Source organism: Lampris incognitus, chromosome 2, assembly GCF_029633865.1.
Source record: "Lampris incognitus isolate fLamInc1 chromosome 2, fLamInc1.hap2, whole genome shotgun sequence".
Taxonomy (NCBI): Eukaryota; Metazoa; Chordata; class Actinopteri; order Lampriformes; family Lampridae; genus Lampris; species Lampris incognitus.
Genome location: NC_079212.1, coordinates 104,755,269 through 104,899,447, shown reverse-complemented (window position 1 = coordinate 104,899,447; position 144,179 = coordinate 104,755,269). Strand labels below are relative to the sequence as shown.

The 144,179-nt window shown below is 44.6% G+C and overlaps 1 protein-coding gene across 1 annotated transcript; it reads left to right on the top strand.

Moving 5' to 3' along the window:
• The first annotated feature begins 73,671 nt into the window (after positions 1-73,671).
• LOC130107592 (ubiquinol-cytochrome-c reductase complex assembly factor 1) lies at positions 73,672-115,397 on the top strand. Its single transcript, XM_056274265.1, has 9 exons — positions 73,672-73,862; positions 76,768-76,875; positions 77,712-77,819; positions 93,450-93,522; positions 97,574-97,631; positions 97,836-97,944; positions 109,556-109,633; positions 111,114-111,227; positions 113,888-115,397. The coding sequence occupies exons 1-9, from the start codon at positions 73,788-73,790 to the stop codon at positions 114,020-114,022; spliced, it is 858 nt and encodes a 285-aa protein (XP_056130240.1). The 5' UTR covers positions 73,672-73,787; the 3' UTR covers positions 114,023-115,397.
• Positions 115,398-144,179: the final 28,782 nt, after the last annotated feature.

Below are 144,179 nucleotides of genomic sequence, written 5' to 3'. Positions count from 1 at the left end.
TCTATCCTTGAAAGAAGAAATATAATTTTTCACTCTAGTTTGGGTGTAGGGTAAGCCTGTTGGTGTCTCACTGCTAAAGCTGATATGGGTTAGTTAAGTGTGTGGGTAAGTTACAGAAGAGGAAAGAGCAAGAAAATAGTCTAGCCAGTAAACTCTATAATGACTATGCAAGACCCGTTTCTTCTAAAGAGTTGAAAGTACAAGAGGCACTGTACTGAATAGTTCATTTAGGTGGCCGTCTTCAGTGTGTCATCATCGGTGGTCACTCGGGGTCGAGTATGACTGTCCTCCCTCTGGATCTCTCTGGGTCCTCAGGTGGGCATAGAGGCTGATCCTGGAGCTTCATAATGGGAGGATGCCTGCGCATGACAGCTTTTTACATGGAGAGGCTGATGCGCCTGCAGCCACCACACGGTCCTTGGCAGGGGGTGGCCACAGTCCAATGGCATGGAGAACCAGGATGATTGGGGACCACCCTCTGTTGCAGCCTTCATCCACCTCTCACTGCCATTGTGACCTGGAGACATCTTCCACTAGTTCCACCGTTGGGGTCTTTGTTGAATTGTGCTTCATCTGGAGCCTCCCCGCTGACCAATCCGCCTTGGGTGATCCTACCGGGAGCTAAGCTCTGGACGGCATAGCTCTTGGAATCATTGGTACATGCAAGCTTCTCCACCACGGCAAGGTGGTGATCCAGGAGAAGACTTCAGTGTATAATCTCAGTTGAAACATGGATTTCATGACACACCATGCACCGCTTTATCCACAGTATCTAATGAGTGTGTTAAGGGTGGTGTGCTGATGATCTGCATGCTAATCACAGTACATTGCTGCAGAGGTCATGGCTCAGAGGTCAGAAGGTTACAGCCATGATTGGATTTAACCACTGGCATGCCAATCATGTCTTTCTCTCTTCCCTCTATCCCGACTCTCTTTCTCTTTTCTCCATATTACTTTATGTCTTCACCACCTCACTTTCTGTCCTGCTTTTTGCTTGTCACATTTCTCTCCTGCTCTCTCTGTCAGACTCATCCTCCCCTCCCTCCTCCCCTTTTTGCTTTTCTCGGATATTCTCGCTCTTTTTCCCTCAAACAAACACTACGCACTGTGTCTCTCTTTCTCTTTCTTGCTCTCTCTCTCTCACTCCACAGCAACAAACACACACACAAACACACACACGGCTGAAGTCATTATCAGCTCCAATAGGTGACGTTCCAGCTATTTCCACAGCACTGCAGGGAAATAACATGACAGCTAAATAAACGACATCATTACTCATACTTAACACCACCTGTGGTTATGTGTATATGTGTGTCTGCATGTTTTTCTTTCATGAGTGTGTCTGTGTGTGTGTGTGTGTGTATGTGTGTGTGTGTGTGTGTTAGTATGCTATCATGTTGTTTGCCCCACAAAAGAGACCAATGGAAATTAGGAACCCAATAAATGACTGACAGTGTGATAAGTTAATCCACACACACACACACACACACACACACACCACATATGCTTGCACTACATCTATATGAACACAAACATGCAAACTGCACATTCATGTACCTGTGTAAGACCAAAAGCAAACACACAACTCTGCAGTGAGTCCTTTCAAGTGATTCAGTAGGTGGGTGAACCTTCTTATCCACTGCAGAAGGAGGACAGCACTTATACAACCAGTGATAAGATTACACTACAGAATCAAGGAGGGCTAGTCATTAATTATTCATTAACTTCATTGTAACCACAGGGCCAAGCTGGCACTCCTGATGCTGTAGCTCGCTTTCCAAACCTGAAGGTTCTTAAACCTTTCAGTCTAGAAACCAGATCATGGAAATAATTATCTTTACTGGTGTGAAGTGTTTAAAGCCAGTTGCAGGGATGGGAGGAGGGCAGCAACGGAAGAGGCGGCGAAACAGTGGGCAAGACAAAAAAGAGATTAGGAGAATGAAAGTATGAGAGAGGTAGGAAGAAAGAAAGGAGACTGTAATAAGGCGCAAGTGTGTGTGAGGGAGGAATGAAGGGAGAGAGAACAAGAAAGAAGAAACTTACTTCTACACCATCATACTATCTTGTAGTATGGAAGCTTCCTCAATTACTCTCCTCTTCTCTTTCTCTCTTTAAACCTTCCTTCCTATAATTCATCAACCTTTGTGTGCATGCTGATATGAGTCTGTTTCTTTCTTACATGTTTATTGTCATGTTGAATGAGTGTGTGTGTGTGTGTGAGTTCAAGTGGGCACTTCTGAGTTTAACCGCTGACCACCATATATATGTCCACATGTCTGCAGATGTGTGTGTGTGTGTGTGTGATCAGACACAGGATGTACAAATGCTTTTCAAAATGTGTGTATGTGTTTGTGCGTGCATGCATATTTGGTGTGTGTTTGTGCACACATTTGTGTCTGTAAGCAGTGTGTGAGTAGGTCTGACTCTGAGTGTTTGTGTGTCTCCCTGTGTGTAAGTGTCGGCACGCATGCATGTGTACTCTGCCCGTGCTTTCGTGCACTTGTTTAGTATGAATATGAGTAAGTGTGTATGGTTGTGTGTGTGTGCTAATTGTGTGTGTGTTGCAAAAGGCACCCAGGGGTTGGCGTGTTATAAGAATTAATTTACAGTGAGCATGGCCCTCGTATGTCTTTTACTGACATCACTCACCCAGGGACCACATTTACGACACAGCAGTGTTATTTTCATGAGCAAGACCCTTTAACTATGTGTGTGTGTCTACCTGTTTGTGTGTTAGTGTGTGTGTGTGTGTGTGTGTGTACTGTACAAGTGTGAAGCACTGAAACCCTCATTAGAGGGGAACAGAACTGCAGTGGTCCCTCTGGTTTTGCTTAGCCGTCTCTCACACCAGGTCTTGCACCAGGTCGCTCACAGGTGTGTATGACTGTTTCAGAGTGAGTATTACATAGGTATGAATCAAAACAGAGTGTGGTAGAAAGTGAGGGACAGAGAAGGGAGAGAGGGATGGATGGATGGATGGGTAGAAGGAGGAGGAGACTAGGGAGAGAAAAGATGCATAAACAAAACACATCATATCACATTTGAGCACCCCCCCCCCTCTTCAAAAGGTACATGCCTGTGCTAGGAAACAGGAGGTACTGTGCTCTCCATTTGTTGGATGTACAATGTGTTGGGTGTTGGTTCTTAAATCACTATGCATCATTGAGGATGAACAGGTTAAGATTTAAAAGGTAGCTATGAGAAAATCCAGAGGGAATTTGTAAGGGTAATTTGTAGAATAGAACAGAACTTTATTGTCCAACTAAAGTTGGAAAACTGTCTTTAGCGTCACCTCAGGAACAATGAAAACAAAACCAAATAACATTCAGTCACATATATAACAATACATAAATTAAGCACATGTAGACACTTATAGTTCACTCCTGGTTTAGCTGGAGAGCACAAGGACTGCTTACATATATAGATATATGTTTATTTTTTTTAGCCACTGACATTCTTACGTGTCGACTTGAGCAGAACATCGTATGGAAAATCCAGCTGCTTCAGCTTTTGTCCTACAGTGTTAACTTGCCAGCTGTATTGGGGTTCCTGGTCAACTTTATGTCCATGTTTCTATACCAAACTGTTATGCTGAACAGGATTCAGTGATTCTGTCAACAAGGCTGACCCACTGCAAAATGTCAAGGCTCACATCAAAACACTGCAACTTCCTGATTAGAAACAGTCTCTGGCTGGCCTTCTAATGAATACAACCAGTGTTTTCTGCAAAGCTCAACTTGTCATCAATGTGCATCCCTAAATATATAGAAAATTTTACAATTTCAACAGGTTGGTCACAGACAAACAGTGATGGAAAGGGTTCACCACTTTTAAGGATAAGTCCGTTGGTTTTGTCACTATTGATCATTAATAAAGCACTGAAATTGACACTAGAGTATGGGACTTTTACATACAAATGAATGTCCGTGACATTCAAGCCCTTGCCAAATGGGTTCATACAATGATGAATCATCATCGGCGGTACTTGGGGTCTGGTATGACCGTCCTCCTTCTGGGTCCCTCTGGGTCCTCAGGTGGACATAGAAGCTGATGCTGGAGCCGCATAATGGGAGGACGCCTGCACATGACAACTTTTTATGTGGAGTGGCTGATGTGCCTGCAGCCACCACATGGTCCTTGGCAGAGGATGGTCAGAGGCGTGGAGAAACAATATGATTGGGGACCACCCTCTGTTACAGCCTTCATCCGCCTTCACTGCTGTTGTGACCTGAAGACATCTTCCACCAATTCCAACATCGAGGTCTTTGTTGGATCGCGGTTTGTCTGAAACCTCCACCTTGACCAATTCGCCTTGGGTGATCCTACCAGGAGCCAAGCTCCAGACAGCATAGCTCTTGGGATCATTGGCAAACACAAGCTTCTCCACCATGGCAAGTGGTGATCCAGGAGTAGACAATGATGAATAAAGCTATTTCTGCCAGGCGCATCTCTGTATTTTGCAGTATACCAGAGTTTTGAATCTGGTGTCTGGGGCGACATTCCCATGCTGCATTCCCATGCTGGCACACCGGAAGTGATGCATAGTGATGCATTTTATGTCAAACAGCAATGATTGCTTTGCCAGAGCTGAACTTCCTTATGATGAAAGCATTTGCATGCCTCTGATTGGCTTGCCTTCAGGGCGTTCTGCCAGAAAGCTTCCAGGCTTGGAAGCTATAGTGGAAAAACCTAAGAAGCATCAAAGAAAAGTTTCCGATGCTGCAAGGACAAACACGGATAACCATTTGTATAGTTTTTCCTTGTTGGAGAGTGCTGAAAGAAGAAACAAAATTACTCTCATCGCCAGAGGGAGGAGACAAAACTTCTGCACTACAGGTTTGAGGTTAGAGACCTGATCAAAGTAAGAGTGTTTATTCAACTCCGCCTGGTCTTTGTAAAACAAAACCAAGGGCTATGTCATCGGCATAGTTAAATAATTCTACAATATCACACTATAACCCCATTTCACTGGTGAAATTGGGTAAATTGGAACAATAAAAATGAATGAACACAACCGAGATATGCTTCTGTGCCTAAAACAGCCTCATTGGGTAACATCCTTTCACCACAGTTTTTCCTTGATCCACTCCAGTGTACCAGGTCGCCATTCACATTCAAGTCCACCACCACCTTCTGCAGGAGTATGTGTGTTTGCATTGTGTTGGATGTTGACAGGGAGTGTGAATCTTCAAGACTGTTTTGCCTCCAGTGTTGAAGACGATGTTTTGGGGTTTTTGCAAAGATCAGAATGGTCAAACATCGCCAATGGAGCAAACAGATTAACTTTCATTCCTTGGTAAAATCCCCATGGAATGCACATGGCAATAAAAATCAGTCTGATTCTGATTCTCTGCACATGTAAGATAAAACCAAATAAAGATGTTCAAATCAAAGCTCTGGTGATGGTATTAACAAACAAATCAAATATCCAATAAAACATTCACATAAATGCAGGTAAAACACAGGCTTGGTGGCAAACTCCATCCCTGGAAGTACAAGTAAGCTTGCCAGTAGTCTTTAACTGCAAAGTCTTTAACTGAAAAAGGCTGATTGAGGCTTGAATTCTCAAAAAAGTGGAGAAAATGTAACTACACAACAATGATGCTCTATATTTTGGTGACATCACAAATTACAATATGTTCTTTGATTTCAACTTTTGAGAGAGATTTCGTTCATGACAAAGTATTTGTTTAGGATGTAACACTTTTGGCACTGGTGTAACTATCAATTTTTGCCGCCGTCTTCTCAGACGGGAGCGACTGATGCGCCTTTCTATGGGACGCGCAGTGTCACCCCACATAATGGACGAGAGACTGATCCTTGCCGTCTGTGAGTTCCCGAGATGCATAACTGTTCTCGGGAAATATCGGGATGTTTGATGTTTGGAGAACTCAGACTGTGGTGGTTTGAGTCCTGGGCAGGTTGTTAGATTAGCTTTGATAAATCTGTAATTTCGGCTGCTGTGCATGGTGCTGATTAAAGGCTGGTTTGCAAGATGGGAGTTGCATGGTCAGCCTCTCCATAGTGATATACCAATTGTCTGCTTTGCAATTGTCTGGAGGGTTTGTGTGTGTCCGTGTGTGTGTGTGCGCGCATGAGCGTGTGCTTGTGTTTGGGGTAGAGGGGATGGGGGGGTAAAAAAATTTGCACCTAGGCCATTCATTCATTCATTCATTTTCCAAGCCGCTTATCTTAATTAGGGTCATGGGATGCTGGAGCCTATCCCAGCATTCATTGAGCGGAAGGCGGGGAAACACCCTAGACAGGTTGCCAGTCCATTGCAGGGCACCAAGGCCAATCACATTTATATTACATTACAGACTTTGGGTATATAATCGTATTCCTATCGGTATCATTTTGCTAGACAGAAGTGTATTTTTTTCCATATTTACCAAATTAAGAGGTTCTAGAAAATAATGCAACTGGTATCATATTTTGTAGAGAAATTTTGTGAAGGGCACATATCATGATAGGTCATGATATGTACCTTTGTTTGCAGACCATATCATGCTATGGTCTGCAAACAAAGCTGCTGATTAATACATTGTGTTAATGCAATTGATATTATCTCAATGATTATGTAATGATGAGCAAACCTGACAAAGCACAGGTTTGGCAAACATATCGTTTGCTTCAAGATTTGACTTGCCATGTAGTAATAAAAAAAGTAATTTCTGCTAAGCTGATTTATAGTTTTATTGTGCAACAACCATATTTCTTCAAGGAGTTCTTCAAAGTTTCCTTCTTGTGTTTTGCTTGCATCTAAGTAAAGTTGTACTTGTGCACAAAAACTTCTTTCTGAATTAGAAAGTTGCTCAATTTCACTGATATTGATAACACAGTCCATCAGGAGAGGAACCATATATGCAGCCCTGGAGTTTATACCAATTTTCTGTATAGTATTATCAATTTGAAACCTAGAAAGTGAACAGTTAGTGTTTGAAAGCATCAGATATGGTAGCTCATTCTCTCACAGTCCTAGGTTGGCACTTAAGTGGAAACCTAATGTTAATGCTTGGACTGTATTTATTGTTGGTACTGAGTGGGGACCTCAAATTACCAACGTAAAGCTCAATTAGGCCCAGGGCACCTTTAAGAGGCTAAACACTCAGCCCGTATCCACCCATCTCTTTACAAGCTAGCAGGGGTTAGCACATGCTTGGGGGAAACACTAGTTATGACTCCTGCTGCTGAGTGACTACTGAAAACTGAAAACCCTTTTGAAGCAAAAAAAAAGAAGTTAAAGTCCCTTCATCATTGCACATTTCATTAAAACACATATGAAAAAAGAAGCCTGTGCCTTGATCCCAACGTTTCTGGTAGAGTTAATTCCTCTCCAAACTATCATCTGCTGGAGTTGCTTGTTCATGAGCATGACGCTGGCTAATGGCAGAGCTGCTAAATGTAAAGAGTCTGATGGGACTATCAATGAAAACTAGGCTGTAGTCATAAAATGCCAGCTAAACAACTGGCCACTCAGCATAGTAAATGCCTACCTACACATACACCTCTCTCTCCCTCTCCCTCTCTCTCTCTCTCTCTCTCTCTCTCTCTCTCTCTCACACACACACACACACACACACACACAGAGTCTGTAATAACGGCCAATTCTTTCCCTACTGCTCCCAAAGTAGATGTCAGCCAAACAATGAAAACTAAAACACCATTGTGTTAACATAACCTTAGTGCTTGTATGAGTGTGAGTGTGAGTGTGTGTGTGAGTGTGAGTGCGGGCATACTCCATGGCAGTCACTGTTATACCTTACGGTGGCATGGCAACATCAGCAGCAAAACATGTTGTGACAGAGAGACCCTGGTTTGTTACACACAAGCAAAACAGAGATGGAGAAACAAAAGAGATACACGGAGTCTGAGAAAGAAAAAGAAGGAAGAAGTAAACGCTACAGATAAACAGGCTGACTGACTGACTGACAGCAGAATAACAGTAAGGGTGGAATGCGTCTAAGCCGGTCAAGGCAGACGAGGAAGGAAACAAGGAAACAGCTCCCCTTGCTGTTCCTCGCCAACAACAGCAAAACATGACAAGCTCGGGGCAAAACCTCTCTGACTATTGTTTTGCATGCATTTCAGCCACACGGGGCGTGCCACGTTCAAACAGACACTTTCACATGACAAGCAAATAGAAGAATTCAATCATAAATGTTTTTCTGAGCTCTAATCTAGACCCCACGGCTACTGCATCTAAGCAGAATTGCCTCAAAGAAATCTTTAGGATCATTGTAAAAGGTAATAACAACAACCTGCACCCCTCTCACTAATTGGTTGTGTTGTCCCCGAGATTGCGGCTACACGGTTTCAATAATGCTGCTGCAGTAGAAATGAGCATTTTTACATATGGGGTTGTGTTGTGGTTAATGCTGCGGTTTGGTTCGCTGTTTGGGGGTTTTAAGTAGGCAGTTATAGTGAGTTGTTAGTGGTGAGTGAGTGTATGTCCCTTGGGTGTGTGCATGTAGGTATATTTTGCCGAGTGTGTGCTCTTACATGCCTACCAGAGTGCACGTTTTGGGGTGTGTGTATGCATACGCTTGCTACTGTGCTTGTTTGTGTGCACACATGTCGGCAGATTTCAATTCATATATATGTGTGACCATGTGTTCTAATTCGTGTGTGTGTGTGTGTGTGTGTGTGTGTGTGTGTGTGTGTGTGTGTGTGTGTGTGTGTGTGTGTGTGTGTGTGTGTGTGTGTGTGTGTGTGTGTGTGTGTGTGTGTATGTGTTCATATCCAGAGCCTTGAGACTCTATAAAGCAGACCCTGGCCATTCAGGGGGGGTGATTATATGTTAGCACAAACTTTACAGAAGTGAGGTCACCTCTGCTGAGTGTTTGTGTGTGTGAGTGTGAGAGTGTACCCAAACACATTGCCAACAACAACAACACTGGGCTGGACTGGTCAACCCGCTGGCTTGTAATTGCTTTCACTCTCTCCCTCTTCTCCCTCGCATCTCTCCCTCTCCCTCTGGCCCTGCCTTCATCTCTCCCCCTTGTCTTCCCTCAGTCCTTTCCCCTCTCTCTTTATTCCTCCCTGTTTCTCATCCATTGCGCCATGTTGGTCACTGACCAGTTTTCAGAGTGTGTGCCAAACTGGTTCACAGTGACTGCATTGAGGCCCTTGCTTCGATTTGACCTCTCTGAAGCAGTAGATGTGTGTGTGTGTGTGTGTGTGTGTGTGTGCGTGCGTGCGTGCATGCGTGCGTGCGTGCGTGCGTGCGTGCGTGTGTGTATCTACATATACAGAGAGGGTAAATGGGTTCAACAAGAGTAAGTCTGAGGTTTTGGACGGACACTCAGAGAGGAATGTTCTGATGAACTGAGCACATTTAATCTGGCAATAAATAAGTAACAAATTTTGCCCTGTACTCAGTTTGTTATTTCAATGTTCCCCTTTTGGGGTAGGACCACAGCCCATAAATGAAGGCTCCTTTTTTGGAGCAGCAAGCAACACACACAACCTCCAGGCTTCCAGACCAATGTCTCATTCAGCACATCGGCTATTCTCTCGTCACCCACTTGGAAGAGAAATACCTTTCGAGTTAAAACTACGCTATGCAAGTATAATAGTAGCTGTGCTTGTTGGGTGCGAGTGGTACTTCTGCAGCTGCATATGGTAACAAAGGCTTGACACATCGCCATCTATTAATTTGAGTCGATACATGAGTTTATAGAGAACAAATTGCACCTACTGGGGATTCAAAACATCAAGTAGTTTTGCCTCTAGAGCCCCAAGTGGTCTGGTATGATAACCCTTCTCCTACTCACTTATATTTCTGGTCTCGTGACAAATGTCATCAGTAACAAACAATAAGGGACCCTGCACATGGGAGCGTGTTCCCTCAGCCCTATGTCCCCTCAATCATAGAATTTACCTAAACTTAACCTAACCTACCTGCCGTCATTACACATCAGGATGTGATCTCAGAAAGTTGAATCAGTTCATCTGGATACAAAGTTTAGTGAGAGAAACCTTTCATCACTCATCTAAGAGACTTTGTCTGTCTCAGCTGACTACAGGTACCCCCCCCCTTATAATAGCACAGTTGCATAACGACCCTGCGGTCAGTTGAGACCGACGAAGTCGCTTAAATGAGTGATGAAACGTTTTTCCCACTAAAATGTGTGTCCAGATGAACTGAGTCAATGTTCTGGGACCACATCCTGATGGATAATGATGGCGATTGTTTATGAAACCGGCAATCTGGCGAACGCCGATCGTATATGAAACTAGCGACTAATCACCAATTTCAGTCAATGACTAATGCCAGCCAAAGAAGCTGGTTAACCCCCCTCTGCCTCTCTTCTCACCCTCTCTTCAATTTCTAGGAGCTCTCTGGCTCAACTAAATATGGGTGGCTGAAATCAGCTAAATATTCAGCCATGACTTTGGAAATAAATTATAATTTTTTCCCCTTCCCCCCCTCAATTGTATCCGGCCAATTATCCCACTCTTCCGACCCATCCCGGTTGCTGCTCCACCCCCTCTGCTGATCTGGGGAGGGTTCCAGACTACCACATGCCTCGTCCGATACATGTGGAGTCGCCAGCCGTTTTTCACCTGACAGCGAGGAGTTTCATCAGAGGGACGTAGCACGTGGGAAGAGTACACTACCCCCCCCCCCCCAGTTTCCCCTCTCCCCCAAACAGGCGCCCCGGCCAACCAGAGGAGGTGCTAGTGCAGCAACCAGGACACATACCCACATCCGGGTTCCCACCCACAGACACGGCCAGATGTGTCTGTAGGAATGCCTGATCAAGCCGTGGGCAACACAGGGACTCGAACCGAGATCCCCGTGTTGGTAGGCAATGGAATAGGCTGCCATACTACCCGGACGCCCCTGGAAATAAATTATTGATAGCAGTTCCTCTATGTCTTGCGCTATGCTACCTCAAGTGAATGATCAGGGCTGATCAGATTCGGCGTGACTTGTTTTGTAAACAGCCAAAACCACATCCCTGCACACAGATAGTAGCAGCAGTAAAAGGGATGTTAAAACAGAGACCGGAAGAAGCAAAATGTAAAGAAAAGGTCGATCTCTGAAGGGATTCTTTCCATAATGTCATCAGACACTTAATGTTAGGAGCACTTAATAATAAGCTGAGCCTGTCAGTGGCAAAAACAAGCACTTTTAGTGGACATACACTACCGTTCAAAAGTTTGGGATCACCCAAACAATTTCGTGTTTTCCATGAAAAGTCACACTTATTCACCACCATATGTTGTGAAATGAATAGAAAATAGAGTCAAGACATTGACAAGGTTAGAAATAATGATTTGTATTTGAAATAAGATTTTTTTTACATCAAACTTTGCTTTCGTCAAAGAATCCTCCATTTGCAGCAATTACAGCATTGCAGACCTTTGGCATTCTAGCTGTTAATTTGTTGAGGTAATCTGGAGAAATTGCACCCCACGCTTCCAGAAGCAGCTCCCACAAGTTGGATTGGTTGGATGGGCACTTCTTTGAGCAGATTGAGTTTCTGGAGCATCACATTTGTGGGGTCAATTAAACGCTCAAAATGGCCAGAAAAAGAGAACTTTCATCTGAAACTCGACAGTCTATTCTTGTTCTTAGAAATGAAGGCTATTCCATGCGAGAAATTGCTAAGAAATTGAAGATTTCCTACACCGGTGTGTACTACTCCCTTCAGAGGACAGCACAAACAGGCTCTAACAGGTACTATTTAATGAAGATGCCAGTTGGGGACCTGTGAGGCGTCTGTTTCTCAAACTAGAGACTCTAATGTACTTATCTTCTTGCTCAGTTGTGCAACGCGGCCTCCCACTTCTTTTTCTACTCTGGTTAAAATGGGGTTGCAGGCTTGATACTGCCACTCTGAAGTCATGCTTAATGTTGAACTTAGATATGTACTTTGTTTTAAGTGAGGGAACAGCAGAAAAACCCAACTCACAGAGATAAGATGTGGCGAAGGGAAGCAGAATATCTATAGCCCTCTGTCTTATGAGTGGATACTCCCTCTCCACACCAAGCCAGAATTCACTCAGTGTCTGAGCTGTAAAGCTCAGCCTCAGGGTGGAGTCAGATGTCATCTCGATGAACTGGTTCTCTTCAGCAGAGCTAAAATCAGCAGGTGCTGCTGAACTGTATGGCTCTGTCACCCAGTCATACTGAGCACTGTTGTTTGGGAAGTCTTTTTGAAAGAATCCTTTCAGGAAAGACATGTGCTCCTTAAAACATGAAATCACTGTGGTGGCTCCAGAATCACTGGTTTCAATAAATTCACTTAGATTCTCAAAGAAATCAGTATTTCCTTGATCAAGTCGCCTGCCCCACATCTCAAGCTTTTGAGTGAATGCACTGATCTTGTCTGCCAGGTGAGGGAGGTACTTGTCTCTGCCTTGAAGGTGAAGATATTCATTCAGCTTTCCAAATGTATCGCTGAGATAGGCCAGTTTCAACCCGAAATAGTTCATCACTAAACTTGCTTGCAACTTCATGCATACGCTCTTCCTCCAAAAACACCCGAATTTCCTCTCTGAGCTCAAAGACTCACAACAACGCTTTACCTCATGAAAGCCCCCTAGCCTCACCATGAAACAACACAGTTGAACATTCAGCTGCCATCTCCTCACAAAGTGCAGAGAACAGCCGCGCTCTCACTGATCTTATTTTGATGAAATTGACCACGCTAACAACATCGGCCAAAACCTCATTTAGTTCAGGGCTAATGTCTCCATTTAGCATTTGGTGAGACCCTCTTGATTAGTGTCTGCAATCCCTTTGTTTTCCCTGCCATCCATGATCTGTGCACTATCCATGCAAACGCCTGCACAGTTCTCTCACTCTCATTTCAGCCCGTGTTCTCTCAGGTAACAGCCAAGAAGCCTAAAGAGCTCATCAGCTGTCGCTCTACTTGGGACGTACTTGCAAAACAGCAAATCCTCACACATGACAAAGCAAACATAAGCAATAAACAAGCAGTCTTTATTGCTGTCAGTAACCTCATCCGATTGTAAGGCATGAAATGTTTGTCTTTCAGTTTTTCAATGAGTTGTTCTTCAAGGTCATTTGAAATATCGCATATACGTCTTGCAACTGTATCATTAGACAGAGGGACAGCCTTCAATTTTGCGGCGCTTGTCTCATCAAACAGAGTTGACACCACATCTAAAGCTGCGGGAAGTATGAGCTTCTCTGCTATGGTGTGTGGTTTCTTGCACTGGGCAATTCTGTATGTGACTTTGTATGATGCCATTGCTTTGTTGTTCACTGATGCAGCTTTTACAAAGCAATGTTCCTGCTGACGGTATGCACCAAGTTTTCTCTGAAAGAACTCGAGTGCTTACTGGTGTGACTGGGGTGTAATGTCTCTGTGTCTTCTTAATTTGCTTGGTCTCATACTATCACCTTCCAGAGTTTTCAGACATAAAATACACACCGGTCTCTCCTCATCTCCCACCACATTCACTGTGAACCCAAGAGCAAGACAGGCTTCGTCATATTTTCTTAACTTGGGTTTTGGTTGATTACCGTCAGCTAAGCGCTTTGTCTTGTTTGTCTCGGAGCATCACCTGTCTTTCTTTTCGTCCCTGTCAAATATATCTCTCCATTCTGGGAACCCACAGACTCTCTGTCTCATTAAAGCACATTTTGTTGATTTTCTGTTGTGAAAAAGATTCCGACGTCAAAATGGTAGTTCCACACTACATCAACCCCCCCGTCACGTGCCCCTCCTGTCATGCCTCTGTGCACACTGTCCACACACTTTGAGAAATGCTGTCTTAACCTAACCTTAACTGACAGCTAACCTATTTAACAGCTAACCCACAGGGCTGAGGTATCATAGGGTTGAGGGAACATAGGGCTGACCCCTTGCACACTAAAGAAAGACAAGTGCTAATTTTGGATAGTTAGTTTTGAATAGTTTTCTGTAGTGTATGTAGTTGCCAGTGTCCTATTCTTTGCTGTGGTTTGTTGGGGGGGGGGGGGCGCCAACGCGAGAAATACAAGCAAACTGAACAAGCTGGTGAAGAACGCCAGCTCAGTAGTGGGTGTTGACAAGGATGACCTGGAGGCGGTTGCAGAGGGGAGGATGAGGAGGAAGATGGCCGGCATCTTGATGAATTCCTCCCATGCCATCCACAATGACATAGTAGGGAGGAGGAGCACATTCAGCCACATACTTATTGCCCCTCAGCAAACCACGAAACGCCTCAGCCAGTCTTTTGTACCAACAGCCATCAGGCTCCACAACAAGGCCCACCCCCTGCCCCAACCTCGTCCCTCCCACCCCCACCCCCTTCTCCTCCACCTCCCACACAAGGACTGACTAGGACCAACACCTTGATCCCGTCCCCCACACAAGGACTGACTAAGACTGACTCTTTGACCCCCTGACCCCTGCACAAGGATTGACTAGGACTGACTCCTTCACCTCCTTAGACTACCACTAAGCCCTCTGACTTATGACGAGGCTGACTTGACCTAGTTACCCACCTTTACCGTACCTTGCATATTGCACATGGTGTACTGTTTTACAGTGTACAAGTAACTACTCTTCACATATTGCATATTACACATAACATATTGCCTTGCATATTGCACATTGTGTACTATTTAAAAGGTACAAGTTGCTATTTATTTGTGAAACTGATGATAGAGCATACTACTGGTGGAGTGTATATGCTATGCCGTGTGTGTGTGTGTGTGTGTGTGTGTGTGTGTGTGTGTGTGTGTGTGTGTGTGTGTGTGTGTGTGTGTGTGTATATACACACTCACACATATATATACACACATATACAGGCGTGTATATACATAACTTTGTTAAAAGAAACACTCAAAGGTAGTGAAAGTGCTCAATAAATAAGGGCAAAATAATCCAGTGAGTCAAGTAAATTCTTTATGAGACAGTACAAGCCTCTTTCATGCCATAAACAATCATCAGCTGTCAAATTATATTATATGGATTAATTATTATTATGTATTATATAATCATTATTATTATTATATGAATATGAATTAAATTATATGGATTATATATATATATTGTGGCAGACACTAGGGGCTATGCCTCTCACCCAGCAGGACTGTGAGCTGGGGGCGTGGTTTATGTTCCCGGGCTCGCCGGGGCAGGGTTGTTCCTGCTGCAGTTGGTTTATGGAGTTGAGGAATAAACATCAAACTCGCCTTGGTCTCATGTGCTTTTCCTCATTCCTGCCACATTGGTGACCCCGAATTGAACATGTTTGGAGCAGAAGATGTGTGTGAATCCACTTCGGCCACGCCGCCCCAACTCTCTCAGCCGGCCGTTCTCGCCGCGGCTGTGAAGCTCCCAGAGTTCTGGCAGAGCGACCCGGCCTCGTGGTTCCAGCATGTCGAGGCGCTGTTCCACCTGCGTGGAATCTCCGCGGACGACTCCAGATACTATCTGGTCGTCGCTGCGCTGGATCAGCAGTCCACACGCCGGGCCATGCAGCTGTTGCGCGCCCCTCCGCAACATGATAAACACGTCGCCCTCAAACAACTTCTGCTCCGGAGGTACAGCCTATCTGCCGCAGAGAGGGCAGATAGAATCCTTTCCCTATCCGGTTTGGGCGACGGGACGGCTGTGGATCTCATGGACAATATGCTGTCGCTGCTAGGCTCAGACGAAGGTGGGTTCCTTTTCCCGCACGTTTTCTTGCGCCAGCTCCCGTCTCCTGTGCGCGCGGCTTTGGCTAACTCCCCGTGTCTGGCCGCTGGTGACTGCCGAGGTTTGGCTGAGGAGGCCGATCGGGTCCTGCTGGCTACCAGACGGTTCTCTGTGCAGAGTGTGGCATCGGAGCCTCTGCAGCCGACGTCGGAGGACGCGGACCCGGCAGTGGTGGCTGGAGTGACTGCCCGGAGACGGCGCGGGAGAGGCCTCTGTTTCTTCCACCAGCGGTTCGGCGGCAAGGTGAGGCGCTGCGTCCCTCCGTGCACGTTTGAGACGGCGGGAAACTCCAGGGCCAGCGCTCAGTAGCAGCTGTGGGCGCTGGCGGACGTAGTGAGCTGCTCTTCATTAAGGACACGATGTCAGGAAGACGGTTTCTGGTGGACTCAGGCTCGCAAAAGAGCCTACTCCCTCCTGCTAAGACAGACAGGTCGGCCGAAGGCGGCGGCCCACAGTTAAGTGCAGCTAACGGTTCGTCCATTGCGACGTTTGGCACAAGGTTGGTGACTGTTTGCTTCCACGGGCGCCATTTTGAGTGGGACTTTGTAGCGGCCGCCATTACTGTTCCTATTATCGGCGCGGATTTTCTGTGTGCTAATGGTCTGATGGTTGATGTTTTAAACCGCCGTTTAATTGATGCTGTGTCTTTCGCCACTGTTCCGTGCGAGACAAGGGGAGCCGGGCCGTTAACACACGCTAACTTTTTAGCATTAGGGGATGTTTTTCAGCGTTTGCTGGCGGATTTTCCATCGGTGACTACGCCTGCCTTTTCCACCGCGGTTACTAAACACGGGGTAGAACATTTCATTCCAACTCTGGGACCGCCAGTTTTTGCGCGCGCGCGGCGCCTCAACGCGGTAAAATTGGCTACAGCTAAGGAGGAGTTCGCCATCATGGAGCGTCTGGGTATAGTGAGGCGTTCCAACAGCCCGTGGGCCTCGCCGCTTCACATGGTGCCCAAGGCGGATGGGTCGTGGCGGCCTTGCGGCGATTTTCGCCGCCTGAACAACGTCACCGCCAATGACCGCTATCCCTTCCCACACATACAGGACTTTTCCATACGCCTGGCAGGTACCACTATTTTCTCTAAGGTGGACCTGGTGCGCGGCTATCATCAGGTTCCCGTGCGCGCAGAGGACGTGCCCAAGACCGCAGTGATCACCCCGTTTGGGCTTTTCGAATTCATGCGCATGCCTTTTGGCTTGAAGGGGGCAGCGCAAACCTTTCAGAGGCTGATGGACTCGGTGTTGCGTGACCTTGATTTCGTGTTCGTTTATCTCGACGACATATTAGTGGCCAGTCCGTCAGCTGACGAGCACCTGGCGCACCTGAAACAGGTTTTCCGTCGTCTGGACGAACACGGCCTGATAGTCAACCCGGCCAAGTGTCAGTTTGGACTGCCGGTGATTGACTTCTTGGGTCACTGCATTTCGCCGCAAGGCGCGGTCCCGTTGCCTTCTAAGGTACAAGTGGTGGCGGAATTTCCCCGCCCGGTCTCTGTTAAGGCATTGCAGGAATTCTTGGGAATGGTGAATTTCTATAACCGTTTCCTCCCTCGCGCTGCCCACCACCTTCAGCCACTTTACGAAGCCCTGCGGCTTAAGAAGGCTAACGACCCTGTCGACTGGACTCCCGAACAGGTCCAGGCCTTTGACGGAGCTAAGTGCGCCCTGGCTAACGCTGCCCTCCTCGCCCATCCCACACCCACGGCGTCCATAGCTTTAACAACCGATGCGTCTGACATAGCCGTGGGGGCTGTGGTTGAACAGCGTGTGGCGAATGCGCTCGCATTTTTTAGCCACAAACTGCGAGATAGCGAGCGCAAGTACAGCGTTTTTGACCGGGAGTTGCTGGCACTGCACCTTGCAACCCGGCATTTCCGCTTCCTGCTGGAGGGTCGCCCATTCACGGCTTATGTGGATCATAAGCCGCTGACTTTTGCCATGTCCAAGGTGACTGAGCCGTGGTCTGCTCGTCAACAGCGCCACCTAGCGGCGATCTCCGAGTTCACAACGGACATTCAGCATGTGGCCGGGAAGTCCAACCCTGTTGCTGATTGTCTGTCGCGTGTGCTTGTGTGTCCTGTGCACCTCGGTGTGGATTTCTCCGCTATGGCTGCCGACCAGCCCAGTGACCCGGACGTCCTTGCCCTTAGGTCAACGCGTACCGGTCTCAAGCTAGAGGACGCTGTGATGCAGGAAGGCAGTCCTGCCCTCCTCTGCGATGTCTCCACCGGCCGTCCCCGCCCCGTTGTTCCAGTGGCCTGGCGCCGTCGAGTTTTCGATTCGATTCACTCCCTCTCGCACCCTGGAGTTCGGGCATCGGTGAAGTTGGTCGGTTCCAATTTCGTCTGGCCTGGCCTCCGCAAGGACGTCAAGGGGTGGGCAGCTGCATGTGTAGCGTGCCATCGCGCTAAGGTCCACCAGCACACTAAATCGCCCCTCGAGCCGTTTCCGATCCCGGCCAGACGTTTCGACCACGTGCATGTGGACCTGGTGGGCCCTCTACCTTCTTCACAGGGTTTTACGCACCTGCTCACAATGGTAGATCGGACCACCAGGTGGCCAGAGGCTGTCCCTCTATCCTCCACAACATCCTCGGATGTTGCACGTGCTTTTCTTTCCTCCTGGGTCGCCCGTTTCGGCACTCCGTCAGATATCACCTCAGACAGGGGCCCCCAGTTCGTGTCAGAGCTCTGGTCGGCACATGCGCGATCCTTGGGTGTGCAGGTACACCGCACTACCGCGTATCACCCTCAGGCTAACGGGTTGTGTGAACGTTTTCACCGGTCGCTCAAGGCAGCGCTGCGCGCTGCGCTCTCGGATGGTAACTGGGTGGATCGTGTACCTTGGGTTATGCTCGGGTTGCGTTCGGCTCCTAAGGAGGACCTCGACGCGTCACCCGCTGAGCTGGTGCTCGGTCAGCCACTCCGCGACCCTGGGGAATTTTTGCCTGGGAGTTCCGCTCCTCGACCCCGTTCGGCCGTTTATCCTTTTTTGTCCGACAGCACTCGGGTTCCAGGCCCCGTTCACCACTGTTTTCCGCGGTCGTTCGTGCCTGCGGAGCTCATGTCGGCTCGTTTTGTTTTTGTACGGCATGATGCTCACCGCTCACCCCTCCAACCCCCATACGATGGCCCATTTCGGGTTCTTGAGACGGGTCCTAAGGGTTTTGTGCTAGATATGGGTGGGCGTAGGGAGCGTGTCACGCTTGATAGGCTTAAACCGGCGCACAGGGTGGCAGGCGAAGTTGTGTTTCCGGCCCAAGTTCCCCGTCGGGGTCGTCCTCCTTCCAGGACCCCGGCAGTGTCTTCACGGGTTCAGCGTTCTGCTTCTCAGCCGGCTTTGGACTGTGTTTCACCTACTGTTTCGGCTGAGGGACGGCGCAGCCGTTATGGCAGGCTGCTTAAGCCTCCAGTGAGACACTAAGTTTCTTTCCAGGAGTCCCTTCTGGGTGTTCGGGGGTGGGGGGGGCTGTGTGGCGGACACTAGGGGCTATGCCTCTCACCCAGCAGGACTGTGAGCTGGGGGCGTGGTTTACGTTCCCGGGCTCGCCGGGGCAGGGTTGTCCCTGCTGCAGTTGGTTTTTGGAGTTGAGGAATAAACATCAAACTCGCCTTGTTCTCATGTGTTTTTCCTCATTCCTGCCACAATATATATATATAACTTCATTAAATGAAACACTCAATGGTAGGGAAAGTGCTCAACAAACAAGGAGCAAAATAATCCAGTGATTCAAGTAATTATTTAATGGACAGTACAAGCCTGTTTCATGCCATAAGCAATCATCCGCTGATTTTGAAAAAAAGAAAAAGTTGAGGGCCTTTGATCTCCTTCAGAAAAAAGTGGCGGACCTGTAAGTACCTATAAAAATTCTGTCTATTATTGACTTCAAATAATTGGCATAAATTCTCAAAGCTGTAGGGTTTCCCATTTAATATGATTCTACAGAATGCGAGTATGCCATGGTGGGTCCATTGCCTGTATCCGTGGTCATGTACTGCTGGTACAGGCATAATTTATGGGGGGGTCAGGGGGGACATGTCCCCCTCAATATTTAGAAGAGGTGAATTTGTCCCCCCCAAAAAATATATCATGAATGATAATGTTAACTCCCTCGCCAAAAAAGGTAAAATAACAACACAGACAGTCGAACTACTTAAAATGTCATTCATACTTGTTTTCCAACGATGTTATACACCCCTATGCTTGGAACATACCATTTTAACCTTGCCACTGGGATTGCCGACCTCGTTGCTCTCTTGAAGTTGCTCCTGACAACCAGGAGACCGGAGCATGAATGATCGTGTAAGCAAGTGTAAGTAACGTAGCTAGCCAGCTTGCTTGTCTAGCCCAGTACACCACCCTTTCTTAGCTTTGGGGTTTCTGAGTTAGATTTTCTTACGTATTTCCGGATGAATTATAGCCTTATCTAGTTTATAACTTGTGTTTGGGGTTATCAGTTCAGACCCCCTCACGAACTAGCTAGCTAGCTCGCTAGCTAGCGTTTGCTAACAGTAGCCCCTAGACGTTTATGTTAGCTTAAATGAACTTGAACTGATAATTTCGGGCACATGAGATAACATAATAGGTACATCTACAAACCAATTTCTGCCAAGGGTAGTGTATTAGTTCAAATGCATCTACTACTTTCATTCACAGAGTCAACATGAGCAAGAGGAATGTAACAGAAGATATCCGATAGGCTAGCCTATCTGAACGTTGTTTTTCTTTTACATAAATAAGACATTTCCACAATAAATTGATGTAGAAAAAGAGCAAATTGGTGCATACAAATTCACCAGAATGCAGGAAATTAAATATGTGATGCTCAAAATTTCCATGGGGAGGACCCCCTGACCCCCCACTAAATGTGTCCCCCTCCAATGTTCAAGTGAAACTTACTCCATTGACTGCTGGTGTAAAGTTTGGGTTGTAGGCTGACCAACTTAGTATTTTTATTTCTCTATGAAGCTGGAATTGTTTATCACCTATAACCACATCTTAATGGAAAGACCGACACCTTGACTTTTGTAACTGAAATATTTCTTTCACCCTATCAAGACAACCCAGAACTGACTGTATTGGTGTATCCACCAAAGAAAATTCTATGCCTTTCCATTTAGCTTCATATGTTGAATTACACCAAAGCACTAGTGATCTTAACTGAACAGATAAAAAATAATCCCTCAAGTTTGGTAGTGCCATGCCTCCCCTCTCCCTAAGCAGCTGCAGGGTTGACTATTTTATTCGAGGTCTTTCTTTTTTGTTCCATATGAACCTAGAAATGTATTTGTCCCAATCTCTAAACTGTTTAACATGGCTCTCTACTGGCAGAGCTGTGAATAGATAATTTGGGGAGGATATTCATCTTAATTGACCTCATTCTACTGCCTATATCAAGGGGAAGCAGAGCCCACCTATCTATGTCCTTATATATATATCTTCTTACTGATTTGATTATAGTTTATGGCATATAGGGAGGACATGTCTTTTGGTAAATTAACCCCAAGGTACTGAATATGTGGTGAATACCAATTCAAATGATACTTATGTGCCAATTCTTGGGAGGGGGTGAAATTGAACGTCAATGCCTGTGCTTTATGAATATTAAGTGTATATCCAGAATAATCCCCATACATCTTTAGGATATTCATGAGCAAAGAAACCCCTGAAACTGGATTTTGTAAAGTCACCAATCAGCGTAAAGGCAGACTTTGTGCTCTGTTCCCCCTATAGTTATACCCTCCAGACCTCTTTCCTGTCTAATGGTTTGGGCCAGAGGTTCAATGAAAAGATTAAAGAGAATTGGGATTAAAGAGAATTGGGCTCTGCACTCTCAATGTTTGCATCCTACCTGACAAGTCCCTCCTACCAGGTGACACGGAGGGGATCTGTGTCGGAGCCTCGCAGACTGACTACAGGTGTTCCACAAGGTTCGGTTCTGGGTCCTTTCCTTTTCTCCCTTTCCACGACATCCCTGGGTTCTGTTATTTACTCGTATGACTTCTCTTACCATTGTTATGCTGATGACACCCAGCTGATCTTGTCCTTTCCTCCCTCTGACACACAAGTAGAGACTGCATTGCTGCGTGCTTGACTGACATCTCGGAGTGGATGGCGACACACCAAATAAAGCTCAATCTGGACAAGACAGAGCTGATGTTCCTCCCGGGGAAAGGTTGCCCACACCGAGACCTGGCCATCACCATTGACAACACCGTGGTGACGCCAACTCGGTCTGCGAGGAATCTGGGTGTGATCCTGGACAACCAACTCGTTTGCTGCAAACATTGCATCGGTTGCTCCCTCCTGCAGATTTCACCTGTATAACATCAGGAGGATTCGCCCATTCCTCACTAACGAGACACCACAGATGCTCATCCAGGCTCTGGTCATCTCCCAGCTGGACTACAGCAACTCCCTCCTTGCTGGTGCCACAGCGTCGGCCATCAAACCGCTGGAGCTTGTTCAGAAAGCTGCAGCTCGTCTGGTGTTCAACCGCCCTAAGTTCTCCCACACAACTCCCCTTCTCATGTCCCTACACTGGCTCCCAGTGGCTTCTCGCATCCAGTTTAAGACTCTGGTGCTAGCCTACAGGGCAGTGAAAGGAACAGCTCCTTCCTATCTCCAGGCCATGGTCAAGCCCTACACACCCACCCGACCACTTCGCTCTGCCACCTAGGGGCGTCTGGTTGCCCCGTCGCTCAGAGGCCCCTGCTGCCGATCGACCCGGTCACGGCTCTTTTCAGTCCCGGCCCCACAGTGGCGGAATGAACTCCCCACTGATGTCAGGACAGCGGAGTCGCTACCCATCTTTCGGCGCATGTTGAAAACTCACCTCTTCAAGAACTACTACCCTGTTACTTGTTCTTAGTACTTATTGTATTCACTCATTTAAAAAAAAAATCTCTTTCTAGCGCTTTTACTTTAGCACTGGTTTTGCTCTTAGATGCTTGTTTAGATGCCCTTATGACCTCTGATGACGACTAGTAGTTCTCCTGATTTCCTATGTTAAATGCACTTATTGTAAGTCGCTTTGGATAAAAGCGTCGGCTAAATGACTGTAATGTAATGGCTAATGGGGCTACCCTGTCTGCAACCACAATGTAGAACTATAGAATCAGAGAGATTACCATTAATTTTATCCTAGCAATTGGGGATGAATATATTGCCTTAATGCATTGTATAAATCCTTTACTGAAACCAAATCTGTCCATTACTTGGTACAGGAATTCCCAGCTGACAGAGTCAAAAGCCTTCTCAGCATCTGAGCTGAGAAGGCTTGCACTGTTATTTCTTTTATTAATATAATCAATAATATGGAGGGCTCGTCGTACATTATCGTGGGTTTGCCTGTTTCCCATAAACTCAGTTTGATCCTTGTCTATCAAGAGTGGTATCACCTTTTCTAACCTCTTAGTCAGAATTGATGCATGCAATTTATAATCTATATTCAAGACACTTATTGGCCTAAATGGTTTACAGTCCAGCCTATCTTTGCCCTCTTTTGGTATTACAGAAATGAAAGCCTCCCCCCAGGAAGTGGGGAGGGTCCCTCCCATCAATCCCTCCCTCCCATCATGATGTGATTGAAACAGGTTTTAAGTAGTGGGAGCAATGATTCTTTCATCAGCTTGTACCATTCTGGTGGGTATCCATCAGTACCTGGCGATTTACCTGTTTTAAGGGCTGAAATTGCTTTGTCTTAGTTACTCATTAGAGAGTTCAGAGGTAAGTTTGTCATTGTCACTTGTCACATTGTCACTTTCTCAGCTCTTAATTATATTTCTACAATGCTGTTAAGAGTAGTTTTTTTTAGCTATAAATAGTAAATAAATAAATAGAACACTTTAAAATGGAAGATCCCCCATCCCCCCGTCAACCCTGTGATCGGCAGTCGGTGATCGGTATTGGCCGATTCTGATTCTGGTGATCGGCGATCAGTGATAGGCCCCCAAAACCCTGATTGGAGCATCTGTAGTTAATACATGACAGTGGGCAAAAAACGTTGGCATCAAACCTTAATTATTGTATGCCGCTGCTGCCTTGTGATATACATTGAAAACAAAGAGGAAGTACTGCTCACACCAAACAAGTGCCGATACTCTGCCAAACCTGCATATAGTGTAGTTTTATTTGGTCACAGGGGTGTCTCCTTGACCACCATAACCGTTCTTGACTTCTTCCAACTCCCAACCTACCCTCAATTCACACTCCATTTACCACAATGGACCACTAAAATGATCTGAATTTCAAATTCTCATTTACTCGCTGGTTCACAGCTGGTTTGCAGTCTGGTTTAAAATATTGTTTATAGCAGAGGTTCTCAATGAAGCCCTTGGGTTTCTCCAGTACTGAAAGGTACTTAATTATATTTACTTGTTGTTCCAGATCTAAAATCTCCCTGATTGGAGGCTGGAATAACTGGAACAACAAACGAATGTAACGGATGAGCTTGCAAAATTTAAAAATAAAAAAAACAAACAAAAAAAAACAAAAAACAGCAGTACTGGAGGTACCAGAGGATCTGATTGAGAAGCACTGCTTTATAGGATACATTTTTTTATTTTTTTATTTTTGTTTCTCTTTTCCTTTTTGTGTTCTCCAGATGACTATGATTATTTTTTTTTGCGGGGGTATATAATTATGAGTAAAGGAACAATAGGACAATAAAAGGCTGATAACTGAGGCCACCTGGTAAAACAAAAATCAGATAAAGAAGCAAATAGTGGCATCCCCTAAAACTCTGAACCCCAATAAGGGGCCCACAGGCCAGGTCCAGCCCACAAGAGCCAAATATCTGGCCTGCGCCGCCCTGTTGGCGCTAACGCACCTGTCATAACATGTGAAATAAAGTGCACAACATGTGAAACATGTGCTTGCTGTTAAACTTTATTTTGACCTCACCCCACACTGTACACTTGACCTATGCAGTAGGGTGCGTGCAGACATAAGACGTACTCCCCGCTCTCTACGGTCCTTGACTCGACAGAGCCACTCACCAGCTAAGTCACAGATAACTGTCCTAAACCAAGAATATGGCCTGCGTTAAAAAGCAGAAAGTTGACCAGGAAAACTGTCAGTTCAAATCTGACCGGACTGATCAATCAGTTTTGTTTTATGTTACTGGACCAAGCCAATGCCAAACCAACATGCTTTGATATGCATGCAGACAATAGCAGTCTTCAAAGCAGATAATCTTAAGTGGCACTTCAACACTATGCATGCTGCCAGTTTTAATGCCAACTACCCAACAAAATCACATCACCACAAACAAAAAATAGCAAATATGATAACATCATACAAGCACTCAGTTGTAATTATCTGTAAATCAACATTGGCACAAGAGAGTGACACAACTGCTGCATCATTGCATGTTTCATGAAATCTTGTTAAAGCTAAGAAGCCATTTGCTGATGCTGAGTTGATTAAAATGTGTGCAATTGATATGGTTGGCCAAGTTTTAAATCATGAAGAGAAAAACAAGAAAACGGTTGTGGAGCTATTAAAGCAAGTGTCATTGTAAGCTGACATGGCAACAAGAAGAGTAGAACTTTTAGTGGAGGAGTGTTTTTTCAATCTGCTCACCAATTTGAAGAAACCAGATGCCATATCAGTAGCCACTAGCTATATGTGTTCACAAGATTTCTTGATGGGAAAACCTTTCAAGGAGAGCTACTTTGTTTGCTTCCTCTGCCTGGGCGCACAACTGGATAAATCATCTTTAATGAATTAACACAGTTCTTTGAGAAGAATGGCTTGGGTGTGAGTAAAATTGTGTCTGCTGTCACTGATGGGGCTCTGTCAATGGTGGGACAATACAAGGGCTTGGGTAAGCAGGCTTGCCACGCTTAACCCAGTACTCTTCGCATTTCATTGCATTATGCACAAATTAGTGCTGTGCACTAAACTGTGTGGGGAAATTAAGAGGTGATGGATACTGTGACAAGGCTGGTAAATTTAATTCGCGAAGAGTTCTAGTCTGCAACATTGCGTTTTCAGAGCATTGCTGTTGGAAATGTCAGCAGAACACAAGGGTCTTTTCCTGCATAATGATGTTCACTGGCTGAGCAAAGAATGCGAGATGGAGAGGGTGTGTGACCTGCGCGATCAGCTTGTGTAATTTTTATCTGGACTGCGGAGCCAAAACGCCCAAGAATATCAGAGGTTTTTAAGTGACAATAAGGTGATGGCATATGTCATTTTTTTGTGTGACATCATGTCTCATCTAAATCACCTTAATCAGCAATTAAAAGGCAAGAACCACACTGTTGCAGACACATATGAGGTGGTTGAAGCTTTCTGGTCAAAGCTGAACCTTTTGGAGAAAGACGTTCGCATGAGAAGGTTGCAATTTCCATGTTTGTGGGGGCATTGTGAGAAGGATGAATGTAGGAGGATCCAGCGATGAAGGATTTCATGGTAAGCCTGACAGAAAACTTCACAAGGAATGATTTGAAAGCTCCCCTTAACTCTCAGATAACATCCACTTCTTCCTTAGACAGCTGTTCTCCATTTAGGCTGACAGCCAGTGGAAAGGCTGGTACCTTCCATAGATGAGGCAACCCTTCAGATGGAGGTCTTGGAGATGGGAACATCTGATTTGCTCAAAGCACAACACAAGGACGTTGGGGTGACTTTTGGATCAACGTGGTTCCCCAAGCTTGATTCCAAAACATGAGAGCTATTGCAATGCTCCTACTCACAATTTTCCCTCCACATACATATGAGTCATTGTTTTCTTCAATTAATTTGATCAAGAACCAGGAAAGAAACAGAATCACCAATGCACATCTTGGCCAGTGTCTAAGGCTTGCCACAACACAATACAGGCCCGACATCAGAAGGATTGCCTCATCCTGTCACTCTCACTTGTCTCACTGATTGGTGAATGAACATCCATTTATTTTTGTCCATTTGTCCATAGTTAAATGGATGGTTTTGTACTTATTTTGTTTCAAGAGTGCATTTGTTTTCTTGTGAGGCCCTCAACACAAGCTTTAAGAATCCTATGCCTAAATTATCACTACTACCAGCACCACTACTACTACTACTAATAATAATAATAATTGTAATAGCAGCAACAACATCTGCACATACAACTTTTGCTTGCACAATGGAAACAAAAAAATGGATGGTTTGGCCCTTGGCTTGGCATGCATGATATGATTTGGCCCTTGGGGAAAATTAATTGGGGAACCCTGCCCTAAAATGACCTCAAAATATCTTTGAGCATAACACATTTAAATGGACCAAGTGGGCCAACTCTTTGACAAACAGTAAATATGCGAGGATCGAGAGAATCAGACTGTATTTCTATTGTTTGAATAAAGCAACTAATAAAATCAAGGGTAAAAATAAAAGGCCATCTAGTTCTTGAAATATATTTAAAAAGAGAATATTCTTACCATAATAAAAATAAAAAGTGAAAGTGATATGTTTTTAATGGCTCCGACCCTAGTGTACGAGGCCTCAAAGCAAAAAAATAAAATAAAAAAAATACATAAACTAACAAAATTGGTGTGCAGACACCTGATAATGTCCACTGAATGAAGCCGTGGTTTTACCTAGCTCTGAAAAATCCCTTATTCACATCCTTTTTTTACACAGCTCATGTGTAGATAGTCCTGGAGCTTAAGGCCCCCATTTTAAAAGGTGGAATTCAAAGGGAATCCAAGCTTTCTCCTGGACTCAAGCAGTTTCTCTAGTTCACAGTAACAGTGTTAATATTATTTGAGTCAGTTTGCCAGCTAGTTGGCTTTTTGTTGGCGCTTTAGTCTTCTTGTGAGTAACTCAACCGGGAAGAAATTTCTCCAGAGTTGTGTTGACTTCCACATTCTTTTCTTTTATTATTTCCTCTGTTTCTGTAATTAGTTTTCTGTGCCAGTTAAAACCAAAATTAACAGTTCTCCCTCGCATTTGTTCACCAGCAATTGTTTACTGTGATTCAGTGGCCCACAATCCATCCACCAGACATTAGCCACCTGTCAACAGAAAAGCCCCTGTTGCACGTTAAAACCTTTATTCTGACTATAAGGAATATGGCGCATGGATTTCTTTTTGGCCCAAACACAAGCCCAGAACTGTATTCACAATCAACGTGCGCACACGATAGTCCTCACTTTTATACAGATGCATGAAAATCCTGAAGGTAAAAATAAATTCCACTAAAACCTGGGATTAAGTGCGGAAAACCACAGTGGCTTGCCTGGTTACACCCATCTTGGAAGCAACCATTGACAGGTGGCTTATTCAGCACACCAAAAACAACAATTTGTGATTGTTCTCTCATGGCCCAATAACATCATTTTGGCTGCTATCAAATAACAGTGTTTGTTGTGAGTATATTAACAATAAAAATACAAATTTTAAGAAAAATATTTTTTTCATAATTCTATCTAGCCAACAAGGAAAAGGCTTGTTAGGTTGCTGTCACTGTTGGCAGTCTTTCTACTGTCTTTTTGAATCAGACTGAAAACCAGAATATGAGCCTATCTACATCAGCCATCAAAAGCAGCTGATACATGGAATTTTACTTCCTTTTCGGGTTTTTAACAATGTTAACATGCTGTACAGCCAATAAAGCAAAGTACTAGCTGATTCCATGAAAGTAATCAATATGGAAAATATTGCAACATACAGCATTCGTATAAGATGTGGAGACTCACAAGGATTTGCAGAGTGGACCCAAGTGCAGACACAGATTTGGAGGTAAATAAATTAGATGTATTCATTAACAAAAGCAAGCAGGGAATGATGGCAAAATAAGAGGGTAGATGGCTGGTGAAGGTAGGCAGGCAGGCAGACAGATAAGCAGGTGAAATATGATCCCATGACACATATATCCTAGCTGCTCGCAACAGGCTCTCTTGGTGATCATCCACCAAATGTTTTCTGCACCTGGTATTTCATAAACTGTGCTAGGACAAGGCAACACTTTTCAAACTCTCTTCTGGGGACCTGCACATTTCAAAAAATATTCCCCTGGGACTTTTATTTTGTGCATTCCTTTGGTGGATTAATTTTGAAATGTTATCTTTTTTGGATAAAAACATCAATCAGATGACAAATTAAACATTATGGATTCGGATAATAACTCCATGAGTGCTGTCTGTATCAGGATTTTCTTAATGAAACAGCAGATATTTAAGTAACATAATTGTGCAGACTGTAACTTTGTGGACTGTGTGTGGAGAATGACGGTTACGTATTGTAACTCAAGTTCTATGATCATAGGTGAATCCGTCTAGCTTTGCTATATGGGTCCAATCCCAGGTGCAGAGCCCCACACTGATATTTGTATACATGTACCTACTCACTGGATGTCGCCCACCAGTACCACTATATAATGCCAACTTGCTCTTCCAACATTTCTTTTACAAAATGTGAGGATGGTAGGGCACCAATGCTAGAGGACTTCACCTAAGATAGCACTTGAGTTACAATGAGCAACTATCGATCTATTTCACATAGGCTTTGCTTAGGGTGGCATGGTGGCCCAGTGGTTAGCACTGTTGCCTCACAGCAAGAAGGTCCTGGGTTCGAACCCTAGGCTGTCCCAGGTCCTTCCTGTGTGGAGTTTGCATGTTCTCCCTGTGTCTGCATGGGTTTCCTCCCAGTGCTCCAGTTTCCTCCTCCCACCATCAAAAAGACATGCATGTTAGGGTTAATACTCCTGTCTGTGTCCCTGACTAAGGCAATGGAAAGAAGAACTGGAGTTGGTCCCCGGGTGCTGCAGTTGCCCACTGCTCCTATATAATAGGATGGGTTGAATGCAGAAAACAAATTCATTGTAAAAATACTATTCATTGTAAGAATACAATGTTGAATAAAGTGGATTTCATTTCATTAATGGGCTAAGGCAAGGCAATGAGCGGAGCCCAGATTAATACAACCACTGTCAGCCAGAATAAGCAGAGATATTATACAACGTCCAATGAAAGAAATTGAAGGGTGAATGCCAGGCAAGCTGGCATTATTTAATGGTACTAGTGGGTGGGGGAGAGTGAATAGGTACATGTATACAGATCGTCTGGGTGAACATGATGGAAAAGGTTTGTTCATTCATTCATCCATTATCCAAACCGCTTATTTGGTTTGGATAATGGTGGAATGGATAATGGATGACCCAAACTCAGGGTCGTGGGGATGCTGGAGCCTATCCCAGCAGTCACTGGATGGCAGGCGGGGAGACAACCTGGACAAGCCGCCAGTCCATCACAGGGCTGACACACAAACACTCATGCCTAGGGACAATTTAGTAAGATAGTACAACTGATTTACCTGACCTGCATGTCTTTTGACTGTGAGAGGAAACCGGAGCACTTGCAGGAAACCCACGCAGACACAGGGAAAACATGCAAACTCTACACAGAGGATGACCCGGGATGACCCCCAAGGTCGGACAACCCCGGGGCTCAAACCCAGGACCTTCTTGCTGTGAGGCAACCATGCTAACCACTGCGCCACCATGCCATTGTTGTTTTTTGTTTTTTACAGAGTAAATGTTTCCTTATTAAAGGGAAATTTCACTGATGGTTTTGTGCATGAGCAATCAATGCTGATGAGTAATGTCATAGATTGAAGCAATAAAGTCCTCACTGTGTACTATAATGATGGAGAAATCAGTGTTATCTTGCTCACAGTCTTACACACAGCACCTATAGGTACCAGAATGCATTGCGCGCAATCCTCTGTACCATCAACCATAAAATCCTCTGCGCTAGTGTTGTGAGATGTCTTTTCAACTAATGGAAATGTAGCTTAGCCGAGAGAATGAGGATATGTATTTTGAACAGCGTATTTAGAATAGATTAGAGTATTAGAAACCCTGCTAAACTGCAGTTTTTCCAGCCGCCAACTGACATCACGTTACGTCACTTGGAGGCTGCAAAAAAACGCTGTTTCATTGCCGTTCCAGAGATGCAGAAATGTCTCTAGAAAACATATTATTCATGTGCTATCTCTGTTGCAGATTGACAGCGATAAGGTTGAAAATGGGTTCCTTTTAAGTCACAAAGCAAAGTTGTCCATTTGGTCTATTTACTGTCCAATTTGAGCAGCCCAGTTGATTCTGGAGTTGTCACTGATTTAATTCTTTCTCTACATTGGTAGTGTGTTGGCCAGGTCTATCGCACTGGCACTTTTTTTTTTTTTTTGGTGGAACCTCAAACTTAGAGATGTTTTGGTTCCCATGGGTCTTTACTAATGTTATGCACACCAGGGGCCAAGCAGTGTGCAGTATGTGTGTGTGTGTGTGTGTGTGTGTGTGTGTGTGCGTGCGTGCGTGCGTGCGTGCGTGCGTGCGTGCGTGTGTGTGTGTGTGTGTGTTAGTCTTGGCTGTGTTCCCATGGTGGTTATAATCAGGGGCGTCTCTGACATGTCACAGTTTCCCTATATGCATGACCTGCCCTTAGCCAGGAAACACTGAACAAACCAACTGTATGTATGTATACGTGTGTGTGTGTGTGTGGGGGGGGGGTGTTAATCAGAAATGTGTTTCTGTGTGTGCAGTGTGCATGGCTGCGTATTTCTGTGTATGAATAAGAGAAAGATATTGTGCATTTTGCTTGTGCAATGCATGTGTAATATTTTGTGCTGTGGGGATGCATTCATTTATCTTTACTTATGTGTGTCTGCTTTCATATGCTTGTGCCTTTGTATTTCTGCCAGAGGAATAGGGGAGGGGCCCACAAAGCACTGTGGGGGGACCCCATGTCTGGGGGGCATCTGTTGTTAGCAACATGAAGGCTAACACTACTAGCTCTACCCCTCAACAGATAGACATGGAGACTGAGCCTGATGATGGTAATCAAGAGGAGGTAGCAACTTCACATGCAGAAAATTATGAACAATATCCATCTGACAGAACTGATTTCCTGGTGGATTTAACAGATCCCACGCTGAAGAGGACCATACTTGACTTGGGTTCATGCAAACCTGAGGGACCCTTTCCCTGGGATTAAAATGGCAGATGTTTCTCAAACGACTATTATTGCAAACAATCTAAGTCTGGTTGTAAGGTCCCTCATAAATGGCTATGCTATTCTCCAAAAATGGACTGTGAGTATTGTGAGCCGTGTTGGCCTTTTTCTGATAGGAGGTGTCCATCCCACCATCTCTCCTGGACTGTAAGGATGAATGACAGGCAAGGACTATCTGGCAAAATTATCCCATGCCCATCTAGCAGCATGTGTGGTATTTGACACATGGAAAATGACCGTACAGTGGATAGTGTTAGACAGCGAATACAAATGTCAAGTTGGTTTTTGGACCAAAGTGTTAACAAGAATCACAGATGTCACTCTGGTATTAGCTTCATGTAACAGCTTTGAGGGGGCATCGTGAGAAAGCGGATGAGCTCAAAAATGGGAACTTCTTGCCAATAATAGAATTTGCTGGCTCGATATGATCCCATTTTGAGGGAGTTTTGGGGGAGCTCTCTGGTGCACAAATGTAAACATGGCGAAGAGAAAGAGGGATGCTGCTATTGCTGCTGTCAGGTCAAGGAAAGGTTTGTTGAGCATTGGCAACAATACCTCTGCAGGCCTTTTTGATGATTCCTTGAGGGAGGACCATGACAGAGTCAAAAAAGATAGGCTAAATGTTGGCGAGAAATAGCGGAGGCACTTCAGCAACTCGGTGAGTAGCTGTTTAAGCTATGCTAGGTTATCAGTCCCCAGTAGCACTAGCCACAACAGCGTCCACAATCATTTTTCCTTTCTTTTCGGAACAAGAACACCAGCATTACACATAGCGTTTCTGTAGCCGTGATTGACAATTTCTTGACCCTCCTCCCCGACGACCTATGAACTCACGCAAAATCATGAAAAGCAGCATGCGATGATAGGTCGGGGTCATACTTGTAGTGGTGCCAGTCTCCCGGCCAAGAATTTATGGCACAACAATTGCCTAATCTGACATGGTGACCATCGTGAAAGACAACAATATTCTGAGCCCAACTTAAGAGACCATGTCTTATCCAGGAACTTGTAGCGGCCAGTTTTAAAACCCAAACCAAGAAACAAGATTGTATTACTTCCGTTTTAAGTGCTTACTTTTTTCCTGCTTTACCGAAACATCATTTTACTCTTTGTTTTGTTTTGTTTTTTGTCAAAGCACACAAAACATAGTGCAGAGTCACTTAAAACAAGACAGCAAGACTGGGAAATTGACTGAAAATATAATACTTTATAACCCCTGAGCTGAGAATAACCACAAAATGTCAGCAATTTTTTCCCCCAACAGATAAATTGGCATAGGATGCAAAAGGGATATAAACAAGGATAACAAAATCAACCAAAACATAGTTTGTTTGTGTGTGTGTGTGTGGGGGGGGGTTAGTGTCCACAAGTGGAGCAGACTTCAGCAGCATTGCATCAGTGACTGAAACTAAGTGTTTTCTGAATTGACTTAAGAAGGCGGCAGACTGTGCCAAGTAAATGAATCTCAACTTGAGAAGTGAGACTGATTGGAAATGCCCTGGAAATGGCAGGAATCTGTTTCTAGGGGGACAAATTGAGGGGTTTCTCGAGAATAAACTCTCTGTTGCCCTATTCTGTTCTCTTTTCAAATACATGTATTGACTATGAGCCCAAAGAGGCTCCGAGGGAGTCAGCAAATCGGTGATCAAATCAGCAAGTTTCTCATTTTTCCTGAAAAGTTAACCTTTGTCGAGATGCAAGGGTTCTGCAAAGTGTTGGTGTCATGTCGTAATGTGAATATGAAATCAGGGTTGGCTGCCCACATGTCAGCTTAGATAAAAATGAATGTGTACTTTGGCCTAAACCTCTGTATGTCTAAGCCAGAGACGCACATGTGCACATAAACACACACACACACACACACCTATGCATAATAACTTGAATGCACTCATACACAAACGTTTGCAATCGAACAGCTCACAACAGAGTTTTATACACACACACACACGGGATTGCCAGGAAACACTTTAGTGAAACTTAGAACTTGACTTTCTTGTACTTTCACAGCTCTTGGTGAGTCCTTCACCTCTTTCCGAGGCCAAACTCTTTTAGTCTCACTTTCTTTCCCCCTGTGTTTTCCCTCCTCTGGTATGTATCTCATCCTCCCAAATTTTGTTCGTTCTCGTTCGTTCATTCGCTCTCTCTCTCTCTCTCTCTCTCTCTCTCTCTCTCTCTCTCTCTCTCTCTCTCTCTCTCTCTCTCTCTCTCTCTCTCTCTCTCAAAGAGATGGATGGAAATGTATCCAAACCTCAGTGTCAGCACCTTGCTGTCTCTACCTGTCTGTTGGTCCAAGCCTTCTAGTTTTTCCATCTTTTTCCTGAGTCAGTGTTTAGACCATGTGCAGGAGGTACATATCTTGCACTTACACATAAAGAATGTGAACAGGAGGGCAGAAACTGACAAATAAGCTGATCCTATTGAATCTTCAAGGTCACCCTGGTTGTTTGGTGGGTCGGTCTCTGGTCTTTACAAGGCAGTGGTATGCACGTAGACTGGCACAACAGCCTACCTACAAACAAAAATGGTCTACATTGCGAAGGATTAAAGGGGTTCAGGAACCCCTGGTTATCACCAAAGGTCGTTTATAACTAACTTCCTGCTGCCGTCTAACTAAGGTAGGCATCGAACTATTCATTTCACATATTTACGTATTTTATATCAGGATTTCAAAGTCACTGCATCTTTTAACAATTATGCAGTTAACATTTGGGTTACATTTCTGACCGATTCTATAACGTTGTTTATTTACGCTAGGTTTTGTGTGCGTGTGTGTGTGTGTGTGTGAGTGTGAGTGTGTGTGTGTGGGGGGGGGGGCGGCACAATGAGCAGTTTTGCTGCTGTAACGATTAGCTTTCCATTTTTATGTTTTACATACGTTTTTCTTTAAGTTTTGGAGCGGTATGTTTTACCTTTGATAGCTTATGGATACAGACGCGGACATCTCTGGCACACAGTTGGGCAGTTACAAAGCTTGTTCGATGTTGTGATGACCATCATCTCCTTATAAAGACAAAGAAAACAAAAAGAAACTATTTTTAGTGCAAGATCTAGGAAGCTAAGCAGGTACGGGCTTGGCTAGTACTTGGATGGAAGACCTCCCGCTGCGGGGTCATGACCCCCCCAAGTCCATATCCCTGGGATCCTAGGTTGAGCAAATCCCTGGATATCATGCCTTCATATGGGGAATTTGTGCCATCTCCTGGCAGGGAAAAGTATGACAGCTCTAGGCTAGATCAGTGTGCTAGAGTGCTCGCCCTGTAAACGGAAGATTGCTGGTTCAATTCCCCGACCGGGTCATACCAAATACTCTAAAAATGATACCCATTGCCTCCCTGCTTGACACTCGGCATCTAGGTTTCTATTTAATGAAAGTAAATGGGGACTACAGGAGGAAACAATTAATCTTGCTTACTGTGGTGTATTAACAGTTCATCATCTATTCTCTGTTCATTATTACATGCTGCCTCATCATTACACCATTCCAGACTTAGCTTGTGAGACATAGCAACATATTTATTGTTGCTATGTCTCACAAGCTTCGTCTGTATTTTTTGCTTGTGACATGGCAAAAGGGAGACCTCAACATTCCAAATAGAAAATGGCTACATTGCATCATATGATATGCTAAATTATATGCCAAATAAGCACATTTTACTAACAACTTGTTATCTAGAAGACAGTCAATTGGATTGTTCTGAGCGGCAATCTCAGGTTAATCTGATGTTTCCAGATGACCCAGCCTTCCCACACAAGTCTTCATTCCATTCATTTCAGGTCGCATTCAAGTAAGCATGCTCAGATTTCAGATTTTTATTGACTAACTGGACTGATTCCCAGAGGCTTGCTGGATAGTTTTGACAGCATCTCCTAGGATAAGAGGCATGGCACCAAAGCAGAAGACACTTCCTGTCATGGTCACTTCCAGTCATTATGGGGACATCTTATTTCAACAATTCTAAACTTGCATTTAGTACACACACGGACATTGACAAATCTTTTATTGACAAAATTATTATTTTATTATTACTTATCAACTACCAAATTTTAACAGTTTAAACAGCAGAATTAAAATGAAAAAAAAAAACAGACAGTGGGCATTTTTCTTCTCCGTAAATTATTATTTCATTTTAAAAAATCTCCGTTTCACAGAGACCCATAAGAAATCACACATGTTAAAGCAGAATACAATTTTGCAAACAAATTAACAACTTCAAATATTATTAAAATAACATAAAAATATATATTTTAAAATACAAATTTAAATATTTCTTTCTGTGTTACTGTTGGCATGTTGACCTCATCACTACATTGACTCGAGCGCTTTGCCTAATGACAGACAATCCCACACTTCTCAACATTAAAATGTCCCATGTTTGTCCTTTGTTTAAACTACCTATACTATGATTAATATAATTAGCCTTTTCACAACATTATGCACCTCTTTTAAACATTACCTAGGACTTACCTTGCAGTGCAATAACAGAACTTTGCAAAATAAAATGTGAAAGAAAAAACTGAGCCACAAATAAGTTAGAGAGACCCAATATCGAGGTATTAAGGCATAGCATAGGAGTGAAATCCAAAGTGAAAAGATGAAGCTCGCGACACTGCAGACTCTTCAAAATAATTAAAGCATTTATTTCTGATAACGTGACATGTTTCGAGACCAGCTCTTCATTGACAGCTTCATCTTTTCACTTTGGATTTTGCTCTTAGCTCAGCACCTGCCCTGGCCGTGGCCGTTCCTCACCCTCCATAGCAGAAGAGTGAGCCTAATTATTTCCTCTTTTCCAGTTCCTCATCTACAACACTTTTAAAGTGCTCATAGCTCGTGTACACAACACCTTCAAAACCAGTAGTAGTGGATTTCCTACTTACTGGGCAATAGGTGAATATCTTCTGGCTACTCCCAGCCAGCAGCTTTCTCCTTGGAGGGTGTGTACCGCTTCCGCTGCCCACCACACTGAGGTACTTGGCAAGCACTGCATGGCCTCCTCGACTTGTTGGGCATGACTGGTTTGGTTGTTGGTGCGGGGGGCGGTGCTACCACTGTGAAACTCTGACTGCATGATGGCCCATGAAAACTGATGTTTGGAGCCTGAGGCTGTGCAGGAACCACCAGGAGCACAGATGCCCCCGACACTGCAGCTCGAATGAAGGTGGCCATGGCAGGCTTTGGCTGAAGGGGTCGGTGTAGCTCCGCTGGCTGTGGCAGGCTTTGGCTGAATGGGTGGGTTCGCAGGCTCAGCAGTGGCAGACTCTTGATGAATGGGTCGGCTCACAGGCTCCGGCTCTTCAAAATCCAACCTGCAAATATAAAGCATACGATAAGATTAATGTGCATTTACTTTCATTACCACTTAAAAAACTACTCACATCATTTAAAGGTGTACTTGGCTGTTTGGAGCATTAAAAATGAGATATATAGTGATGACATAGAAAATCACACTACATGATCACTCAGACCCCACTAGATATATGGTCTATTCAAAACACAACTTAATTAATTAGATTGTCTGATATTCTGCAGAGGTTCCTTTCTGTTTACGTATCTGTTGTGGTTTGAGTGAAACCATAACAAAAACACAAACAGAATGGTAACTCTGCAGAAAATTGGACAATCTAGCTTTGTTCTTTTCAATAGACCGTTTATCTAATGGGGCCTAAGTGATCTTTAAGTATAATTATCTGTGTAATCGCTTAACATTTGATTTTTAATCGAGCAAACAGCCTACTCACATCATTTAATCGCTGTAAAGATGTAAACATCTTACCTTCTCTTCTCACCACGCCTTTTCCCAACGACGTGACGAGGCTGCTGATACTGCACACTGGTTCTCCTTCGGTGCATGGATTTTCATGTGGCGTGTAAGGTTGGACTTCTCAGTGAAGACCTTGTCACACACGCTGCACTGATTTACTCTGTCCATGTTGTTGTTCACCTGGTGGAGTGAAACATGAAGAAATATAAGTAATTTGTCTAAAAGCCCATTAGTATTCTAATAGCCTATTTTGCTATCCAAAACCATGTGTATCCTAGTCCTATGAGTTAAACTCATCTTATTTTGTAGGCTACTCTCAAATGGCTTACCCTTTAATTGTTAAAACTCAAATAGATTCTATAGATTGCCCGGTATCACACAACACTGTGTTGATACAAAAATATTAGAAAGTGCAATTTAATTTACATGACACTGCACACACACAATATTTCTACAGCAGTTACCGTAAAGAAACCCTTTCTCAAATACAGTTGAAATAAAACTTCAAGAGAATTATTGGGAGACAATATAGAATAGAGGGTAACGTTAGCCTACAATCCACTCGTTCCTCAGAGGCTGTTTTGTACCGGCTGAGGGGCTGAGAAACATAGGCCTACAGCCCAAATTGAGCTGCCGGTAATTTAAGTGGTACACATCAAGTTAGATAAGACAATAATATTGTAAGCTAGACTGTTTTTGGACTGAATAAAGCTAATGAAAGTGTGTGATTTCATGTTTTCTGGCGAGGCTAACAACGGTAGCCTACCGAGACTTAGCCAAGTCGCGCATCTCGAGTAACGTTAGACTGACTGACACTGTGGTCCGATTTCCTAATAATCTCTTAGTAAAACGAAAACAGCTTAATCCATAACAAGAATTTATGTTAAGTATGAAAAAGATTGCTATTAAATTTACCTGGAGTCCCGAAAAATGGCAGGGAGATGGACATCAGTTGAGTTGACACTTGACAGTAGGTTAGCACGCTGTCAGTCGATCGGCCCTTGACAAGGCACGCTGATTGGTCGTTGGGGACGGGTGTGCTGCTTAACTATTGGACGCTGAAAGCTCAACCTCGCTCAACCATTGGTCCAGTTGAGGGAAAACCTCGCTCAACCATTGGTCCAGTTGAGGGAACCTCGCTAGACCATTGGTCCAGTTGAGGGAACCTCGCTCAACCATTGGTCCGGTCGAGGGCCGATAAGGACTTGGAGGAGCTTTCGCTTGCTGCCGGAAGTGGTGTTGGTGGGCCAGTAGGGGGCAGCCTTCCCTCTGGTCCTAAAAAAAAAAAATCAAATATCAAATCCAAGTGCTCCAGTGCAGTGAAATGAGACATTAAACCAAGGTCTTGTCTCACTGTGCTCATTAAAGATCCCATGGCACTTGTCGCAAAGAGTAGGGGGTTCCCGAGTGTCCTGGCAAAATTCCCAGCTTGGCTTTCTCCATCTGGTCACCTAATCATCCCCCCCCATGTAATAGGCTCAATGATTCCTCTCTCTCTACCTCAAGCTGATGTGTGGTGAGCGTTCTGGCGCAAAATGGCTGCCATGCATCACCCAGGTGGGTGCTACACATTGGTGGTGGTTGATCAGTTTCTCCCTTGCTTTGGGTGTCTTGAAAAGTGCTATATATATATATATATATATATATATATATATATATATATATATATATATACAGAGACAGGAAAAAGTTTTAATACATAGCAGTACAAGCCTGTCTCGTGTGTCGTGCACTCATCAGCTGCTAATGTGTGTGTGTGTGTGTGTGTGTGTGTGTACATATATATATATATATATATAATTATTAATATTATTGTTGCTGTGGTTGTTGTTATTATCTGTTTTCCTACAACTGCTCCATAATACCCCGTATTATCCAGATTAATTCTTACAGGTACTTGGGTGTATGTATTGACTTTAACCTTAGAATGTCTACGTCAACTCTGTATGCAGCAGGATCCAACAGCAACTTTATGTTTTACGCAGACTCGGGGTGTTTGGAGTTGGACTGAGGGTGATATTGTTATTTTATCATGCTGTGATAAAGAGTATCTTGTGCTACGGAATCTCAGCTTGGTTTGGCAACTTATCGGTTGAGCAAATATCCCAAATAGTCAGACTGGTGCAGACAGCATTGGAGGTGACTGGGGTGAAGGAAAATCCTGTCTTCCAAATAATCTTTGAGAAAACTGTCATCAAGCAGGCAAGGGAAATTATTACAGACTCCTTCCATGTCCTGCACTCAGGATACGAACTGCTCCCAATAGGTAGACATTACAGAATCCCAACCAAAAACAAGAAAATAGACTAAAACAGATACAAACACTGAAACAGTATCAACAAATCTAAACTTAGGAAAGGGGGAGGGTGTAAAATGAATGAGGGGTATGGGGGGGGTCTGGTGCATTGTTCTTGAACATCTCGTGAATGTGATCGTGCCTAATTCACTATATGCACTTTACTGACACATGCACTTTATACATTAATTGTCTTTGTAATTGTGTCTGCAATGTGGCATTCTCTATTTCCAAGACAAATTTCCCCATGGGACAAATAAAGTTATTTTGAATACTGAAATCACACTGCTTCTCATTTTCTCTTGTCATTTAGATTGCCACATTATGCATCCTTGATGTAGTGGATATAATGTCACACGCAAAAATATGTTGAGCAGTTCACTGGAAGCTTTATATAATCAAATAGAATATAGTGAGTACAATGGGTCTCACCCAAGCATACAGAAAATATGAGATCAGAGACACGCTGCAGAATTGACTGCCTGCTTCTAGTTAAGTTGTCACTTGCTTCGTGCTATTGTACATGCTGTCACTGCCTTACAAAATAGCGGAAGGTATATACTATTTTGTGAACAGACAAACACGCACAGACACGTGTTCACACACACCACACACAGACACATGCAGAAATACACTCATAAGCCACCTCCGCATACGTACACGTAAAAACGCATGCATGGGGTGGCACTTTTGTCCACACACAAACACGATTAAACGCCAAGAAACACCAGGACACACGCACGCACACACACAGCAGCTGTGGTGGTTAGATCATCAGTTTGTACAGCAGGCTGGTACCGTGTCCTGCGTCAGTAGGTGTTAGTTGTAACACTAGCCAGAAAGGGAGGGATGGGGGGGAGAAAGGAGAGCAAGACATGCAGGCTGAAAGAGAGAGAGTGCAAGGGAGAGAATGAGAGAAGAGAAATTAAAAGTGAGGAAGAAGGGTACAGGGAATAAAGAAATATGGATACAAAGAGGCGGGAAGACAGAGAGACAGAGCAAGAGGTAAAGTGTTGGCTTAACCCTAGGCTTAAACTTGTCATTTCTGTTGTTGTTTCAGTCCAACCACAGGCAGGAAATCAGCCTGTCTTAACGTGAGCGCTCCTCTTTCATCACACTCAGCCTAACTTCCAGTCAGCCAATAGGTACATGTTCAGGGCTCTTTCGGCAAAATGAAAAAAAAAACGAAAAACAAAAAAAATGACCATATTCAGAGCATTTCCGATTGGTAGGGATTAAAAAAAAGAACCTGGGTCTTATGTTCGTATTTTGTGTCATCGTGCAAATCAGTAATGATATGATTTTACTCACCATTGTGGAGATGTCGGATGCGGGACCACCGCTGGACACAACTGTAAACTACTAATAAGACACGTTAGTCCCTAGCTAACGGGTCTGACCCTTTAGCCGAGCGGTTAGTGATGTCGCCTTGTGGTGCAGTACACCCCGTATCGAATCCCGCACCGGGCAAAAAAATAACCGGTTACATTGGTGGCAGCGGTGGGATCCGGAAGTGTGCAGATCCTCAGAAGTCTCTTCGGAGCGCGGGAATAACAAAGCGTGACGGCGCGCTTCCGGGGAGGTTGACGACTGTGAACTACTAATAAGACACGTTAGCCCCTAGTTAACGGGCCTGACCCTTTAGCCGAGCGGTTAGTGATGTCGCCTTGTGGTGCAGTACACCCCGTAGCGAATCCCGCACCGGGCAAAAAAATAACTGGTTACACAGCTTTACAGTGGTGTATTGTGGGCCACGGAATAATCCTTTAACCTGTCCTTTCAAAAAAATAAAATAATTAATAATAATAATTACCCTAGTAACCCAGCCACTGAGGATGCACAAGCCAGTGCATCCTTAGTGCCGGTCCCAAGCCCGGACAAATGGGGAGGGTTGCGTCAGGAAGGGCATCCGGCGTAAAATCTTTGCCAAATCAAATATGCGGATCATAAATAAGACTTACATACCGGATCGGTCGAGGCCCGGGTTACCAACGACCGCCACCGGTACTGTTAACCAGCAGCGTGTCGGTGGAAACTATGCTACTGTTGGCAAAGGAGAAGGAGAGGGGGAAAGCATGTCCAGAGGCAGCTAGAGAGGAGGAAGGGTAGGCATGTGGAGGTGAGAGTTGGAACTTTGAATGTTGGCACTATGACTGGTAAAGGGAGAGAGCTGGCTGACATGATGGAAAGAAGAAAGGTAGGCATACTGTGTGTGCAAGAGACCAGGTGGAAGGGGAGTAAGGCCAGGAGTATCGGAGGTGGGTTCAAACTCTTCTACCATGGTGTGAATGGGAGGAGAAATGGGGTAGGGGTAATTCTGAAGGAAGAGTATGTCAAGAGCGTGCTGGAGGTGAAGAGAGTGTCAGACAGAGTGATGAGTATGAAGCTGGAAATTGAAGGTTTATTGCTGAATGTTATCAGCGCATATGCCCCGCAAGTTGGGTGTGAGATGGATGAAAAAGAAGAATTCTGGAATGAGTTGGATGACATGGTGGAGAGGGTACCCAAGGAGGAGAGAGTGGTGATTGGAGCGGACTTCAATGGACATGTTGGTGAAGGGAACAGAGGTGATGAGGAGGTGATGGGAAGGTATGGAGTCAAGAAGAGAAATGTGGAAGGACAGATGGTGGTCGATTTTGCGAAAAGGATGGAAATGGCTGTGGTGAATACATATTTCATGAAGAGGGAGGAACACAGGATGATGTACAAGAGTGGAGGAAAGTGCACACAGGTGGGCTATATCTCGTGTAGAAGGCGCCATCTAAAAGGGATTGGAGACTGCAAGGTGGTGACAGGGGAGAACGTAGCTAGGCAGCATCGGATGGTGGTCTGTAGGATGACTTTGGAGATCAAGAAGAGGAAGCGAGTGAAGACACAGCCGAAGATCAAATGATGGAAGTTGAAGAAGGAAGACTGTTGTGTGCAGTTCAGGCAGGAGTTAAGACAGGCACTGGGTGGTAGTGAAGAGTTGCCAGATGGCTGGACAACCACTGCAGAAATAGTGAGGGAGACAGCTAGGAAGGTACTTGGTGTGTCATCAGGACAGAGGAAGGAAGACAAGGAGACTTGGTGGTGGAATGAGGAAGTACAGCAAATTATACAGAGGAAAAGGTTGGCAAAGAAGAAGTGGGATAGTAAGAGAGATGAAGAAAGTAGACAGGAGTACAAGGAGATGCAGCATAAAGCAAAGAGAGAGGTGGCAAAGGCAAAGGAAAAGGCGTATGGTGAGTTGTATGACAGGTTAGGCACTAAGGAAGGAGAAAAGGACTTGTACCGATTGGCTAGACAGAGGGACCAAGCTGCAAAGGATGTGCAGCAAGTTAGGGCGATCAAGGATAGAGATGGAAATGTGCTGACAAGCGAGGAGAGTGTGCTAAGAAGGTGGAAGGAATACTTTGAGGGGCTGATGAATGAAGAAAATGAGAGAGAGAGAAGGTTGAATGATGTAGGGATAGTGAATCAGGAAGTTCAGTGGATTAACAAGGAGGAAGTGAGGGCAGCTATGAAGAGGATGAAGAGTGGAAAGGCAGTTGGTCCTGATGACATACCTGTGGAGGCATGGAGATGTTTAAGAGAGATGGCAGTGGAGTTTTTAACTAGATTGTTTAACACAATCCTGGAAAGTGAGAGGATGCCTGAGGAGTGGAGAAGAAGCATACTGGTACCGATTTTCTAGAACAAGGGCGATGTGCAGAACTGTAACAACTACAGAGGTAAAAAGTTGATCAGCCACAGCATGAAGATTTGGGAAAGAGTAATAGAAGCTAGGTTAAGAGGAGAGGTGATGATCAGCGAGCAGCAGTATGCTTTCATGCCACGAAAGAGCACCACAGATGCGATGTTTGCTTTGAGAATGTTGATTGAGAAGTATAGAGAAGGCCAGAAAGAGTTGCATTGTGTCTTTGTAGATTTAGAGAAAGCTTATGACAGAGTGCCGAGAGAGGAGGTGTGGTATTGTATGAGGAAGTCAGGAGTTGCAGAGAAGTATGTAGGAGTGGTGCAGGATACGTATGAGGGAAGTGTGACAATGGTGAGGTGTGCGGTTGGAATGACAGATGGGTTCAAGGTGGAGGTCGGATTACATCAAGGATCGGCTCTGGGTCGGATTACATCAAGGATCGGCTCTGAGCCCTTTCTTGTTTGCAATGGTGATGGACAGGTTGACGGACAAGATCAGGCAGGAGTCTCCATGGACGATGATGTTCGCGGATGACATTGTGATCTGTAGCGAGAGTAGGGTGCAGGTTGAGGAGAGCCTGGAGAGGTGGAGGTATGCACTGGAGAGAAGAGGAATGAAAGTCAGTAGGAGCAAGACAGAATACCTATGCGTGAATGAGAGAGAGGACAGTGGAATGGTCAGGATGCAAGGAGTGGAGGTGACAAAGGCATTTGAGTTTAAATACTTGGGGTCAACTGTCCAAAGTAACGGGGAGTGCAGTAGAGAGGTGAAAAAGAGAGTGCAGGCAGGGTGGAGTGGGTGGAGAAGTGTGTCAGGAGTGATTTGTGACAGAAGGGTACCAGCAAGAGTTAAAGGGAAAGTTTACAAGATGGTTGTGAGACCAGCTATGTTATATGGTTTGGAGACAGTGGCACTGACGAAAAGACAGGAGGCGGAGCTGGAGGTGGTAGAGTTGAAGATGCTAAGATTTTCACTGGGAGTAACGAAGAAGGACAGGATTAGGAACAATTATATTAGAGGGACCGCTCAGGTTGGACGGTTTGGAGACAAAGCAAGAGAGGCAAGATTGAGATGGCTTGGACATGTGTGGAGGAGAGATGCTGAGTATATTGGGAGAAGGATGCTGAATATGGAGCTGCCAGGGAAGAGGAGAAGAGGAAGGCCAAAGAGGAGGTTTGTGGATGTGGTGAGGGAAGACATGCAGGTGGCTGGTGTGACAGAGGAAGACGCAGAAGACAGGAAGAAATGGAAACGGATGATCCGCTGTGGCGACCCCTAACGGGAGCAGCCGAAAGTAGTAGTGATAATTACCCTAGTATCTCGGTTAGACTGTGTATTATGACTGTTATCTATGACTTCTCAGTTGCACTGGTTGGGTACTTTATCGATGGTTACTACTACCTTGTACAGCAAGCATGATGGTTGTTCCTGCAGGTTGAACCAGGAAGCAGTTCAGCAGTGTGATCGACCATTGCTGATAATATGGACATTTTAAGTAATAACTTTTAACTTTCGTCTTCGTTTACAATTCCAAATATGTGGTTTAGATAATTGGGTTGAATTTTGCTTGTATAAACATGTATGACGAGCGTCTTCCATGATGTCGGTTTGGTGTGCCTGTGCCCTAAGACTAATGCTGTCTGAGATCTCTACACAATGACACCGGTAAGTAAAATGACACAATAACCTAAAAAAAACAACAAAAAACAGAATTTTGATAACGTGTTTTTTATGAAAAGATGTAGTTTCACCGGCTTCGGGTTTAACTGATTTTATTCAGTCTCACGGACCAGCGTTCTGTACGCTGGTCATTTCAGTTATCTCTACTTACTCTGTGTATGTCTCAACTCATCAACTTCACAACCCTAGGGGTCAACTGTACCTCCTTAGGGTGTGGGGTGGTACTGCAGGTAAGTATAATATGAACAAGTAGTCAGTATACCACAAGAATAATCCTCTAAGAGTGCTAATGTGAAAAAATATGAATGTGGGAAAATAGAGGTACGAACTTAACGTTTGCGGCAGCCTCACCCAGTGCCGTCCATGCAGGGTCTTTGCCGCGTCCTTCGTCTGATGGCTGGGAGAGCTGGCGCTGGATCGGCTGGGGGAGATTGGTCTGTCACGTCCTGTGGGCCGGGTACCGCGGCCCTGCCCGAAGAGGAAACACCGACGGTGGTCTGACAGGATGCGGAAGCGGCGCAGGCTAAGCTAACTGCTAGCCCATGCAGACCGGCAGTTCCAACAACACCGAGGGCGGTCTGGCGGCAGCCTCGCCTGGAGTTGACTGTGTTTTTAGTGTCGTCGTGTGGAGTGCAAGGAGGTGCGTCGAAGGTGTCTGGCTGGGAGAGCTGGCGTTGGATCGGCTGTGGGAGCCTGGTCTGCTGCCTCCGGTGGGCCCAAGGGCCACGGCCCTGCCTGGAGCTGCGCCCGAAGAGGAAACACTGAGGGCGGTCTGACAGGACGCGTAAGCAGGGCAGGCTAAGCTAACTGCTAGCCCATGCAGACGGCAGTTCTGACAGTTATCCTGGCTGACATTCGCTCTCTTGGACACTGACTTTTTTTGTTTTGTTGATATGTTAGATATGTGTTTTTGTCGTGTATTTATTTATTTGTTTATTTATTTGCAGTTTGGATGTATGTGTTCTTATAGGTTTTGTCTTTGTGTTGCACTATGCAACAACAAATGATTCCTGATGTGTATTCGGTACATGTATCAGCTGCAGAGGATGAGGGCAAAACATTTCCAAAAAAATCTTTGTTACCTACCGGATGAAGGCTATAAAACCTTTAATCCCCAGATAATCGTGTCTTCTCTTTTTTGTGCTTCGGAAGATGGTGATCATGTTGCAGAGGATATCCAATTTGACAAATTGGATCTGAGTTCACAGGTAAAGGGCAAGACATTCAAATGTCCCCACCCAACTTCTTGGGCACTGAACTTTCAAACTCCCTTACTTAGAGACAGTCAATGTTGACCATCTAACACCGGGATCAGACTACACGATTTCAGCCCGATTTTGTTGTCGTTGACAAATTTCCAGCATTGGGCCCGATTATGAATGTCGGGAACAACGAATTGGTGTCTTTACCCGGTGTTTTTTTTTTTTGTGACTCCGCAATTACCCCACTTTTTCGAGCCATCCCGGTCGCTGCTCCACCCCTTCTGCTGATTTGGGGAGTGCTGCAGACTACCACGTGCCTCCTCCGATACATATGGAGTCGCCAGCTGCTTCTTTTCACCTGACAATGAGGAGTTTCACCATGGGAGACGTAGCATGTGGGAGGATCACGCTATTCCCCCCAAGTTCCCCCTCCCCCTGAACAGGTGCCCCAACCGACCAGAGGAGGCGCTAGTGCAGCGACCAGGACACATACCCATATTCAGCTTCCCACCCACAGACACGGCGAATTGTGTCTGTAGGGACGACCAACCAAGCTGGAGGGAACACGGTGATCCAACCGGCAATCCCCGTCTTTGACCCGTTTAGTGTAACATAATTTAAGAACAGTGATGTGGCATCTGGGACGCCCCGCGACACCCTGACGAAAAGTCTAGCATGTCAGAATTGTTTGTATGTTCCTGCCTAGTCTGAAATCTCCTATGACGTATTCCTTGACATTGACCAATAGTATGACAGAGTGCTCTCTGGTGCACATATGTAAACATGGCAAAGAGAAAGAGGGATGCTGCTATTGCTGCTGTCAGGTGGAACAACCAAACCGAGAAAAGGTTCATTGAGCAGTGGCAACAATACCCCTGCTGGCCTTTTTGACGTTTCCTCAATGGAGGATGATGACAGAGTCAAAAAAGGATAGGCTAGGGTTGCCCTGGTAGCGTAGCGGTCTATTCCATTGCCTACCAGCACAGGGATCGCTGGTTCGAATCTCCGTGTTACCTCCAGCTTGGTCGGGCATCCCTACAGACACAATTGGCCATGTCTGTGGGTGGGAAGCCAGATGTGGGTATGTGTCCTGGTTGCTGCACTAGCGCCTCCTCTGGTCGGTCGGGGTGCCTGTTCAGGGGGGAGGGGAACTGGGGGAATAGTGTGATCCTTCCATGCGTTATGTCCCCCTGGTGAAATTCCTCGCTGTTAGGTGAAAAGAAGCGGCTGGTGACTCCACATGTATCAAAGGAGGCATGTGGTAGTCTGCAGCCCTCCCTGGATCGGCACAGTGGGTGGAGCAGAGACCGGGACAGCTCGGAAGAGTGGAGTAATTGGCCAAGTACAATTGAGGAGGAAAAGGGAAGAAAAAAAAGATGGGCTAAATGTTGGCATTAAATAGCGGAGGCACTTCAGCAACCCGGTGAGTAGCTGGTTAAGCCATGCTAGGTTATCATTCTCCAGTAGCACTAGCCGCAAGTCTCCACATTTTTTTTTGTGTCTTTAGTTTCGAAACACAAGACCGCCAGCATCACACATAGCATTGATTGACAATATCTTGACCCTCCTCCCTGACGACTTATGAAGAAGAAGAAAGCCACTTTATTTTGTCATTACACCTTACAGTGAATTATATTCTTACAATGAATTGTGTCCTCTGCATCCTGTTGTACAGGAGCAGTAGGCAGCTGCAGCACCTGGGGACCAACTCCAGTTCTTCTTTCCATTGCCTTGGTCAGGGACACAGACAAAAGTATTACCTTAACATGCATGTCTTTTTGATGGTGGGAGGAAATGGGAGCACCCAGAGGAAACCCACACAGACACGGGGAGAACATGGAAACTCCACACAGAAAGGACCTAGGACGGCCTTGGGTTTAAACCCAGGACCTTCTTGCTGTGAGGCAACAGTGCTAACCACTGGGCCACAATGTCGCCCCAAACTCGAGGAAGATCGTGAAAGGCAGCATACGTTGATTGGTCAGGGTCATACTTGTCGTGTTGCCAATCTTCCGGCCAAGACACGGCAAGCATTTATGGCACTATGATTGCCTAATCTAACAGGATGACCATTGTGAAAGACAAAAATATCGTGTAGTCTGATCCCAGCTTAAGAGGGACACCTTAGGTAAATCTATAATGGAGGACAAATAGTGAATTCAAATTTTGACTGCTGGTATTTGGGGTAAATTAGGTACTTATGGCATCAGATGTGTGCATGATGTTGATGCAGAGTGGAGACAGCTCGGTTACCTTTACACCAGCTAAACAAACAGTGTCCCAATAGGGCCAAGGGATAACTCCCTAGAACTGAATTAGCCACATACATCCTCACCTCTCCTCTTTCTTACTTCTTCTCCCTTTTGCACAATCTTTCCACATTATTCAGTCCTTGACAACCATCCCTCTAACATATTTACATCTACCCTTCACCTGCCCGCTCTTCTCATTACCTATCTTTTGCTTTGTTGTCCATATATACTCCTCCGCTGTCTGTAGTCTCTTGTTGAGTGTCTGCCAGCCTAATCTTTGTTTGACTCTTTCTTCTTACTTAATCTTCCTTTTTCTTTCTCATCATAATTCCTCTCTTCTCACTCAACTTTCCTCTGCCATCTATTCCCCCTTTACCTTTCTTTATATATTCTCCTTTATCCACGATAATCATTTCACAGAAACACAGAAACGAAGACCATGGGATGAACAGAAATAGAAATGACCACGAGTTTATACCGGTGAAGACGAGTGAGAAAAAGATGAAGATAAAATGCCAAACAGCAACAGCAAGGGACAGACAGACACACTGAAGGGAGACATGTAAAACGAGGGAGAGACAGAGGGCAGATCTTTTACGAACATGGAGAGAGACAGAGAGAACAAGGGGGAGTGGGGGGGAAGAGGGAGGAAAAAGAGACAAAGGAGGAATGTAATGCTACGAAAAATGCTGGGGTCAGATTCAACCCTTCAACATGCTGGGTGCACTGTCTGTGCCATGGCCCATTTGGCCATCAGGAGGGCCGTATCTGTCTCCATTTTTTCAAAAACGTTAGTTAGAAATCTAATCTAAGTCTCCCTTTATTCCTACTGACGATGCCATTAGCCTGCATGCAGCATGTGTTATTACAGCCTTTTCCATTATGAGGTAGATTACGTCAAAACCTAATCTGAGGCTGCAATTATTCTGTTAAAGGATGTTACTAGACTTTAGTGCTAATAATACTGTTTCCCTTGATGACTGCGGTCTTTAAGGAACAACCCTAAAAACAGGGGCCATGTGGCTATGTAAACTGATGGAAACAAAGTTCTCACTCAATTAAGTGAGACTTGTTGCCCTTTGGCTGGGGCAAATGATGAAACAAGAAGGTCTATGCGCACAGCTATGCACTCACACATAAACTTGAATGGACATAGAATAACATACACACAGCACACACACTTAACCATGTGTCTTTGAGGAGAGGCAGGGCCATTGCCCTCTTTCCTTTCTGTATTGTGTGTGTGTGTGTGTGTGTGTGTGTGTGTGTGTGTGTGTGTGTGTGTGTGTGTGTGTGTGTGTGTGTGTGTGTGTGTGTGTGTGTGTGTGTGTGTGTGAACGCATGACACATATTTTTTTTACTCTCCAACAGCACACCATAAGAGCACCAAGAGGGCAACACAACACAAAACACACACACACACAAACAAAGAAACACACACACATACATGCGAACAGAAGGAAGAACATAACATAATTTACAAGCAAGCATGCATGTACATAAAACAATGAGCACACACACACACACACAAAGTAGAATGCTGGATGGCAGGGTGGCATTGTTTATGTCTGCTTTCTCTAGCAAGCTTTCTCACAGTACCAGGGGCCAAGCAGGAATCCAACGTTTCATCTAAACAGTCCATTAATCACTTTTTCAGTGGCAAACTTAATTCACTCACACACACACACACACACACACACACACACACACACACACACTTGCTTGCTTGCTTTAGGTTGTCCGTCGTGTCCGATGATGACAATCCTGCCTCTGTCACTTGTGAGTCTTCTTATGGCTGTAAAGCCCAATCAGTGATCCACAATGTCTGCCACAGACAGAACAGGTGAAATCACTGACTGGGGGTGTAGGTGTGGTACTGGCTTCATGTCTCTTCAGACGTCTTCTGGTCCGTCGATCACCGCGGTCCTTCTCGAGGTTTTGCACCCCTTGTTGACAGAGCTGCCGCCAGATGGAGCGTTGGGCGGCAGTGTCTTCCAGCTGGCTCGGGTTCAGGCCGCACTTCTTTATGATGGTCTTCAGCTGGTCTTTGTACCGTTTTTTCTGGCCCCCTGCCAAGCGGCGGCCAAGATGTAGCTGGCCATACAGCACTTTACGCGGTAAGCGCTCCTTTGGCATCCTGATGACGTGACCGAGCCATCGAAGTTGGTGCTGGGTGACGGTAGCCTCCATGCTGATGCAGTTGGTCTTGCGGAGTATTTCAGTATGGGGCACTCGGTCACGCCAGGTTATCCTCAGGATGCATTGTAGGCATCTGATGTGGAAGGCCTCAAGCATCCTGAGGTGGTGGCTGTACAGGGTCCACGCCTCACAGCTGTAGAGGAGAGTCGTGATGACAACTGCCAAGTAGACAGATATTTTGGTGTGGAGGTTGAGGTCTTTGTTTTGAAAGACCCTTCTCCTAAGTCTGCCAAAAGAGGATGATGCTTGTTTAATCCGGTTTTGCATCTCCCTGTCGATGCTGCAGTCGTCAGAGAGAAAGCTGCCCAGGTATTTGAAGGATTCCACTGTTGCAATTGGTTTGTCGGAGATGTTGAAGGTTGGTGAATGAGATGGAGGAGTAGATGCCCACTGGCATACTACTTCAGTCTTTGTCACATTTATAGAGAGCCCCAGCCTACCATACGCCCTTGTAGCAGCTGCAAGGGTAGCTTGTAGTGCCTCGGGTGTGTGGGCCACAACTGCACAGTCATCTGTGTACTGTAACTCAATGATGTGCTCCGATGTCATTTTTGTGACCGCTTGGAGCCTACGGATGTTAAATAGGTTTCCATCTAGTCTGAAGTCCACAGTAACCCCACTGTCCTTCCTGATTTCCTTGTGGAGCAGCAATGTCACACACAGGAGGAAGATGTTAAAAAGAACTGGAGCAAGGATGCACCCCTGACGTACCCCGGTGCACACCCTGAAGGGCTCAGATTCTTGGCCTCCAATGGTCACACGTGCCATCATCCCCACGTGAAATCTTTGAAGGATGTTGACAAACTTTCGTGGACAGCCAAACTTCAGGAGGATGTTCCATAGGATGTCCCTGTTGACTGTGTCGAAAGCCTTTGACAGGTCGATGAAGGCTATGAAGAGGTTCTGATGTTGCTCCCTGCACTTCTCTTGGAGTTGCCGTGCTGTGAACACCATGTCCACAGTACTCCTATTCCTCCTAAACCCACACTGTGACTCAGGCAACAGCTCCTCTGAGATGTGTTTTACCAGCCTGTGTAACATGAGTTTGGCCAGGACTTTTCCAGCAACAGCCAGTAGTGAAATGCCACGGCTTTTGCAACAGAGGGACTTGTCTCCTTTGCCTTTATATATGGAGATGATGTTAGCATCCCTCCACTGCTGAGGGACAGTTTCGTTCTTCCATACGTGTGAGATGAACAGGAAAAGTGCACGGGTGCAGAGGTAGCCTCCCTGTTTAAAAATCTCTGCAGGGATACTGTCAGGGCCAGGGGTCTTGTTATTTTTCAGCGACCTAACTGCACAATGAACCTCTTCAAAGGTTGGTGGAAGGTCAAGGTCTTGGATGGTGGGGCGGACAGGTAGTTCATCCAAGATCGAGGGATCGGTTGGGGAGGGCTGGTTCAAAAGAGTCTCAAAATGTTCTGCCCATCTTTTTGTGATGAATTTCTGGTCTTTTATGAGGGTGGTACCATCATCAGACTTCAGGGGGGAGACAGAGCAGTTTCTTGGGCCGTAGATGGTTTTCACTGCATCATAAAAGTTGTGCATATCATTTCTATCGGCATGGGATTGTATTTCATTTGCCTTCGATATCCACCACTCATTCTGCAGGGCACGCAATTTTGACTGCACCTCTCTCCTGGATGCTTGCCATTGTTGCCGGAGTGTAGCTGATGTGGGATTGTTGAGGACAGCACTGTGTGCTTTATGCATGCCTTTGAGTATGGAAGTTATTGTGCCTGTGTTGTCATTGAACCAGTCCTGGTGTTTTCTGCTCTTGTAACCGATGGATTGGGATGCTGCCTTGTAGAGTCTGGAGCTCACGGAAGACCATTTCCTGTCAATGGAATCATCCGTGCTCAAGAGAAGCTCAATGTCTTCCAGGTTTTCAGCCAGAGAGAGGCGGAGATTGTTCTGGACCTCAGCCTTTTCTAGCCGGGTACAGTCAAGCCTCTTCTTTCCTGACCTTTGGAGACGAACAGTAGGGCGTACCTCCACCTGGAGCCTGGTCATGATGAGCCGGTGATCTGTCCAGCACTCAGCACCTCTCATTGCACGAGTGAGTAAGACGTCTTTTGTATCAGCACGTCTCACAATGATGTAGTCCAATAGGTGCCAATGTTTGGAGCGTGGGTGCATCCAGGATGTTTTGTGCTTGTTTTTTAATTGGAAGAGGGTGTTTGTGATGGTCAAGCCATGCTCAGCACAGAGGCTTAGGAGGCGCAGTCCATTTGCATTGACTTTCCCAATGCCATGCCCACCAATGACACCACTCCACACCATGTTGTCTTTCCCCACTCTGGCATTGAAATCGCCCAGCAAAAAGATCTTGTCCTCCTTGGGTATATGACGGAGAGCCTCATCTAGTGACTGATAGAAGCGGTCCTTTACGTCATCCTCTGATGGCAGTGTTGGTGCATAGGCACCTAGGAGGGTGGCATAACGTTTCTTGGCCAGAGGGATCCTGAGCGACATGAGTCTTTCACTTATGCCAATCGGTGTTTCAGTGAGTCTTGGTAGGAGGCTGTTTTTTATTGCAAATCCCACACCATGCTGATGTTGTCCTCCTGCAGGGTATCCCTTCCAGAAGAAGGTGTAGGTGTCCTCCTTCAGGGAGCCTTCATCCAGGAACCTGGTTTCACTGAGTGCAGCAATGTCAATATAGTAGCGATTGAGTTCCGCTGCAATTAGTGCAGTCCTTCGCTGAGGTCTTTCGGCATTAACGTCCAGCAGAGTTCTTATGTTCCATGTTGCCAGTTTAAAGGGAATTATTTTCTTTTTTTTATTTCGACCGCAGAGTGGAATGTCCCGATAGGTGCGGTAGCCTATCCAGGATGTTTTGAGTGGGCAATGTTTAGGCCACCTTTTCTAGGCCCCTCCCCAGTTGGGGTGAGCAGTGTGGCTCCTAAATAGGGCTGCTCAGACACACAGGGGTCTGCCGAGAGCAGCTGCCACTCAAGCCCAGCTGCTGGCGACCATGAATAGCCCTGTGCCGCTGGCGTGCAGGGGTCTGATTAGGAGCTTCCAGTGCATTCATACCTGCTCCCGTCACCAGACACCCCATCGCCGCCAGACTTTGATCCATATTCCGGTTGCTGGTCTCACCGAGGCAGAGGTGGATACCTGCGCAAAGAGATTATTTACAGTGCCGCTGGGGGTGCGCATACACACACACACACACACACACACACACACACACACACACACACACACACACACACAGGTATTTTGGGGCAGAACTATGTACATTATGACTACACACACATGCAAACATACACACACAAACAAAAACTGAGCTTGCACACCAGCTTTTACACACGCACATAAGCACACAGACACACACACTAAGGAGAGAGAGTGTTTAATTGGAAAAAGGAGGGACAGAGGTAGAGAGGGGGGGACTTACATAAGATTAGGCCATCAGGCTAAGATGTATGGCAGGCATACGTTAGTGTCTTAAATTGGGATCAAAGTCTTAAGAGGCACGGAGCAGAAAGCCATTGTTTGTCCTGACCTGCAGCTTATCTCAGCGGGAACATCGGGTGTCTCAGGGACTCATTTCTGTAACGCTTAAATGGTCTAACAGTAAAATCTGTACATACCTGGGCATTTATAAAATCATATCGAAATGGTTATCTGTAAAAATTCATTTGAGGTGGAAGTTCATATGGAGATCCTGTGGCAATCACAGAACGGGATTGCAGAGCCATTACATTTTGAATTCTCATTGGAGTACATAGTATGTGGTTCATACGTAAGTATGTAGATGAAAAGTGTTTTTTTTTTATTTTCCCCGTTTTTTTTCTCCCCAATTGCATTTGGCCAATTACCTCACTCTCCGAGCCATCCCTGTCGCTGCTCCACCCCGTCTGCTGATCTGGAGAGGGCTGCAGACTACCACATCTCCTCCAATACATGTGGAGTCGTCAGCCGCTTCTTTTTACCTGACAGTGAGGAGTTTCATCAGGGGGATGTAGCGTGTGGGAGGATCACCCTATTCCCCTCAGTCCCCCCCAAACTGGCACCTTGACCGACCAGAGGAGGCGCTAGTGCAGTGACCAGGACACATACCCACATCCGGCTTCCCACCCACAGACACCGCCAATGTGTCTGTATGGACGCCCGACCCAGCCGGAGGTAACATGGGGATTAAAACTGGCGATGCCAGTGTTGGTAGGCAACGGGATAGACCACCACGCCACCCGGACGCCCCTAGAACACCTCCTTTTCTTTTTTTCTTTTTTTTTTAAAATTTATTTCTGATTTTTCCCTTTTTTCTCCCAATTTAGTGGCCAATTGATCCCTATTTTAATTCAAACACCCACCCTCATACATGCGTTCGCCAACTGCATCTCTCCGGCCGGCAGTCTCGAAGGAAAGCGCCTCCCCACTTTCGTGACAAGGCGAATCCAAGCCGAACCACTGTTTTTCCGACACACACAGAGACGCATTCACATGACGAACACAAGCCGACTCCGCCCCCCTCCCGAAGACAGCGTTGCCAATGATTGCTGCTTCATCGAGTCCGGCCATAGTCGGATCTGACGAGACCGGGGCGCGAACCCCAGTCCCCAGTGGGCAACTGCATCGACACCAAGCCGATGCTTAGACCGCTATGCCACCGCGGACTTCTCCTTTTCTTTTTATATATATATATATATATATATATGAAGCACCTGATGGGTAGTACTACCCGACAGCGCTGTGCTTGCTATCAGCGTTGCCAGTGCACAAATCACTTCAGTCATGTGAGGGTCAGGATTTCAATGCTGCAGTCAAATCAATGCTATGAATTTACCCTGCACCTTTCCTTTATTAGTGCCTCAAGTAATTCTACCAATATAATATACAGAATAATTCTAATATAGTGACGTTGAAAGGCAAAACCCTTGTTCATTCTCAGCTAACTAGTTCCCAGAAAATTCCTTCTAAATTTCAACGGCTGAAACGACAGCAAAACTGCTATTTTCAAGCAGTTTATTTTAGGGATGAACCACTCTCCCAGCAGTTCAGCAAACACACTGTGAAAATTAAGATTTAACAACAGCTTCATTTTAACAAGAACATTCCAGGTGGCTGCCATCTTTTAATACCTGGACAGGTTAACACTGAGGCAGGATTACAATGGCTTTCCAAAACAAGAACCGGACATATGCCCATCTGAAATGCAAAAGGTGTAATCATTGTGTTGTAATTTGTGGGCTGACGTGTTTTGAGTTCTGTTCAGTTGGCACGTTTTCAGTCTGGGACAGAGGTAGACTGCTGTGGCGTTTGGTAGCTTCTTGGGAAAGAATTTCAATGTTGGACGGCGGTCACAGAAGGGAGCTGGTGTCTGTTTGTGTGTATGCATTTTCTATGGGCTCATATATGTAAATATTTTGGCTTGTATGTATATGCATATGTATGAGTAGAGGTTGGGGGGGTGAGTTTGTGCGTGTGTGTGTGTACGTATATGTTGAGGTCACTGTAGGGAGTACATGATCAACATCTGACTGCCGAGGAAATAGCTGTGACTAGACCTGACGTTACCCCATTCAGCCAAATCCAATAATTCACCACTTCATTAGTGGAAATGTTTACTTTTGGCATCAATCTCAAACTCTCATTGGCTCTCATTTCCTCACATTGGCGTCTGGGTCATGACCACACTACTGTTACAGAAAACTCCCTTTGACCTCAGTTTTTGCCTTTCCCCTGAATTCTGTCTCTCTCGGTCTCGCTCTGTTTTTCTTTCTCCCAGCCTTTCTGTTGTTTTCTCTGTGTATGTCCTTGAGCCCTACTATCACTCTTCTCTCTCTCTTCTCTTTCGCTCTCTCTTTGCTTCTGTCATCTCAAAAATTCTCTCACTCTGTGTCTCTATGAATCTAATCACTCTCATTGAGCTCATAGTTTTTCATAGAACCATCTCTCATTCTTCTTCACTCTTAGCTCTTCCTCTATGATCTCTATCCACCTCTCTCTGTCACTACCTGCTGCAGACTTTTGGGGATAGAGCCTTTGGTGTGGCAGCCTCCACCCTTTGGAGCTCTATTCCAGCAGAGATCTGCAACGCTGCTGCTTTGGACAATCTTAAGACTACTGAAAACCTACCTTTTACCTAAGGCCTGTGGTCTGTAGTCTTTTGATTTTTGTTTTAATCTTTTTTCTTTCTTTCTAGTGTAAAGCGTCCTTGGGTTCCTTGAACGGCGCTACACAAAACTAAGTTGTTGTTATTGTTGGTTCAGTGATTACTGATTAACGCAGGTCTTCTGTGTCAAGGTAGTATATTCTTGTGTGTTACATGTGTATCATTCAGGTTTATGTTTTGTACATTGCATGTGTGTATTGTCTTGTGTACGGAAGTTAGCATAAAAGTAAGGGAGAACTCCCGATTGCCTATGAACAATATTTCGACAGTGTGCTGTAAGGGCCCAAGCATGGCATAATACTAGCTTGTTTTCCTATAGTGACAAAACATTTTGTGTGTGTGTGTGTCTATGTGTGTGTCTATGTGTGTGTGTGTGTGTGTGTGTGTGAAGGTGAGAATTTTCTCCAATTTCAGGGCGGAATTTTTCTCATGTTACAGTCAGGAAGATCACAGTCATTAACAGTAAAATATTGGTGTCACTTTAAATATGCCCCTTCACCACACACGCAGGGACACAGATGCCATACACACATATCCCAGATGAATATAAACCAGAAACACAGAAACATGGCAACATACTAATAAACACACACGCGCACACACACACACACACACACACACACACAGACACAGTGTACACTACAGCCATACTCACACCAAACACATACACTGTCATAGCAAGTTCTATCAAGTTAAGCTAGGAAAGACAGGTGAATGCAATTGTATTTCTTCCTCAGTGTGAGCATATTTTAGTATAGTTTATTTTTTTCTGTGTGAACATTTGTGCTTTTCATTACACTTTTTTTTTGTAAGGTTAGGAGGTGCATTATTTTCTCAAATGCCCAATGCTGCAATGTAAAAAATGTTTAATTATTGTTGGCCTTAGCGCTTAAGCCAGTAAATAGGTGGGTGCATGGATGCCTTTGAACAATCTGCAGCACCAGCCATGCATAGCCAAGCTTACTCTGCGTGACACTGGCAAAGTATTATTTGCCCTGGGAATATGGTGGCTATTCTAGTATTTGACACCATCTGTTGTCTGTTCCAATGAAAACCTTATGCTGGGCATGTATTTGTCCTGCAATCTGTCAATGGAAAAATGAATAAATGAAATAGAAGTAAATGGAAAATAATGCATTAAAATATTAAAATTAAAATATCAATAATCATGGCGACAGGCCTGGATGCAAGTCCATGAATAATGGGATGGCATCCAGCGCTTTACCTGTGCCCCGTCCATAGGGTTAGTGGTTGTGTCAGGAAGGGCATCCGACATAACATTTTGCCAAATCATCATGTGGATTGACAAGACAATACCGGCTTGGTCAAGGCACAGGTTAAAAATGACCGCCATTGGTGCTGTACCCTCACAGGGTACCGATGGAAACTATAAAATCCACTGTGGCGACCCCTGAGAAACAGTGAACAATCCGAAAGAAGAAGAAGATCACCCAGAACATATATCGGGCATTTGTAATTAGCCTAGTATAACTACTTACATTACTTGGCTGTGATGTTATTCCTGCCAGGTGATATCCTAGAGGGGAATGTGCATTTGGTCACGCACGCACATGTGTGTGTGTGTGTGTGTGTGTGTGTGTGTGTGTGTGTGTGTGTGTGTGTGTGTGTGTGTGTGTGTGTGTGTGTGTGTGTGTGTGTGTATGTGTCTGGGGCTAATCGTGCAAACTGCTGGATCTAACATTCTAAAATTTTTATGTGCACAGCAGTTATGACTGTATGATGAAGAAACGCTCATGGTTGCGGGGATTAAAATCCTTTGAAAAACTGCTGATCTCAGCACAGCAGAAGTGGCATAACACTGGATGAACCAAAAATAATTCACCTTATTCACTTCGCCAGCTACACGGAAGAGCCACAGTCTCCAATATTAAAACTCTGTGATAAAAACACAATTTCAAGAGTAGGATTAATTGCAGTCACATGTGGAAATCATCTCAGTAGCTATAAGAAAACGTTTCTCATGGCTGAGTTATGTTTTCTTGCCATTGTTTTATTGCTTTAGAATGAATGAAAGTCATTCAGCAGAGCAGCCTTTTGCCTTCATTCCTTTTGAATCATGAAAACCACGACAGTTAAAGACATTTGAAGCATTTTAATAAGGGTATTGAAATTATGATAGCTTGATCACCGTCCTTAGGGGCCCAAGCGGCAACACTGCTGGAGACCTATTTTTATCGTTTGAATTCTTTCTTTCATCTTTCTTCTTACGATTTTACTACGCTAAAATTGTTTGGGCAGCAAAACCAATAAGACGTGAAAAATACAAAGTGCTTCTCACAAAGCTAAGACAGAGCATAGGCAGACAGACATACATGCACTTTACTGAATCCACACATGTAAATCAAAACCATTCTCCCACTCTCTCAGACTGTACCATTACTCTGTGACAGCACAGAGGAGTTTCAAATGAAATAAAGAAATGCAAATAAACAGACATGGGCTATAACCGGCCAAAACAATATAGAAAATATCCATTCGCCACTGGTATGATTATACATATGAATTTACACGAGCTCTGAATTGGATCTAGTTGACTTTACTGCACCTCCCGTATCACAAACATGCATGAAATTGGTTTATTTATTGGAGACCATCACACAAATTGTAATTAAATAATAATAATTAAAAAAAAACAGCTCATGGCATAGTTTGCCAAGTTAACTAGCTACCTAGATAGCAAGCTTATGCCCATATAGACATGCCCATAGCTTACTCTGGATGAGAATCAGCTTAGCATTAACTTTATTGCATTTTCAGTCAAAGTAGCCTCGTTAAAAAGATGGCGTGTGTTGACTGTTATGCAGTTACAGATAGGTTGTCACTACTAGAAAGACATGTCCTACTATACTAGAGAGACGTGTCCATGAGTTAGAGCAGCCACTTTCGGCTAGGATTATGTTAGATGTGAAGGCACTCCATGAAGGCACTCCATATAGCCTTAGCCTCGAGCCTAACAGCAGACCTGCTAAAGATAGCACTAGCTCAGCCTTGGTGGCAGATGCGGCAGAGTTTTTCTCTGTTTACTGGCGTGGGAAGGCTCACCAGAGCAAGCCACCGGTCGTGTGGCCTGGTCTGCAGTCATCTCTCCTGACTGCAAACCAGTTTTTGCCCCTCACCAGCCCTGTTGGTAGTCCTACTGGTCAGCATGCCTCTCCCCACCCCTGTCAACAGAGTAAAACAATGCACGCTAGTGATAAGAGACTCCATTACCCACAATATTGCATTAGCTTTGCCAGCCTTGGTTCACTGTTTACCCGGGGCCAGAGTTTCCGACATAGGGGATAATCTTAGAGTGCTAACATCACGGAGAAAGAAATAGGGAACCCAGGCACACAGCACTACTTCTTTCAGCAACATTGTTATTCATGTTGGCATCTATAATGCCAGGATAAAGCAATCAGAGATCACAAAAGCCAGCCCAGCCAGGACACCTGAGTTTGCCAGAAAGATGTGTCGGCATTGATTATTTGTCTCTGGTTCCTTACCTGTGAGGGGAAATGATGAGATGCACAGTAAGCTCACCTCAATGAACTGCTGGCTTGCTCATTACTGTAATAAGCAGGGATTCGGCTTTGTTGATAACTGGCCTTCTTTCAGGGGCCACCCTTACCTGCTGAAAGTGGACGGTGTTCACTCTAATGGGGACGGCACCACTCGTTTGTCTAACAATATATAGATAACTGTCTACGTTTAGTTTGACACTAGGAACTTATCATTCAGCAGATTGCAGGTGATTAGAGAGCCTGCTAGGTTTAAACCTAGTGCAGATGTGGAGTCAACTAGTTTAGTTAGTTTAGTTATATGTTTAGTCAGGGAATTTCTCATAGTGTAGATTATCAGATTGACAGCTTGGTCTATAACATTGAGACCGACTCCCTACCCTGCTGTATTGCACCCAAGCTCTTCTCTCCTAAATGTGTGAATCACAATAATCTAATAATCATTCTTACCACTGGCGGTGGTGAAATGTGTGACAAAGTATCTGATAAACTACATAATCAACTATCTAATATTATCAAAAGTGTGACCACATATCGTCCAAAGCATAGGTCGTCAAAATTTTCAACTAATAATACAATTTCGGGTAGCGTAGCGGTCTAGTCCATTGCCTGTCAAAATGGGGATCACCAGTTCGAATCCCCGTGTCACCTCCAACTTGGTCGGTTGTCCCTACAGACACAACTGACCTATCGCTAAGCCCTGCCCCCCTTAGTAACTGTTGCTAACTCGGACAAGCTACCCGGTCTGACTAGAGAGTTACAATGGCAGCTATCGGTGTCAAAACTATATCCCAAGAGGCGATACATAACTTTTGGAGACAGAAGGACCTGAATTCATCTAGAAGCCATCAAAAAGGACTTCACTATGCCATGGAGGGATATGTACAAAATTTAAAACTAGATATGGTGGGTGACAAGCTTAAATTGGAGGCGAGAGTTTACAGATCACAATGCAAGAGGGAAAAGCTTCATCTCACTCACGGTCATCACAATTGCAGATAACATCATCCAGGACCAGCACTGTTCGTGCACCACAGGGTAAGATAAATTAATTTACCTTCAATTAACTAACATTAATCCTGGAGAGGCACTGAGATGTAAGTGTATTAGTTTATTTTATTAACTAGCTTTTTTAATTAGTAATTTAGTAGTAATTTAGTAGTAGTAATTAGTCATTTAATTTAGTGCATTTGGCACTACACTGCCTTTGGCTCTTCTGCGTTCGAGGGGCGGGACTAAGCGATAGGTCTATTGGCCATGTCTGCAGGTGGGAAGCTGGGTGTGTGGGTATGTGTCCTGGTCACTGCACTCGTGCCTCCACCTCCTCTGGTCGGTCGGGGCGCCTGTTGAGGGGGGAGGGGGAACTGGGGGGAATAGCATGATCTTCCCACATGCTACGTCCCCCTGGTGAAACTCCTCACTGTCAGGTGAAAAGAAGTGGCTGGCGACTCCACATGTATTGGAGGAGGCACGGGGTAGTCTGCAGCCCTCCCTGGATCAGCAGAGTGGGTGGAGTAGCGACCAGGATGGCTCGGAAGAGTGGGGTAATTGAAGAGGTACAATTGGGGAGAAAAAAAGGGGGGAGGACTAATAATACAAGGTGGGTATTTCCAATTAATATTTCAACTATTGGTAGCTCTAAAGTTCTGTATACTACTCATCACTTAAAAAAGATGCTTAAATTTGGCTTCATAAATATCAGATCACTGTCTACCAAAGTCTTACTAATAAATGATCTGATTGTTGAACGTAGTTTTGATGTGACTGGGTTATGTGAAACATGGCTGAAACCAAATGTTTTCCTTCCCTTAAATGAAGCTTCCCCACGTGACTATTTTATGCCCATGTAGCTCAGGTAAATAAACAAGGTGGGGGTGTTGCCTTAATATATGTCTATTTTAAACTTAGCTTCTAAACTTGAATCTAAATTCCACTCTTTTGAGGCTCTTATGCTATTCTATGTCATCTTCCTCAGCTATGAATAGACTCAGCTCAGTCCAAATTGTGATACTCTTATCAACCGTCTGGCCTTACCCACTATTTCTTGAAGAATTTGGAGAATTTGTCTCAGGTCTTGTTACTTATTCTGATGAGATTCTAATTGTTGGTTATTTCAATATTCATCTGAATAAGACTGCCAATCCTCTGCATAAAGCCTTTCTGGCGCTTGTTGATACTTTTGGGTTCGCTCAGTTTGTTTAAGAGTTGGCTCATTGCAATGGTAACACCCATGATTTTTTTTTCTAAAGAGATAGCTGTTTCTGATCTGAATGTCTTACCAACCACATCTGCTGTGTCAGATCATTTTCTCATTAAATTTGAAGCATTATTGGCCTGTCAATGTCAGTACTGATGTAATTGCCACTCGCCACATTGGTCCATACACTGTAGCTGCATTTGGCCAGCAGCTGCATTTGGCCAGCAGTCTTGGCTACTTTCACTGTAGACTGAATCCGTTGAAAATTTCACTAGTGATTTAAATGTGGCCCTTTCTAGTCTCATCGATTCAGTTGCACCTCTCACTGCCACAACTAGACAAATAATGAGGCCTACACCCTGGTTTAATGACGAGACACAGGCTCTTAAGCAGGCCTACAGGCGAGTGGAACATAAATGGCGAAAATCAAAATTGGAAGTTTTTTACCTGTATTGGCATGAGTGTTTATTGAAATGCAAGCATGTTTTATCTGCTGTGAAAGCAGCATATCCCTCACTTAATTAATATTAATTAACATAACCCTATATTTCTCTTTTACACTGTATCTAAATTAACTAAAAAGCAGCCGTCTATTAGCTCTTCGCCATTCACGGCCCATGAATTTCTAGTCTTTTTCAACAATATGGTTGATGAGATCATAAACAAAATTAGTTTTTCAACTCCAGATACTCCTGCAAATCCTGTCTTACCAAATTCATATCTATACAATGAGTCACTGAGTGCCCCTGTTATTACAACTTTTGAGACTATCTCTCTTGATACTTTGACTAAGCTCAAGTCAGCTTCTAAATCAACTACTTGCCTACTTGAGACTTCACCAGCAAAACTTTTTAAAGACCTCTGGCCTTTTCTGGGACCTACAGTGCTAGACACTGTTAATTTATCGCTTCCTACTGGCACTGTTCCCAGCAGTTTTAAGACAGCCATTGTAAAACCTCTACTTAAAAAAAAACACGCCTCGAGCCAGGGTCTCTTAATAACTATTGATCAGTCTCTAATCTTCCATTCTTTTCTAAAGTAATAGAGAGAGTTGTGCATCAACAACTTTAGACCCATATCAAAGAAAGTATGAAAGGGACCTATTTAAATATATGAACCTTTTCAAGCGGCTTTCAGGGCCTGTCACTCCACTGAAACGGCTCTGACCAGAGTGGCAAACAATCTTCTACAAGCTACAGACTCTGATTCAACTTCTGTGCTTCTACGACTGGACCTCAGTGTAGCCTTTGACACCATTAATCACTGTACACTGTTAGACAGAATAAATTGTAATTTTGGTGTCTCTGGTTTAGCTCTCTCTTGGCTTAAGTCCTACTTATCTGGAAGAACACATTGTGTCTACTGTGGCAGGAATGAGGAAAAACACAGGAGACCAAGGTGAGTTTGATGTTTATTCCTCAACTCCAAAAACCAACTGCAGCAGGAACAACCCTGCACCGGCGAGCACGGGAACGTAAACCATGCCCCCAGCTCACAGTCCTGCTGGGTGAGAGGCATAGCCCCTAGTGTCCGCCACACAGCCCCCCCCCCCCGAACACCCAGAAGGGACTCCTGGAAAGAAAATTAGTGTCTCACTGGAGGCTTAAGCAGCCTGCCGCCGTCCCTCAGCCGAAACAGTAGGTGAAACACAGTCCAAAGCCGGCTGAGAAGCAGAACGCTGAACCCGTGAAGACACTGCCGGGGTCCTGGAAGGAGGACGACCCCGACGGGGAACCTGGGCCGGAAACACAACTTCGCCTGCCACCCTGTGCGCCGGTTTAAGCTTATCAAGCGTGACACACTCCCTACGCCCACCCATATCTAGCACAAAACCTTTAGGACCCATCTCAAGAACCCGAAATGGGCCATCGTATGGGGGTTAGAGGGGCGAGCGGTGAGCATCATGCCGTACAAAAACAAAACGAGCCGACATGAGCTCTGCAGGCACGAACGACCGCGGAAAACAGTGGTGAACGGGGCCTTGAACCCGAGTGCTGTCGGACAAAAAAGGATAAACGGCCGGATGGGGTCAAGGAGGGGAACTCCCAGGCAAAAATTCCCCAGGGACGCGGAGCGGCTGACCGAGCACCAGCTCAGCGGGTGACGCGTCGAGGTCCTCCTTAGGAGCCGAACGCAACCCGAGCATAACCCAAGGTAAACGATCCACCCAGTTACCATCCGAGAGCGCAGCGCGCAGCGCTGCCTTGAGCAACCGGTGAAAACGTTCACACAACCCGTTAGCCTGAGGGTGATACGCGGTAGTGCGGTGTACCTGCACACCCAAGGATCGCACAAGTGCTGACCAGAGCTCTGACACGAACTGGGGGCCCCTGTCTGAGGTGATATCTGACGGAGTGCCGAAACGGGCGACCCAGGAGGAAAGAAAAGCGCGTGCAACATCCGAGGATGTTGTGGAGGATAGAGGGACAGCCTCTGGCCACCTGTCGGTCCGATCTACCATTGTGAGCAGGTGCGTAAAACCCTTGACGTCCTTGCGGAGGCCAGGCCAGACGAACTTGGAACCGACCAACTTCACCGACGCCCGAACTCCAGGGTGCGAGAGGGAGTGAATCGAATCGAAAACTCGACGGCGCCAGGCCACTGGAACAACGGGGCGGGGACGGCCGGTGGAGACATCGCAGAGGAGGGCAGGACTGCCTTCCTGCATCACAGCGTCCTCTAGCTTGAGACCGGTATGCGTTGACCTAAGGGCAAGGACATCCGGGTCGCTGGGCTGGTCGGCAGCCATAGCGGAGAAATCCACACCGAGGTGCACAGGACACACAAGCACACGCGACAGACAATCAGCAACAGGGTTGGACTTCCCGGCCACATGCTGAATGTCCGTTGTGAACTCGGAGATCGCCGCTAGGTGGCGCTGTTGACGAGCAGACCACGGCTCAGTCACCTTGGACATGGCAAAAGTCAGCTGCTTATGATCCACATGAGCCGTGAATGGGCGACCCTCCAGCAAGAAGCGGAAATGCCGGGTTGCAAGGTGCAGTGCCAGCACCTCCCGGTCAAAACGCTGTACTTGCGCTCGCTATCCCGCAGTTTGCGGCTAAAAAATGCGAGTGGCTGCCACGCATTCGCCACACGCTGTTCAACCACAGCCCCCACGGCTATGTCAGACGCATCGGTTGTTAAAGCTATGGACGCCGTGGGTGTGGGATGGGCGAGGAGGGCAGCGTCAGCCAGGGCGCACTTAGCTCCGTCAAAGGCCTGGACCTGTTCGGGAGTCCAGACGATAGGGTCGTTAGCCTTCTTAAGCCGCAGGGCTTGGTAAAGTGGCTGAAGGAGGTGGGCAGCGCGAGGGAGGAAACGGTTATAGAAATTCACCATGCCCAAGAATTCCTGCAATGCCTTAACAGAGACTGGGTGGGGAAATTCCGCCACCGCTTGCACCTTAGAAGGCAACGGGACCGCGCCTTGCGGCGAAATGCGGTGACCCAAGAAGTCAATCACCGACAGTCCAAACTGACACTTGACCGGGTTGACTATCAGGCCGTGTTCGTCCAGACGACGGAAAACCAGTTTCAGGTGCGCCAGGTGCTCTTCAGCTGACGGACTGGCCACTAATATGTCGTCGAGATAAACAAACACGAAAGCAAGGTCACGCAACACCTTCGTCTGAGCCTAGCAGCGACAGCATATTGTCCATGAGATCCACAGCCGTCCCGTCGCCCAAACCGGATAGGGAAAGGATTCTATCTGCCCTCTCTGCGGCAGATAGGCTGTACCTCCGGAGCAGAAGATGTTTGAGGGCGACGTATTTATCGTGTTGCGGAGGGGCGCGCAACAGCTGCATGGCCCGGCGTGTGGACTGCTGGTCCAGCGCAGCGACGACCAAATAGTATCTGGAGTCGTCCGCGGAGATTCCACGCAGGTGGAACAGCGCCTCGACATGCTGGAACCACGAGGCCGGGTCGCTCTGCCAGAACTCTGGGAGCTTCACAGCCGTGGCGAGAACGGCCGGCTGTGAGAGTTGGGGCGGCGTGGCCGAAGTGGATTCACACTCCTCTTCTGCGCCAAACATGTTCAATACGGGGTCACCAATGTGGCAGGAATGAGGAAAAACACAGGAGACCAAGGCGAGTTTGATATTTATTCCTCAACTCCACTTGACCGGGTTGACTATCAGGCCGTGTTCGTCCAGACGACGGAAAACCAGTTTCAGGTGCGCCAGGTGCTCTTCAGCTGACGGACTGGCCACTAATATGTCGTCGAGATAAACAAACACGAAAGCAAGGTCACGCAACACCTTCGTCTGAGCCTAGCAGCGACAGCATATTGTCCATGAGATCCACAGCCGTCCCGTCGCCCAAACCGGATAGGGAAAGGATTCTATCTGCCCTCTCTGCGGCAGATAGGCTGTACCTCCGGAGCAGAAGATGTTTGAGGGCGACGTATTTATCGTGTTGCGGAGGGGCGCGCAACAGCTGCATGGCCCGGCGTGTGGACTGCTGGTCCAGCGCAGCGACGACCAAATAGTATCTGGAGTCGTCCGCGGAGATTCCACGCAGGTGGAACAGCGCCTCGACATGCTGGAACCACGAGGCCGGGTCGCTCTGCCAGAACTCTGGGAGCTTCACAGCCGCGGCGAGAACGGCCGGCTGTGAGAGTTGGGGCGGCGTGGCCGAAGTGGATTCACACTCCTCTTCTGCGCCAAACATGTTCAATACGGGGTCACCAATGTGGCAGGAATGAGGAAAAACACAGGAGACCAAGGCGAGTTTGATATTTATTCCTCAACTCCAAAAACCAACTGCAGCAGGAACAACCCTGCATCGGCGAGCCCGGGAACGTAAACCACGCCCCCAGCTCACAGTCCTGCTGGGTGAGAGGCATAGCTGTTATGTATGCACACATCGACAGTGCTGCATTTGATTTGGTGCTGCTCTATTGTGCTGGGATCGATTGGTGATGCCTGCGGGCTCTGGGTTGTTTGATCGGGTCTGCCTTTGATGCTGTGTCAGTCTAAATAAAGAATGCCACGGAGAGGTTGTGTCGAGCGACAGCGCTGTGTCCTGACGTGATTTCTAAATACAATAATAGCCCCTAGTGTCCGCCACACTACTATAATATTACATCAAAATTCTCTGAGGTTAAATATAGCATACCTCAAGGCTGTTCTTGGCCCTCTACTTTTCTCTCTTTTTATTTCACCTCTTGGCCAAATTATATGCAGTCATGGAATATTTTTCCATTGCTATGCCGATGATACCCAGCTGTATGCAGTAGCAGACCATGCATTTCAGACCTAGGCCTTCGGTGAGACGTCACCTCCTCATAATTACCCAAAGACAAGCCGTCATATCGCCATGCTACAATGTTTTAGTAGCAAAAGTGGCTATCATCACAATCATCAAGTTATTTGACACTTTTCACTTTCACAACATCGACATCGTGTGGCGACACGGTGTAACGTACAGCCTTACTGGAAGTAATCCCGCTGGGCATATAAATATGCTATTGTAGAGCCGAAGGAACGGAGAAGACCGTAGGTTCACACTTGAGCCGTGTAGGCAACTTTCTTTAATCCACGGTAAATCAGAGAGACAACAAAACCACAGCTCGACTGAGCGGAGGCGGCAAGAATACCCAGAAAACTGGCTGAACAACCATAACTTAACCCTGCGTTAACCTGCCAGGGCATCCATGACTTAACCCTTAGTTCCTGGGTTGAATTCTGTCCCCAATACGTGTCCACCACACTATCAAGAAACTCAACAAAAACGTTCCAGCCGGGCTGCTGGGCATAAAAACAATCAAACATTGAGTAAATCAACTAACTGTACAAAAAATACATTTGACTCACCAGTGTTGTCTATCTGAAGACAAAATCCACTCTCCTTTCTTTCTGGATGAAACGGTCGATCACACGGTCATAGAGCACTCCTTTGGCTTTTAAATCCATCAGAATGTCCTTTTCAATGGCAATGGAGGCCAATGCTATGAGTCGTGTCTATCCCGTTGTATTCCTGGAATACGTTTTTATTCTTTTAAGTCCTGAAAATGTCCTTTCAACAGATGCCGTGGAAACCGGGACTGTCACAGCTAAACAAGTGAAATGCCGCACATACGTCTTCCCCGGCTGGGTCAGAGCTGCTAACTGTGGGGATGGTCTGCCCATCTCCACAATCCTATGCTTTTCCCCAAACTAGCAAGCTCACCAAACTCCTCATATAGTCATCACCGCCAGAGACAGGTGCGGGAGACGGTGTAGGAGACCTTGCAAAAAATGGTATAGGAGATGACGCATGAGCCGGGACGGGAGATGGCACCACCGACACGGTCGTGTTCAAGTCGGGAGCCATGTCGACTACAGGGACATGAACCTGTGAATGGAACCTACGCTCTACCGCGCCTGCTTCACGTTGTCCACCTGCAGCAACACGGGACTTCCTCTCCAGCATGTGCTCATCAAGCCTCTCCTGGATCTCGCTAGCAGACCATTTCCCTGCGGACTTGAACTTAAAAACATTGGCAAGAGACTGATCTGGACAGTGTTTGATAAACATCATGCTTACCTCGTGGCTTGGCTCTTCAATACCACGGCCCTGCCACTTCAAGCATTCGTCAGCCACCTCCACTGTCTTATTAAGCCTAATCCAATACTCCATAGCGTCCTCACCTGGCTTGGGCAGCGTACTGTAAAAGTCCGCCAGGGGCATGCTCGAGTATGTGAAGTCACTAAAGTGTTGCTTCAGTACATCAAAAATAATGTGGGGGTTCGTTATGTGGTCGACAGATGTGTTGCGCAGCTTTATCCTCACCACGTCCCCTGCTTTCCCCATAAGCTTAGCTAGAATCTCATGTGACTGCTCACTAACTGGAACGGCTCGCTTCCTCAAATACAAAGTCATAAGGCTCTCCCACTCATGAACTGTAAACTTATCAGAGCTATCGCCCCTGAAAATAGGAGGCTCCCTAGCATCTGTCTGCATTACTACTCTAACACTAGGAGCTGTCTCCAAACGCTGTTCAGCAGACCTAGCACTGTCTGTGTGTGTGTTTCTAAGCATTTGTGTTTCCTGCAGCTTAGCAGTGATTGACTCTCCTATCTTCTCTGCTAACTGAGTAATGAGCATTGCTAACTCACCCACTGGCTGCTCGCTGTTACCTAGCACAGCCCCTTCGCTGATACCTGGCCTGGCCCGTTCTACGTAGCGTGTGGAGGTGAACTGAGGAGTGCCAAATGTGGTCAGGTCTCTAGGTCCTGGTGCTCTGGTGTCTGGTTCCCCGCCCTCTAAGAGCTGCCCGAAACTCCTACCTACACCTAGCCGTAAACCCCCACCCACATCTAACTGGTAACCCCTCTCCATAGCACACTGGTGATCCAAAAGATCCTGATCAGCAATGTTACCCCCACCTACGTACGAACAACCCTCTGCCATGTTCCTACCTCTGACACTCAGATAAAATAAAAAATAAAATAAAAAAGTGAAAAGCTCAATTCATTTAAATAACTGAATCTAGAAATCACTAAGAGATTGAAACAATCACACACAATCAACAAATTCACCAATAGATTAATCACATATGCACATATCCAGTAGTTTACATCAATAGATTATTCACACGAGTCCTTCAATCACATCAACATTAACCTTTTTTCCTTTTTTTTCCGTGTGTTTTTCTTCCTTCAGTATATACAAATGTCCTGTTCACAAGCCCAGTCCATGGTAACCACAGCTATGACTGTCCAATGTCCACACAGCTCAACTCCAGTCCACTGTAACATGAGCGTACAGTCTATAGAAATACCTGAGGACGTCTGGGGCTTGATGACGACAGCAGCCTCCCGCGGCGAGCAACTGATGTCACTCTCAGGATCCAGGAGGGTCACGGCACCAATGTAACGGGGGCAGTCCTATGCTGTTCTCTGCTGGTCAGCCTGCAGCATGCCCGTCACTCTCATCATTAGCTCTGCGTTGTGTTCTAGTTGGGTGGGGCCCCAGGTGTTGTGGGGGGCCCTCAGTCTCTCATCATCATCATCATCATCATGATCAAGGAAGGAGGGGGGACACACAGGACTCTATTTGGCTCACCTTGCCATTTATTTTGGTTTCAAACCCTTAGACTAACGTCCAGTCCTCCAGCGGGAGCGGTGTTTCTTACGGACGTGGGGGTCGAAGTTCAACCACTGCCCGGACTTCACTCGTGTGCGTTAGAAGGAGAAACCGTCCTCCGATGTAAGAAAGGATAAACAAGTATTTTATCCCACAGCTTGCAGTATCTTCTTACAGGGATACTCAAGGTTACGTTCTCTTCAACCAGCAAAACTGTCCTACGGTAAGAAACACGCGTGGCTCGGCTCGATCGCTGCTTGAGACTCCTCCCACAAAACAAAAATGGCCTCTCCCGCGTTCCCTCTTCCGTGTACCCACAAGACCTCTCTCTTAAAGCGACAGTACACGTATATGACGGTCGTTGTAAAACATACATAAAAGTAAATAATGACATAAAATAAAATGTAGTAAACACAAATAACAACACACAGACAGGATTTGGTGATATTTCATACTCAAACAAAATAAAATAAAAACATTAATTTTAAACTGGTTATAAGCGCATACATTAACCATTGTAAAATATCGAACAACGATAGCTATTCCGTATGAATCAAACCTTGAAACAAATTCTGTCCACTCTGACTGTGTAGAAAACGTTTAGTATCACGCAGTTGGAGCAACACATTATCCCATGGTTTGCAGCCGTTGTCCTCCAACATAGCGGATGTGTTGCTGACATGTGATATGTGACGTAATATGAGAATGACCATAGCTGACTCATTATGTGGTGTTGAGGGATTCTGTGCATAACTGTAGTTCGCGGCAGTCATACCAGTTTCCGGTTTATTGCCGAACGTTACCGTCAATGGCATTTTGTCGCGATGCCTACAAGATTGACCTGCCCTTGTCAACGCCGAGTACATAATTACAAGGGTGAGTAATTAAGCATTCTAGCCTGGTTGATAACCTAGCTTGATGTCTGTAAACTTATTGTTTTTCTTCGTAGAGTTTGTAATTACTCACCCTTGTAATTGTGGATGTTACTTGACATACTTGAAACCTTTCACCCGTTTGCTGGTGGGAGCAGGTGAAAGTGCGTCGAAAATTATTTACACGACGTTGACATTTATCCGTGGTAAATCTTGTACGCATCGAGAACGGCAATATATCGGAAACTGGTATGAATGCCGCGGTCGAAACCGGAAGTCAGCGGACTACGGTGAATCGCAGAGTGTGATGGGCAAGACCCACTTCGGGAACGCCTGCCTCTGATTGGTTAAGGTTAGGCTAGGGTTAGGCTTAGGGTTAGCCAATCAGAGCTTTCGTCACACGGACGTTTGCTCTAAGTAGGTTGAAAAATCCTGTCTGGCTGACTATGAAGCGCGCGACAGCGCTCAATGGAATGAATCAAAACATTGTCTCCATTATAGTCACGATTAGATTCGTTTAGTTTATTGTTTATTTGACAGGGACAACGCACAATTTTACAGTTGCACCATAGTTAGCCGGCAGCTAATTTGCATCTGCAGTCCCTGGGCAGGCAAACAACAACAATAATACAGAAGTAAAAACACAACAATACATAAGAAAACTATTGAACAGGCAGACAAAGAACAATCAAGACAAAATAAAAACATGACAATACATCAGAAAACCAGTCTCAAAAGTTATAAGTACAATCTGATCTATTAAAAACAGTAGATGTTGTAGCGAATTCGGGGGGCAACCACAGGAACTGCTGCGGCGCGAACCCGTATCGCCCGCACCGCGGGAGACATCGCTAACCGCTCGACTAAAGGATCAGACCCGCCAGCCAGCGGCCAGCGTGTCTACTTATCCATGCACGTTACACTACCCCCCTCCTTCGGGAAGCGCGCACCGCGCTTAAGCATATCAGCTCCTTTACGCCTCAGGGCGCATACGCTTCCGATGGCCTTACGGTCGCTCCATCCCACTTCTGACACCAATGTAGCGAATTCGGGGGACAGCGCAACCGCAGGAACTGCCGCGGCCGGGAAGCGAACCCATATCGCTCGCACCGCAGGAGGCATCGCTAACCGCTCGACTAAAGGGTCAGACACGCCAACCAGCGGCCAGCGTGTCTACTTATCCATGCACGTTACAATATAAATAGCAATCTGGCCTATATGATAACAACATAATGAATATGGATTTCATCTATTCAGCAGCAATAAATATAATTAGTAAACTGACCTGAAACATCAATAAATAACAATCTGACCTAAACTATGACAACAGCTATAAAAATCAATCTGGCCTATTCAATGGCAATAATTACAGGTCTAAATATTGGTAGGGGTTATTTCAGCTTTCCTGAAAATTGGTAGGGATACGTCCCTACCATCCCTACCATCTCTACCTAAATCTACGCCTATGACTAGTGGTTGCTAGAGTGCTGCTATGTGATTGGTGTAAAGTGAGAACAATAAAAAAGACTGCAAAGTCGGCAATCAAAATACTTTGTAGGTGAACGCCACTCCCACTCATTTGAACCGTTATCTGTGAATCTGTTTAACACATATGATCCAATGATTGTGTAGCCAGACGTGGGTTTCATCCTTGTTGGGACGTGATAACGGCGACCACAGCTCTGGTACTGGTATTTTAAAAAAATCCAGAACTTTGCAGTGCTCGGAGATTGTAATTTTTAGACTACTCCAACATGAAAATCCGTTCATTTTACTTTTTCATGTCTTGTGGTTTGCCACTGTTTCAAACTTTAAATAAATTGCCTGTAAAACTAACTCTAAGCTGGAAGGTAAGATGGATCTCTAGTTTATTTCTAGCGCATCCCCTTATTTCTAGTTTGCAATACATTTATATAGATCTGGGTAACAAATAAAGAGATTACATTTCTCAGTGTCCCTGAGTCCTGAGTGAAAATATTTGAAATAAGCCTGGCAATAGAGAATACAAAACAATCACAACAATAACAACAACAAAATGGATTTCTTGTAATCAATTTGCGTGACATAACTGTATTACAATAAAGCGGACCCTGCGTATGTGGAGCCGTTTTCTGAACGGACAGCATTTGCTGCGGGACGGACTCTTTTGACATTGGCAGGGAGGCGGTGGGGACAATATTTCACGTTACAAAACGTGGGAATTCAATTGGGGAAAACAATTAAGCTAAACCCTGCTCCGTAGTTGCAATATTACGATATTGTGACTTATAGCGGAGTCATGTATCGGCGACCACTGCAGTCTGCCGTCAGAAACATTATCGGTGTGACAGCGTCAGGAGCCACCTTTGGAAAGGTAAGAGAACAATCTCATCTCCAAGCCGTGTTAGCTGACGTTAGCTTAGCAGGCTAATAATAACCTTACCAGCCAGCACGACTCGGTATTTGTGGAAAAAAAGAAAAAAAGATTAACCGGACGAGACATGCGTTGGCCAGTGAACATCGAAGGTATCAGCGGTAAAAGTTGCTGAGTCGGATGGTTACTTACAAACTTAGTCGGACTTGGGACCGGCATGAAAGAAACATACCACCGCTTTTTAACTAGCTTGTTAATAAGATTAACAATAGGTCAGTAGCATACTCCTTGTGGGTTTCACAAGGTAAGCTTGATATTACTGGCTAAGTAAGTGACTGCCACCTCGTCGATGTTCAGACACATACGATTCACATGTTTTTTTTAATGGTGGAAAAAAGGATAATATATACATAATTTACGATTATTTCAGCACTTAAAAATGTGAGGGGAATTCAGATCATCAAATCCAGTGGGCACATTGATTTAAACTTGCTTTTGTTCATTTCAAACCCTTAAGAAAAATGATACAAGTGACTGGATATTATAGCTGATGTCTTTATGCATGCTCAATAATACAGGTAAGAAAGTCAAAGAAAGTTGAATTAGTTTGTTCAGTGAATCAGTATTGTTTATAAGGGTGGGAATAGTTGAAGCTAACGTGTCTTTTTGCATTCATTTTGCCTAAATTTCACAAGAGATAACTTTTGATGATTTCTGTAACTTGAATCATGAATCTTGTCGTCTGATTCTTTGAGTCTACCTTTTATTACAAGGCTGACCGATTTTGGTAATAAAATACTATATCGCATATTTCTTCATTATTTAGTTTGCACAATGGTACTTACCTGTATTATTTCCCCTAAAGTTAAAAAAATAATAATAATGTCATTTTGATGTGTTTGTCTGCGCTGGCATGTCAGCTAAGTGACCTGTCATGATACACTGATCAGCCAAAACATTTAAACCGCTGACAGGTAAGTGAATAACACTGATTATCTCATTACAGTGGTACCTGTCAAGGGGTGGGATATATTAGGCAGCAAGTGAACAGTCAGTTCTTGAAGTTGATGTGTTGGAAGCAGGAAAAATGGGCAAGCCTACACATGTGAGTGACTTTGACAAGGGCCAAATTGTGATCACTAGACGACTTGGTCAGAGCATCTTCAAAACAGTAGGACTTTTGTGGGGTGTTTCCAGTATGCAGTGGTCAGTACCTACCAAAAGTGGTCCAAGGAAGGACAGCTGGTGAACCAGCAACAGGGTTATTGGGTGACCAAGGCTCATTGATGCGCGTGGGGAGTGAAGGCTAGCCCATCCAGTCTGATCATCCCACAGAAGAGCTAATGTAGCTCAAATTGCTGAAAAAGTTAATTCTGGCTATGATAGACAGGTGTCACAAAACAGTGCATTGCAGCTTGCTGTGTATGGGACTGCTTAGCTGCAGACCAGTGAGAGTGCCCATGATGACCCCTGTCCACTGCCAAAAGTATCTACAATGTGCATGTGAGTGTCAGAACTGGACCATGGAGCAATGGAAGAACGTGGCCTGGTGTGATGAATCAAGTCTTTGTTTTTTTACATCATGTGGATGGCCGGGTGCACCTGCGTCATTTATTTGGGGAAGAGATGGGACCAGGATGTATTATGGGCAGAAGACAAGCTGGTGGAGGCAGTGTGATGTTCTGGGCAATTTTCTGCTGGGAAACCTTGGGTCCTGGCATTCATGTGGATGTTACTTTGACAAGTGCCACCTACCTAAACATTGTTGCAGACCAGGTACACCCCTTCATGGCAATGGTATTCCCTGATGGCAGTGGCCTCTTTCAGTAGGATAATGCACCCAGCTGCACTGCAAAAATTGTTCAGGAATGGTTTGAGGAACATGACAAAGGGTTCAAGGTGTTGCCTTGGCCTTCAAATTCCCCAGATCTCAATCGGATCGAGCATCTTTGGGATGTTCTGGAAAATCAAGTCCGATCCATGGAGGCCCCACCTCGCAACTTACAGGACTTAATGGATCTGCTGCTAAGGTTTTGGTGCTAGATACCAGAGAACACCTTCAGAGGTATTGTGGAGATCATGCCTCGATGAGTCAGAGCCGTTTTGGCAGCACGAGGGTGACCTACACAATATTAGGCAGGTGGTTTTAATGTTTTGAATGATCAGTGTATGCCAGGTATGTATATTTGTACATGTATTTACTGTATGCGAGGCTCTGTACAACGGCTGAAAACAAATCCTCTTGTAGGACAATAAAGTGTATCTATCTATCAATCTGTCTGTCGTACCAGATCAGAATTTCCATTGTCACTAATCCCCACTTACACACCATACCACAGCCAGCTGGGTTATTCAGATACTGCATGTTATGGAGACAAGATCACAGTGTTGCATACTTCTGTGATTGACATGTTTGTGTGTCCATTCAGCAGCCTTGTCAAGAGCGTTTTAATGTCCTCCAAAAATAATAGGGATGCACCATTATTCCTTTTTCACCACTTAAACTAATTCCGAGTACAAATCTTTTAAGTATTAGTTTGGGGTCAGTGAGCAAAATAATTGAGTTATTCAGCTTTTTTTCCCCCACTATTAAAACAATACAGGCTACTCTGTTTCAAAAATTAGGTAGATCAAGCTGTTTTGCTTTTTGTATAATATGTTACTGATGACTTATGGAATTGGATTTTAGTCTTGGGTAAAATCTCTAATACCAATACTCGATTTTAGCCTTGCTATGGCTAGATATCTGCCACCAGTATTGGTGCATCCCTAAAAAAACTGTTGTTCATAACTCCTCCATTTTTCTCTTCTCTATTTTTCCTCTCTTCTCTTTTTATTTTCCTTACTCATTCTCTCACTTTCTTTCACTCTTTGATGTTCCAAATTTTTTTGTCGATCTGCCCAGGTGTTGGATCATGAAGTGTGTTTTGCCAGAGCTTTAGTTGCCTGTCAGATGGCCAGAGCCTCCTCTCCCTACCTGACCCCATGTCGGACTTTGCACGTCACCACACAGGTACAGGTGAACACACAAAGAGATATAAAAATCCTCCTCTTGACATGAAACAAAACAAAATTGTTACAAAAATAACTTGTCTCTAAATGAGCTGATTACTGCTTTTGAAGCGTGATAAGTGAGACTGAAAAGAACATTTTACACCTCAGTCATGTACATTTACACATCCATAAATTCACACTGGAGACAGTAAAATCTTGCAAACAAACAATGATTATTAAAATAATAAGTATTGGAGAGGCAACTGGTTTTGTTAATGCCTGTTTTAATTGTTGCACTAAATCACACCTGTTCTAAACACACACACACACCAACATAAACATACTGTAAGGAAGATGCGAATCAAATGGTCAAAATGTTGAACATGTTAATGTGTTTCAGAATGGTTGAGTCAGCCTATGTTCAAGTGATATTGTTACCTTTAAGTTTGTTGACTAGTTAGTTTATTAAGCTGACCAAGCCCCAAATAAGAGGAAATGGACCAAGTGAAGACATGACCGCTGGGATAGGCTCCAGCACCCTAACCCCAATTGGGATAAGTGACTTGGATAATGGATGGATGGATGGAACAAGTAAAGGAAATAAGTGGGGCTATTGTCAGCAACAGCTGTTTGTTTGTTTTTCAAAACTAAACATTCACTACAAAATTAGCAACAATAGGATAACTTCAACGGAAATATGTTGTACATATGGCTTCCACATTAATTTCACCACACAACATTCATGTAACAAGATATTCATAGAAATGTAACTGCTTCAGAATTTACTTTTGTGTGTGCGGGTGAGGGTTTGCAGGAATTATAGTCCGCCCATTTGTTTTCTGTTTCTCTTTCCAGCTCCGTCATGTGAAGGAGACACCCCAGCACTCGGAGGAAGAGGTTGGGGCCTTTACCAAGCTAATAGAGGCCATAGGTTTCACCGGACCTCTCAAATACAACAAATGGGTAAGAGGAAAAAGAGTGGAAGAAAGAAAGAAATAGAAGTAGCAGTTGAGTTAAGATGTGGCTGAGGTTTTACCCAACCTCGTTGAGTCATTCATCAGCTCTCTCAATATGACAACTGGATTTGTGGGAAACTGGCAGTAGATAAAAGGAGATATGTTGACTGCACTTTTGTTTTAACTATTTTGCTGTTGCAATATGAATGATCGTCTGAGCCTCTTCACTTAAAATTCCCCTCCAGACATTTTAAAGTTTAAAAATACTCTGAGATGATAAATATATGGGTTGTGGATTGGTATGGTATATGATATAGTGTATGGGCAATATTGTATAATATATAGACTTAGGTTGTTGATTACTCAACCATAACAAAACTCTGTATAGTAGTGACATGCATGTTGTGCATGCTTGCCTCTCCAATGTCCTGTTATTGTTCCATTTATTTCTTATGCTTTTTTTTTTTTGTGGGTGATGTCTGCAAGTGCTAGAAGCCGCTGTGTACCAGAGTCAAATTCCTCATGTGCATAGGCCTGGCCAATAAAGTTGATTCTGATTCTGATATATTGTTTACAATGGTTTTCCGACATAAAAGAAAAAAAAGTCTGAAAAGGGGTTAGAAGCCCATCTACTCTTTCTCCCTCTTTGAGAAATTTTGGAGCAATATCACAAAGACAATGTGCAAATATCACAGGCCTCGTGCCCTGCCCACCACCGCTGCTTGGTGTGACCCATGAAAGAGTGGTGCGCATCAGGATAGCTAGCATTAGAATAAACATTGGAGAGATTCAGCCATACATGTTTGAGCCTCAGTCAGACCCAGACCCAGGCTCTGTTGTGTGCCAAAATCGTCGACTAGTAGACGTGTCAGAATGGTAAGTGTAGTTAGCATCTTTATCTGTTTATGTTGTTTGTTAGCTTGTAGCTGGCAGTGGCTGACACAGCAGTGGTTGTGAAACATACAATAATATCTGCTACGATGTTACAGTGTGTTCACATTGTCACATTGGTATTATGTAATTATATACCAGAGGTCTAATCAAAGTATGCAGAAAGATATATTCCATCTGGCTGAGATTTTTATATTATGTGTAGTATCTGTTTATTTTGATAGCCAACCAAGTTTGCCTGGGAACTGGCTCATTGGCAGTAGTCTAAAATTCAAAACCGCAAGGACGTCAGGGTGTGGCGACCCGTACTGCACTTAAGTTTACGCTTCCAATAGTTTTTTTGGGACCAAGCCTGGAAAGCACCGGAGGGGGAAATCCCCCGCCGCCGACGGTCCCAGACGCTGCTCCGTCAACTCTCGGAGGGCATGACAACGACACCTTTAGTGGTGCTGCTGGAGCAGAGGGGACCCACGCTAGCCCCGTCGGGATCGAAGGCCATACTAGAATAGAGGTTTACATTGCACATCGTGCTGTTTCTTGGGTGAAAAACGATGCACCTCGGGCTGCCGGTGTCATTTCATATGGCTGAACTTTGAAATCTTCACTAAATACATAGATTAAAGTTTTACCAAACCACTAGCAGCAACTAGCAAAAAGCTAATGTAATTAGTGGTATTTATAAGCCACAAAGGAAATATGTTACATGCAGAAAGCTTTCATTTGACTGTTGGTTGAGTTTGCCTGGCAACTGGCTCATTTGCAGTAGTCTAAAATTCAAAACCGCCGGGACATCAGGGCAAGGTGACCCACACTGCACTTAAGTTTATGGTTGTGAGAGTTTTGTTTGGGACCAAGTGCGGAAAGCACCGGAGGGAGGAACCCCCCACCGCCGCCAATGGCTCCCGGCGCCGCTGCTGTGACTCTGTCAGCCCTCGGAGCGCATGCCGATGGACACCTTTAGTGGGGCCACTGGAGCAGGGGAGACCTGCATGAGCCTGGTCAGGATCGAAGTCCATACTAGAAAAGAGGTTTTCATTGCATGCCAAGCCGTTTTTCAGGTGAAAAATTATGCACCTCAGGCCGCTGTCATCGTTTCATATGGCTGAACTTTGATACATTAGCTAAATACATAGTTTACAGTTTTACTTGGGGTGACCAGATGAGGCCGGGTAAAATTTGGGATGGGGGTGTTGGAAGTGGGCGTGGTCTTCGTGGGCGTGGCCTTCAGTACATTGCATTCAATGTCAACGAACAGTAAGAGTAAAACATGTGAAAGTCAAAACTCAACACTAACATTTATTTTTGTTCATGAAGATGAAGTCAACTGTCTGTCATTAGGAAAAAGGCACATAATAACTGCATTGTATGTAACAGTGTGTAAATCATCGTCTGTTACATAAAATTCATTTTATTTTATTAATTTTTATCAGTGCAGTATCTATCACATCTGTCTGTGTAATGCTGCCTGCAGCTACACTTTCCCTGTGCTTGTGACTGCAGCTTGCTATGCGTCGCCACTATGTGTAGTTATTTATCAATTTGTGGTGCTACTGTACATGACAAAAAAACAAAAACGAAACAAAAACACAGCAGGCTTAATTCATGCAGACTACAACCATACCAGTGTCTGTCTGTGGGCATCACCAAAATAATGTTTCACAACGGTCACTATTTTATATTTTACTAGGCTGCAACTAATCAAAACTTGGGTTTAGTCTAATTTTGGAGACAGACAGGACAGGATTTGGGACAACTGCTCATAATTTGGGACTGTCCCAAATTTTTCAAGATGTCTGGTCACCTTAGTTTTACTATTACCAAACAACTTGCAGAAGCTAGCAAAAAGCTAACGTAGTTAATGCTAATTATAACTCACAAAGGAAATATGTTACATGCAGAAAGCTTTCATTTGACTGTTGGTTGAGTAAAAGAAGTGCATAATTTACACACTGACTCCCGCTCGCTGTTGCAGTCCCAGCATAAATAGTCAGCACAGCATCAGAACTATTTTCTTGTGAAAATCCAGTGACTTTTGCATTAGGTTTTGTAAACATTCCTCACTGAAATAAGCATTGTGCACAGTCCCACCAGGTTTGTAGGCATGTGAGCCTGATGTCTAAATAATTTCCAACCATTTCAGCAGTATAGTGGGATTTTTGGTAGATGGTGGGAGGAAGCTCCACTGTCCAGTTTATTTCCAAAAACTGCACACCGTTAGCATTTTTGCTGTCAAAACTTTCTCTATGCTAATGCAAACTCGCTCTCTGTACTTACAAGTCTGCTCTGCACAGGAGGTTTCAGGTTTCTTTGCCCGCCCTGCATTTGCATCTTAGACAGCGATTGGCTTTCAGATTTGTAATGTACCAAATCTAGCTTGCCCGGGGTACGTTTGAATCTCAGATGTTAGGGATGTGCAAAGACAGCTCCTCTTCCAATGAGAAAACACTGCTCTAGTGACAAAATTGCACAGATTCAAGTCAAGTATAGTTAAGGCCAGGCATTTTAGGGGAAACAAACCTAAGAAAAAAAAATTTTTTTTGACTGGTACTTTAAAAATTCAGAATATCCCAAATTGCTTGATCAAATGATCAAATTAGTGAGTTTCATTATTTATAATTAAACAGCTAAAAAGCTACTAAAAACTTTATGTGCCTTATTTATCTAAACTCAAGTCCCTACACCCATTAGCTGTGTTCCTTTGCCAAAGTGAATTGAAGTTAAAACTTTTTTTTTTACCATCTACATAGGACAAAAGGATTCCCTTGCAAAAAAGAAGTCAACTTATTTAAACTTTTAAACAAATCTGTAAAAGCTGCCTGAGTAGTGCTACAGACAGCTAAGAACCATTTGTTGTGTCAGAACTCAAGGATCTTGCACCCTTCACATTTGCTTTTAGGTTATTGTAAACAGGTTTGAGAAGGGACGTTATCGCACCTAAATGAATCAACTCAGTTTTAACTTATTTTTATTGCTCCTAACTTGGTAAGCTCTTGAGTTTGACTCTATTAAAGGAAATATTCAATGGTAACTGAAGCGTAAATCCTGATGCTTGAACTGTAGGCGGCTTCTCCTCCTCCTGCTTTATGAAACCTATCAACACTGGGCATATTTCAACAATGGCCAAGATAATTTTACCAAACCATTTTCAATGAAAAATATTGTAGTCGTACCACCCTCTTTCGGTTTAAATTTCCATCCTGGCTACACTGACAACCCCACCCCAAATGGTGATTAATTGAAGATTATGTTTATAATTTTTTTCCCCACCTTTATAACAACCAATCCTGCCCTTGATGCCTCTACTTGTCTTCTCCTTCCCTTAGGGACATACCTAAACTTAACCTCTCTTGGGGAGATACCTAAGCAGAACTTCCTTTCAACTGTCCAATAACCAGACTGTATCATAGTGTAGGAGGTAGGATTGTATCATAGTGTAGGAGGCAGGATTTCTATTTTCAGCTCCTCACTCACAAATGGGAGGAACCCCACCCTGTCTCTGATCCAGGCTTGAAACCACTATAATGAAAATGTTTTTATATATCAGTGTTTTTAATAAACAATGCTTATTATTTTACCTCTTACCGCTTTTGTTTTACCTCGGTTTCTATCACTCACGACATCGGTACTTATTGTAGATCGGTGCTTAAACACAGCCAGGTAAATTCTTTGTGTCACTCGGGTGGGCTGGGTAGGGTGGTTATAACTCTTTTTGGGCTTTTTAGTTGGAGGTGACTACTCAGTTTCACTGGTTCCTGTGATGATTATATCTTTTCCTCTGTGTTGGAGTCAGTTTCTTCAGCTGGGTCTGCTGAAATGGTGCCTCGAGAGATGAAGGTGGCACAGGCATTGTAGGTGTACAAGGTGGGACATTTGTCCAGTGTAGGCAGATGCTTCATTGTGAGCAGACACATTTCAAAATAAACATTGTTTAGTTTGCTTCCTGCTAGTTTGTGTATGGAGAATGTTGTCATAGTTAGGCGCTCAGAGGGACCACGAGACGGAGAGACAAATGCTGCTCTTTGGTATTCCCAAGCAGTATGAGAAAGTAATGCACACAAATTCAACCTGTGACTGCTAAAAATCATGGTTTTACACATGAAAAAAAAAATCATACCAACAAGAGCTAAATCATGTGGATGTGACTAGATAATCTTTTCATTGGCAGTGGACAGGTTTATGGTCATATTCTGGAGCCCTACTCTTTACCTTCTACTGATGTAGTTGGCCTGGATGTTTGGTCATTCATGTGCATTGTTATGAAAAAGGAGGAAATTGAACTAAAAGGAGGAAATTAAAGTTAACTGTATAACAATGTCCTATTCAAACGAATGATTTTTTTTATTGCCTTTGAAACAAAGATGTTTTCATGCTAATGAGTTGGCAGGTCCATTTGGCAGGGGTAGGGATCTATGTGCCATGGATAGCCATGTGTATGCAGGTTTTGATTCCAGCCGGACTCAACACCAGGTGATTTCACTGATTAGTTCCTCCTCTTTGGTTGAATATGTGCTAATCAATAAAATCCCTCAGTATGGAGTTTGTTTGGAAAGAAAACCTGGATACGCATGGCTCTCCATTCCACATGGTTTCCAACTCCTGCACTATTGAGTCACTTCACAGGAACAAACTGTGCTCTCTCTCTGACCAGAACAAGGTAGGAACTGCAATGTTAAGAGCAAAGGAATGTAGTTGCAATATTTGGATAATTTAATATGTAATTGAGATATACACTCACTGGCCACTTTATTAGGTACACCTTGCTAGTACCGGGTTGGACCCCCTTTTGCCTTCAGAACTGCCTTAATCCTTCGTGGCATAGATTCAACAAGGTACTGGAAACATTCCTCAGAGAGTTTGGTCCATATTGACATGATAGCATCACGCAGTTGCTGCAGATTTGTCGGCTGCACATCCATGATGCGAATCTCCCGGTCCACCACATCCCAAAGGTGCTCCATTGGATTGAGATCTGGTGACTGTGGAGGCCATTTGAGTACAGTGAACTCATTGTCATGTTCAAGAAACCAGTCTGAGATGATTTGAGCTTTATGACATAGCGCGTTATCCTGCTGGAAGTAGCCATCAGAAGATGGGAACACTGTGGTCATAAAGGGATGGACATGGTCAGCAACAATACTCAGGTAGGCTGTGGCGTTGACATGATGCTCAATTGGTGCTAAGGGGCCCAAAGTGTGCCAAGAAAATATCCCCCACACCATTACACCACCACCACCAGCCTGAACCGTTGATACAAGGCAGGATGGATCCATGCTTTCATGTTGTTGACGCCAAATTCTGACCCTACCATCCGAATGTTGCAGCAGAAATCGAGACTCATCAGACCAGGCAACGTTTTTCCAATCTTCTATTGTCCAATTTTGGTGAGCCTGTGCAAATTGTAGCCTCAGTTTCCTGTTCTTAGCTGACAGGAGTGGCACCCGGTGTGGTCTTCTGCTGCTGTAGCCCATCTGCCTCAAGGTTCGACGTGTTGTGCGTTCAGAGATGCTCTTCTGCATACCTCGGTTGTAATGAGTGGTTATTTGAGTTACTGTTGCCTTTCTATCAGCTCGAACCAGTCTGGCCATTCTCCTCTGACCTCTGGCATCAGCAAGGCATTTTCGTCCACAGAACTGCTGCTCACTGGATATTTTCTCTTTTTCGGACCATTCTCTGTAAATCCTAGAGATGGTTGTGCGTGAAAATTCCAGTAGATCAGCAGTTTCTGAAATACTCAGACCAGCCCGTCTGGCACCAACAACCATGCCACGTTCAAAGTCACTTAAATCACCTTTCTTCCCCATTCTGATGCTCGGTTTGAACTGCAGCAGATCGTCTTGACCATGTCTACATGCCTAAATGTATTGAGTTGCTGCCATGTGATTGGCTGATTAGAAATTTGCGTTAACAAGCAGTTGGACAGGTATGCCTAATAAAGTGGCCGGTGAGTGTAGATTGCAGTTCACATTACGATCAATGTTCTGCGAAAATAATTGCAGCACCTATTTGGTGTCTGTTTTTGCCATCCCATAGATTTGGACAAGTAAAACCAACAAACCTCTAGTAATAGCACCACATATAAAATTCTATATTTTACATTTACTCATTGAGCAGATGCTTTACAAAAAGGAAACTTGCATGAGAAGTGGCAGCTAAATTTGAGTGTTACCAACAGGCATCATAGAGCACTAAATAACAATCATACATAGCCAAGATGCATTTTATATCAAATGCATTTAGTTTAAGTGCGCTTTAGACCATTAAAAGAGTGATGGGAGAATCCAGTTACAAAGTAGTTGAACAATCCCACATCAGTATAACAGACATATCACCAAAAGTGTCAAAAACATGATGTAAATTGCAGGTAATATAATGATACAATACTATACACTGATGATACTGGTATCTAATTAAGTAAGGGCGCAGTAGTAGTGGCATACGCCATTAATAGTATTAAGGGGCAGTGGCCCAGTGGTTAGCACTGTTGCCTCACAGCAAGAAGGTCCTGGATTTGAACCCCAGGCCGTCCCAGGTCCTTTCTGTGTGTAATGGGCATGTTCCTTCCGTGTCTATGTGGGTTTCCTCCGGGCACTACGGTTTCCTCCCAGTATCAAAAAAGACATGCATGTTATTGTTAATACGCCTTTCTGTGCCCCTGACCAAGGCAATAGGAAGAAATAACTGGAGTTGGTCCCTGGGTGCTGCATGGCGGCTGCCCACTGCTCCTAGCTACACAGCTAGGATGGGTTAAATGCAGAGAATAAATGTCCTTTGTATGTATGTACAAAATGACTAATAAAGAGAAGTCTATTCTATTCTAAGTGATGCATACACACTAGTAGTGCCAACAATCCCTAGGCCTGACAATTCCAACAGTAGAATCTGGTGGATGACTGTGTGAAATGCAGCTGATAGGTCAAGGAGGATGACTATTTATGACTTGATAGCATCGTTGGCTATGAGAAATGCCTCAGTAACTCCAAGAACAGGAGTTTCAATGCCGTGAACTCTATTAAACTCAGACTGATTTGGATCAAATAGGTTGTTCTGAGACAAAAAAAAGGAGAGCTGATGGCTTTCTGCTCACAGGAGCATTTTGGCTAGGAAAAGGAGCAACGAGACTGGCTGATACTTATGAGCCAATGTAAGATCAAGTCATGTTTTTTTTTTTAGCAACAGGGTGACCTGAGCAATCTTTGGTCAGAAGGAAAAACCCAGATAGAAGTGAAGAAAAAGAACTCAAAAGAAATGTCACTGGATGCAAATGTATGTAGCGTACACTCACAAAATTAGCTTTAACAGCTGTGTTGGTATTAATAGAGAAAATACTTTTGTGTATGGTATGTGAAGAGCATGTGTCTTAATGTTACTGTTAAGAATGAGGCAGATGTGTGCACTGTTTTGTATCTAGTGTCTAGAAACATTTATGAGAACAGACAAACAGCATGTTTATGCTGCGTGAGTGTATGTGTGTGTGAGACATGAAAGGATGTGGGGATTTCAGGAAACAAGCAATTTTTGCCCAGTAGTGGGCTGGAACTTGCCTGATATCAGACAGACTTGTCAACTCGTTACATTCCATTTCGATCTTCAGTCTGACATTGACTCCACTCTTGCTGATTTCCATGGGGGAGGGGGATTCTATTTTCCCTAACCTATCACTAGAGACCAACATATCTGGCTGAATCTAGTGTCTTTTTAAGTCAACACTGATGCGTAGCCATGGCAACATACTGGTTTTGCTGGGGTTTTAAGAGTGGTGCAGAGTGAAGTAAAAATAGACTATGACGTCGGGCAATAACACATGACAACAGCTTGACAACGACATTAGTACCAACCATGGCACTAATTGGCTAATCATTAGTCCCCCACGGTGCTCAATGGATAATCCCTTTTTCAACTGAGAAACCGCTGTTTCATGTCATGATGCCAGACCAGAAGAAGTCAACTCGGTGGATTGGGCGTATTCAAAGGTCTGGACCCAGGTGAGGGCTGGAACATCAACTGGGCAGATATTTAGAAGATAACTTTGAAATAGTGGTGTTCTATCTATCAAAGTGGATGGTAGAATAGTGACACTGGGTAAACGCAACAAAACCAGCATTGGACCAGGAGCTGGCTTGAATCCCACTGGTTGAGCATATATTCCAGATATGTAATTTAAAGCGGCTATAGACAACTTTTCAACCCCCCGTTTCCAAATGGTATTATTGTTTGCACCACTGTCGCAAAGACCACTGGATCACTTTCCATTTATTAGCAGCCTGGCGACTGTCCAAAGCAAGATAAGAATCTCAATTTGAAATAGAAACCCTGATCTCAGTGCTATGATAAAGGCAGAGTAAAACATCTGGTAGTATAATAAATAGGCAGTCTGTGTTAGTTACTGATCCAGTAGAAAGAATGCCAACTGAATGTTGGTTTGGAACCCACTCAAGTCCTGCGTGTTGTATCAAACTCTGTTTACCCATCAAGATCTGTTTCCCCCTAGCCAGAGTTCGATAACCTTAATCTAACGTCAACCTACCCCTAATCTTAACTTAACGTTTACCTTAACCTAATCGTTAGCAATAGCTACCCTGTTTCCATGCGAGCGCTTTTGTCTGGCTAGGGTGAAACAGATCTCGACGGGGAAACAGAGTTAAATACTACACCGGCGATCTCTCCACCAAGTAAATGCCTGTCCAAGGTTCACTTTTGTTTTACCTCGGTTTCTATCACTCCCCCTCTTCGCCTTCTTTACGTCCTCCGTCAACATGGTTCTTTTTTGCTTGCCGGGTAGAGTTTCCACTATCACTTCAGTTGTTCCACCGTCTGCCATTTACTAGGGGTAGCTACCGATAGCTACTAGGGAAAACGAAAGCACTATCCTCTTCCTATTTTGGTTGTGCAGTGGTTGACGCACTTCATTTGTGCCATAAATTGAGCCTTCATTTTCCAGTAAATCAAGCCTTCATTTTCCTGTGAGAGCATAATCAGTGGTAGCGAAAGAGGGGCTTATAGGGGACCAATTTAAATGCCAATTGTGTGGTTATTCTATAGCCATTGTAGTGTACAATCAACATTTACTTCATAATGATAAGTTAAAGCAAAAAAGATGTCTACTGCCACTTTAAGTGTGTGTGCAAATACTGAGCCAGCATTTCAACTTCTCTTTGAGCATGTATGTGTACTTCATGTTGTATGTTAGGGTGAAGGTGTGTGTGTGTGTGTAAGAGAGAGGAAGACGGACAGAGAAACAGTTGTTACTGTGGTTTGTGTGGTGAAGGTTGCAGAAGGACTCCAGTCCTCCCAGCAGGGGAGCTTTTTTATGAGCTGTCAGCCAGGAATGTACCTCTGATTCACACACACACACACACACACACACACACACACACACACACACACACACACACACACACACACACGATTCAAGCACATCCTGACCAATCTTCTGTGTTGTACTACATCTATTTATAAGTGAGGTTGACTGATATACCTGTCTTTTCTCTGTCTCCATAGCTATACACAGCCAGGAGCCCTTCAGGATTGTTTTAACTGTACATACTAGTCAAGTGGCCTGTACACAAATTGGTTCCAGACCTGTGCTCAGTCTCTCTATCTCTCTGTTTTTCTCCTACCCGTTTTAATCAGTGGGTTGGTTTTATGCTGGTTGCCACTACTGTTCTCTTAGTCCTAATGAGAAGACGTAACAGATGAACAAGAAGCTATTTTTTTTCTATTCCTCAGCCAGCTGATGGATTCCAAAGTTCACCTGCCACTCTTTTACTGCCAGCTAGGATTTGTAAAGTAGAAAATAACCCCTTAACAATGGTTGTCATCTGCCAAAGTAGCTGTTATACCAGGCAAACCCAACCGTCGCAGATGGAGATACATTAGGAATTATGGGAGGACTGGAGGCCCTGTGCAACCCTCAGCATACAAACCAGTTACAGATGAAGGGGCTTGACTTTTTGGACATCATGCCAAACTAGTTGTAAGTCACTTCCTATGATATTGCATTGGGCATAGAAGAGACGAGCGCTACCATGCTGCGTTCATGTGGACACTGGATGTCATTAATGTGAATGAGAACAGGACGGTACGATCAGAATGATACCTGCAAATTATACTGACAATGGCAGACTGCTCTGCTGCCAAAGTTAATATAGTTAGGTAGCTGTTTTTTTTTTCTACACAAAGTAAAACATAATGTTAATTATGTAGTGTAGTAGAGAGAGAGAGAGAGAGAGAGTATTGTTTAATATAATTGTATAAAACAAACACAACAATTTTTACGATATAATTTTTTTTTCTGCTAACAATACATCACAATAGCAACCCATCATCCTGTACTTTTTTGCCGTCCTGCTGGCTCCATCGCACAGTTTGTTCTTTTTCCTATGCCATGTTGCCAACTGTCATGTACCATCTCCCGGGAAGAAAAAAAATACTAATTTTTGCCATCGATTATCATGGAAACAATCAAAGACTTCAACACTTCGAAGCACATGATACATGATAATGCGATAGATGATAACACAACAGTGTAAAGTGCATGCGTGTGTCAGCTGTTCAGCAACCTGACTGCCTGTGGAAAGAAACTATTACTGAGATAAGTGGTGTGTGATTTGATGCTCCGGTAGCATTTTTTAGATGGAAGGAGCGAGAACAGAACATGAACAGGGTGGCTGGTGTCCTTAATGATGTTTTGGGCTTTCCTTTTGCAGCGAGTGGTGTAAATATTATGAAGTGGTGGTAGTTCTATGCCAATGATTTTTGCTGTTTTCTTTACAGTCCTTTGAAGCAGTCTGCAGTCCTGAGCAGTCAGGTTGTAAAACCACACTGTGATACAGCCTGTCAAGACACTCTCCATGGTACTGCCATAAAAGTTCATAAGAGTTTTGGTGCTCATACCAAACCTCTTGAGATGCCTCAGAAAATACAGTCTCTGCTGTGCTTTCTTCAGGATGCAGTTGGTGTTGAGAGACCATGTGAGGGTGTCTGTGATGTGTAAACCAAGAAATCGAAACCTGTCCACAATTTCAACAGATGACCCATTGATGGAAATAGGAATGTGATTTTCTCTGATCTTTCTAAAGTCAACAATGATTTATTTTGTCTTACTGACATTTAAAGAGAGGTTGTTATCGTGGCACCATATGGTTGAATCTTCCACCCCCCTCCTATAGTCCCTCTCATCACTGTCTCTTATTAAATCCAATCCCTGTGGTGTCATCTGTGAATTTAATGATGCTGTTGTTGTCATATTTGGCAGCACAGTCGTGTGTAAACAGACTGTACAATAGCGAACTGAGACAGCAGCCCTGTGGTACACCGGTCCTATGAACTAATGTGGATGAGTATGTTTTACCTATTCTGACAGTCTGGGGTCTGCCTGTCAGGAAATCAAATAGCCAATTACAAATAGAGTTGCCCAGACCAAGACTTCTGAGTTTCAACACCAGTTTGGATGGTACAGTTGTATTAAAAGTAGAGCTATAATCAATAAACAACATTCTGACATAGATATTTTTCTTTTCAATGTGTACTAAAGCAGTATGCAGAGCAAGTGAGGTAGCATAATCTACTCATCTGTTGGAAGAGTAGGCAAACTGTAATGGGTCAAGGGTAATAGGAATGTTACATTTTATATATTATATAAACAATCTTTCAAGGCACTTCATAATAACAGCGGTTAAAGCAACAGATTGGTAATTAAGGCAAGAGACAGGTGTTAGGTATGGGCACAATGGTGGTTTTCTTAAAACACAGTGGAACCACATAAAATGACAGGGACAGGTTAAAAATGTCAGTAAAAACCCGAGAAAGCTGAATGGAACATGCCTTGAGGACACGGGAAGAGATGCCATTTGGCAGCTTTACGAGACTTAAACTTTTTAAAAAATGTTTTACTCACATCAGCCTCTGTCACCTGTAGAACCATTGCGCCAAAATTGGAAATGATTAAATAGTATAACTATAACTAACTGCAAGTAAGAGATGTTTAAAAAGTTGGTAGAAAATTTAATAAAGGCTGAAGATTAGTGAGTAAACTCCTGTGAATGATGAGTCTCGGATCAGCATATATTTCAAAATGAGTGCAGTTTCACAGACTCATACTCAAGGGTGGGGGCTGGGGGAGGTGGGTCACCCGTCTCTGATTAGAGGTCCTTAACCTTTTTTATTTTATTTTAAAAAAAATAAATTTCATGATGTAGATAAGTCCCAACCGGTCTACTCTACATCAACACTGGCATTGCAAGGTTCAGGGCTGATTTAAAACAGTAGATATTAACACCACCATTTTTTTTGGGGGGGGGGGCCCTTTTCTCCTCAATTGTACTTGGCCCCACAATTATCCCCACTCTTCCAAGCCGTCCCAATCGCTGCTCCACCCCCTCTGCCGGTCCGGGGAGGGAATCAAACTACCACATGCCTCTTCCGATACATGCGGAGTCACCAGCTGCTTCTTTTTGCCTGACAGTGAGGCATTTCACCAGCATGACGGAGTGCATGTGGGAGGATCACGCTATTCCCCCCAGTCCCCCCTCCCCCCTGAACAGGCGCCCCGACCGACCAGAGGAGGCACTATTGCAGTGACCAGGACACACCCACATCCAGCTTCCCACCTGCAGACACGGCCAGTTGTGTCTGTAGGGATGCCCGACCAAGCTGGAGGCAACACGGGGATTAAAACCGGCGATCCTCGTGTTGGTAGGCAATGGAATAGACCGCCATGCCACCCGGACACCCCATATTAACACCAGCATTGATGTGTTTCATCACCATACAGTCTTATTATTAAGCTTACAGCTCAAAAAGCACGTTTGGTTCATAAACAGTGGGCTGAGCAGCTAATGGTAATGTAAAGAGTTAGGGCGAAAGAGAGGAGTGGCCTTCGGATTTCCAGGTTGGAAGATGCATAGTGAACAGTGAAAATTATGTACAGGAGCCCTGTTAACATATTCTATGAGATTTCAGGGTTTTTTGCATTCATTTCATCATGTTCTTATAGTAAGTACCTTTCCCAAGAACTCATACGTCATAAAAACCAACAGATTTTTACAATCATAGCTAAGGTTTGGTTGTGTGGGAGTTTCTGGCGATGGTGTAAAGCATGGTGTAAGAAAAGAAGAATGTGGGTTCCGGCGCGTCATCTGGCAAAGAGTGGGCCATGGCCTGGGGCACAGCGTGTCTCTGTGACCTCATATCCTGTTTGTACTCAGAGGTTTGTGTTGACCTCGCTGTTTCTGCTCCCTTCCTGTGGACATTGCAGTTGCATTGATTTATTTCTCCTCAACACAATATATCAGACAGGTCAGTTACAAATGGCCTGATGCGAGGGAGGTGGTGAGGAATAAACAAAGCTGGAATGATCGTATTGGTGAGCTTTCAAAGGAAATGGTTGTGTGCCCAAAATGCTGAAATCTTTGCAGTAAAGAAAAAATGTGAAAAATGAAATTGCATCTCTGACACAAGCTAGAAGTTATTAAAAAACATTTTAAGTGTCACAGTATCCATACACCCCTTGGTGCCATGTTTATACATGTTTATTTTTTAAGTTGACAAACATTGCCAAGTTTGTCAAGACACCAACAGTGACTCTTAAAGGGTTTTTGGAGACCAGACAAGTAATCTGATCGACAGCATTTAAATCTTTTCGTTGTGCTCAAAAGATTTGGTTTTAGGACTGGGTTGTCTGTGCTTTCATTTTTTAATGTACTCTTAACTAAAAGATTTGCTTCATTGTTGATATATACATTTCTTTAGATTTTTTTTTACATTCACAACTTGTTTTACAGTTTGACATTCATATTTTTTCAACGTACCTTTTAAATTTGTTGGATATCTGCAGAGGAAAAATAATTCCATTTTGCCATTGGTTGGTTCAAAGAAAGTGTTCATTTATAATTTTTCGTTTTCAGAAGGGCTATTTATGCTAACTGCAAATCCTCTTTAAACACATCCTCAGGATTCAATTGTTCACCAAGTACTAATTTTGTATATAACATTGTTATTAAACTGTTGATTTTTTTTAATGCTTTTCTGAAATTCCATGTTTGAGGTTGGGTTATTTTTTAGACTCTTCAATTCCCTCTGGGCACCACTTGGTGGCGTGTAGGTCGTTGTTGTAAATTCCCCTTTCGTTTGGAATATTGGGCTATATATGTCGTATATATGTCATATTGACCTGCAGATCAGGTGAGTCAGCCATACTAAATTGTCCCTAGGTGTGATTGTGTGTGTCGGCCCTGTGATGGCCTGGCAGCCTGTCCACGGTGTCTCCTGCCTGCTGCCCAGTGACTACTAGGATAGGTTCCAGCATCCCCACAACCCTGGGTAAAGATAAGCAGTTTGTATAATGGATGGATGGACGGATTTGTTAAGTTGATTTAACAAGAATAGACAGAACTAAAAGGATATGTTGCAAGTGATTGCCCATTCTGTTGTGTGGTAGAATTTTAATTAATGCCACCAATTTCAAGTGAGATTATTGGTGAACATGGTGCCACTTGTTTTACCATGAGTAGTCATCTGAGCTATCCTACATCTGTATCCTACATCTGTATCCAACTTAATAGGACTTGAAATGGTGTGAATGTAAGTATGATCACTGTAATTGTCAGTGATGCTCAACTCCTGTTATGGTGTGGTTTATTAATTTTGGGTGCTAAAATGTCTAAGTTTATGCACAATAAATATACAAGTCTGGATGTTTATGAGCGACTGATTTGCTAATTTGTTTTCTCCCTCCTTGTCTTCACAGAAAATCAAGATCGCTGCCTTGCGCATGTACACATGCTGTGTAGAAAGAATCAATTATGATGAGTTTTTCCAAAGTAAGTCTACAGGAACAAACATGCTTGGTAGATTTCCACTATGTTGACACGTCAACTATGTAGCATGTAAGACTGTTTAGTGTGGCAGTTGCAGAACAGCTCGGTGCTGCACTGGAGACGCAAAGAAAATGTGACAGTATGACAAATGAAAAACAAGTAATGTTGATATAAAAAAAATGTATACACTATGTGATTATATGTGATGTAATTGGTAGAGTATTACACCAACATTCAGAGGTTTTTAGGAATTCTCTTCTCTGTATGGTAGAAGATGGCACTAATGATAGTCATGTTTCCACCACCATCCATGGTGTTGTGCAAATTAAAAAAAAAAATTTGGAAAGCTGACAAATCAGTGTGTGTTTCCATCAAATGGTGATAAGTAATATAATAAATGGCCTCCCTGTGCGCTGGGCATTAACAACATTAAAAAGATGCCAATAACTTGCTTTGCAACAACACCTCGTACAAAAGCTAACAATTGCCTACTCCCAGAGGAGAGGAGTTTTATTCTTGGGAGTTTTCAAGACTGATATGTCATTGCCAGGGGCAGAGCTAGGCTCTCAGCATGGAGGGGGGCGAATCATTCTCAGGGGGGGCCTTCTGATAAAGGCATTTTAAAATTCTCAACTATAAAGTAACTGATATATCCTATCCTATCCTATCCATAAACACTTGTTATTTATAGAGCCAAGCAAGCCTATGTCTAAGAAAACATACAGTGAAACCACTTTGTCAGACATGCCTGTTCTGAAGAACAACAACTACAAAGAACACGTTGCCAGTCAGGGTTGCCCAACATGCACTCACCATTGAATGAACGCTTGAGTCCCAAGTGGTACACAAACTACACACACACATCCACACAATAGAAACATCCACACTCTTCGTAGGTGAAGTTTGGGGGAAATACATTGTAACCTCTCCTACCAGCTACTTTACACAACCTCTCCCACCACTCTGTCTCACTTGGTCGGTCTATCGCTCTCTCCCCTTCGTCACATATCCCCTTTCTTTACGCAACATTTAATTAGAAAGGACATCTCTCTCACTGGCCCTGTGATGGCCTGGCGGCCTGTCCAGGGTGTCTCCCCACCTGCCGCCCAATGACTCCTGGGATAGGCTGCAGCATCCCCACGACCCTGAGAGCAGGATAAGCGGTTTGGATAATGGATGGTTGGTGTTGCCAGTCACATTAAAATGTTTCAGCACTGAGGATAGCACATGGCAATGCATCGATTGACGGATGGTTCAGCACTACCGCTGATAGACAGCTAGGCCAGGTGCACTGTCTTCAGTACCACGTTTTTTCTTATACGGGAATAACAAACATGAAATAGACACTGCAGTCTATATAACACTACAAGACCTATTCAACATAAAATAGAAAGCGGTTTCAATACTACAAGGCCTTTTCAAACATAAAATAGACACCCCGGTCTACAGCACTATACAAGGCCCAAAGTAGACTGTCTACAACATCACAGACAAGTGCCGAAACGCAGTAAGCATGGAGTTAAACAACAGATTAATCTAACATTGTGACTGATTTCATCATAACAAAAATATAAGTTAATAACAAATAAATATGAATGTTTCACTCTCAAATTGTTGTCCCTGCTCAGCCTGCTGTAGTTTATTGTAGTCCATTTGTGTATTCCACAATCCTCTGTGGAACAAATTAATCTGAACAGGTTAACAAACTTTTTACATATCATGGTTCCTTTTTAAAATTTCATCCTCCTTGCCTTCATAGTGGCAAACCTGCCAACCACTTTGTCTTTTTCAGTGTTTGTGACCTGCTCAACATACAGCAAAGTGAGACTGAATAGTCTGGCCTCATCCATGCACGAACGCAAACCTAACTAAAATGGAAGGAGTTTGTGTGTAGGTCTGCATGTGTCTCTATGTATGACTGTCCTTCGATTTTCTCAACTGTTCATCCGATCGACTTCACACTTGGCGAGTGTATTGTGTTTTTTTCCCCTCAATTGTATCCAGCCAATTACTCCACTCTTTCGAGCCGTCCCAGTCGCTGCTCCACCCCCTCTGCCGATCCGGGGAGGGCTGCAGACTACCACATCTCCGATACATGTGGCATCGCCAGCCACTTCTTTTCACCTGACAGTGAGGAGTTTCATCAGGGGGGCGTAGCCCATGGGAGAATCACGCTATTACCCCCAGCCCCCCCCCCCCGAGCAGGTGCCCCAACCAACCAGAGGAGGCGCTAGTGCGGCAACCAGGACGCATACCCACATCCAGCTTACCACCGGCAGACATGGCCAATTGTGTCTGTAGGGACGCCCGAGCAAGCCGGCGGTAACACAGGGATTTAAACCGGCAATCCCCATCTTGGTAGACCGCTATGCTACCCAGACACCCCTGGTGGGTGTATTGTTTAGGACCCAAAGAAGTGCAGTGTTTAGTGTGACGTTGTTGGGATGAGTTGTCGAAGGACAGACAGACAGACAGACGGACATTCTCCCCCTGGCGACTGGGTGAACAGTGCCACTCTGAAATTGCAAACCACGTCTTGGTCGGAGGGGATTACACCAGAACAGCCACTGCACTAGTAGCTCTTAATGGCTGAAACTTTGTTCAGCACTAGTGTTACTGATGGGAATGGCTTTGTAAAAACGAGCGGGGCCCCTACTGAGTGTGGGCCCTGGGGCGGTCGCCTCCTCTGCCCCCACAGTCACTCCACTTGTGGTCATTGCAAGAGTTGTCAGTGGGAGTTTCTCTCGACTCTAACTTGTATTGTTCTGTGCAGTCCAAAGACAAAGATGAGGAAATGCAATGGACGATATTAGAATGGTTAAAGCAATAGTTACTATACAAACACAACCGCTGTGCACATGGGAAGAGCGGCACACTACACACTTATTTTACCCCCATGTCATCTTTTATTAAAAAAAATTCCTTATCCGTCATCGCATCTACTCTTTAATGCCAAAAGCACAATTCTTGCTTTCGGCTGGAACACACAGAGATGACGAGAAGAAATATGCCAAATAAATAGAGGTTGAGTGGTCTGAATCCATTTCTTGACTTTGTAAAGCCTTCATTCCTTTTCCAGTTCGTGAAAGCTAAAAATTAGACTAATTTAAATTTCTCTTTACAAAACTGATGCAGAACCCAAACACATACATTTTTGAGAGTGGTGTCTGTTGTCAGCCTCAGATGTAATGTTCGGAACCTGACCAAAACACTCCCTTGTGCCCCGTGGCATGTTTCTCTCCAGCGTCCTGTGACACACGCACAGTGAATTCATGTGTTGGCAATGGTATTCTTTTAGACCAAAGCAAACACGCTCATAAACAAGTGTGCTCACACACAATCAGAGCTCAATGTTGGTGATACACACACACACACACACAAACACACACACACATTAAGGCGTTGGTCCTCGGACCAGTCCAAATAGACATGATTGGCGCCCAGGGACTCTGTCACCACCTGCCAGACACATTTACATGGCACTTTACGACCTGGCACACCTACACATATACAAACACACACTTGGACGGACATGCTTTCTCTCTTTCACTCATTCACCTCCTACGCATGCTCAAATGCCACTGCTTGCACTATAGTGCATTTCAAACCTGTTGTTTTGAGTGAATTTTAGCTCGTGTATGTTCAGTGTGCAGTGTCTCTAAGTGCACATAGGATACGTTGATGAAGGATTGGTTTCTCAGAAATGTTAAAAAGTAAAACTGCTTCTTTTTACACCACTACTTTTCAACCCAAATCACACATTTGCTTCATGGCGTCTCATCTTGGGACACAAGCTCGCTAAAATTCACTGTTTCTCAAGGAGTAGGACATATAGCCAGGTCTGCAGAAATGTCACTATTGCATTAAGTTAACAACTAGTCAGTGGTCATGTTCAAAATAAGAGGTTTGTGTTTTACACGTAAGGTTTTGGGTAACTGGTTTGTTGAGGCGAAGCTTGTCTAGCACTACCTTACTGTAATATTACACGTGTGTGTGTGTGTGTGTGTGTGTGTGTGTGTGTGTGTGTGTGTGTGTGTGTGTGTTTCTGTTGTAGAATGCTCACTCCCTGACACGCTCAACTCTTGGTTCCTGGTAGCACAACTTCATGTATGGTGAGTAACACACAGGCAGTGGCCTTTTCGGAATTATTCTACACACGTTGATGTAGGATTGGTTTTAGAATTTATTTCTTATCCAATCAATTCTCTACATCTTTCATTTCCTTTATTTTATATTCTTTCTCCTCTTCTCTGTCCATTTCACCCACCACCACCCGTTTTTCCCCTTCTCTCTTTCTCACTCCCTCCAACCAACAGGATGTGTTTGGTGCGGATGCGTCAGGAAGGCAGAGCAGGGAAGTACATGTGCCGTTACATTGTCCACTCCATGTGGGAGGATGTGGAGCAGAGGAGCAAGATCATGGGGGTGAGTTTGTGTGTGCATGCATGGTAGGGCATTCAAGACTGCTTCATTTTAGTAGTCATCAACTACCCCCCAAAAAGTAAGTGATTAATCACGGGAAATATATTTTTTTCACCCAATAACAACAATCAATTCTCATCAAAAGGGTCTCAAATACAACCAATAAAGAGTTAACTAATGTAGGGGGGTCCAACCTAGAGGTAGAGGAAATAGCAAAGTCATCGATTGGCTCTGAGAGGCTGTTTACAAATGAGCTGCAACCTGATTGGACTAAACCCCCAGCACACCTGTCTGAGCTGGAAGTACTATGACTGCGATAACAATGCGACTGCTTTCTTGCGGGTGTTCAAATTTAGCTAGTGACCATGTTCTGGTGACTTTCAGCCAAGTGCGTCCCTGGTTGTTGTGGTGATGGCAGCTGTTGAAAAGCTAAAAGCCTTAAATTATCTTAAATTGAATGTTCAATACAGTATATATTCATCTGGTCCTTTTTGTCCTACAAAAAAAAGACTTGAAATTAGGACCTACATGTCGCCAACAAAAAGGATTCACATGTCTTGGAAGTTACTTTTAATGTGGAGAAAACATGGATTAGCAGAGCAGCTAGCATCTAATGAGGAATTTGACATAAAGTTACAGATTAAATGATTGCATTGGGGTCACTTTCAGATTGAGGATAATGGTATAAAATACAGCTGCACTGCCAGCTGCTATGTTTTCCACATTATAAGAAACGTTACAAGAGGTGAATGAGTCTTGCTGAGCACAATTTAACTTGCATAAATGATTAGCATAGATGTTGAACACAGAGGAGTGTGTATTTAAAATTGATTAAAGTGAAGTTAAAGGCGTTTAGGAGGACACTACAAGTCTGTTTGTGTTTTCAGCAGCTGCCTTCACTGAAGTCACCAGTTAACATGATCATTCATTAAACTGGAACATGGGGAAAGTAGGAGTCTTTCCTTCTCTAAATACCTTAAATTCTGTTTATTTAACATGGCATGACGTAGAAAATGATTGTTCCAACAAATCTATATTGGAACCACAGCACTGCCAGGGATTTAAGTTCTCCATTATTACGACGGATTTCCATCAGTTGGATTCCAGAGAGGCCATGTATGAGATCAGTGCAGGGTTTTCCTTACAAGACTTGGGCCTAAGCATTTTTGCACAGTGCCTAGTGGTCCTTTCAGATGATAAGCGACACTCCACCTGCGTACCTGCTTGGATCCCCGAGGTTGCAATGCGCTCCTCACAACTTCTCTGCAAGTAAATGCCAGGCGCTCTACGCATGGCAGCTATGGAAATTGCTTCTGTGCACTACTGTATCCCTGCCGGTACAACATTATTTTCTTTATAGGCGATAGCACCATATTAAAAGAAATCTTCTAGAAATTTTGAAAGTGTCTATAGCGAAATAACATAACTAATCTCACACACGGCAAGGATCAGTCAATTGTCCATTTTGTGGGGTGACACTGCGCCCCGCATCATGGCAATTCAGTTCTGGTGGTGGGCGTGTGTGTGAGACAAGCACAACCATGACAGTTTCATGGGATTGTGCCCACTTGTCACGCCGCCTGACAGATTGCCCTTGCCTCCCTACCTGCCGGCTCGCTTCTCATTGAAAATGGCGCATCAGTTGCTCCCCATCTGAAAATACCATAACTCAAATGATAGGGGAAAAAACTATGCGTGAGATTTCTCTACCACTCTGGAGAGAAAGGAAAGTTCTTAATTTGAGCATTTTCTTGCACAAGTTGCAGCGGGCTTCAAATTTGTAATTTTCAACAGGCTTCAACCAAGCACTAAATGCACTGTTCTCGAGCCAGATCTCGTTGAACTTGCACTTGCCCATATTAGGTGAAAGTAACGTTAACAGAAAAAAATTTAACTTATGACTTGTAGAAGTAGCTATTTTCTTGATGAGCAGAGACGCCACATTAGCCTAAACACCACATCGCGACACACTAGCTGGGTGTGCTCCAATAAATTCTGACCAAGCTGCACATTTTGCATTAGTGGTTATTGGTTCCATGTCGGTTTCGATTTGTAGTTTTGTTTTAGTGTGATCAATACAGTTTTCTGCCAAAACACATTTAAAAGCAGGACTGAAATTAATACGACTTTATTATAAAGTAACATTAAATTCCTAATCCAATCAATTTTTAAGACCTGTCCAAATCATCTATAAGACATTTTAAGGCCAAAAATTCAGATTATTGGATTTTAGACTTTTTAACGACTCATGGAAATCCTGTATGTGTGCGTAGGAAATTGGGCCCACAAAGGTTTTGTCAAATGCAACATTAATACATGAGGCCACCTGGTCACTCAACAAGACTAAGGCCATTCATATCACAGCCTTTTCCCCTTTCATGCATGCATTATGTTACATGCACAGCATGCCTGTCATGATACACAGGGTGAGCTCAGCCTATTCGTAGCACCAAAACCAGTTTCATGAAGGCTTGATTCCATAATGAGATCATGTCACAGCAATTTCTCCACATAAAGGTTACGGTCTTTCAAGTTTCTCTTCATGCAGTTGTCCAGTAACACCTAATCTTAATGCTGATGCTGGCCCTGACCTTAATCTTGTTAATCTTGTTGCAGTTTTTTTCTTCCACTTTACAAGTTAGACAGTGTAAAATTAGCCCATTACAATGCTCGCGTAATGTCTGTAAAACAACCGATTGTGATGCTATTACTTGTGCTTTCTGGCAGCTCAAAAGAAAACACCTTTTAAACAAAACCTTCTTGCGGGTTAAGTAACAGTGCAGTAGCAATTTGGATAGCGTGGCTTTATTTGAATATGTAGTCAGGGAAGTAACCTGCGTACCTCATTTGGACACAGAACCTGGTGTATACCAAACATTACCAGTCAGATTTTTAGATGAGATCCTCAGAGTGACAGTTATCTTCTACACAGTCTGACTAGTGGAGCAGATAACCCTACCCTTCACAGCCGAAATATGCTAGCGTTTGGCTGGTGGCCGGTGTTACAGTAATTGCCCAGCTTCCATGCTAGACACAGTTTTATTGGTCAGGTAATTTACACTACAAGGAATTTGACTTTATTGAAGGGTTGGTTAAACTGATTGCCATAAATGTAACAGCACTGATGTAAAAGTAATATCTATTAAAAAAAGCGCAAGTAAGCAGTGAAAATACCACACATTTAAAGCTACAATCATAAAGACAGTCATCTTTGTTTAACTCACTATGGTTACGCTGCTAATTTTATTGGTGTCTGAACACGTTAAACTCTCAGGATTCATGAGAAATGAAACGCTACTGCTTTTGTGTTAGCACCTCGTGCACTGCTAAAAAAAAAACATGACTGAGCCTTAGCTGCTGATGTTGTTGTATCTGTTGATCAAATGCCTGTTGGCCACCACAACTTGGCTTGTTCTTCAGACTAAATGCTACTCATCTTATTCTTCCATATTTGGCTGCTATGGTAGAGGCCATAAAACGAGATACGCTGTATCATTTTCTCATAAAGACCTATCAGACAGTAATTATTAAAATGATCAACTACAAAAGCATGCATGGCTAGTCTATTTATAGATTAGTTATCGACTTAAAGAGGCCAGGAATAGAAAGTATCAAAAAGGACATTTGTGTTGTTTTAAAGCAGGGGTGCCCACAATTTTTTGATTCGTGAGCTACTTTTAAAATGACCAGGTCAAAATGATCTACTCATATTAAAAATAATAATAAAAATACTCAATACATGTTTTACATATATATGAACATTTATATGCAGTGTGTGTATTTATATACATGTTGTGTTACATATACAGTATTGCAATGGATTTGCATTTATATTGAACCTTACACAGGCAATAATCATACCAAGCATTTGCTACTACACTATGTTGAAATTGCATCACTGCGTGAACCTTTACAGCTGTGGTAAATAGATTTGTGATCTCTACCTCTCTACTCTGAGGATGACCTGCACTGGAGGGAGTCAGACAGGGTTGCATAGTTCGGACAGTAGCTGCTGGTAGCCAGCCTCAAGCAGGCCTCCAAATGATCATCTGTCATGGTGGAATGGTATTTGGACTTGATAATCTTCATGTGAGAAAAGGCTGACTCACACACATAAGTAGAGCCGAATAATGCTGTCAAGGAGGTTGCGCATTTCCTCATGTTTGGGTACTTGTCCTCTGTAAGTAAGTTCCAAAACTCTCCATGTGCCCTGGACTTAAGCTGAATGTCAGCCTGTACTGTCAGCATCTCATCCTCCACTGCAGACGAGTTCAGGTGAAACAGTGTTGCCATTTTTTAGGCGAGGGAATCCACCTCTGTATCTTCCCCAAATGGGTAGCACATAAATGTAGCGATTGGCTCGAGCAAAGCAAAGTCTTGAAACCGTTTGTCAAAGTCTGACCGGACATTTTCAATCTGCTCTGTGTAGCGTGCACTGTCAAGTTGCGCACACGCCCTCCCTTGCTTCTCCAGCTCTGCTGCGAGGTTTCGGAAGTTTCCCAAATCACGGCACTGCAACTTTGAGGACAGAAGTTGCATTTTCCGTTTGAAAGCATTAACTGAGCTGATCATGTTTACCACGCTTTTGTCTTTTCCTTGCAGCTCTAAATTAAGCTCGTTCAACATGTTGGTTAAATCAGTGAAAAACGCCAAGTCTAGCAGCCACTGACTGTCATTAAGTTGCTTGTGTTCCGCATGTTTAGTGATAAGGAGAAACTCCTTAATCTCCGGACAGAGCTCTCGAAATCTCTGCAAGAATCTCCCTCTACTAAGCCTTCTCACGTCAGTGTGTAGCAAGAGGTCAGAGTAGTTACAGTCGGCCTCTTCCAAATGTGTACCAAACAACCGTCTTTGAAGAGACCTCGCTCGAATAGAACAGGCGATTTTGGTTGCCACATCCATGATCTCTTTCATGTTTAGCATTTTTGCGCATAATGCTTGTTGGTGTATTATGCAATGGTAATTAAGGAAGTCAGGGAAAGCATCGTCCTCCCTGCACTTGGCAATAAATCCATTGGAGCGGCCCACCATAACAGGCGCACCATCCGTGGTGATTGACACCAGTTTACACACTGGGAGCTGGGTTTTATCCACAAAGTTTTTGAAGATCTGAAAAATGTCCTCTCCCCGCGTGTGTTCCTTCATGGGTAGTATTGTTAACAGCTCCTCTTTTGCGGTCATATCTTGAAACACCATGCGAATGAAAATGCACAATTGGGCCGTATCACTTATGTCTGTAGACTCGTCCAATTGTAGTGAGAAACACTCGCAGTCCACGATGTCCCTCCAAAGCTGCTGTGTCAAATCATCGCCCATCACTTCACAGCGCCTTGTGACAGAATCTCTTGATAACTGGAGAGCTTTGATTGAAGATAGTGTAACGTGCATGGATAAGAAGACACGCTGGCCACTGGCTGGCGGGTCTGACTCTTTAGTCTAGCGGTTAGCGATGTCTCCTGCGGTGCGGGCGATACGGGTTCGCTTCCCGGCCGCGGCAGTTCCTGTGGTTGCGTTGTCCCCCAAATTCGCTACAATATTATTTCTGATTTGTTTTTAAAGTCCCGAAACAACGAATCTACTGCCTCAAGGAAGGCCTCTTTCATCATCTCTCCATCTTGGAAGGCTTTCTTATGCTTAATGATGGAGTGACTCACCCGTAAAGATGCTTCGGTGGCTGCCTTTGCCTTTGAATGCGGCTGCGTGAAAAGTGACTGCTGGGCGAGTAACTGCGATTTTAGTTCCCTCACCTTTCTCTTTCTCAGCTCGCTTTTCGGAGGGAAGTCATTGTCATAGTTTTTATGAACAGTTCGAAAGTGCCTCTCCACGTTTCCTTTCTTTGGGATAGCAATGCTAGACTGACAGATGAGACAAACGCATTTGGAATAAGACATGGTGAAAAAAAAGTCCTCCTCCCATTCCACATGGAAATGGTAGGTTTTTTGTTTCTTGCTAGGTCCGGCTCCCCCACTCATTTTTGTTTTGTTTCACTTTTTAGTAGAATCTTTTTTTAGAGAGTTGAACTAGCTAGCTCGATGCAGCTCTGCGTTAGCTCACGTTGTGGGCATGTGAACTGCAAGGCACGTTCGAGAAGGGCTCTGGTTGTTATGGTAACCTAATGTAACAAAGTTTTAGGTTCCGCTCTAGAATCTTTGGTTTTAGGCAACAGCAGACTGGCCGTCCTTTACATCAGTCAAAAGGCAAATCAAATGGAGGACAGATGATAGGCTAATGTCTTGGAAAAAAAAAAGGGTTTTTGGAATGTCATGGAGATCTACCAGCACTGCCTTCGCGATCTACTGGTCGATCGCGATTGACGTAGTGGGCATCCCTGTTTTAAAGAATATCTATGAAGTCTATGAAAGATGGGGTCATTTCTATAGAGTATACACATGGTCACCTTTAGCTTTATTGCAGTGATAAGCAATTATGGATGCCCTAAAGAAATAAACTGAATGCGAGCAAATCGAAAGAACACTGTCTCCAAACTTGTGGGCCAAGGAAAGGTTTTGTGGTCCAAAGGGAGCTCAGGTGTGCAGATGAATGTTGGCGGCACGGTGACTCAGTGGTTAATGCTCACAGCAAAAAAGTCCTCCATTCGAACCTCAGGGTTGTCCAACCTTGGGGGTCATCCCAGGTCGTCCTCTGTGTGGAGTTTGCATGTTCTCCCTGTGTCTGTGGTGGGTTTTCTTCAGGTGCTCCGGTTTCCCCCACCATCAAAAAAGACATACATGTTAGGGTTAGTACTCCTGTCTGTGTCCCTGACCGAGGCATGGCAAGACGAACTGGAGTTGGTCCCCGGGTGCTGCACAGCGGCTGCCCACTGCTCCAGGCTACACAGCTAAGATGGGTTAAATGCAGAGTGTAATGTCCCTACGGGGATCAATAAAGTATCTCAAAATCGGGGGTGTCCGGGTAGTGTGTTCTCTTCCATTGCCTCTGGGGATCGCCGGTATGAATCCCTGTATTACCTCCGGCTTGGTTGGGCGTCCCTACAGACACATTCACCATGTCTTCGGGTGGGAAGTAGGATGTGGGTATGTGTCCTGGTCGCTGAACAAGCACCTCCTCTGGTCAGTCGGGGAGCCTGTTCGGGGGGGGGGGACTGGGGGAGTAGCGTGATCCTCCCACATGGTACGTCCCCCCCTGGCGAAACGCCTTACTGTCAGGTGAAAAGAAGTGGCTACCGACTCCACATGTATCGGAGGAGGCATGTGGTAGTCTGCAGCGCTCCCCAGATTGGCAGAGGGATGGCTTGGAAGAGCAGGGTAATTGGCCAAGCATTTGGGAGGGGAAAAAAAGGGGGGGGGACAAGTATCTCACAAAAAACAAACTCAAACATGAAGAAATAGCTATTACAAACTCAATTAAGCAATAACATGAACATTACTGAAACCCAATTCTGATCAGTGAAAGGCCCACATGAAGGACTATAGCGGGCTCTTACACTTTTCAAATGGAAACCTCCACCCTATAACCGAGTTTCAGTGTTAATCCCACAGACCGTTCTGTCAATATTTGTGTACAATAAAGCCAGAGGTCAGAGAAACACGAGTCCTCATGTTGATGTCATCAGAAGACACAACCTGAAGCTGTTCCACTTGAAGCTGAATAGGAGGTGGTGTAAAGACAACTCAGTATTTGTTTTTTCACCCAAACGGCCTTCATTTCATAATTGTTCTTGCGGTTCTTAACAGAAGACCGCAACCAAATTGCCAGCAAGTCCTCCAGCTGCAGGGTCAGCGTCCACAAAGTTGGGCCTCTTCTTTTTCATTGGAGCAGCACCAGGAAGTTTCATGTGTTGACATCGCAAATTATAATCTTGGCTACTCTTGCATCTGGCTTTTAAGGATGACCTGCTAATGTACACAAATTTAAACTATTCAAGATCATTAAAATTTGGCCTTTAACATGCCTTAATTATGTATAAAGGGGGATTTTGATCACACTGCAAGTGATGTATGTTATTCTTGTTTATTGCTAAGTATATTTTATGTGACTTTTTTTAGGGTCACCAGGAATACTTATGTTACATCTGTCTGGTTATGTGACATTTTGCAGTTCTTACTTTAGCTGGAGATTTTTGGCAATTGATGCTTATGTTAACGCACCACCTGATGTTTGGCCACTTTTGAGAAGAGTTAGCTAATTTCCATGGGAACTGTAGATTTTAAGCAAATGTGATTTTTGACCTAAGCTGGCAACAAATGAAATTTACATGTGATTCTGTATCATAACACTTTATGACCTTTTATCCAATACAGCTAACACATAGATCTCATGTTGAGGTTCTCCAAAGTAACATACTGAGAAGGTTTAGTATGCCCAAATACAAGTATTTTACCTTGAAAGACTGCATTGTGTGAAACCATCATCATTTTCAACAGAAGCACACTAAAATCTGTGCAATATTGCAAATTGGGAACCCACTAGAAACTTACCCACAACCCATTTTTGCGGCAAGGACCATTAATTAAGACATGTTGGCCATACACATTTTATTGTAAAGCCAAGCAAATTCTGTTTTTAACTTCATCAGAGTTTTTCAGCCCTACAGACAAACCAGAATACACTGGCCATGGCTTCTTGGCTTGATTACTGTAGCAACAACTTCAGCAGGTAACAAAACAATTGTACTGTATGAAGGTACTGCTCAGTTGAGAGGAAAAAATGGCTGTTAAAGCAGTGACTGTACTTGGTGAATTTTATGGTACTCCAACAACAGTGGCGGGTGAATTAAGATATTAAGTTTGCGTCTCTGTCTGTATGTGAAAATACGTTCACGCCAGCAGTAGCCTTGCATGTAATCCAAGTCACTCAGAACTGTTGATTTAACTAGCCTCAGTATAGCTTATAGTCTGACAACTAAACACTGGAAAATCACATCCCAGTATATTCTTCATGATGTTAACCAATTAGGATGGTTGAATGGGAGCCAAGGTTAAGTTCAGTACATACTATGAGGTCTTTAGTTTTGCTCTTCGAGTCCTATGTGACAGAAAGGGGTCAGACTTGAGAAATGACTGGAGTTCGTGGGGCTACTCTAGGTGTGTGTGTGTGTATGTGTGTGTGTGTGTGTGTTTTTGTGTGTATGTATGTGTGCGCGCATGCGTGCGCGCGCGTGCAAGAAGTGGAGCTTGAGGGAAGGGGAGTTGAGATTGGGGGTGGTGGTTCTGCAGGTGTTTTCACAGCTGTGTGTGTGTGTGTGTGTGTGTGTGTGTGCTGATAATAAGCAGTCCACACACACACAGACCAAAGCTGCTAGAGTTCAAACTCTCCTCTTCATCAACTCAACCTGACACCTAAACTTGACCCAAGCTTTAACCATACCCCATCCAAAACCTACTAGATCCTGAAATTAACCTCTAAAAGCCAAGCCCTGAACTTATCACGAACCTCACTCTGAGAAGGGCTCAACCCCAAGCTCAGACCCGCTGGGAAAAGTATTTATATGATGGTTAAGCTTTTTTGAAATGCAGGTACACACAAGGGTACTTAGACATGCTTGCATAGGTGTCATTTTCATTTCAAACTGAGGGTGGCGCTATAAACTTTTTAAAAGATCTGTGAGAAGGGCCAAGCGCAAGTCGGTGTCTCGCCGCCGCACACCGCCATACCCAGTCCCCTCCGTCGGCCCGCCTTCCACCACGGTGTCGGGCACAGCAAGCCATATGCACCATAGTTGGGAGGGGGCACCACAAGATGGGCCACGGCTTTCTGTCAGTGGAGAGAGGCGGGTGATGGGGAAACTGCTCCCCCAGCAGTTTCTGTGATTGCCTGTCCAGGGTGTCTCCCCGCCTGCCACCCAATGACTGCTGGGGCAGGCTCCAGCATCCCCGTGACCCTGAGAGCAGGATAAGTGGTTTGGATAATGGATGGATGGATGGATGGATGAATATATATATAAATCCTGCATCTAACCCTGAACATGGTTCAGATGAGCTAGCTTTAGCTGTGTTGAAGTGGTATAAAAGCATCTTGTTTTACAATTAAATGGTAGTGTTTAATATGAAGTGTGAAGTTTAAGGATATGATGTATATAATATGTGACAGTAGCTACTCAATTGAAAATGTGCAGTCAATACTAGACCTTCTAATTGCAAACATAAGACAGTGATCCTGTATTGCTCTGTTCACAACAGTCACAACAGTTGTGCTTTACATGTATGACACCGTATGTCCTTGTTTTTCCCCTAAGTCTTCCATATTTACCCGGTCCAAGAGTCCAGACAAGTGACCAGCTGGTCTCAGGCCCGTTTCTTTCAATTCTAGCCTATCTCTGTCTCCTTATTCATAAAAAAATATTTATTAAATACAGGGAGGTGTCTTAAATAGGTAGACTGTCAGCTGCAGAAACCTTTGGTTATGCCCCTGTGTTGGCAAGTGTCAACCTTCTCTAGCAAGGCACTGAGTCGCCATCATTTCTAGGGGTGTTATGCAGCTGATCTGCACCCTGACCTCTGTGGTTAAGGCAAACAAATAATAGTGCATTGATCATTTAAGTGTGACATTATATGCAAGTGATGGAAGGCCATTTTGTGTGTGTGTGTGTGTGCGTGTGCGTGCGTGCGTGCGCGCGCGCATGTGTTGGTCTTTTGGTACTTAAAAGCACACATCTGTGTTTTTAGTGCTCAGTCCCCTCTTGCCCTCCTGTGTTGTCCACCCTGTAAAGTGTACAGACTGTGTAATGTATCTTGGCATAGTTTTTTTTTTTTTTGTGTGTGTGTTTATGTGCAGGTGTTTCTTTCTGAAACAATCAGCTATAAAGATTGTGGAGGAATTATTAAAAAAAAAAGAAAACATTAGACACAACCTTTTTTTCTGTATGTGTGCCCCAAATGAGAAAACCTGGCCTACAGGTTCTTCATAATGTTTGTAATTAACTCAAACTCTAGTCGCGCTCATATTTTAAACATACACACAGACCAGACCAATACCTGCAGAGCCGGTGATTGGAGTAGTATCAGGTTTCATGTTAATTGTAGTTAGGGGCAGTAAAAACATTGGTCATTCTCTCCATGCTCGCACACTGCCATTTGAAACCAACCGAACGCTGTATAAATGTGGTCAGTGTTAAAGGCCCACTTGTCTGGATGCACTCTTACTGCCACTGCTTCACCTGGGCTACACAGTTGAAATAAGTCAATTGTTTAAAGTTTACAGTAATGCCCTGGTATGTCATTAATAAGGACCATTTTTGTTTTGTTTTTTCCATCACAATGCAGTGACTTGATTTTACTGTGTAATATTTTCTAAACAGTTTTCTGGACCATTAATGTGGGATAGTCACAAGGAAAAAGTCATGTAAAAGGGTACTTGCACAGTGTGTAGCACTGTAAGTTAACGCTAGAACAACCAAGGCCGTCATTTTGATGGTTTTGGACTTTCAAAGTGTAATAACTTTGTGGGGAAAAAAAGATACAGACCTGCCACTCCCTAAGTGCTCCTAAACTTCCATGTGTTTGCATTAAAATGGGTTTTAGATCAATTGCTCAAAAAAAGATATAAGATCTACAAGATTTATGAATGTTGTGTGCCTCATTTCTCTTTGCTATTCTTTTTACTCTTTGGTTTTTTTAAAAAAAATGTTTTACTCTTGCCCATCTCTCTCTTGTAGATTGATGCCAGCCATCGAAAGGAGAGCATGAAGGCAATGACAGAGATCTTTTATGCAGCTATATTTGGATATGACGAGGTAAAGGCAAATTCTCAAATGTGTTTGTGATGGGTTGAATATTAATATCAATTAATTAATAATTAATTGAATATTAATGTCATATTATTATCAAACCACAATGTTTTATTAACACTTGCTGACAGATCTCATCATGCGTGCTTTTGTGGCATTGGTAGGTAAATGTTTTAACACCTTGAAGGATGCTTGTTAGTCTGACAATGGACATCTCATTGCAGCTGACAGTACTGCACATTTACCCATCACACCATCATAAATAACCATGGTCACTGTGAAGAACACCCTGTCTGCTATAATTCCATGTTGATGTTAATGCCAATTATTGAATACCGTTCTGTTATCTGTATATTTTGATTTTGTGCTTTTCCCTAGATATTAATTGTCTTAGGATGTCTTTTTAAAGCAAGGCAATTTCATATATAATTGTCATGTGATTTGCATTTATTGAATAGTAAAATTGCCATGCATGTCAAGTGATTGAGGAAAAGTGTAAATTGTGATTGAACTTGATTTTCTAGTTTTTTTTTTTTGTTTTTTTTGTTTTTTTAACTGTGCTCACTTTTGGTTTAAGGCTGTGTGCACTTTTTTTGAACGTGCCAGAGGCTTTTTTTTTATATTGATTTGTCAGTGAAAGTGGCAGCGAGGCAGACAAAGTGTAAGCGCTGTGCCCCAGGTATCATTTGACAGAGATAGATGTTTTCTCTTACTTTGGAGCAAAGCTTGAGTTTTTATAGAAGCCCACAGGAAATTATTAATAATGACAAAGAAAAAGTAGGTTTTATTAGTATCGTGGCAGCTGTCTCTTGTGTTTTTGTCCATTGACCGATTCAAGCTGACTGATGATGAAATGTCGTGCCAGACGTGTCGCATTGGGAGGCAGGCTGTAAATCTGTGCAGGAACATTTAGAAAACAAATGGCCGAGGGGCGTCCAGGTAGCGTAGCGATCTATTTCGTTGCCTATCACCACGGCTCTCGCTGGTTCGAATCCCTGTGTTACCTCCAGCTTAGTCCGGTGTTCCTACAGACACAATTGGCCATGTCTGCAGGTGGGAAGCCGGATGTGGATATGTGTCCTGGTCGTTGCACTAGCACCTCCTCTGGTCAGTCAGGGTGCCTTTTCGGGGGGAAAGGGGGAACTGGGGGGAATAGTGTGATCCTCCCACATGCTACGTCCCCCTGGCAAAACTCCTCATCGCCAGGTGAAAAGAAGCGGCTGGTGACTCCACATGTATCGGAGGAGGCATGTGGTAGTCTGCAGCCCTCCCCGGATTGGCAGAGGGGGTGGAGCAGTGACCGGGATGGCTCGGAAGAGTGGGGTAATTGGCCGGGTACAATTGGGAGGAAATCCAAAAAAGAAAACAAATGGCCTTCTGGTGGCTGGTTTCTTACATTGGTAGCAGTATGTAGACAGTAATAATACAGGAAAATGCTTTTTCAACTCTGCAGTGTTGATTGTTCCTCATGTGTATGTGACCAAAGGGAATCCTGTCTGATGACTGCGTGTTAGCAGCAGCACTATGGAGAAACTTGTTCAACCGCCAGTGTGAAGACCCCCAGCAGCTAGAACTCATGGTCGAATATGTACGCAAACAGGTACGTAAGTGTGTACAAGTTTGAGGTGTGTGTACGAGCACACATGTGCTTGGGAAAAAAATTCAACTGAAGATATTTTCAGGTGATTTTTTTTTTCGGAGCATCTGGGTGGTGTAGCAGTCTATTCTGTTGCCTACCAACACAGGGAACGACGGTTCAAAGCCCCGTGTTAACCCTGGCTTGGTCGGACATCCCTACAGACACAATTGGCCCTGTCTACAGGTGGGAAGTCGGATGTGGGTATGTGTCCTGGTCGCTACACTAGCACCTCCTGTGGTTGGTCAGGGCGCCTGTTCAGGGGGGAGGGGGAACTGAGGGGAATAGCGTGACCCTCCCACGCACTACGTCCCCCTGGTGAAACTCCTCACTGTCAGGTGAAAAGAAGTGGCTGGCGACTCCACATGTATCGGAGGAGGCAATGTGGTAGTCGGCAGCCTTCCCCGGATCAGCAGAGGGGGTGGAGCAGCGACCGGGACAGCTCAGAGAGCGGGGTGATTGTCCAGGTACAATTGGGGAGAAAAAATGGGGGGGGGGGCACACCTGAAAGTATTTCCAAACCCAGCTTGGATTTGTTGTTTAGGTGACATCTTTCATCTCCTGTGACAACTGTGATTTTTTTTTTTGTGTGTGTCTTTAGAAGGAAATGTTATGGAAAAATATTCAGTGTATGAAGATTATTTTTTTTCCACATCACATCAGTGGCTGAAGAAATTCAGTGGTTTTTCACACAGATGTGAAACTGAAAAAAAACAACAACAGAACACCAGAAAGAAATACGTAGTACCAAGCAGGTATTACCAGAGAGGGACATTTCAGCTGACCTGCTGGGCCATGATGGATGGATATTGGGTTAACGCTTGGATAAAATACTGGCTATTAAGCAAAATTTCTGCTTGTACGAAAAACTGATATTCTCCTTTACCCATTTCAGTTTCCCTCACCAGCACTGAGCACTTTTCCTTTACCTCGAACTTGCTCCGTTTCCCACCCCCTCCCTTCCTCCTCTCCTCTCTGTATATTTTCTTTCCCTCCATGAGATTGAAAACACTCCTGGTTTTAGAAACACCTGCAGGCCTCCATCTGCAGCCAGGGCCATGTGTTCCTGCCTAGGCGCTGCACCTCTCTCTCTCTCTCTCTCTCTCTCTCTCTCTCTCTCTCACACACACAGACATGCTCACTGTTTATCTATTTGTTTCTCCATGTGTGTTCATCTGAGACTTATTTTCATCTGTGCACCTCTTTTTTTCATTTTACTTTACTCTCTCTGCTTCAGTACTGCTCCTTCTCTCTGTCCCTCTCCATCTGAACATTTCTACACCATATCCTGTCTCTTTGGCCTTCTTTCCCCTGTGTGCTGAAATGTAGTCAAAAAAAAGGACTTGATCAGCTACTCTCTCTCTTTCTCAACATATGCACACATGCATGCATGAATTCAGAGCAGCAGGTGTGTCGAAGGTCATGGAAGAACTGTCCAACTTAGTTACGCTGTGTTTTTGCCTGTGTGTGTGTGTGTGGGGGGGGGGGCTGTGGGTGTGTGTGTTTCTGGGTTAGTGTGTGTGTCTGCAGGAATGCTATGACAGTTGCACTCTTACGTCAGAAAACAAACATATTACATGGTTGCCGCACTCCACTTGATATGTGTGTGTAGTATATATAGTATTTCACCAGTATTTCTCCTTGACGATTTCTTAATCTCACTTTCTCACACAGACACACACCAACTCACATATACATAAACACACACAAAAACACACACACACATACCAAACCCCAGATAAAGGACTCAATCAGGAATGCATCGCCATGCCATCACAAGTGTAGCATATTAAACTGCCTTCAGATGACAGACAGCATAACTCACTGGATAGGAATACAAACACACACACACGCACACACACACCAGCCTAAATCCCCTCCCTCCTCCTCTTACTTTTGTGTAACAAACATTCACCAAAGGAAGTTCTGGTGCGGGGACTGAAGTACACCAACTTCATAGCAGACTGACCCTGAGAGGCATAGATGTGAAAGGACAAGAAGTGCAGCATTTTGACATTTCACTCACAAAACGTCTCCCTCGGGCGGTAGATGTGTAGAAATAAAGAAATGTTACTTTTAATTTTAACATCTTAGTTTTGTAATCCTGTTTGTTGCCGGAACATATTCTGAACATGTGTAGCACTCTGGTTACAGAGGGGTTTGATGTTCTTTCAACATTTATTGATTAAAGCATACATTATAACCCCCCCCCATGGTTTTGCATAGGTTGAAAAGTCATCTCAAAAAAGAAAAACATCTGACGTCACCCTTTCTCCACATTGGCTTACAACCCCTCTGTGAAATTCTCCTCGTCTACTTACTTCAAAAGTTGGTCATCCTTAAGTAAACACTACATAAATACCTCAATCTCCCTGCTCTTAACTCTTATTTTTCCAAGCGGCTCTCATCAATAGTCCTGTAAACATGAAAAGAGTCCCTCTGAGAGACCAGGGCTCGCTCCGTCACAGCGGTGTTGTCAGGGAGCTGTGACTGCAACCTCGCATCCCCGTATTTATTTATTTTTTTATACAGGTATTGATTTGAATTCTGCCTTTGCACTGTAAGTTGCTCTGGGTAAGAGAATAAAATGTGAAAGTGAAAATTCTCCATCTCGTTCACTCCAGATGCAGTTCATTGATGCCCTGGATGGGGAAGATCTGCTGCTGACAGGAGAGGTGAAGTGGCGCCCTCTACTGGAGGAGAATGCACAGAGCATCCTGAAGGTGGCCACGCCCACCTACAACGACGCCGGACTCTGAAGGAGGAGGGACAACTCCTTTATCTCACCCTCCCAAAGTTTTCTCTCCTCTCTCTCTCTCTCTCTCTCTCTCTCTCTCTCTCTCTCTCTCTCTCTCTCTCTCTCTCTCTCTCTCTCTCTCTCTCTCTCCCTCTCTCTCTCTCTCTCTCGCTTTCCTGTTTATATTGTCTCCTCTAGTTCTTCCATTGCACCCCACCACCTACTAATATGAGATTCTTCAATGGAGAATCCCACTTCTGTCCCCCCTCTCTCCAGTCTCTTCCTTTCCCTTCATCCTTCTTGATCAAGGGATTTTAAGGAAAACTAGAATCTTCCTTTACTTTTTTCTTCTTTTTCCATTTCCTGTCTTTTGTTTTTCTTCCTTCACTCCATTAGTTTCTTGCACCCTCTCCACCCATGTCAGCTACTCATTTATTCCTTCCCCCCCTAACCTTCCCTTACACATTAAACTTGCGGTTATGAAAAGTTTTTTTTTCTTTTTCTTTTTCTTTTCTTTTTTTTTTTTGCTTCTCGACTTTTCTCATTCATTCATCCTCTCCCCTTTTTTTCATTTCTGTTTTCTCATTCCCAACCACACACAATATGGCAGGACTTTGAGAGGATGCTCTCACACATATACACCTTCCTCCTCTTCTTGCTCCTCTCTTCTTTATTTTACCTCATTACATTATGTTCTCCTCTCTTCCTAATGTATGAATAGTTTTTCAGAAGGTGCAGGATAGGCAGTCAGGGAATTCTGGACCTGATATTTACAATCTCTCTCTTTCTCTCACATACATGCACACACACACACACGAACCAACCAATCTGAAAGCAGGGAATGCCATACATCATTGTCATCACCAACATTGTTGACTTGTGAGTTCTGAGAGCCCCTTTCACTTCCTCTCCATAGACTGTTGCACTTCCTGTTTAGGGGAATATATCATGCAAACACATGCACAAGCAAAGAAGAGGCCAACAAACTAATTCTTTGTATTTATATGTCTCTTTTTCTTGAATGCTGTATGCAGGAAAAAGTATTGTTTATATGTACATACAACTTTACACACAGCGTTGTGTGAAACATCTGACTTTATTAACCACTGGAGATAAAGAGGGGCAAAAACAGATAATGCAAGGACGTTCTAAGAGTTACCAGGTGACAAGAAACACATAGGAAGAAATAAAAGGTTCACAGCTCAAACAGACCTTTACTTTGTCAGATGTCTTGCACAACTGCTCGTCTCCATTGACAGTCATTCTGTATTCATGTCAGTTGTCCAATGATGCTCTCAGAACAGCACATGGGGTGGTAACTGTCCAAGCCCGAGACACCATAGCATTGTCAAAAGCAACTTAGCATTCTGTGTGACAAAGCAATTAAATGTTCTATGCGTGTGTAACACTCTTGAGTCTCGTTTTGTTTCTCTTTTACCTCTGCACAACTTGGACCTTGGGCAAACTATTGTTTGTTCCAGATGGAACAGAAACTAACCAAACTGACTTTTCAACAGGGTAAAGGTATGTACTTCAAGGTTGACTGCCCTGCAGGCTTAGTGACTCAGTTCAACATTCCCTGAAATATTGCTCTTCTGGTCTTGTATTTCTGATGGTTTTAATTTTGTGCTGTGTTTCAGTCACGTGTACAGATGACATAGTACATAATTACTGTGTCAGGAGAAGGACAACTCTGAACCGGGTGACATGATGAGCAAATAAGTGCTTTGAACTCCTTTTCGTCCCCCAGTTTAAATCCTGGTTAAATTTGATCTCTGTACATCCAGCATTTATTTGATTTTGCAGGTTGCACAGCAAAACATGGTGTGGCGTAACATGGCAAACAGGTAAATGAGGTTTGCACCGCATCTCAGCAGCATGAGAGCATGTTCGGTCGTCAACACAAATTGAGTCAGAGTTTCATTTGACCAGGAAGGAGTATATCGCAACATCGAAATGTAACAGGCATGTGTGTACATGTGAAGATGTAAAGACTGCCCAGTAGATGCAGAATCGTCTGGACATCCGGATGGGGCTATAGAAACAAAGGTGTTGGATTTCCCAGTCCTTCACAGACCTACAATACTCATCGATCTTTACAGCACCAATAAGGCTGATGGGGTCTTGTGTGGGTGTGTTTCCAGGTGCTTATGTGTATGAGTGCAGTGCGTTGAAAGCAAATCGTGCTGAATGCCAGAACGAGAGCAACAATATTTGAGAGAGAGCAGGGCAGATTTGTGTTAGCAAGGCCAAAATACTGTGAGGGATTTAAAGAGCAATTATGAATCGCACGCATGTGTTTTTTTTGTTTTTTTTTCACTCTCTGCTCGTTGCTTCGAGTTACGTGAATTATTCTTCATGTTTTGTCTATGGGAGAGAAACTTTACATTTTTATTTCTTTAAAGTGTTTACTTCTGAGACAGTTAAATGCTGATTCGTAATAGGGAGAGAAAAAAACAAAGCTTAATCAAACATCATTGGGTTGACGTTGATGCTTATAGCTGGTCCAAGTGGTATTTGCTCCTACCCATTCTTACTCCGAATGGAGAATAAATTGGTTATGCTTTAGACCAGCAGGGAGCACTATGCTTCACTTTGAAAATCAGGGTCAGTAAACCCTCAGTTGGACACCAAGGTAATGCAATCACTCTGGGATTCAAGCTTATGGGGGTGTGAGAGCTTCACAATATTTTAAACTTGCTATTTCCAACCCACAGACACAAATTACAGCTTGTTGTGCAATATTGTGTTTGTGTGTTACCAGCAACGGACTTGTCAGTAGAAACCTACTGAAATATCCTGAGGAAAGTGTGTGTGTGTGTGTGTGTGTGTGTGTGTGTGTGTGCGTGCGTGCGTGCACGTGTGTGCATCTTCAGCTATTTTGAGAACTCATTGAGTTTTTTAAAAGAGTGAGGATATGTTGGCCTGTCATCATTTCTTCAAGGGTTTCTTCTTGGATTAAGACTCGGGTTCAGAGTTCAGGTTAGGATTAAAGTTAATGTTAGGGTAAGGATTAGGGTTAGAAATTTAGTCCTGATAGTTAGGTTTAGGGGCTTGGGAATGAATGTAGTCAACGAGAGCCCTCTGGAGTACTGATGCTTGTGTGGTTGGAGAAGCAATAAAACGGTGTTTGTGTCCCTCTTGTTTGACTTGTTTGTCCTTCGAAGCGAAATGATCACGCAATATAATGATTCAGGCTTGCCAGGTGATACCTGCTTACTTTGCCAAGAACTTAACCGAGCATACAATACACATACAATCAGTGCTAATGTCACACACGCACACAATTTGTGGAATTTTTTTCCCCTCCATGTTACAGGTTAAGAAATGATTCAGAAATGACAAGGTTGCTTTACACAATATATGCCTGACCCTAGTTCTCAATCATATCCTGACAAAATAATCCCAACCCGGAATCCAGCCTCCAATAACGTTTTATCTATATGAGGGTGCATGATAATGTCACGAGCAAACTGTTTTCAGGAAGTGGTGGTCATGTGCTTTCTGAGGACCTGGACACACAAGCACACGCAGAAACGCACACAGCGGTGCTTGTCAGTCCGGGCTACTGATCTCATGACTGTAATAATCGTTTACAACCTGTTGCTTATTTAACCTGACAAGACCTGAATTTCACACATGCAGTAGCAGAAGTCACATGATCAAGCAGATATCATCAGACTGGCCTGTTTTTCTTCTGTAGCTGCTACATGTCAGGGGTGTTTGCTACTGCCATTCCTTTTTTGACAGCTGGATGGCTTCAAATATATATATATATATATATATTTTTTTTTTTTGTGTAATCGTTGCAAGTCGAGGTTTTTGTCAGCAGGTCCTTGCTTTACACTCAGATTAATCCATATTCACACCCGGGAGCTGCCCACCACAGCAGCTTACTGCTGGCAACTTAGCAGCACCATGGAGGGTTTTTGGGGTTCAATGACCTGCTCAGAGGAACTAAAGCATTGGTTAGTGATGGAAGCAAGGACATTAACTTGATTGTTCTTTGTTTCCCCCAACAAAATTAGCCTCAAGTTATTCTGTGGACTGAAACTGGCAACTACTCAATTACAAATCTGCGTCTTTTACCATTAGGTTTCTGATGACTGAACTTGATGGTTGGCACCCTGTGACCTTGTTGCACAAGCCCTTGTTGTCTTCCTATTTCTCTCTCTGTCACTCTCTGTCTGTCTCTCTCTCTTGCGCTCTCTCTCTGTCTGTCTCTGTCTCTGTGGTTTTTACCATTTCCCAGACAGTGGAAAAATCCACTGACCTTTATGAAACACCACTATGTCAACTACCTAGAAAGACAAAGTAAAACCAGCTAGGGAGCTGAAAGGAGTAATGGTCAGAATTAGTCATCTGTTCACAAGACCAGACATCTAAGTCAAACTTCTGCAAATTGATGTTAACTAGAGTATAAAGTTTCTCCCCTTCTGCCCCTTTTTTTTCCCCATTAGCCAGTGCCTCTCCATTACAACGGTCTTCTCTGCTGTACTGCAGCCTGCACTTTACTCTTTCTCTGCTTCATGTTTCCATCTTCTCTTGTCATTTTGACAACTTTCCCTTCACCTCCTTTCCCCTTACCTGCCCTATCATTTTAAATTTTCAACATTATCGCTATATAGGTAGTGCATGGATAACTCTCCGTTAGCAGCCATAATCCTGAGCAGTCTACTGTGTGTCTCTGAAAAGCTGCCGAAGTGGCTGCCAGCGACACGGAGAACCCATGAATCGGCGTCTTTATACGGCGTTCGGATACGCAGCTTCTGAGAGACACATGATTGCTCAGTATTATGCAGCTGATGGCGTGTCATCCCAACAATGGTGTTAATGCTGAAAACCGTGACTGCTTCCCTTTATTTGATTCTGCTCAGTACTGCACTCCTTCACTGTCATCTACTCTGCTATATTCTTCCTTTGTCAACCCATCTCTGCACTGAACTGCTCATTTCTACACTTGTCAAGGCCATTCTCCTCTCGTCTCCTCTCCTCTCCTTCTCTCCATCCCTGGTGATAAAGTCCTGAGGCAGTGAAAAGCATCATAGCAGACGCTGTCAAACAAAAGGTCAAACTACTGTAAGAGTGGACATGCTACTCCTCCACAGAGCACAATGTTAATAAAACAATGAGCCGGAGGGAAGATAGGAGCAGAGATACATAAAAAAAAAATCAATTCTGTATACAGTATATGGATGTGTGCAGATGATGAATAGCATAAGATGACCCATCCACGATGTAGTATCCGAACGTGTCGCTATGTTGCTTGACTGCTCACGGCTGTGGATCAAATCGAAATACAACGCCTGACCCCATTAGACTTTAACAGGCTACCCCCATCTGTCAATACGAGTTATATTGCATTACTTTCTATGGGATGCTTGACATTTTATACTTTGGCAGGTTTTTTTTTTTTTTTTTTGCTCATTGGGCACTTGTCACATGAGAGACAAAAAAAGGTTTTTATATTTTCTATTCACTTCCCACGTGATGTGTTAACCTTAGTCACCAAGTCCAAGAACTGCGGCTAACCACAAGCTTGTTTGACTAACAGATTTGAAATGACACGTCACCCTTAATGATCCCAAGCAGGCTGCAGGTTTGCCTTGTGTTTAAGCTCTCCTGGACCGACAGTCGTTTTGCTTCATTTTAAATCAGAAAAGACAAATCCAATCACAGCGGCTTGTACAGTACATGTCTATGCCCATGGAGTTTGGGGCACCCTAAAAAAGCGTGACGTTGGACTTCTTCCCCGGTGCATTACATTTCAGTGCAATATCAAAATACCGGTTTAAAGGACCTCTTGTTTCCTGGAGTCATATGAAAGCATCCTTTGGGCTCCAAATGAGTTTGCTTTTAAATTTCCACTGCTCAGTCAGTCATAGAGCCATTTGTTTCAGCTCTTCACCTGTTCCAGTGGTTAATGAAATATGTTTGTAGCCCTTCTGTTTGTGTCTTTTTTAAAGTTGCTGTGTTTGTAGGTCAAAAGTGTGAGGTTTTTGCTGTAAGCAAAAGCACACTTCAAGTTAAGACAATTCCACCCAACTCATCTCTCCCAGTGGATGTGTGCTGGTCCCCCAAACACCAGGCCCAGCAGAGGATGTTCTTTCTGCAGCAATTGGGGAATTTTGGTGTGCCACAGGAGCTGTTAAGCCCGTTCTACACCGCAGTCATTGAACCTGTCCTGTGCACATCCATCACCGTCTGGTTCGGTGCGGCAACAAAACAGGAGAGAAACTGACTTCAGTGAACAGTAAGGACAGCAGAAAACATCACTGATGCTCCCCTGCCCACCCTGTAGGACTTGTACACCTCTAGAGCCCAGAAACGGGTTGGCAGAATCAGCACAGACCCCCCACACCCAGGACACACACACCCACCCAGGACACATAGTATGTAAGCAATAATATATGGGGATAAGTTGTTGATTACTCAACAATAACACATCTCTGTATAGTAGCAACATACCTATTGTGCATACATGCTTGCCTCCAATGTCCTGTTGTTGTTCCATTTATTTCCATCCATCCATTATCTGAACCGCTTGTCCTGCTCTCAGGGTCACAGGGATGCTGGAGCCTATTCCAGCAGTCACTGGACAGCAGGCGGGGAAACACAGCAGAATAAAGATCTCTATTCTGTGAGGAGACACCCCGGACAGGCCACAAGGCCATCACCGGGCCGACACACACACACATTCACACCTAGAGACGATGTAGTATGGCCGATGCACCTGACCTACATGTATTTGGATTGTGGGAGGAAACCGGAGCACCCGGAGGAAACTCACACTGACGCGGGAGAACATGCAAACTCCACACAGAGGACGACCCGCCAAAGTTGGACTACCCCGGGGCTCGAACCCAGGACCTTCTTGCTGTGAGGCGACCGCGCTAACCACAACGCAACCGTGCCGCCTCCATTTATTTCTTCTTTTTTTTGTTTTTGTTTTTTTTCTCTCCCTTTTTCTGTGTGAGTGATGTCTGCAAGTGCCAGAAGCTGCTGTGAACCGAAGTCAGTTTCCTCGTGTGCATAGGCACACTTGGCAAATAAAGCTGGTTCTGATCAGTGTATACTAAGGGTGTAGTCAGGGGAAATATTATTGAGACTGCCAAGCCAAAACAAGACACAATTTTAAGGACCTATGTTGCACTCTCGTCCCCGTCGCTGCTCCACCCCCTCTGCCGATCCGGGGAGTGCTGCAGACTACCACATGCCTCCTCCGATACATGTGGAGTCGCCAGCCACTTTTCACCTGACAGTGAGGAGTTTCGCCAGGGAGATGTAGCGCTTGGGAGGATCACGCTATTCCCTTCAGTTCCCCCTCCCCCCCGAACAGATGCCCCGACCGACCAGAGGAGGCGCTAGGGCGGCGACCAGGACACATACCCACATCCGGCTTCCCACCCGCAGACACGGCCAATTGTGTCTGTAGGGACGCCTGACCAAGCCGGAAGTAACACGGGGATGAAGAGTCGCCCTAAAATAACTTTTATTGAATTTAATGTTTACTGGCATGATGATACTGACTGACACGTTGTGTGAGTTCAACTGAGCTTAAAATATTTTGCAGCTGATTTTCGTTTGTACTCGTGTCAGTGTCCAGCAATAGTCGTCCTGCATTGATGTATTACAGGTGGCCTGATACCTCTCTTCCATTTGTCGCAATGTCCTGATGAAACCTTTCACCATGTTCGTCACTGACTGCACCAAGATCAGCAGAGAACAGGTCCAAGTGTGAATGCAGAAAATTAATTTTCAATGACAATGTTGCTTTTTTTTTTTTGCACTGTGCCAAAATAAAATAGCATCCACTGTGCCAGGATTCGGGCATTTTCTTCTTGCCTCTAATGCGCCCTGCTTCGCTGGATGAGCATTCACTCGCAGCGCTTGTTGCAGAAATGCACAAGATTCTCCTTGCAAGGTCCTTGGGTTCCTTGAAAGCCGCCAGGGGCGGATCTACAGGGGTGGCATGGGGTGGCAGCCACCCCTAGAAAACGCCTTGCCACCCCAGCTTCCACACCAGTTCTAATAATAATAATAATACTAAATTAAACTTATATAGCACTTTTCTAATACTCAAGTCGCTTTACAATGAACAGGATGAAACAAGACAACAGATAAACAACGCAGACATACAGGGGTGGATGGGAAGGGGGGATGGCTATGAGAGGGAGAGGCGGCAGCCACACACGACGCCAGCAGTACTCTCCGACTTGGACAGATACAAAAGGGAAAGAAAAACAAACATCATAAACCACATAAATCACAGATGAAGTCTGAAGAGGTGAGTCCTGATTAATGACTTGAACGTGGGCAGCCCACAGCAGTGGCTGATGTGCCTGGAGAGGGAGTTGGGGAGGGAGTTGAGGGAGGGAGCAGGTCGAGTGCTCGGTCCTTAGTCTGCCTCAGTTTAGGGGTGGAAGAGAGAACGGGGGGGGGGGGCACGAGAAGGCAATGGAGAAGAGGTGTGTCTTGAGACGGGATTGGAAGAATGGGAGGGATTCTGAGTCTCTAATGATTTGGGGGAGTGAGTTCCAGAGCCCTGGAGAAGGCTCGGTCACCAAAGCCGCTTTAGCATTATAGCTTGGTCTCGGAGGCCATTAGTGGGGCCACCAAGGTCAAAAACAGTGCAAAAAACTCACATTGAACTCACTCAAGTAGCTGACCCACTGGAATTAGTCAGTAAGGCATTGTATTACCAGCAGCTCTGTGGCCAGCGAACGGAGGAATAGCGCATGTTTTCTACAATAATTTCAATACCCACTGAACAACAGTTCTGAACAATCTAATTTAAAAAAAACATATATGAAAAGTTGTGGCTGGCTGGAAAGAGCGAAAGTCACCCAAAAAAGAGGAAGAAAGCGCGAAACTCCGATGTCCGAGTATAAGTGAATGCACAAAGACATTACGCTACTCCTCGATTCTACTATGGGGCAACACGACCCTCCTTTGGGGGGCGTCCGGGTAGCATAGCGGTCTATTCCATCTCATACCAACGCGGGGATCGCTGGTTCGAATCCCCGTGTTACCTCCGGCTTGGTCGGGCGTCCCTACAGATACAATTGTCCGTGTCTGCGGGTGGGAAGCCGAATATGGGTATGTGTCCTGGTCGCTGCACTAGCGCCTCCTCTGGTCGGTCGAGGCGCCTGTTCAAGGGGGAGGGGGAATAGCGTGATCCTCCCACGCGCTACGTACCCCTGGTGAAACTCCTCCCACGCGCTACGTACCCCTGGTGAAACTCCTCAGAGGAGGCATGTGGTAGTCTGCAGCCCTCCACGGTTTGGCAGAGAGGGTGGAGAAACAACCGGGACGGCTCCGAAGAGTGGGGTAATTGGCCTAGTAGTGCAATTGGGGAGAAAAAAAAACCCAACCAAACAAACAAACAAACCAAAAAAACACGACCTTCCCTCAACGGGGGCTGCTCGACTTGGCTTGCACACCACGATGCGGGGGCAGGAGGGCGGCAGTCGGACTCGGCAGACCATACGGTAATACTACTGTACATGATCTATTAAGAAATTAGAGAAATCATAAAAGTGCAACGCTAGTGGTGTCTGTAATATTCTCTAGAACAGTGTTTCTCAACCCAGTCCTCAAGGAACCCCTACCCTGCAGATTTTCATCGTCACCCCGCATAGGTAGCCCCGCTTGTACTTACTCGACCAATCATCTCGCAGCACTTAATTATGCAAGGTGTGCAACATCTGACAAAATTCATTGCTGATTGGTTGAATAACTACAAACAGGTACACCTATTCAGGGTTGCAAAGAAAATATGCAGGATAGGGGGTCCTTGAGGACTGGGTTGAGAAACACTGCTCTAGAATATAATAGCCCGTTTGGCTATAAGGATGTGATACAAGCACTCCTATTGGCTGTTAAGTTAGCTGCAAGCTGATTGGTCCGTCTGACGCATGAGGACGCAGGGGAACCACATAATCGTCGGTCTATTTTTAGCGCTCAGACGAGTCACTACTGTGGAGCTAGCTACTGTATGATTGTAACCGTCACCGTTGAAATAAAGACACTGAACTATAAAGTCGTCGTCGGATTCCTCCATATAGACAGAAAAGTCAGACAGTGTCGAAGTCCACATAAAGTGTTTGTTTGCGAGACGAGCCACGGTTTCCTTTAGCCACGTTTGCTAGCTAACTGTTAGCCATTAGCCACGTTTGCAACCAAGCTAACTGTGCCAACTTAGCTGTGTGTGTGTGTGTGTGTGTGTGTGTGTACACGGTAACAGCGTTACGTTACAGAACAGCCGCAGAAGGATGGTGGTGGGGTCGTTTTGTTTGGTAATAATAACTCGTGTTTCTGGGACGGATTAAACCTGACTAAAACTGACGCGAATATTCACCGGTGCGTCTGAGTCTCTCTGGATTTGGGCAGGCAGCTAACGTTACCAACAATTGTTTTTTTTGTCAGAAATGCTCCAGTCTAGTGGACCATGCTAAGGCTGTTGAGCTAATTGAAGCACTCAAAGAGACGTTGCTACGTTATCGTAGTGAGGCCTTTTGAGATGAACTGTGGACTGAAACACTTGACACGTGTAAAATAAGTGACATTTCTACAACCCAGCACAACCAAAACGGACAACAAGAACACTTCAGGATTGTGTCATTGCTTCATCGCTTGGACAGCATGTAGTACCTGATAACAAAGACCGTTTTCGTGTCAAAGTGTACTACCCAGTCATTGATAACATGGTTGGAGAAATAGAAAGACGATTTTCAAATACAAACTGCCAACATCATGAAAGGTGTCCTGGCACTAAATCCTTCAAGCAGTAGTTTTTTTGAGCGCGGAAGCTCTTCTCCTATTGGCCAATGCTTATGAGTCAAATACTGAAGATCTAAAACATTAACTTCATCAGACAAGGAGAGTGTTAGATAAACTACAGAAAATAAAAAACGAAACAAAAAAAGAGTCCAGCATTCTGATGGAATTTGCACAATTTTTGGAGCCATACCAGGAGCTGTTCAGGTTGTGCAAAATAGCTGCAGTGTTACCAGTGAGCAGTACAGCGTGTGAATGGAGTTTTTCAACTCTCAGGACTATAAAGAATTATTTGCGGTCTGCTATGACGGGGAATAGATTGTCAAGTTTGGCTATACTCAGCATTGGATCAAAACGCAGCAAAGCTTTCTAAATAAGTTTATTAAGCATTTTGCAGAACAACATGGTAATTGCCGTATTCAGCTCATGTAGATTCATGTCAACTTTATGCTGCACTGGCACTGCTAATGTAAGGCTTTTTCTGGAAAGTCATGAATATGTGTAATTTACATTCTTGTTTCATGTCTTTTTGCCAGAATGATATGGTCCAAAGAATGTTACTGCATTGTTGATGAAATTAGGATGTTAAAAGCAGGCCTGTTATTTCCATCCACTTCATTTCAGTTGAAATTTCTGTTTACAAAAAACTTAAATGATGAAATCAGTTTTTGATTTATTTCTGCAATAGAAGGTTTGGAAACTGAATGTAAGCAAAATGGAGTGGCTTAATCCTGTAACTAAATTTGACTGTTGCACTAAAGTTGGAGTTATGATTGACAGCTGATAGGAATAACTCATATCTACAATTGCCTGACAAATACAAATGAGATTTATTAATTTAACAGACCTATTGCTGCAGTATTTGCATAAATTTGATGACCCCTGCTGGTCTAGTAGTGCAAAAGAATTCTGGGGATAGGCAAGTCAGCTTTTTTATATAGTGCAATAATTTAATGGGTTTTTGCAGCTTTGCCTAGTTTTTAGGCTACAGAGAGATTAAAGGTGGCTTTAACTTTTAGTTTCTCAATTTTGTTGGTTTTGCCCTCATCCTTTCATCGGTTTTAGTTTGGGAACATCCAAAAATGCGTAAAGATTTGGTTAAAGAAAAAAAAAGATTTCTAATGCTAGCTTCAGATATTTCTATTCAGTGTTTTAATTGTGCCACAATAATGTTTTTGAGTTCAAATATCTAAATTTGGGGGCCTTTCTGAGCAAATATTGATATATGTGATTGTTTGTGATTAAATCAACAGATATATATTTCTGCCACCCCTCAAAGTCTCCATGCCACCCGCTTGCCACCCCATGAATATTTCTCTAGATCCGCCCCTGAAAGGCGCTATACAAAACAAAGTTGTTGTTGTTGTTGTTGTTGCTGCTGTAGCCGTGGGAATGAGGATTCCCGTTTCTCACAGAAAGAAAGAAAATTTTCCTCTGACTCCTCAAATTGAATGTTTGTGCTAAAAAAATGCAACCTGATTGATTGATTGATTGATTGATTGATTGATTGATTGATTGATTGATTGGAGCAGTACTCCTCCACTTCATCCATCAATTTGGGTATCTCATCTTCTCATTGTCGGACAAACTTTGTTAGACATCTTACATTGACAATGCAAAGTGTAATTGCTAAGTTTATTACTGTATATGTATCTGTGCCGTGTGTATTAAACAAGACCCTTAACTTAAAATGTATTCGCTGTACTTGGTCATTGAAATGACTGTACATTTTATTTATTGACATATATATGTCTATATGCCCGTGATGGCCTGGTGGCCAGTCCAGGGTGTCTCCCCGCCTGCCGTCCAGTGACTGCTGGGATAGGCGCCAGCATCCCGCGACCCTGAGAGCAGGATAAGCAGTTTGGATAATGGATGGATGGATGTTGCACTTTATGGTTTTGTATGCTTTAAGCATGTTGTCGAGAAGCTCAATGTAGTTTGGTGCTCTGTAGTTGCCAAGAAATTTCTCCATATCCTTAAATGCCTTCCATGCTATTTTCTCTGGCCCCACTAGCAGATCATTTAAGTCCCTGTCATTGATGACCTGTCTGATTTGTGGACCAACAAAAATGCCTTCCTTAATCTTGGCATCAGTTAGTCTTGGAAACATCTGCCTCAAATAGCAAAATACATCACCTTCTTTGTTCATTGTTTTCACAAAATGTTTCATCAATCCGAGTTTTATATGAAGAGGAGGCAGAAATATCTTTGTTGGGTCGACAAGTGGTTTATGCGCCACACTTTTCTGCCCTGGAATGAAATGCTTATGGAGCAGCCAGTTCTTTTTAATGTAATGTGACTCTTTAGCACAGCTATCCCATTCACAAAGGAAACAACGGTACTTTGTATATCTGAGCTGCATTCCTAGTAGCAGTGCCAATACTTTTAGATCACCACAGATGTTCAGTCGTCATTGTTGTACTTATGTGTTTCAACAACAGTTCCGTGTTATTGTACGTTTATTTCATGTGTAGCCAATGGGTACTGAAGGGTGGACATTGCCATTGTGTAACAGGACAGCTGTCAGGCTTAGCTTTAAAAAAGACGCCATTGCTTTCCTTGACATAATTACTGATCACTTTGGAACGCATTTCAAAATACTGTTACTATAATGTTCTGATTGCATAGGAAAATGCATTGTTAACCTTGGTGACACCTCTTACCAAATGTATTGCACAGTGTTTGAGGTAGGATGACTTGGGAGGGGGGTCATATTGACCCCATCTCATTTTTTTTTTTTAGTGGGCCAATCATCTCTTTCAGGGGATCAACATAAGAAAATGTAAACTCTGAACAATATCAGAGGCGTAGGTGTAAATTATGCTGTCAATCTGATGTTATTCTTAAAACTGACTTGTCACCTAACACTGGCATAACTGGCCAAAACCAAAATTAAAGAGGTAGGGTAGCGGACCTTTGAAAACGACAAAAAAACAACTACAAGTATCATTGTTTTTGTTTACATTTTTGTTGTTTTTTTTTTTAATTGTTTGGTTGTTTTTTTGGCCAATCATAGCATGTGATCACAACCAAACACAAAAAGTGCCCTTTTAGCTCAACAACACGGTAGTGGCCAAACCTCCGTTAACCTACCTTTTAAGGAAACACTTTGCCAAATACTGAGTGCTTACCAGTATTTTAAAATGTATTTTGCCAGGAAAGTGGCAGGTTCTTCTTTAGAAGCAGTAGCTTCTCTGCTTTGTCACATGAAATTCACATGAAACCTTGAAATAGTTCCAAACTGCTGACATCTTTGCTGCTATTATATGGGTAGGCAGTCATTCACTCAAGCCTCATCGCATTCACAGAACAGCATGGGTTGTTTAAACAAAACCATAATTTGAATACTCAAATTCAGTGCTATTGCCCTTAAGTACCAAGACTGACACACATTACAGAGGGGTTGCAGTCTAATTTGACCTAGTTTTTGTGAATTTAATTTGATTTCTTTAATGTAATACACATGAATATAAAGAACACCCGCAGGAGTAAAGACTAGACGTGAAGATAAGTGCTGCCAAATAAGCCATGGTTTCCTTAAAAACCTTGTTTTTGCCCATTAAGCTGTGACTCAGGACCTGAAATGCAGACAAAGGGGCCTCACGTGAAGTGTGCTAATATGAGCCAGTTAATCTGGAGTCACAAATGAAAATAAAATGAAATGAGTAAAATCCAAGCAAAGTGTAAAAAAAAAAAAAAAAAAGAAGAAAAGAAAAAAAAACATCTTTTTGGGTGGAAATGTTATTTGACCTCTTTTGTTTTGATGAGCCAGGCTCCAGTGGCATGAGTGAAATTTAAGAGACACTACATCAGCAGTTCACATGAACTAAATGTGAGATATAACTGTATGGCTGTGTTGGATTTTTGTCCTTTTCAAAATAGAGGCATTTGTCCCAGATGAAATGGTTTTTGCCTCCCTTTACATCTTGGCTTAAAATATTCAATGTGTCACAAATCCCGGTGGGTCACCAGAAGGGCTCTGATGAGTCTTCCGCATTTCAGGAGCAGAAAATATGATTTCATTAGAGCGATCCCAGGATAACAGTCAATTCCTGACATCTAGGTCACTGACGAAGTTTAACAAGGTCCTAGGTCAAAAAGCAGCAATGTGAAAGTTGGAGCTCAGAATATCAAAATATATATATATATTTAACAACTAATTTTTGCACTGTGTAAATGCATTCCTGGTCCTCCATTCATGAACGGCAATGATACACCAGGGTGGCTCTATGTATTATATTGTATAAATTAGTATGTACAGTCATTTAACCCAGCCACTGAGGATGCACAAGCCAGTGCATCCTTAGTGCCGGTCCCAAGCCCGGACAAATGGGGAGGGTTGCGTCAGGAAGGGCATCCGGCATAAAATCTTTGCCAAATCAAATATGCGGATCATAAATTACGGATGATCCGCTGTGGCGACCCCTAACGGGAGCAGCCGAAAGTAGTAGTAGTAGTATGTACAGTCATTTATCATTAGACACTAAAAAGGACCTTAACCTGATTAAGGCAATATGACGACTGCAACAGTTGCCATGTAAAAACTATTTTGCTTTATTTTTTTCAGTCAGAAAATGGTCATAGTCGATCTAAGAATTGATTTCTCGCCATTTAATTTATTGATTAGGCCATATAAACACCTGTGCCCCCATTTCTTTCAGAATGTTAAGTGTGCATGTATGTATTTTTTTTCAATTACCCCACTCTTCTGAACCATCCCGGTTGCTGCTCCACCCCCTCTGCCGATCCGAGAAAGGCTGCAGACATGCGTCCTCCGATACATATGGAGTCGTCAGCCGCTTCTTTTCACCTGACAGTGAGGAGTTTTTCCAGGGGGACGTAGCACGTGGGAGGATCACGCTATTCCCTCAGTTCCCCCTCCCTCTCGAACAGGCGCCCCAACCGACCAGAGGAGGAGCTAGTACAGTGACCAGGACACATACCCACATTTGGCTTCCCACCTGCAGACACTGCCAATTGTGTCCGTAGGGATGACTGACCAAGCCGGAGGTAACACGGGGATTCGAACTGATGATCCCCATTGTGCATGTATGCATGCTTGATGGGTACAGAGGTTTTTTTTTTTCTTCAGTTTTTTCTCATCCCAATCGGGGTTCTAAGGATAGGAGATGTTATACATTGCATGTAATTGTACAGTCCTGTGGGACTTAACTGTGATTTAGGGCTATGCAGTTCAAATAAATTTGACTAGACTACACTTGACAAGGGTGATAAGATGGTGCTATGTGATAATTGACATTGATAAGATGGCGACCAGCCCAGCCACTGAGGATGCACAAGCCAGTGCATTCTTAGTCCCAAACCCGGATGAATATGGAGGGTTGCGTCAGGAAGGGCATCCGGTGTAAAATCTTTGCCAAATCAAATATGCGGATCATAAAACTGATTTCCATACCGGATCAGTCAAGGCCAACGACCGCCACCAGTACTGTTGACCAGCAGGGTGCCGGTGGAAACTATGCAACTGTTGGGCGAAGGAGAGGGGGAAGGCATTTCCAGAGAGCAGGAGGGGAGGAAGGGTAGGAGTGTGGAGGTGAGAGTCGGAACTTTGAATGTTGGCACTATGACCGGTAAAGGGAGAGAGCTGACTGATATGATGGAACGAAGAAAGGTAGGTATACTGTGTGTGCAAAAGACCAGGTGGAAAGGGAGTAATGCCAGGAGCATCGGAGGTAGGTTCAAACTTTTCTATCATGGTGGAAATGGGAGGAAAAATGGGGTAGGGGTAATTCTGATTGAAGAGTATGTCAAGAGTGTGTTGGAGGTGAAGAGAGAGTCGGACAGAGTGATGAGTATGAAGCTGGAAATCGAGGGTGTATTGATGAATGTTATCAGCGCATATGCCCCACAAGTTGGGTGTGAGATGGAATAGAAAGAAGAATTCTGGAGTGAGTTTGATGAAGTGGTGGAGAGGGTACCCAAGGAGGAGAGAGTGGTGATTGGAGCAGACTTAAATGGGCATGTTGGTGAAGGGAACAGAGGTGATGGGTAGGTATGGTGTCAAGGAGAGAAATGTGGAAAGACAGATGGTGGATTTTGCGAAAAGGATGGAAATTGTTGTGGTGAATACATATTTCAAGATGAGGGAGGAACACAGGGTGACTTATAAGAGTGGAGGAAAGTGCACACAGGTGGGCTATATCTCGTGTAGAAGGCGCAATCTGAAAGGGATTGGAGATTGCAAGATGGTGACGGGAGAACGTAGCTAGGCAACATCGGATGGTGGTCTATATGATGACTTTGGAAACCAAGAAGAGGAAGAGAGTGAAGGCAGAGCCAAGGATCAAATGGTGGAAATTGAAGAAGGAAGACGGCTGTGTGGAGTTCGGGGAAGAGTTAAAACAGGCACTGGGTGGTAGTGAAGAGTTGCCGGGTGGCTGGGCAACCACTGCAGAAATAGTGAGGGAGACAGCTAGGAAGGTACTTGGTGTGTCATCAGGACAGACGAAGAGACTTAGTGTGGAATGAGGAAGTACAGCAAAGAATACAGAGGAAGAAGTCGGCAAAGAACAAGTGGGATAGTCAGAGATGAAAAAAATAGACAGGAGTACAAGGAGATGAGCCGTAAAGCGAAGAGAGACGTGGAAAAGGCGAAGGAACAGATGTATGGTGAGTTTTATGAGAGGTTAGACACTAAGGAAGGCAGAAAATGACTTGTACCGATTGGCTAGACAGAGGGGCCAAGCTGGGAAGGATGTGCAGCAGGTAAGGGCGATCAAGGATAGAGATAGAAATGTGCTGACAAGTGAGGAGAGTGTGTTGAGAAGGTGGAAGGAGTACTTTGAGGAGATGATGAATGAAGAAAATGAGAGAGAGAAGGTTGGATGATGTGGGGATAGTGAATCAGGAAGTGTGGTGGATTAGCAAGGAGGAAGTGAGGGCAGCTATGAAGAGGATGAAGAGTGGAAAGGCAGTTGGTCCTGATGACATACCTGTGGAGGCATGAAGATGTTTAAGAGAGATGGCAGTGGAGTTTTTAACTAGATTTTTTAACACAACCTTGGAAAGGGAGAGGATGCCTGAGGAGTGGAGAAGAAGGACACTGGTACCAATTTTCAAGAATAAGAGCGATGTGCAGAACTACATAGGTATAAAGTTGATCAGCCACAGCATGACGATATGGGAAAGAGTAATAGAAGCTATATTAAGAAGAGAGGTGACGATTAGCGAGCAGCAGTATGGTTTCATGCCATGAAAGAGCACTACAGATGGGATGTTTGCTTTGAGAATGTTGATTGAGAGGTATAGAGAAGGCCAGGCGGAGTTACATTGTGTCTTTGTGGATTTAGAAAAAGCATATGACAGGGTGCTGAGAGAGGAGGTGCGGTATTGTATGAGGAAGTCGGGAGTTGCAGAGAGTGGTGCAGAACATGTATGAGGGAAGTGTGACAGTGGTGAGGTGTGCGGTTGGAATGACAGATGGGTTCAAGGTGGAGGTGGGATTACATCAAGGATCAGTTCTGAGCCCTTTCTTGTTTGTAGTGGTGATGGACAGGTTGACAGACAAGATCAGGCAGGAGTCTCCGTGGACGATGATGTTCGCGGATGACATTGTGATCTGTAGCAAGAGAGTAGGGTGCAGGTTGAGGAGAGCCTGGAGAGGTGGAGGTATGCACTGTAGAGAAGAGGAATGAAAGTCAGTAGGAGCAAGACAGAATACATAGACGTGAATGAGAGGGAAGACACTGGGATGGTGAGAATGCAAGGAGTAGAGGTGACGAAGGCATATGAGTTTAAATACTTGGGGTCAGCTGTCCAAAGTAATGGGGGGTGAAGAAGAGAGTGCAGGCAGGGTGGAGTGGGTGGAGAAGAGGGTCAGGAGTGATTTGCGACAGAAGGGGTAACAGCAAGAGTTAAAGGGAAGGTTTACAAGATGTTTCTGAGACCACTTATTTTATTTTTTATTTTTTTAGTTTATTTCTGATTTTTCCCTTTTTCTCGCAATTTAGTGGCCAATCGATCCCTATTCTTGTTCAAACACCCATCCTTGTACTGTACGCGTTCGCCAACTGCATCTCCCCGGCCGGCAGTCTCGAAGGATACGCCTCGACACTTCCGCGACAAGGTGAATCCAGGCCGAACCACTGCTATTTCCGACACACACAGACGCAATCATGTGACAAACACAAGCCGACTCCGCCCCCTCCTGAAGATGGCATTGCCAATTATTGCTGCTTCATCGAATTCAGCCATAGTTGGCGAGACCAAGTATTTTATATGGTTTGGAGACCGTGGCACTGATGAAAAGACAGGAGGCGGAACTGGAGGTGGCAGAGGAGTTGAAGATTTTCATTGGGAGTGACAAAGACGGACAGGATTAGGAACGAGTATATTAGAGGGACAGCTAAAGTTGGACGGTTTGGAGACAAAGCAAGAGAGGCAAGATTGAGATGGTTTGGACATGTGTGGAGGAGAGATGCTGGGTATATTGGGAGAAGGCTGCTGAATATGGAGCTGCCAGGGAAGAGGAGAAGAGGAAGGCCAAAGAGGAGTTTTATGGATGTGGTGAGGGAAGACATGCAGGTGACTGGTGTGACAGAGGAGGACGCAGAGGGCAGGAAGAAACGGAAATGGATGATCCGCTGTGGCGACCCCTAACGGGAGCAGCCAAAAGTAGTAGTAGTAGTAAGAAGATGGCAACATTTGTGTGTCACGTGTTTGAATTCTTATCTCTCTGCTGTGTGAAAAGGACTGCTTGAATCATGGTTTGTTCTCTGCGCATCATTCATCTCATCTCATCATTAGCGGCTTCTCCGGTGTCCGGTCGCAGTGGCAACAAGTGAAGTAGGGCACTCCAGACGTCCCTCTTCCTCTACCCCGCCCCCAGGATCTCCTCCCAGTTGGACGTGCCCAGAAAACCTCAGAAGGAAGTCACCCAGGGGGCATCCTAATCTATTGCCCGAACCACCTCAACTAGTTCCTTTTGACACCAAGGAGCAGCGGCTCTACTCCGAGCTCACTCCGGATGTCTGAGCTCCTCACCCTATATCTAAGGCTGAGCCCAGACACCCCACAAAGGAAACTAATTTTAGCCACATGTATCCATGATCTCACCCTTTCGGTCACTACCCAAAGCTCATGACCATTGGTGAGGGTTGGAACGAAGATTGACTGGTAAATTGAGAGCTTTCCTTCCAGCTCAGCTCCCTCTTCAACACAATGGTCCGGTACAGCGTCCGCATTACTGATGTAACCCTAGTTACTTTTATTTATACATTTTTATGTGTAATATTTAATAATAATAATAATAATAATAATAATAATTTTATATATAGATCGCTTTTCATGGTACTCAAAGAGGCTTAATATTTAAGTTGTTATTTCATGTTCCCATGCCTACGAGTAACTATTAGTTCCTACCTGCCATTTTTTAGGAGGGACAGTGATGAGTGTCACAGAGAGGGGAAGTAACATGTGCGGTGAGGGTGGTGAACTCTGGGAGAGTGAAGGAATACTCTGCACTGTCTTGCTGTGCTGGTGTAAGTTGAAGTTATTGAAATAAATACACAAAGAGAAATTGTAGCCCACTTATTAACCACACACCAGAAGAACTGGGGAACGCTACCTACTACTACTACTACTTTCGGCTGCTTCCGTTAGGGGTCGCCACAGCAGATCATCTGTCGGAACCGGGGAACGCTACCAATGCAGAAAATAAGGGTTACAGACTTGTGGCAGCGGTGGGATTTCTGTGTGAAGGTAGCAGCACCTGTTGTGTGGCCTCATCACCAGTAGCAGCAGACACTGGGCCCTCAGCATCTGCTACCATATGTTTGCTTGCTCCAAGGGGTCTTCTTTAAAGCTCACATGATGGCTCCTCTCCCTGTGTGGTGGGTGTCTTTCCCTAGCAGAGTGAGCTTGGTGCAAGTCATACCTGGGTCTAGCTGAATCATATGGGGAAGTAACCTTAGTTACTGTACACATTTTAGCTGTTATTTGTACATTTATATGTGTAATATTTAAGTTGTTATTTCATGTCCCCTTGCCTACAAGTGAATATTAGTTCCTACCTGCCAATGTTTAGGAGGGACAGTGATGAGTGAAACAAAGAGGCATGTGCGGTGAGGGTGGTGAACTCCGGGAGAATGAAGGGATACTCTGTACTGTCTTGCTGTGTTGGTGTAAATAGAAGATATTGAATATTGAAATAAATACACAAAGAAATTGTAGCCTGCTTATTAACCACACACGCCAGAAGAACTGGGGAATGCTACCGATGCAAAAAAGAAGGGTTGAACTGCTGATGCTGCACCAATCTACCTGTCAATCTCCCGCTCCATCCTACCCTCACTCTTGACCAAGACCCAGAGATACTTAAACTCCTTCACTTGAGGCAACAACTCATCCCCATCCCGGAGGGAGCAATCCACCATTTTCTGATAGACAACCATGGCCTCAGACTTGGAGGTGCTGACTCTCATCCCAGCCATTTCACACTCAGCTGCAAACCATCCCAGTGTGCACTGGAGGTCGCGTTCTGAGGAAGCCAACAAAACCACATCATCTCATCTGCAAAGAGCAGAGATGCAATTCTGAGGTTCCCAAAACGGACACACTCCTCACCTTGGCTGCAGCTTGAGATCCTGTCCTCCATGAATATCACAAACAGAATCGGAGACAAGGGACAACTTTGGCGGAGTCCGACACCCACCAAAAATGTGTTTGACTTTGTGCTGAGAATACGGACACAGCTCTCACTTTGGTTATACAAGGACTGGATCGCTTGTAGCAACTGCCCTGGTACCCCATACTCCCGCAGTACCCCCCAGAGTGCCCCGGGGTACACAGTCATAATCCTTCTTCAAGTCCACAAAGCACATGTAGACTGGTTGGTCAAACTCCCATGACTCCCTCAGCACTTCCGCAAGGATAAAGAGTTGGCCGTTGTTCCATGGCCAGGACGGACTCCGCATTTTTCCTCCTGATCCGAGGTTCCACAATCTGTCGGAGCCTACTTTCCATCACCCTAGAGTAGACTTTTCCAGGGAGGCTGAGCAGTGTGAAGCTCTGGTAATTTGCGCACACCCTCCGGTCCCCTCACAATGTCTCTCATTGTGTCAGATCTATCTCTGTGTTCTGTTGACCCTTTTTTGTGTACTTTCACCTGCTCTCATATCAACCACATTGTATTACATTTTAGTGTGCAAAATGTGCTTTATAAAGAACTTTTTTTATTATTGATTGATTGATTGATTACTTAATTGATTGATCAACTCGATATTAAATCAACCAGGTTGCTGTTACTTGGGCCAGTGCAAATATTTCAACATCCTCTTATTTTGACTCTTAATTTGACGCACATTTTGAATAGCGTTAGAACATTTTGGGACACTGAATGAAGATGGGCTGTAGTCATTAACTGGCAATTTGTTTTGGCAGCGTTTAACAAAGCGGTTGGTGCTCAGGGCAAAGAATTCGTGAAAACAAAAGCTTTTCACACCCGCTGACATAAGCCGCATGCAAAAAGGATGCCATTTGTGGGAAAGTGGAAAACCGTTGGTGCTGTTTACTAGGTGAAGTAGGACAGCCTTGACTCACAGCTGTGTGCGCTGAGCCTGCTGAGACTAGCATGTCATACCTGACATAACATTTTCCTCTCTCTCCTTTTCCTTCTCTTTCTTTCTCTGCTTCTATCAAACACATACAGTTCTGTTTCTCACACTGCAAAATTTCCCTTTCGATGCCACTTTCTTTTTCTCGCTCTCACTCTCTATACATGCTTTTGCTCTTTATGTACCCCCCCCCGTCTCCCTCTTAAAACACACTACACTCTTTCCATATCTTGCCCTTGTCTCTCTTCAGTCTCATCTGTCATTCTCTTCTTTTTATCTGTGTCCTTTATTTGCCATTGTTACTTTTTCTCACTCCTTTTTCTATCAGGCTCCCCTCCCACTGTCTGTTTTCTCTTTCTTTCTCGCTTTCTTCCCATAAATACTCTCCATACTCTTATTCTTCTGGGATCCTTCCAGCCTATGTATATCTTTATATTTATACATTGTTCTTTCTTTCTTACAAACGAATGAATGAATGAATTAATTAATATTTTATTTGATTGTGATACACCCAGCATGGGATTATACGGCACATTTAAATTACAAAGTAAATATCATCATTCTTGTACAGTAAAAAATAGCTTTCAGCTTTCCTTGTTTCTCTCTTTCTTTCTGTTGCCTAGTAGCTTCTGAGGTATCCATCTGTAAATCTTTACACCAAATATCTCTTTCTTCATGGATTACTAGAATATATTTAATGTCTCTGTGGAAACAGCACAAAATCCAACAAGGAAGTGATTGAAGGTTGCTCCACCATGCTAGCTAGTATTAGCACGATGGCCAGAAGGTCACCGATGTGAATCTTTGGACCAGCTGAGAAAAATGTTGGCAAGGAAAGTAAATGAATACGATTATAGTGATGATACTAAATTTATTTATACAATCCTTCCTGTTCCCTCATAACGTGTGTCTCTCTTCCTGCGTATTTGTTTATTTATCAGCCCCCCCTCCTCTCCTCTCTCTCTCTCTCTCTCTCTCTCTCTCTCTCTCTCTCTCTCTCTCTCTCTCTCTCTCTCTCTCTCTCTCTCTCTCTCTCTCTCTCTCTCTCTCTCTCTCTCTCTCTCTCCCTTTCCTTCCGTCTCCCATTGTGCAGCAGGTATTTATGGGCCCATGCCCATTCGCTGCAGGGCTGTGCCTAGGTGCCTTTTATGTGCTAGGTCATTTACACCTGTCTGACTTGATATACATGTAAAATACCACCTGTCATGAATCAACCCCTCTTATGCACAATGCCTCTGCTCTGAAAACACATATGATTTTCAAATTATTTCTTTTTTTTCCTTACTATTTTCATCTCATCTTTGATTGACTTAATTTCTTGTAGCCTCTGAAACGGGTTACGAAGCCAATTATTTGATTCCCAAAGGGAATAATTAATCTTTTTCTCATTACTGACAAGAAAAAAAGAAGATGCTTAATATGGTTTCATTCTGATGATTTATTAGTAATTTATTTTCAGGCTTGACCCTTCACAGCAGTAAAGCTCCCAAACACCCTGTCACAATATTTCAAAGAAACTGAAAACTTTCCTATGACTTTCTGAGAACACTGCAAATCTTAAAACAGCAAAACATTTGTTGGAATTGAAAAAAACATACTTGATTTTCCTTTTTTTCCAGTTTAATATAATACAGTATATCTGCTTCACATGACGGTAGCTGTTAAACAAAGAAAAATCTTTCTCGGGAAGTCTATTAGTCCATTTCATTTCCAAAGAGTCCTTGGCTTTCCGTAATTTATTTTTCCAACAGTTCCAATTTTTCACCACACTTTTCTTTTTCTTTTTTTGTGGATCTACTCTTATTAGCGAGACGGGGTTATTTTAGGCTGCTCTACTGTTACTGTAGGGCAGCAAGGTGACCAGGCTCATACTTACTGAGACCACTTGTAAGATAGTTTCAGTTTTAGGGATCATTTACCGATAGCACGTCCCACCCAGTCAAAAGTTCCCTGAAAAAAACAAACAAACACTGAATTCCCACCTGTTGTGACCACTATGTAGAAAAGTGTCTGAAATCCTTGTGAAGAAATGAAATCATACTGAAAATAAAGTAACTCTTGTAGACTGTAGAGACAGCACAGTGGTGCAGTGGTTAGTGCAGTTGCCTCACAGCAAGAAGGTCCTGGGTTTGAGCCCCGGGGTAGTCCAACCTTGGGGGTCATCCCAGGTCGTCCTGTGTGTGGAGTTTGCATGTTCTCCCCATGTCTGCGTGGGTTTCCTCCCACAGTCCAAAGATATGTAGGTCAGGTGAATCGGCCGTACTAAATTGTGTGTGTGTGTGTGTGTGTGTGTGTGTGTGTGTGTGTGTGTGTGTGTGTGTGTGTGTGTGTGTGTGTGTGTGTGTGTGTGTGTGTGTGTGGTGGGGGTGGCCGTACTAAATTGTGTGTGTGTGTGTGTGTGTGTGTGTGTGTGTGTGTGTGTGTGTGTGTGTGTGTGTGTGTGTGTGTGTGTGTGTGTGTGTGTGTGTGTGTGTGTGTGGTGGGGGTGGGGGCTGTGATGGCCTGTCCAGGGTGTCTCCCCGGCTGCCGCCCAGTGACTGCTGAGAATGGATGGACTTTGTAGATACGACACTATTGCCTGTAACGTCTCATAAATTCTCCTCTAAAAGGCATTAGTTGTTTCTGGTGAGTAATTTGGGGTCAACTGTTGATCTTGTATTTAAACTTTTTTCCACATCTGCGGAACAATAGCTGTAAGGCTGTATGGTTACTTTTGGTTAGTCGGTTCCCAGATGGTATCATAAAATACCGTATGATTGTGGCCCTGATGCAGGCTGCAATTAAAATAACAGCTGCCTGGCCTGCAGTGCTTTTTTTCTTTTCTTTTTTTTTTTTACAGTGAAACATTTGGGTTATTTGGTCATATTTACACTGCAGGGACATTTCATATGCATGTATTCATAACACAAGCAACATATACACGGAGCCTAACATTCTGACTATAATCGGTTTAAAATCCTAAACAGAATAAAAAATGCTACATATAAACACCTCAGTCAGGATAAACAGGCCGAAACCAATTGAAATTTGCAGACGGTTAGTTTAAAGTTTTTAATAAACCGATCAAATGAAAAATTGTCCTATGTAAACGATTTAACCTGATTACTTTCTGGCTGTGTTCTTTCTGCGTGTACGTATGTGCTGCTGAGTCATTTCCGGGTGTCAGCTGACTGTTGCTCTGCTTCTTTGCTTTTTAACTTTTAATGACTTTTAATTGATTTTATGGTTTGCCTGTGCTATTTTATGGATTTTATCCAATCACCGATTGTTGCAGTAATGGCGCTGTATGTGTGTATGAATCATGTGGGCTCAACCCTCAACAGTGGCCGTGATCGAAGGTTTTGTTTAAACTTCCTCGCTGAGCTTTTTGTCTGATTTCTGGAAATACGGCCTATTATTGTTTAATTCATGAACGAATCCTATGTTGCTCGACTTTGGCAACTTAACGCTCAGATTGAGCTTTTCTTGGCTTTGCTCACGATCGCTGATGCCTGCATTTGTACCGCTAGCGTATTCCGCTGCTAGTTAGCACCGGCTTATTTTTTAGCCAAAGTAGCTAGCTAGTGCTCCAAGACAGAGACTTTCGCCGGGTCGTATCTCTCCTAAGACTCCGGAATTGTCTTGCCTGTGTCAGTCATGGTCTGCCACTTGAGAGACTGACATCCTTCTCCCTCACAAAACTCGGATTGTATCTGGATCAGGGTACAATGCCCCATGAAGACTGCCAGCTCCAAAAGGCGAACAGAGCCCAATAAAGAACGTGTTCCCTTGTTTACATGCGCCAAATGTGCGTGCGCAGATTGTGAGGCAAAAAGGGGCCACGAGTCTTATGTTTGTACACGTTACTATGTTCATTTCGAAGAGGTCACCACGGAGAAATTGATTTAAAATAAAACGAAATACCTTGCGCTGTCAGTTGTACAAGTCGTAAAGATGGTAAAAACAAGCATCTGCATTTTTTCGCATGCCAGAAGGGAAAACTCCAATCGAAAAAATGAAGAAGACAGACGTGGATTCATGTGATCCATCGGGAAGACTGGAAGACATGGTCAGAAGAGCAAATATCAAATGCGAAGATTTGCGGTGAATATTTAATATCTGGTATGTATCCATTTCTCACACAAATAAGTATTGTGATTGAACATACGTAAGTAACAGCTCTAAATGTGATACTGTGGTGGACACGTATTGGGGACAGAATTCAACCCAGGAACTAAGGGTTAAGTCATGGTTGCCCTGGCAGGTTAACGCAGGGTTAAGTTATGGTTGTCCAGCCAGTTTTCTGGTTATTCTTGCCACCTCCGCTCAGTCGAGCTGGGGTTTTGTTTGTCTCGCTGATTTACCGTGGATTAAAGAAAGTTGCCTACACGGCTAAAGTGTGAACCTACGGTCTTCTCCGTTACTTCGGCTCTACACTGGTGACCCCGACGTCGGTTTTCGGATAAGTTTTCTGAAACCACACACATTATGGCTACGAACGCCGTTGCAATTAAACTGCCGGAGTTTTGGGAGTCTTCCGCGGCTACATGGTTCGCGCAGGCTGAGGCACAGTTCGCGCTCAGAGACATAACAGCAGACGAGACCAGGTACTACTACGTATTGGCAGCGCTGGGGTGCGCTACGGCTTCCAGGATTAGCGGTTTCATAACCAACCCACCGGCCGATGGTAAATACGCCGCACTTAAACATCTCCTCCTTGAAACTTTTAAACTGTCAACAACGGAGAGAGCACGTCGCCTCTTCGCAATTCAGGGCTTGGGAGATGGCAAACCATCGGAGCTAATGAGCAGGATGTTAAACCTACTGGGTCAAGAAAAGCCATGTTTCCTGTTTATGGAGCTGTTTCTGCGCAACATGCCGCCCCACGTCCAGACTGCGCTCGCTAACTCCACCATCACTGATCCCCGTGAGCTGGCAAAGGAGGCTGACCGATTCTTCGTCGCTACACAACGTTCCTCCCATGCCGGGGTGCTGGCTCCTACCTTCACTGGCCCCCCGCCGACATCGCGGGCGTGGCCCGACGGTGGCGCCACAGCATCAGACCGCTACAAGCCCTCTGGACTCTGTATGTACCACGCTCGATTTGGTGCGAAAGCTAAACGGTGCCGTTCCCCCTGCAACTACAGGCCGACGGGAAACGAGAGGGCCAACACTCAGTAGTGGCCATGAGTGTTGGCGATACGAGCAGGCTACTCTTCATCCTCGACACCATCTCCGGTCGGCGATTTCTTTGTGACACGGGCGCACAGAGAAGCGTGCTCCCTGCTACTGACGTCGACATCATGGGCGGGGAGCGGGGCCCCCAGTTGGCGACGGCTGACGGCAGCCCTATCCACACCTACGGCGTGCGGTCTGTAGAACTGTGTTTTGGTGGACAACGTTTCACGTGGGAGTTCGTCATGGCCAATGTAACGCTTCCCCTCCTCGGAGCTGATTTTTTGTGCGCTTACGGTTTACTAGTGGACATTCAGAACAGCCGTCTGGTCGATGCCTTAACCTTCTCCTCCTTCGCATGTACGCGGAGGGAAGCGGCCTATGCAGGTCTAGCCAACTCTCTCTCAGAGGCAGACAAGTTCACCCGCCTCCTCGCTGAGTTCCCTGACCTCACCCAGCCTACCTTCTCTGCACCCACCGCTAAGCATGGGGTGGAGCATCACATTGCTACGAAGGGGCCCCCGGTCTACGCCAGAGCCAGGCGTCTCGACCCCGCCAAACTCGCCATTGCCAAGTCTGAGTTCGAGCACCTGGAACGCATGGGGATCATCCGCCGCTCTGACAGCCCGTGGGCGTCCCCACTCCACATCGTCGCTAAGCCTGATCGAGGTTGGCGCCCATGCGGGGACTACCGCCGACTAAATGATGCCACCACGCCTGACCGCTATCCTGTCCCGCATATCCAGGACTTTTCTGCAAACCTGTCTGGCAAATGCGTCTTCTCAAAAGTCGACCTGGTCCGTGGTTATCATCAAGTTCCCGTGCACCCCTCAGACATCCCCAAGACAGCGGTGACAACCCCATTCGGCCTATTTGAATTCCTACGAATGCCATTTGGACTCAAAAACGCGGCCCAGTCCTTTCAGCGGCTGATGGATTCAGTGCTCCGTGGCCTTCCTTTCATCTTCGTCTATTTGGACGACATACTCATCGCCAGCGCCTCCGAGGAAGAACACCTGTCCCATCTTCATGCCCTCTTCACACGCCTCAGCCAGCATGGGCTGATTGTCAACCCGGCGAAGTGCCGGTTCGGGCTGACAGCCATGGATTTCCTCGGGCACCGCATCACTGGGGACGGGGCAGTCCCCCTGCCCTCAAAGGTGGAAGCAGTGGCGGCCTTTCCGCGCCCCCAAACAGCTCGTGCGCTCAGGGAGTTCATCGGGATGGTGACATTCTACCACCGCTTCATTCCTCGAGCCGCCTTTATCATCCGGCCACTGTACGAGGCGCTGAAAGGCATGTCCCCCAACCAGGCGGTCGACTGGACAGCAGAGCGGGACCGTGCGTTCACCGAGACTAAAGCTGCGCTCTCCCAGGCTACCCTGCTAGCGCATCCTTCACCTACAGCGCCTATTTCCATAACCACGGATGCATCGGACTATGCTGTTGGTGCGGTTCACGAACAGTGGGTGGGGGGGGCTTGGCAGCCTTTGGCCTTTTTCAGTCGCCAGCTTACACCCCGAGAGCGCAAGTATAGTACTTTTGACAGGGAACTCCTCGGTCTCTGGCTCGCCGTCCGGCATTTCCGTTTCCTGCTAGAGGGCCGCGAGTTTACTGCGTACGTGGACCACAAGCCCCTCACGTTTGCCATGTCCAAGACGGCCGAGCCATGGTCCGCTCGCCAGCAGCGACAACTCTCCTACATTTCGGAATTCACTACCGACATCCAGCACGTCGCTGGTAAGTCTAACCAGGTAGCTGACTGCCTGTCTAGGGCAGTGATTGGAGCGGTCCACCTAGGCCTTGACTATGCACAGATGGCTGCTGACCAGGCCACGGACCCGAGCATCCTCCGTCTCCGGGCCTCCGACACGGGGCTCCGCCTGCAGGACGTTCCTTTCAGCGACACAGGTGTCACCCTCCTGTGTGACGTCTCCACAGGACAGCCCAGGCCCATCGTCCCGCACAGCTGGAGACGCCCCGTATTTGAAGCTGTGCACGGCCTCTCTCATCCAGGCGGTAAGCCATCCGTGCGCCTGACCTCTGCTAAGTTTGTGTGGGAGGGACTTAAGAGAGACGTGAAAGCGTGGGCCGACTCGTGTGTTGCCTGTCAGCGGGCTAAGATACACCGCCACATTAAGGCGCCCCTGGAACGCTTCGCAGTGCCGGAGAGACGATTTGACCATGTCCACGTCGACCTGGTTGGTCCCCTACCCCCCTCCCATGGGTTCACCTACCTCTTCACTGTGGTGGACAGGACTACGCGCTGGCCTGAAGCTGTTCCCCTGGCATCCACGACGTCTGCTGATGTGGCCCGGGCTTTTATTGGGTCGTGGGTCTCACGTTTCGGTACGCCTTCCGACCTTTCATCTGACCGTGGGCCACAGTTTACCTCAGAGCTATGGAATGCTGTGGGTGAGGCTCTGGGCGTCAAGCTTCATCGCACTACCGCCTACCACCCTCAGGCGAACGGCCTATGTGAGCGCTTCCACCGGTCCATGAAGGCTGCGCTTCGGGCTACTCTCAAGGACTGCAACTGGGTTGACAAGCTCCCATGGGTCATGCTGGGCCTGCGGACCGCCCCGAAGGAAGACCTACAAGCCTCCTCTGCGGAGCTGGTGTACGGCACGCCGCTGCGAGTCCCAGGCGATTTCATGCCCAATGCAACGC

Coding starts and splice junctions, on each gene's coding strand:
- LOC130107592 (XM_056274265.1), top strand. CDS start 73,788: ATGTATCGGCGACCACTGCAGTCTGCCGTCAGAAACATTATCGGTGTG. Junction 97,632..97,835: donor GTAGCACAACTTCATGTATG/GTGAGTAACACA, acceptor TCCAACCAACAG/GATGTGTTTGGTGCGGATGC. Junction 109,634..111,113: donor CTATATTTGGATATGACGAG/GTAAAGGCAAAT, acceptor ATGTGACCAAAG/GGAATCCTGTCTGATGACTG.